This window comes from Lepidochelys kempii, chromosome 2 (assembly GCF_965140285.1).
Source record: "Lepidochelys kempii isolate rLepKem1 chromosome 2, rLepKem1.hap1, whole genome shotgun sequence".
NCBI classification, from domain to species: Eukaryota; Metazoa; Chordata; order Testudines; family Cheloniidae; genus Lepidochelys; species Lepidochelys kempii.
The window spans coordinates 187,523,021-187,644,916 of NC_136381.1; the positions used below are offsets into that span (position 1 = coordinate 187,523,021).

At 42.6% G+C, this 121,896-nt stretch overlaps 1 protein-coding gene across 1 annotated transcript; it reads right to left on the reverse strand.

Annotated features, from left to right (window-relative positions):
• Nucleotides 1-52,688: 52,688 nt before the first annotated feature.
• LOC140906014 (uncharacterized) lies at nt 52,689-121,284 on the reverse strand. Its single transcript, XM_073329509.2, has 5 exons — nt 120,542-121,284; nt 119,810-119,954; nt 63,069-63,210; nt 54,767-54,930; nt 52,689-52,749 (listed from the first exon to the last, which is right to left on the reverse strand). The coding sequence occupies exons 1-5, from the start codon at nt 121,122-121,124 to the stop codon at nt 52,689-52,691; spliced, it is 1,095 nt and encodes a 364-aa protein (XP_073185610.2). The 5' UTR covers nt 121,125-121,284.
• Nucleotides 121,285-121,896: the final 612 nt, after the last annotated feature.

Here is a 121,896-nt window from a genome sequence, read left to right on the forward strand (position 1 = left end):
AGATATATTTATTTCTCCCCATAAGCTCTGCCCACTTGCTGCATCACTTCTAACTTACTGATGGGGGTATTTCAATAGCAACTGATTTAGAAATAATGTAGACCAACATAAGGGGGAGAAATAAAGGAGACCAAAGATGGTGTTAACGACTTAGAACATTAATTTAGAAACAAAAGGTTGCTGTTCAAGCTCAACATAATCTCTGTGGAGCTCCTAGAGAAGCTGAGGATCAGAGTCAGGGATATTTTGAATGTTTGTTTGTAAAGGACCACTATTTAAGTGCTAAAACTCACACACAACCCTCTAATGGCTACAGTGATTTCAGACCTCTAGCTTATTTGGAAACTTGTTCTTTGCATGTATTTTTTGAATGCAGCTAGCAACTACGCTCAGACCTCAGCATAAGCAGCTGGGCTCCAGCTATCTACAGGGAGAAGTTGTGAGCTGCTCAAAGATTTTTCTCCACCCTTTTTCTTGTTTTGAAACTAACAGAACTTGAGGGTACTCCAAAGCATAATCCTGCTGCCTGAGATAATTGGGAATGGGAAAGTGGGCCAGTAATTTTTTTCTGCAGCTAAGGCCCAAAAATACTATGGCAAGTTCTGATAGTACCAGTGAAATGCAGCCACCACAGAGGTGGAGAGTAGGAGTAAATGGAATATAGTGCACTGAACAACAGTGGGCAGTCTGGGGAAAACTTTGGTTAAAGAGGAACAAAATCTCTTCAAAAATTACCACAGGAAAGATCCAATCAGACCAGACAGTACCTTCTTTTTTAAGATTTCATCTTAAATCAACCCTGCCAGGATTTGAACCCCTGGCTCTCGGAAGTCTAAATATATAGAACCTGAAACAACTACACCCTCCCTTCTTTATTTCGTTTCTTAACTTCTGATGTGATTTTGTTCCTTAAAGCTAACTTGTTCTTTCAGGAAAAGTGTGTCATCTTCGCAAAACAACAGAAACTCTGCTGCTTTGAAGGAGTAAAATGGCAGTGACTCAAAGGCCCTATCTACACTAGGGACATGCTCTGAAAATTTTCCACACCGCCCTAGTGTAGACATGCCGGCAGGTGCCACTAGCATTATTAACACTTAGTTAGACCTCCTCTGAGCAGGGCTAAATGATAGTGTTAAAATTGCTGCTGTGCTTGGCACACCATTCACACCAAGGATCCCACTGTTGCTAGTACTAGGGGAACTGAGCTGGTGTTAGCAATGGCAGGGCATTCGTAGATAATTTCCTTAGTGTATGCAAAGCCAAAGATATGATTGAAGGGAATTTCGTCTCAAGCTCTTACTCCTCTTAGTTTACCTTCACATTTCAAAATGAGCTGTCCTGCTGTTTTTCTTTTTTTGCTAGCCATCCGTTCTCGGCCCATTAGTTCTAAACAAGCCTCTCCTCTTCCATAATCCATCCTCTCACACCTATTATTTCCGTCAGAGTCTGGCAGCTCCTCAAGTGCCTGGTGTTTTGTACATAGCACTTTAGGTTCTATTGATTTTTATAAACCTATTTATTCATCCCTTTAAAGCAGTGTTGTTTTCACCCCGCTGATTTTAAGGAATTACAAAATTTATCAGTAATAGCAGAGTCTGCACAACGCAAAAGGGCAGAACTGGGAAAAAATCCCTGGCTTTTTTTCCTCCATTACTAAAACATGCACTAGAAGGAATCTGAAAACCTGCCCAAGACAGTGAATGTTTCATTTTGGCTACTGATGAGGTAACGCTGGCAACTGGCACGCTTCCCATTCCCCAGCCTTAGAGAGATTTTTGCATTCCATTGCGTTAGTTTCTTCAGATTAATTAGCCAACTCTGCCAACGGCCAGAAACCTCCGGCTAACCATCTTGTTCTGGTGCTCCAGAGACAACTTTTTTTGGTGATTACTCTATATCCCCTCTACTCCTAAAACTGACATGGGGAGTGGAACTGGGGGACACTGATCTGCCCACGGGGGAAGCAGCACATAACCGGCATGGACCGGTCATGTTGTGCTCTCGCCCTGTCTCTGATGGAGTGTCTGACACATCGCCGGCTGGGGAATGTTGTGTGACTGTGGAAGCCCAGTCAGGCCACATAAGGCTAGTTGAGGGCAGTTGGACTTAAATCAACAAAGAAATCGAGCCTCTAAGCAGTGCACACTCTGACAGGAAAGTGGCTTGTCTCCCTGTTGACATTGGGTCAGGGATGGCCGGCACTACACCCTCCAGTTAGATTCAGTACCAAGATGATTAACTCCTGGACAATTCCCAAACAGAGCGAGGCAAAATTCATCAGACAATCTTTATTATTTATTCATCTCTTACTGAGCCAATTCACTTTTAAAACACACATCTCTGTGCAACATATGTTACAGAACTATGCACTACCAATTCTCTGACTCCCTGTTTCCACCCATTATTGTCAAAAACACAACATAAACCAGGCCAGATTAAGGCAATCTGAGGCTCTAGGCCTGCCATAACTAGGGGGCTCCCATGGCCTGCCCCTCATTTGGAGTGGTAAGTGCTACCCACGCAACTGTCTGCTGGAAACACCCCCCATCCACCACACTTATTTGGGCTGGCTAAGGCTCCCTTCCCAACTGGACAGGTAGAGTAGCGGCAGCAGTAGGAGGCAGGGTGCCTCACCCCAGAGTGGGGCGGGTGGGTGTGGGTGACTTGGAATTAACAACACAGAGAAGCATGGGGCATTTGCCCCTTTCTGAGCTGTTGTTTCAGGCTGTCTGCAGACTCAGGAAGATGTTACTGAATTTGTTATATTCAGGTCACATTTTCAAGCTTTTCTTAAGGGGGCAAAACTTTTTCTCTGTGTGTGTAAACAAAAGCTGAAACCCTGATGGAATCACATGACTCCAGGGTTCCTCGACATGGGTCTATAGTGCTTATGACTTAATCGAGCCCTGACTGACTGACTGAAATGTAGTTTTATCATTTAGAATAGGCCCTAAGCAAAGAATATCCTTGACTGCTGCCCCCTAGGATAACTGCTGATGCTTCCTTGTCCCGCTAGACCATTCTCCTCTGGCATATGCAGTTGTCTGCACACACATTGAAAGGTTGGGTCAGGCCCTTTTAAAATATAGGGATCTTTATAATTTAATATGTAAGTATATGAATTAATAGAATTTCTTTGCAAAAACACTTTTAACAAAATCTCACTATCTCAGGCTATATTTCTCCTCCCCCTCCCCCACAACTGCATCTTGCCTCCATTGTGTTTAACAAAATACAGGCAAGGCCTGCATTCTATTTCAGCATCAAGCAAGAAAGGAGATGAAGTTCCCACTGAATGCTGAAATATATAAAAACAATCCATTTTCTGGAGAGTCCCTATTTGCTCAGTGAATTTGTACAGAGGGAACATTGGGAATGGGGTGAGTGGGAAGAGTCCCATTTTCTTTGTCTCCTGACTGAGCTAGATACACAGTAAGAAATCACTACTGAATGCTGCAAATGTGGGATTTTTAGGGGGAAGGAAGCCATACAGAGGCACTGAAGCTGTGAACTGAGGTCAGTAATGCAGCATAGCCATCAAATGATAAAAATACAACAAACAAGGGGAGAGAACAGTCCGTGAGTGGAAAGTTTGGCCCTAGTTCAGCAAGCTATTTAGGGCACAGGCTTAAAGTTAGGCCCATGCTTAACTTTAAGCAATTGAGTAGTTCAACTGATTTCAGTGAGGCTATTAAAATGCTTCAAGTTAGGCATGGGCTTAAGTATCTTGCTGACTCAGGGCCCAAAGGAACACTTAGGGACAGGTGACAAACCAGAAATGAATTTGACACTAACTCCATTGCAGTCATGGGGTTAATTGAGCCCAGAGAGGTTTGAGGGCAATGTTCTAAATTGCCTCTAAACTGGTTTCCTTTGTCATCATCCGCTCCCTTTCCTTCATTAAATGTGCTAATACTGAGCTGTGGTATCAGATCTCAAGGCAACAGACCAGCATGTCTGCTTGCCTGAGCACTCTTCCAAGATCGTTTGCTATCCATAGAAATGACTTGCAGTTAATACAGTTCAGTGGGAATTTTGCTGCCGTGATTCAGCAGCAGATCAAATATCTATGAAATGTCCGATGGAAAAATCTTTCCCTGAAAGGCTATGCATCTACCTGCTTTTGAGCAGTCATTTCATTTTGTGCATATGAACCAAAAATGCTTAGGAGATTTTATGATAAGAGAGATACCATTTTTCACAACTCTTGAGGGGTGCTGCTGTCTGTGGATGTGACTAGATTATGAAAAGCCCTCGCTCTATATGGACGTTATGCAGGGAAGCTGAATATATCTTACTGCGTTCATTATCCTTTTGATTCTTTTTTTCAATCAAAAAGCTTTCTATTTATAGGCCCAAGAATAGTTTGTTACTAGTATTAATAATTTGTGCTTGTATAGCATCTTTTGTTCAAAAACCTCAAATCATGTGCACAGTAAGCCTTGCAATGCCCCGGAGGAGATATGCAGTAAATATTAGCCCTAAGTTATAAATATACTGAAGTGCAGAGACACTGACTGGCCCAAAGATCACACAGTGAGTAGGTAACAGAGCTGATAGAACTCAGGATTCCAGCCCCCAAATTCTTTTGTCTAACCAGTAGAATGCACTGGATTGTGGGGGAAATTAATAGATTTGATCATTTCCCTTCCATATTAATTTCAACAAATCATACTGGAATACATGTGTATAATTAATGCAATGTTCATGTCGCACATTTAAAAATCACAAAAAAAAATTAACAATCAGGAAATGCAAAAGTGAGGGTTCATCAGCAACATTATCTTGATTGTATTGCATAGCCTGTTTTTTTATTTTTAAAATATAAACAGTACTATATTACGCTGCACATTTTAACCAGAAATGCAGGAATACAGAAGTATGACGTGCACAGCAGTTGATTTTATATCACTCTTGGAACTCTTGCATTCCCTGACTTTTTGTGATTTTTTTTAAAATGTACAACCTAGACACCATATTAACCTATTTTTAAAATTTAATTACAGTTTTGGGGCAGAGGGAGGGGGTATCTGTATTGTGAATGTGGTTGAGGTAATACAGAGAAGGTGAAATCCTGCTTGTAGTTGTCCGGGTTGGATGAGAACTAAAGTAGGGATTTCCTGTTTTTGTTTTTTGTTGATGGCATATGCATGTAAGTGGTTTCTAACAGTTTGTAGGACTATATGTGTACGTGTGTATTGAAGTCCATAGATTAATAGTGAGACATGTTCATACAGTTATTTTTCACAGGCAGAAACAAAGCACTGGTTTCCAGTTTGAACTATAGACAATGGACACTGCCATGCATCTGCTATACTAGATCTTTGCAAACTTTGTGACTAGGAAAGTAGTAAACTCAGAAATTTTGCTTTTTGTGAATAATTTTTTTTGGGGGGAGGGGTTCATCGTCAAGGGTTTGCACCCCCAAAGTTTCACTTTGAATTTCAGGTTTGAATGAACCTAACATCTAAAGCAAATAGCCATTACTTAGTTACTCAGGATATGAAGGTGAATTTTGCAAAATTTTGATATGACAATGAATCAGCTCAGGTTTGCTTGAGAGGCTGGTGAATCCCTACAAATCTTTTTTATGAATTTTGGGTCAGGTAACAATTTGTAACAAAACATGAAATTAAATCCGTTTCAAGCAGCTTGCGGTTGTGTTGTGAATCCCTTGCTTAGCTCTGTGTCTGACAGTTTTTCGCTAAATGTATTGCAGAATGATGGGGCAGATTGTGATTTAATTTCCACTGCCGAAACCCACTTTGTAGTAATAGATGAATCTAGCCCCATGTTTTATGTGTTACCTGTATGAAGTTGTCACGTTCGCTCAGTTTGTAGGGCAATTGGCTGCACATCCTCCATTGGAGATTTATGCTGCAGGCACCTCCATTTGTAGCACAGTTCCATTTGTTGTGTCTCTGTCCTGTGGGTTAGAGAATAGCTGAGGTAAATTATGAAGATCTGGAAGGTAGAAGAGGAGGCAATGGTCTGAGACATGACACAGGTCACTTTAGAAAACCAGTTACCCCAGATGCCATCTTTTATATTTTGCACTGAATGCATGGAGAGCTTCCGCCCCGCCGTCCCCCCCGCCATTTATACTCTCAATGCATTGGCTTGCTCTTGGTGCAATATGTTAGCAAACAATTGTTTGCAGTGAGACTGTTCAATTACACTTTTAGCTTTATAATATGCCTGTGGTTTTTTTGTTAGTATAAGGATTGTTGTGAATACAGGCCTCTCTTATCAAAACCAGTCTGAGCTAGTTTTGGTCATTAAACTGAGAGAGCAGTCCAGGCAGGCAGAGTTGGTGAAAACAGCTATAATCAGACAGCACTGCTGTGAGCTCTTAGACTCTTCCTGTACAGAAGGGGTACTCTAAATGAGGGTTCTGAAATCCTTCTGCTAAACTCTCTCCCTTTTGGCAGGGAGTTTCCATTCTCTCCCTGCAACAGGATGAGAAATTCTGGTAGCTCTGGTTAGCAGAAGCTTTACTATTAAAGTACATTCTCTCTTCCACAGACACCAGAGCAGTTTGTTTTATTTGGCTTTATGGAATTGTAAAGAGTTTTCTCCGAGGCATGTACCTCTTTGCACACACAAGGAGCTTGAAATGCCCTCCTTTTGACCTGCTGAATTAGTGTTCCTTTTGGGCTTAGCGAAGACTTCAGATTTTACTCATTAAATTGTGCTAAAATAGTTTCTAATAGGTGGTATTTTATGTTACTAAAATACTGCTGTTACTACTTTACATGTGTGTGAAATACATGAATTTAGTCTAACATCACTAAATATATCAGAGGGATAAATACCGGAGAGGGAGAGGAATTATTTAAGCTCAGTACCAATGTGGACACAAGAACAAATGGATATAAACTGGTCATTGGAAAGTTTAGACTTGAAATTAGACGAAGGTTTCTAACCATCAGAGGAGTGAAGTTTTGGAATAGCCTTCCAAGGGAAGCAGTGGGGGCAAAAGATCGATCTGGCTTTAAGATTAAACTCGATAAGTTTATGGAGGAGATGGTATGATGAGATAACATGGTTTTGGTAATTAAATATTCATGGTAAATAGGCCCAATGGCCTGTGATGGGATATTAGATGGGATGGGATCTGAGTTACCCAGGAAAGAATTTTCTGTAGTATCTGGCTGGTGAATCTTGCCCATATGCTCAGGGTTTAGCTGATCGCCATATTTGGGGCGGGAAGGAATTTTCCTCCAGGGCAGATTGGAAGAGGCCCTGGAGGTTTTTCGCCTTCCTCTGTAGCATGGGGCACGGCTCACTTGCTGGAGGATTCTCTGCTCCTTGAAGTCTTTAAACCATGAGTTGAGGACTTCAATAGCTCAGACATAGGTGAGAGGTTTTTCGCAGGAGTGGTTGGTGAAATTCTGTGGCCTGCGTTGTGCAGGAGGTCAGACTAGATGATCATAATGGTCCCTTCTGACCTAAATATCTATGAATCTATGAATCACATCTGATGAGGAACCTGTTGTTATCCCTATTTTGATAGGGAAACTGAGGTACAGGGCAATGAAATGAGTTACTCTGGAAGGTCAGTGCTGAGATGAGGACTTCGATCTCTTGGTTCCCAGTCTTGTGCCATAGTCACAGTACTATACCTACTGCGATCAGCAATTTTTTACCTCCTACATTTGTGATTTAATAAAGCTGTTTTTATATGCTTCAGAACATTCTTACAAAAGGCAATTTTCTGTATTTGACCAGTCATATATTTTCTGTTCCCACTGATGATGTGATTTGAATGAGAACTTCTTTCTTCTGCTTGAGCACCTGCAACAGAGCCAAACTCCTGTTTTTATGAAATTGCAATCTGTCACTCCAGGAATGTATAACAGCATTAAAGACCAAGTTGGAAGAGAACATGAACTAGAAAGGATCAAAACTTTAAGACAAACAAACAAACAACAAAAACCAACACACAAATACTCTTAATAATTAGTGAACATGGCAAAAAAAATTATGAAAAACTTAAGGTCCTGTTTTTTGTACCTCAGTGGAGGCAACCCTCAGTGGGTCACGCATTTCCTTTAGACAGAGGAAGTGCATCTGAAGGCCCCAGCAATTCAAATCCTAGAGGAGACCCTGCTTACGTGATGTCTGCCACCTTGGCTGGCACTGGCTATTGAACTGGGGATCTCCCTAACTAAATGCAGATTGACCTAAACAGTGAGACTCTATAGCTAGGGACTATAATAGATTCACGTTGTTTGTGATTTGAGCACAGAGGGGAAGATGTAATACATGCTGACCAGTGGATTACGCTTGTGCTAGTTACTTAACCACTCTCTGCCTCAGTTTCTCCTCTGTAAAATGGGGAGAGTACTTATCTACCTCACAAGCATGTTGCGAAGCTCAGTTCATTGTTTGTACAAGTCTTTAAGATCTTTGGATGAAAGGTACAATGTAAGTGTGAAATATTGTTATCTGAAACATTTTCCCTGAATCAAAGTGCTCCTTTTCAAGGGACACTGTCAAATACCTTAGCTCACAAATTTGTTCTATTCTGAAATGACATCCACTGAATGCATCCGATGAAGTGAGCTGTAGCTCATGAAAGCTTATGCTCAAATAAATTTGTTAGTCTCTAAGGAGCCACAAGTCTTCCTTTTCTTTTTTCTGAAATGACTGTAATCCAACAGGAAATACCCAGTGGGCTCATTTAAATAAATATCTAAATCCAACATTAAAATAGGTAAGAATTATTTTAAAGATAGGTACAATGGGGCCAGATCATCAGATGGTGTAAATCAATGTATCTCCTTTTCAAGTCAATGGAGCTACATTGACTTACACACCTGAGGATTGGGCCCTATATTTTGCTGGGCATCAGTAAAATAATGTTTTCTGTTCTTGATTCTTGTGTCTTCTCTGAAGTATCAGTTAATTAACACACATTATTCCCTGCACTGTGCAGGCTTCTGCTCACACAGCCGATGAAGCTGGAGCCCCAAGGCATCAATAAATAAAATGGAGCCATATTTGATTGTTCTCTTAAAAGGCAGGGGAAAAAAATCAAGGTGTGTGAAATAACTTGCAATCAACAGGGAAATAACATGGATTCAAAAGTCTTTCAGAATTTACAAACAATGGTCTAATTGGCTACTTGATCTGAGTGTACATTAAGCTTTTCTGTGTCACCCCTTATTTCCAATGCACTGGATGGCTTTTCATCTTTGCATCTGCAATCTGAGCACATTGATAAAAATTTCAAGAAGCAGCAGCACATGCATTTCAAATACTACGAAACCTTTTAAAAATGTTATCAGTTTTAACCATCTTTTGTCTTTGGAGAGAATAGTTTTTCCTGGCATTGGTGTGTATACTTGCAATTAGTGATATTCTACTGTCATCAGACACCTGTCTAATCGCCTGCAAAAGCTGCATATCCCAGTGGCATGGGAGGTTGTATGGTCTAGTGATTGGAGTTGGGGACCAAACCTTGGGTTCTATTGCCAGCTCTTCCAAAGATCTTTGTGTGGGCTTCAGCAAATTTGCCCATTTTGAAAATTGGTATAAACTTATCCCCCTTACAATTTTGTGAAGCACTCTTTAAAATTTTTCCCCGTACCAGGGAAGCCATCTCCTGAGCACCCCCTCATGGCCGGAGGTCACTCTGTGGCAGTCTGTCTAGACAGTTTCCCCTCCTCAGGGCCCCTTAACAACTCCACACAGCCTGTCTCATTTGATCACAGTCCATCTGGCAGTCTGAGTTTATTAACAGTTTCAAAAGCAAACAGCAAAACTCTTCCACCGAGCCTTAAATTGGGCACAGTCCCTCATTTCTAAGGTACTGTCCTTTCCTGCTGTCTGAGCACTGGAGAAGATGCAGGGCCTGGTCTATCTTCTTTGCTTCCTTCCCAATAGAAAAACACAATTTTAAGCTGGGTCTTCTTACCCAGCCCCAACTCCCTTCCTCGGGGACCACGATAGGAGATTCTCTCTGCAGAGCTCCTTCCTGCTCCAGGTGCAGTCCCACCCCCTTAATTGGCCCAATTGGGATTATCTGTTCTGGCACAGGGGAACTGCACCTACTTGAATTGCAGAGGCCTGCCACCCTGTGACATTCCCAATTGCTACTTAAATACACAATAGCAATATTATTCTTATGCCGTGAATATTACCCCCTAAATGCACTGCATCTATAAACACACCAAACTGAAGATTTAAAAGAGCCACTTTCAATTGCTGTTCAGTCCCACCAAACCTGGCTGCCCATACATACACACACTGCTATGCTTTGACATCCCCAGGCAGTTAGCATGTAAAGGCAATAGTACTTGTAGCACTCTGGAAGCTGCACTGATCCCAAAAAGGAGCATTTTCTAGAGCTTTTGGGCCAGAGTCAGATCTGTTACGCTGGTGTAAATTGCGAGTAACTCTGCTTAGTGTAATACAATTACTCCAGAATTGCAACCATGTAACAGAGCACAGAATTTGGCTGCTTGTTTCTTTAATCACCAAAGAAACCAATGGCCAAACCTCCAAAGATGAGTTGAAAGACAGAAGTATTGAAAACATACTCGCTACTTGAGTGTCTAGACACTCCTTTGCTCCCTATCACAGTAGTGTCTGAGTGTCTCACAAATGTTAATGAGTTTTTCCTCACAGTTAGGGTGACCAGACAGCAAGTGTAAAAAATCGGGACGGGTGGGAGGTAATAGGTGCCTATATAAGAAAAAGCCCCCAAAATGGGACTGTCCCTATAAAATCATGACATCTGGTCACCCTACTCACAATGCTCCTGTGAGGCAGGGAAGTCGTCTTATCTGAATTTTATAAATAGGAGAACTAAGGCACAAAAAGACGGAGGGACAGATTCTGGCACCCTTGCTCACTTTGAGTAGCAAAGGCTATTTATTGGCTATGGCTGTGGGATGCAAGCCCCAGCAATGAGGACTGGGATTCTTGTGTGTGACTACAACCTGAGAATAACAGAGTCCATTATATTTACTTCTCATAAACTGACTTGTCAGTTACCTGCTTTCTTTTGAGATTGTTAGCAGTAATTCAAAGCCTCTTCTCTCAGAACTGGCTGCACTGCTTTTGGCTGTTGTGTTGAAGGTTAAATTAGCCACACAGCTCTGTTTCCAATGCACTGTTAAGGAACATTTATTTTAGTGTTGCTTTGACTATGAGATGTTATGAGGCTTTAAGAATCAGAAGAGATAACTATGTTACTGTATCCTATTCTTCAAAATAAGCCAAGTATGCCCATTAAAAAGTAAACTTTTTTGAGGTGAATTCTTCCTTTCAGTACCACAAATTTTAAACTTGTGATGGCTGTTGTACTAGGATGTATCTATTACAGATGATTATTACAGGAGAATCTCAAATGACACTTGAATTTCTTTTTAGTCGACTTACAGAGGTAATTTCAGTTTGAGAGGGAAGAGATGAAATCGGTAAACAGGTGTGCAGGTTCTGTATCGATTTTAAAAATGTCTCAGGGCACAATTTATGGGGTGGAAAGTCACAAGATCTTTTTTGTATGAGGTTTCTGTATCTGAATAGTACAAATACCATAAGAAGACGGATCTAGCATTTAACTTAGCCCTATAAATGGCATCTTAAAACACACACCCACAAGCCTATGAAATACACAAATAGAAAAACTGTGATATTTAGATTCTCATTGAACCTTAATGCACAGACCACTTTTTTATTTTATTATTATTTAACATCTATATTGTGGTTGAACCTGAAGGCCAACAGGGTTGATACTCCTACAAACATCAAGACAATGGCAGACCTTGCTCCAAAGAGCATACAGCCCAAAAGGCAAGATGTAATATGTGGATGAGACAAACAAGCAGGCTGGGGGAGGAGGCATGCAGGGAAGGTAAGAAAAATGTGCACAATTTGTAGCCAGTTGGCAGTCGTGATCACAGCCCTCTTCCCACCTTGCCATTATCAGGTTGTACTTTGCAGTAGCATTACTGCTGAGATGAGCTGGAGGAGGGACTTGGACTTGAAAAAGGACAAGATGGCCTTCTAGATTTTGGCTGGGAGTTTTTCCAACTCACAAGGGGCAGAGGCAGCATGGGAGAAATTATGAAAATGCTTGCCAGGGAAGGGGGTGACCGAGGCTGGCATTATTCGTAGAGGGAAGGAAAGAGTCAATTTTGTCATAATAGGTAGAGCAGGGCTAACTTGTGAAGGGCTTGGAAAGTAACAACATGAGGTTTGTGTTTGATGCACCGGAAAAGAGGGAGCCAGTGGAGAAACTTAAAGAGGGTGACCTCCTTTTGAGTGTGTGTGTGGTTGCAGGCATTGAGACCAGAGAGATGAAATCAAAGTGTGAGAGGATTAGGGCTTGGGGAAGAGTTAACACTCATACCTATCAGTTAGCCTTTATAAAAGGAATCTAATTCTTCTAGGGAAGCTGGTCAAACTAGAAGGCAAAATTTTCCAGAAAAAAAAAAAGGGTGGGGGAGGGAGAGAAATTGCCAGCTTCATATTAATGGTATACTTTGTTGCCTTGTTGTGTAGAGTGTTGTCTTCCAGCCCCAAGCATCTATTCCACCCATTAGACCTCAAAAGGGTATTTAGGATTGTTTTTAAAAAAATCCATTTTTAGTTTACCCTATTTCCCACCTATCCAGACACTGCAGTCTAAGGTAGTCAGTCCCTCAAAGCCTGGCCCAATTTACACCACCTATCACTGTTCTCTTCAATGGAGTGACACTGATTTACACCACCTAGCCCATAGCTGCAGAGAGTGAGATGCAAATGGCTCTTCTACAATGCCTGGTGTTCAGGAGTCATCGCTGGTACCAATTGCCATCATTTGTCTAGATATTGAGCACAGGGCTAAGAGAGAGACTGTTCATAATGAAGTGTTCCAGGTCAAATTTGGCAAAAGCAAGCAGTGTAGATATTGAAACACCATGCTGATCCCATAGTTTGACAAAATCACCATTAAAGACAACAGGAATTAATTTAATTTTTGAGCTCCTGATTTCAGAAAGTGGTGGTAGCACAGACGCTCCTTTTTGCTCCTTTGATAACTCAGTTTAGAGGGTACATAGCACCAGCTCGCAGAATCATTCCCTGTTCAGTAGGAAAAGAACTTAGGCTCTTTTCAGAGAAGGAGAGGATATTCATAAAGTCAGTCGCTCTGTGTCCACTTGGGACCCACACTAATATGAAAAAGTGCATTACCAAACTGGAACAACCACCAACTCATTCTGGTTAATTTTACTTCCACTCGAACATGCAGGATTTAGAATTTCTCTGGTGTGGATGTGAAAATACTTAAGTGTAACCCTTCTGCCTGGTGGAGCCGGCAGCAACCAGGGCCGGGTTTAATATCTAGGGGTTCCTTTTCAACAATACAACACAGAACCAGCTCAAGCCCCCACCTAGTAACCCGGGAAAATCACACACCACCCCTGGGCACCTCTGAGAGGCAATACTTCCCCACTTGCAAGCACAGAGTCTGAGTGTAGAAAAGAGACTTTTAATGAAAGAAGGGAAGTCACTCGACATTAATTAGGGAAAATGCCACACACAGGATTCATAATCATAAAACTGTGAGCAGGATACCCACCCCAGAGTGCATGGGGCAGGCTCTTCTGCCTCATGTTCTTGAGTTCTACAGCCAAAAGTTCCTTTTCTGTGCCCCTCTCTGCTCCCCCACCATACCCCACTCACAGTGGTTGGCCTGGGTCAGTGAGGACCCAGGGTTCAGAGGTGCATCTGTGTGAGTTCACCTCCTACCTGGGGAAGAAGGCACCTTGTTTGCTCTGCCATCTGAGCACTTGTTCTGGCTAGCCGACCCACCAGCCGCTCGTTCCGCTCCGCTCACCGACCGACTGTCAGTCACCTTCTGCTGCCACCTGCCTGTCTGCTGTGACCTTTGCACCTCAGTGTCTTAGTGATTTTCAGCTCTTTGCAGGCTGGGCAGAAACATGGTCCCACCACAAGTGATTTCAGCTCTCATTTGAGCACTTAAAAATAACAAAAGGCTCTCAATGAAACCTAGTTAGCTCTATCTTTGAACAGTGGGGAGGAACAGGTTAAATCAGACCTGGGACCATTAGTGAGAGTCCACACCTCCTGGCTGGGGCACCTGTCCCCATCCCTCTTACTTTCACAGGGGTCTGGCATTTGAGCTTCTGGCTTAACGAGGTCCTTTCAGCTGAGGGTGACCCCCTCATTTGGGACAGGTTAAGTACAGTTCTGCTCCCCTTTATTCAATACAATAAAGACAACAACACTGATAACATTTCACTACCGCTGCATTCAGTACTAAAGTGATTTATAACCCAACACCAGCCAAAGTTTATCACTTTGAGCAACACACCTCTATCTGCTGGATATGCTGGCAGAGTAGGTTTGTTAACGTAAATACAGTTTGCTGCTGAAGTCTCTTCTCCCTCCCAGCTAGCTGTCAGGGGAGAACTCGTTCAGACCCTGCTTACATCAGCAAATGTGATGCATCTGTTTATGGAGTACTGAACCTTTAAAATATCTAAGGACTCTGCCTGTATACAGAGTGCTGCAGCCATTTAATTCTTGGAACTGCTGCAGACTGTATCGAATTTATTTCACCCACACACTGTGCTCTTCAGCAGACACTTACATTATGTTATTCTCTTCCTTAATCTACAAAAAGTAATTTTTAGATGGAACAAATTTCTTCACATCTGGAGCCATAATGAGTTGGAGACACACTCAGAAGTAATTTGGTTCACATTCTGTTGGGGAGGGAAGAAGTGCAGAGGAATGACAGAGATAATTTAATGGAAAATAAATAAATCTATATCATATATAAGGTATTCACTTGTGGTAGTCTAGCCTTTGAGAGATTCTTTATCACCTAATAAAGAGCACAGACTTCCCTTTATCTCACAAAATGTGTTGCTGTGGTTCATTTAAAATTAAGCTCTTGGGAAAATGGGGGAAGTCCCCTTGGATTTGAATGATGGGGCAGGGGGAGAGGAGGAAGGCTCATGAACTCAGACAAGATTTTCAAACACCAAAAATGATTTTGGAAGGTTTCAGAACTTTGTTTTATTGGATACACCCATGCATATTACATTCTAGCATACGTAATCCCTTCTGATCCATTCCCTACCAAACTCCTATTTGTCATATTAATCATAATGACGAAGTCCAACAAGGAAAAGCCAGGCTTACCTAGGTTTTTCCCACCCAAATCCCTGTTTTTGATTGGGATTAGGAAGAGAATCTGTGTCGGACTTCAATAGTGCGTTCAGTGGTTTTGCTATTGTAGAAAGGTCTTGTAGTTATCAACCAAGGTTACCATCCCCAGTGCATATCTCAGTTCTGGTACATTAGTTGGTGAATTCAATTCTTGAATTGCTTTACTTTCTCAGGGCTAGGGCTGAGTCCATCTTTCTTTAGTGTCTGTCTCAAAAACTCAATTTGGGGTAGACAGAAAATGCAATTCTCTCTGTTTAGCTTCAGTCCGGACTGACTGATCAGGCTTAGAACTCCATTGACAGTTCTGTTGTGTTCTTACCCATACATTCTTACATCATACCCATATATAAAAATGTCATCCATGCAAATTACAACACCATTTGTGTTTAACATTTCTGCCATTTTCCTTTGGAAAATTTCAGCTGCACTGGTAATTTCAAAAGGTAATTTTTGAAAGCAAAATCTCCCAAAGGGTGTGATGTGATGTAGTCTGTGTAGCACTTTGGCAAAAGGAATTTGCTAGAATCCACTTGAGAAATCTAGCTTGGAGACTATTGTAATTTCTTTCACTTTGGGGAGGAAGTCATCCAGTGTTAGGAGCATATATTTTTCTCTAACAACTGTTTCATTAAGTCTCTTAAGATCCACACAGATTCATATTTTCCCATTTTTCTTTGTAACGAGTACCCTTGGGGCACATTATATTGTTGGCTCAGATTTTTCTCATTTTTGCCAATCCACTCAATTTCTCTTTAACTCAGTTTCCACTTTATGAAGTAATGGGATAGGAATCCTGTGACGTATATGTACACTTTATGGTTCAACACTGTCTGTTAAGGTTATTCGTACTGGATCTACTTTCAAAAGTCCACTATCACCAAATATTCCATTGAGTTCTTCCACTTTTCCCCCTAGGCCCACCATGGTTGCCATGCTGTGGCAAAGAATGGCTGTTGGTCTGTGGTCCTTTCATCACATACACTCTTAATGCATAACTTTTGTCTTTGCAAGTAGTTTCTCTGGTGAAATGGCCGATGCAGTTCAGAGTGCCTCCAGGGGTAGTCAGAGCTGTGTCAGGTGACTTCAGCTGTGGCAGGGATTGAAGGGGACTGTAAATCCCTTTGGCGGTGACTGTGACATCTACTCTTAAATCAGTCTGAAAGTCAATAATCTTTCCATGAATATTCAATTCCCTTCTCCAGGCAGGTTCTGTGTCATAACAAGTGATAGATCCCAGAAATAATGACTATTGATAGTTTCTAATATTAGTCAACTCCCTAACTGCTTTGGTGCATCAAACCTCTGCAAAATGCCCATATTTTGTGCATTTATTACACTATGTGCCTCTGACTGGACAAGTATCTTCTCTTGGGATAAGACTTTTTTTCTACCCCTTGTGCATATAGGCTGGAATTTGTCCCTCTTGGTCTTGGAGTTCTTTCTCCTTGCTTCAGGGGTTTTATGATGATGACTGTTTAAAACTCAAGTGTATGTTTACAGCTTTTGAGCTGGTTTTAGGTTTTTCAAGTTGCTTCTGCCTTTTGTTCTGCTGTTTGACTAGTTCAGACTGCTTTGCTCTCTGTGTAGCTCTGGCTAGAGTTAAATCTGTCTTCAGTTGTAGCTGCTGTAAAAATTGATCTGTTAATCTAACAACCAGCCTGTATCTGATATTTTCACGTTTTCCAGTTCCAAAAATCAGTTTTTAGCCAGTGCATGCAGAGCTCTTACAAAACATTAACATTTTCCCCTGATTGGTAAATACTGTAGTGAAAACATGCTCTTTCATAAACAATGTTTCTTTGAAGCATAAAGTATGTATCAGACATAGCCAAATCCCTTTCATAGTAATCTTTGTGACTGTCTTCAGTAAAGTCAAAGGATTTAAAGATATGCTCTGTTTGCTTCCCTGTACCATAAATTAAAGATATTTGAATATCTCATTCCTGGTGGAGCTTTATAGCAATTCAAAATATTGCAAAATACTGCTTCCAGTATGTCCATTGTCAAGGTTTTTCAAAGTTGATGTTCTCTGGGGGCAACTGGCATATAGATGAAATCCTGCAGCTGTTGTTGCTTTGTTCCTTCTGTTTGTTCTCCTCCGGCACTAGTTTACTTCTGACACTATGTCATATACTTCTTGTACACAGTAGGTTGCAGGGCTGCTACTAGCAGGTCAGGTTTCTGTGTCAGATATAGACTGACTAGAGAGCTTACTTATTAAAGAGATACATGTCAGATGTGTTCATTATAAGACCTTTTTATTGCTCTGCCAGGTATAGCTAAGGTTTAGCTTATATAAGGTATTTAAAACACAGTGCTGCCTATTGGCTAAACAGTATAATCAGTTTTGCACTTGATTATAGTGCCTGCACGTAAGCAGGGGTACAGGAATAAATCAGAGTCCTTCTCTGTCTAAAGCAGAAATCTGGGCTGTGCAGATCGGGCTATTTGAAAAATTTCTAGACACCCAGTACCACTTAGGGCAACCCTGGTTTTCCCAAACTCCAGTTAACTAAAACTCCTGTTTAACCAGAGGTCAGCTACATCCCTTGAATTTTCACTGACTGAGGCTCCACTCCATGGGAGTTACCAGTGTAAGTGGGACCAGAGTGTTTTCATATCACTGAAAATGTCTTCCATATAGAATGAAGATGTCATAAGTAAAACTAGAGTCACTTGTATCTAGTGGAGTTCCACAGGCTGATTACAGGGTTTGGCACAATTGAATATTATCATTAATGATTTGAATAGTGGAGTAGAGGGTATGCTTAGAAATTAAGTGGATGACAATAAGCTTGGAGGTGTCGCTATCCTTTGTATGATAAATTTAGAATTCAAAACAACCATGACAAATTGGAGAATTGCTCTGAAATCAACAAGATGAAATTCAATAAAGACCAGCGAAAAGTACCACATTTAAGAAGGAAAGATCAATTACAAAATGGGGTCTAACTGGCTGGGGGTAGTACTGCAGAAAATGATCTGGGGTTATACAGATCACGCACGGAATATGAGTCAATAACGTGAAGCAGTTGCTAAAAAGGCTAATATTATTCTGGAGTGTCGTACGTAAAACACATGAGGTAACTGTCCAACTGTACTCAGTGCCGATGAGGCCTCAGCTGGACTACTGTGTCCAGTTCTGGGTGCCACATTTCTAGAAAGATGTGGACAAACTAAAGAGAGTCCAGAGGAAAGCAACAAATATGATAGGTTTAGAAAACCCGACCTATGCGAAAAGATTAAAAAAAACTGACCATGTTTAGTCTTGAGAAAAGAAGACTGAGAGGGGCCTGAGAACAGTCTTCAAATATGTTAAGGCTGTTCATAGATTCATAGATACTAAGGTCAGAAGCAGCTTAGAGACTAACCAATTTATTTGAGCATAAGCTTTCGTGAGCTACAGCTCACTTCATCCGATCAAAAGCTTATGCTCAAATAAATTAGTTAGTCTCTAAGGTGCCACAAGTACTCCTTTTCTTTTTGCAAATACAGACTAACATGGCTGTTACTCTGAAAAAAGGTCAGAAGGGACCATTATGATCATCTAGTCTGACCTCCTGCACAACTCAGGCCACAGAATCTCAGCCACTCACTCCTGCGAAAAACATCTCACCTATGTCTGAGCTATTGAAGTCCTCACCCCCGCTCTCCTGCTCACCTTACCTGTCACTCTCGTTACAGCGTGTATGGTAACACCCATTGTTTCTTGTTCTCTATGTATATAAATCTCTCCACTGTATTTTCCACTGAATGCATCCGATGAAGTGAGCTGTAGCTCACGAAAGCTCATGCTCAAATAAATTGGTTAGTCTCTAAGGTGCCACTAGTACTCCTTTTCTTTTTAAGGGAGATTGTGGGATCCCTGTCATTAAAAGTTTTTAAGAATAGGCTGTACAAGCAACAGTCAGGGATGGTCTAGTCCTATTTGATCTTGCCTCAGCACAGGGGGCTGGACTAGATGATCTCTCAAGGTCCCTTCCAGCCCTACAGTTCTATGATTTAATAAGTTATTGAGCAGCATTTTTCTTAAGTTGCTTATCTGTAAATTTCAGTTTTTATTCATGGAAATATTTTTTTCATCAGTTTGTGAAATTGTCATTTCCAATTAAAAATTTAATGCTTCCAAACCTATTTATAGGATGAGGGAGAGTATCCAGGAATGCAGGAATTTCAGAAGGGATGTAAGCTCTCAATGTGTGCGTGTTTGGTAGGGCCAGTGTAAAGATAGACGAGACAACTCCTAGCTCTATAAGCAGGAGAATATCAAATAGAAATAAGGAAGTTGTATTATCTCTGTGTACAGTTTAGTGAGACCATTACAGAAGTACTGTGCTCGGCACTGCTGCCCACACTTCAAAATGAATTTTGACAAATTGGAAAGGGTTCAGAAAAGAGCTATTAGAGAAATTATTCACGTTCTAGAAAACATGCCTGACAGTGAAGAGACTAAAGTAGCTCAGTTTATTTAACGTAATCCAAGAGAAAGTTAAGAGGTGACTTGATCATGGTCTGTAAGTACCTACAAAGGGAAAAGATTTATCATAGCAGAGGGCTCTTCAATCTAGCCGACAAAGGGATGACAATATTCAGTGGCTAAAGAGCTGGACACTGGACACTGCAGGGGGATACTAGGAGGCCTTGGGAGTTGGAGCGTGCCTATCGCTAGCTTGCAGGAGGAGCCTGTCTGGGCTGAGAGGGTAATGCTTGTGTTGCCTGTGGCTGGGAGTGTCAGGAGCTAACCCGTGGGGAGCGCCCGACCATGCAGAGGTGGCCTGGCTCGGGGAGCAGAGCAGGGATGGCTGCCAGACAGAGCCCTGGCTCCCACAGCAGAGAGAGCCTGGGGCCCAAGCAAGTGAGACGGCTCCATCCAGCTTCAGATCCACCAGCTCCTGTCAGGAGGCAATGGTTCGCAAACTGTGGGGCATGCCTAAAACCTCTGTGCTTAACGGAAGGCAAAAACCGAGGTGGAGGCACGTGGCTGTGTGTCCCACCCCGCGTCTCCCCTTTCCTCCGCCCCCAGCAGCTGCCCCACTCGCCCTGCCCTGGTTACAGCCTAGCAAAAGAGGATTAAGCCCCATGTTTTTAGAAATGTCCAGTAATGTTGTTTGTTTTTTGGCCTCTGACACACCTCCCAGAAGTACCCAGGGTTGTGAGGCACCTTGTTACCACCTGCGCTCAGTGGGCAATAGTCTTGAATGTACCTAACAGGGGCCAGCCCCCTGTCTCTCCCAGCTACAGGCAAAACAAGCACTCCCCTCTCAGTCCATATGGCTTCCGTTGTCTCACTTGCAAGCTAGCGATAGGGAGATGCTCTGAGGTTCGAGTGTGCCTGAGGTACCCAGCCCCTTAGCCGCCAGACACTCACAGAATTACCAGACCCACGGTCACCAAAGGAAGAATACACCATAGCTTACTAATTACACCTTAGAACACAGCATCACTGAACACACGGCCCTTCCATTGCTTTACAGAGAAGGCAAATATAAGTTCATTTAAGAAAGAACAGGGATAGAGACGATAGCAAACAGAAATACTGGCAATAAGGAGTTACTTGTAAAATAATCATAACACACATCCTAGAGACTAAACTTCACTTACAAGGTGCCCTGTTGTGGAATAAGGTCCTGCCTACCCCAAAGTCCTTCTCTGAATGTTCTTCAACCAGGATGGCTGAGAATCTCCTTTCGTGGGACCAAGCCCCCTGGCAGCCTGTCTCCCCAGACAAAAGATGCCATGGCCTGTCTACAGGCTAGATACATTAGACCATCCCTTTATTCTTTACCTATCAGCAAGGTACCCTTCCCTGCTGTTTACCTCTTCCTGTTAATTTCTTCTCTTGAAGTTCCTTCAATCTCTTCATTAGCATTTGACTCAGTATGCAAATAGACTCCTGTTGGAAGAGACACAATGGTCACCAAGCGAGATAAGTGTCTCCAACCTCCTGTCTTGGAACCTGCCTTAAGGCACGCTACCTCTGAGTGACCTGCCTTTAATTACAAGGCCCTGATAATATAATTTCCAATATAGATACACACACACACACACACACACACATATTGCCCAGACATACATTTCACAAAGAAAACTACTGTCACACAGTCTTTCAGTAGAAATCTGACATGAGGTTCTTTAGTGAACTAGAATGTAACTACCAGACTTAGGGAATCCCTGTAAAATGTATGCACCCCTGTGCTCTCTGCTAGTTGGCATTAAGAAGATCTTGAGTCACAGTGTCCAATTTAATACATCTAAACCCTGGTTTTCAGCCAGTGGAGGTATGCGTGCTCATTAGTATACTTTATGAAAGGTTCAGCCTAGGTCAGTAAAAACCCACACATGAACAATTATTCATTTTAAAAGTTGATTGCTTGGGGATGGTATGAAGGTCTGACCACCAGCAACTCTCAGATCATTTGGGATCTGCGGGCACCCATGAACAGATTGCTGTAAGTGATTTGTGCAAACAGGGAGCTGTTTAGCAAGCAAGATGGTCCAAGCTGTCTTCTAGGAGACTTCCCTTTGTAACTGGAGTCTGAAATCACAGATGTTTCAAGATTTACCTGGGTTATCTGCTAATTCAGATCCCCAAAGAAGAATTGATTCAAGGCTGACCAGATAGCAAGTGTCAGAAATTGGGACAGGAGGTGGGGGGTAATAGGTGCCTATGTGAGAAAAAGACTCCAAATCGGGACTGTCCCTATAAAATCAGGATATCTGGTCACCCTAATTGATTCATAGATTTAAAGACCAGAAGGAACCATTCAGTCTGATTTCTTGTGTAACACAGACCATAGAATTTCATTTCACCAAGCAATTCCTGCATAGGCCCAAAACTTCTGGCTGAGCTAGTGCATAGCTTTGAGAGAAATATCCAGTCTTGATTTAAAGACTTCAAGTGATGGAGAATCCACCACACCCCAAAGTCATTGTTCCAGTGATAAGTTCCTCTCACAGATAGATGCTTTGCACCTTATTTCTAGTTTGTATCTACCTATATTAATCCTTTAGCCACTGAATATTGTTATCCCTTTGTCTGCTAGATTGAAGAGCCCTCTGCTATGATAAATCATCTCCCTTTGTAGATACTTACAGACCATGATCACACACACACTCACACATATATAAATATATGAAATTATGTTCTCAAGCCCTTGTAACTGAAGGCAGGTCCCAAGAGACAGGAGGTTGAAGGCACTTATCTCCCTAGGTGAGTGGTTCCCAAACTTTTGTATTGATGATCCCTTTCACACACTAAGCCTCTGAGTTCAATCCCCCTTATAAATTAAAAACACTTAACAAAATATTTAACGCTATTATAAATGGCGAAGTGGGGTGTGGGGGTGGAGGCTGACAGCTCACGACCCTCACATAAGAACCTCATGACCCCCTGAGGTATCATGACCCTCAGTTTGAGAACCCCTGCCCTAGGTGATCATTGTGTCTTCCAATGGGAGTCTATTTGCATACTGAGTCAAATTCTAAAGAAGAGATGGCAGGGACTTCAAGAGAAGAAATTAAAAGGAAAAAGTAAACAGCAGGGGAGGGTACCCTGCTGACAGGTAAAAAACCGAGGGCTGGTCTAGTATATCTAGGGGTATAGACAGAGGCACTGGCATCCTTTACCTGGGTGGACAGCCTGCCAGTGGGTTTGGTCTCATGAAAGGCACCCTGGTTGAAGAATACTGTGAGAAGGACTTTTGGGTAGGCAGGATGTTATTACACAAGGGGGTATCTTATTAGTTAAGTTTAGTCTCTAGGATGTGTGTTATGATTGTATTTTATATGTAACTCCTTGTTACTAATATTTCTGTTTGCTATTGTCTCTCTGTTCTTTCTTAAAGGAACTTATATTTGCCTTCTCTGTAAAGCAATGGAAGGGCTGTGTGTTCAGTGGTGCTGTGCCCTAAGGTGTAATTAGTAAGCTGTGGTGTACTGTTCCTTTGGGGACAGCGGGTCTGGTAATTCTGAGAGTGTCCAGTGGTTAGGGGCCTGGATACCATGGGGGATGCTCAGAGGCCTCAAGGGTTGGAAAGTGTCTACTGCTAGCTTGTAGCAGGTACTGTGGAGCCCATGTGGGCTGAGAGGGGAGTTCTTGTGTTGCCAGTGGCTGGGAGAGACCGGAATCTGACCCCTGGTAGGTACAGACAAGATTATCACACCATAATGGCTGGTGGTAGCGAGGTGCCAGACAACCATAGGTACCTCTAGGAGGTATCACAGGGGGGGAGGGAAACCAACCCAAAAACAAAATTAGTGGACATTTTAAAAAACTTTGGCCTTAATCTTCTTTTGCCAGGCTGTGAGCAGGGCAGCTGCCCAGGGTACAAAGCCACAGGGCGGGAAAAAAAGGGATGGTGTGTTGGGGGACACACTGTCGCATGCCCCCTGCAAATTTTGCCATCCTTTCAACACAGAGGTTTTTAAACTGTGGGATGCGCCATGCACAGGGGCACACCCCACAATTTGAAAACCATTGCCTCATGCCAGGAGCCAGGGGATCAGAAGCTCTTGGGAGCTGCCTGGCCAGCTCAAGCGCCTGGCTCTCTGCACTGTGGGAGCTGGAGTGTGGGTAGGCTGCCCAGCAGCCCTCCCTACCCTGCTCTCTGAGCCAGGCCACCTCTGCACGGCCAAGCGTTCCCCAGGCAGGGTGGGTGGCACAGCTCTGAGCTGCACCCCTGATATGCTCTTGTCGTTCCCTGAAGGAGCCTGGCGCCAGCTGCCGACATCCTTGGAGCTGGCCCCTGAATGTGAAGCCTGACTGCCATGAGATGCTCCCCAAGCCACTTGTCACTCCTGCGCAGTTTTCTATATGGGTCAGGATCGGTCTTGTGATTAGTATTTCACTGTCTCCCTTGTATATGATACTAGTTGTGTTGAATTGTTGGTTTCCACAGCGTCCCCAGGAAGCCACTGCTCTCCAAGCACATATACCAATGAACCTGTGTCAATTAACATAATGGGGCATGTTTGTTTCCCAATCTCCCCATTATTGCCCCTAGAATGGGACACTTCTATTTGTCATACTGTAGTTAGGCCACTTCCTCAATGGGAGTGTGGGGAGGTGGGCACCCCTATCAGGGTGATGCCAATGGTTTGGGGTCCATTATAGGAGATACAGGAGCCCCGTCAATCAGTTTCTCTTGCCTCTATAACTGGACCTCCCTCTACAGTAACTCACCTGTGGGCTTCCCATCCTATTTTTCTTTTAGTTCTCCTGCCATCATGAGTTTCCTCCATGCCTCCATTCTCAATGTATCTTTTCCACTTTCAGCCATATATCCTCTATTCTGCATCTTCTATTCATACCCATTTCTTCCTTTTGCTCCACTGTTGCCCACTGCACCTCCCTGTCCTCTTCCTGTAAAGTGCCATAATGCATCAGGCCCTTTTCCCATGGGGGCCTGTTGTTGGCAAAAGTTACCACATGGGCGGGTTTCATTCTTCTGTCCTTATTTCCTTTCCCTGTTCTGTGACGTTGCACTCCATATGTTTTATGGAAATACATTATATTCACACTCATTAGCATAACTGGAATATGCTTTATGCAAAAGGTCTCTTGTAAGGTATCATTACAAAGTGTATGATCTACTGAGTGCGTTCATCCTATTTATATGTATGTATGTATCATTCTTGTATCTAAAACTAGAAATATGAAGTATTACTCTGAAGTCCTATTGTAATTATGGAAAGTGTGGGCTATTAATGGTGGCTTGGAATCTTGATGGATCCCATTAAATAGGACAATTGGTTGTGAATGGCTCTGTTTACTTGCAAAAATTCCTGGGTATGTGCCGGCCAGCCTTGCAAGAATGGAGACTAGGGGGTCTCACAGGACATCTGACCATGTCACCTGGTACTGGAATCTTAAATCTGGTGCTTTTCCATTTAGAAGGAGGGGTGGAAACCCAGAGAGACACAAAGGATTCCCGCCTTGTGCCAAAGCTATAAAAGGGGGTGGAACAGAACAAAGGAGGCTGCCAATCATGAGAAATCCCCTAGTTACCAAATGAGCTGGAACTGACAAGGACTGTACCAGGGGAAAGGATTGGGCCCAGACTAGGAAGAAGTCTAGTCTGTGCAAGAAGCTTATTGGAACATCTCTAAGGGTGAGATTGATCTGTATTCTGTTTCTTAATGTATTAGGCTTAGACTTGCGTGTTTTGTTTTATTTTGTTTGGTAACTTACTTTCTTCTCTCTGTTATTACTTGGAACCACTTAAATTCTACTTTTTATACTTAATAAAGTCACTTTTGTTTATTAGTAAACCCAGAGTAAGTGATTAATACCTGGGGGAGCAAAATTAATACCTGGGGGAGCTGTGCATATCTCTCTATCAGTGTTACAGAGGGCAGACAATTTATGAGTTTACCCTGTATAAGCTTTATACGGAGTAAAACGGATTTATTTGGGACTTGGATCCCATTGGGAGCTAGGTGTCTGGGTGCTGGAGATAGGTAACCTGCTGAGCAGTTTTTGGTTAAAATCTGCAGCTTTGGAGGTGTGGACCAGACCTGGGTCTGTGTTTGCAGCAGGCTGGTGTGTCTGGATCAACAAGGCAGGATTCTGGAGTCCCAAGCTGGCAGGGAAAACGGGCTCAGAGGTAAATTCAGCACGTCTCTGTGACCGAACCCATCACAGCTCACCCCTGAGTGTCTCAAAACTACAGCCACTCGAAAAATGTCCTGTTTTAACTCGCGGTACCCCCTAGCTGGATCTAGGGATCCTGAAATCACCTTCCTTTTTGAATTCAAACTGTCTAACAATGCAATCTTAGAAGCTAATGTATTGAAACTGGGGGGGTCCCAAATACCGTTGGCAGAACCCCAGCAGCCATATACCTCCTTTTTAATAAGATAAAATTCCAGAGGCTCACGGGGTCCCTGTTCTGATACATAAAAAACCTCCCCAATTGTCAGGCTGATGTCATTACTTTCCATCCTCTAGCAAGAACACCATTCATACCTAACTGCTCTTCAGGGGTCCATATTACTGCCCAGTCTGAAGCTTTAATACATGCTTGGGCTAAAACCTCCTAGTCTGCCAGCCTCCACCAGATCACACCAACACCTTCATCATCCAGTCCAGACACATATCCCTATCTAGGGGTCCCAGTAACTGAGCAGTTCCCCAAACCTGCTCTTGGGTAAAACTGGAAATCTCTGTAATACTTTGCCTTGTTTCCCTTTGTTATTGTGCATTATTTGGGCCAGGTTCTGTTTTTGTTACCACCCTAAAGGTAACTGGAGCCACAGGATTGAATTGTCACGCCTTTAATTTCAAATCCTGCAATTCCCTTTTTACAGGGGCATGGGGGAGCTTCAGGAAAAGCATTGGTGGGGTATGACCATCCAAGAGCTCTCTGTTCAGGATCGACCCAACTATCTCCCTTCCAAATATTATCCCAGATATCTATGTCCCTGGTGCCAGCATTTACTCCCCCTCTTGCTGCTGCTGCTGCTGTGTCCCGCTGGATTCCCAACATGTTTTCTAGTTTCCGCTTGCTGCCTGTAGACTGTATTGTTGCTGTTTGTCTGGGTGGGATCCTTATTTTCTTCTAAAACTATTCTGACAGCTGCCTGAGCATGCCCCAGCTTCATGTGCAATGTGGCTACTTCCCCCAACCAGGTTTCCTAGTTTCAGTTCTCACACTCTCTTTTTTCATCTGTAAAGCTGTTGCATTCTGTAATGCTGAAGCTCCACGGGCATGCTGAGATGCCTTATACTGAGCCAAATTATCCTTAACAATATCCAACTCCAGTTTGTAATCCTACAACTGCCTCTCCTGGAGTGCTAGTAGGCTGGAGAGATTAGTGACAGCTTTCCATAATGCACATGCAGCTGCTGCTTTTATAGTCTTTTTCTTTGGTTTTGGCCTCATGTACATACAGAATGCTTCACACCTCCTACAAACAGACTTAAGGGAATCCCTCCCCTGGAAAGAATCTTGCGTCGTGGGCATGGACCTTGTTCTGCTACCCATTTAGCAAGGAAGGTGGGCTCTTCAGCTAACCCCCCTACCCATCCTGGTCCCTTTCCTTTTGTTTTCTTTTCCACCTGTTGTTTCAGGGTAGACATTTTGCCAAGCAGGTAGTGACCCTTTTTGACAAAATGGCACCAGTATTCTGCTGCTATTATTTTGTTAGGCTAGATCAATTCAGTCCAAACGACCTTAGGTTGCCTAGGTTCCCCACCAAATTTGTTACCCATACGCTCTAGGGCACCTCACACAGTTCCCAGGGCTCAGGGCGTACTCTTCTGTGGATTTGCAGAACCTTTTACCAGTGAAAGAGCCTTATACAGTAATATCCTTAACCTCTATTTATTAACAATCACCAAGCAGAATACACACACTAAGCATACAATGCTATGCTCACCAATCCTGCTCACACAGGCAGACTTTCCCTAATGGCTATGCAAGGTCAGTCTCATCTGGGTTCTAGTTGCTGCATGTCACATTCAGGCATAGGATTCTTGCAGCTCTGATCTTGGGCTGTGTCTTGGAGGCGAGGCGAGGCGAGGCGAGTTCTTCTTCTCCTTCTCCTTCCTTTCCCAGCTGGTCTCTTTCTTGGACCTCAGTTTATATAGTGAAACTTGAGTCCTGCTTAGCTATCCCTTAACCAATTGTTTTACTAACTGTCGTAAATATAAAGGGAAAGGTAAACACCTTTAAATCCCTCCTGGCCAAAGGAAAAACCCTTTCACCTGTAAAGGGTTAAGAAGCTAGGAAAACCTCGCTGGCACCTGACCAAAATGACCAATGAGGAGACAAGATACTTTCAAAGCTGGAGTGGGAGAGAAACAAAGGTTCTCTCAGTCTGTGTGTTGCTTTTGCCGGGACCAGAGCAGGAATGCAGGTCAGAACTCCTGTAAAAAGTCAGTAAGCAATCTAGTTAGATATGCATTAGATTCTGTTTTGTTTAAATGGCTGGTAAAATAAGTTGTGCTGAATGTATATTGTGCTAGTTGTATATTCCTGTCTTTGTGTCTTTTTGTAACTTAAGGTTTTGCCTAGAGGGATTCTCTATGTTTTGAATCTGATTACCATGTAAGGTATTTACCATCCTGATTTTACAGAGGTGATTCTTTTAATTTTTCTTCAATTAAAATTCTTCTTTTAAGAACCTGATTGCTTTTTCCTTGTTCTTAAGATCCAAGGTTTTGGGTCTGTGTTCTCCTATGCAAATTGGTGAGGATTTTTATCAAGCCTTCCCCAGGAAAGAGGATGTAGGGCTTGGGGGGGATTTTGGGGGGAAAGACATTTCCAAGTGGGCTCTTTCCCTGTTATATTTGTTAGGCGCTTGGTGGTGGCAGCAATAAAGTCCAAGGGCAAAAGTTAAAATAGATTGTACCTTGGGGAAGTTTTAACCTAAGCTGGTAAAAATAAGCTTAGGGGGTTTTCATGCAGGTCCCCACATCTGTACCTTAGAGTTCAGAGTGGGGAAGGAACCTTGACTCTAACATATTACAATATAATTCTTTGACCAATCTTTACATATTGCAAAATAATTCTTTATCCAATCATACCCCATCACCTTAGTTGATTTAAATCTTGCAAAGTTAGTTATGCAACAGACAGAAACAATTAAAAAAACAGAAAGAAACCATACAGATAAACAGTAGAGAAGTGGGGACCATAAAGACAAAACAGTAAAGTAGTAGAGATTTCACAACCACAACTGTTGTCCTTGGCAGACAGAATGCTATCAAACAAAACTTTCTTTAAACGTCTTAAGATCTCATTCTTAATCTGGTGATGGTGGGTACTATTAGGACAGGATTGCCTTCTTAACAGCCCGATATGACATTGTTTTAATGTAATTTAGAGAATGCCCCAGAGTTTGAAAACTGTCACCTCCTGCCAGGAGCGGGTGGATCTGAAGATGGTGGGAGCTGCCCGGCCCACTCGGGCCCTGGCTGTCTGTGCTGCGGGAGCCAGAGCACTGTCTGTCTGTTTGTTAGAGGAATTGGACGGCCTATCCCTCTAACAAAGGCAGAATATAGGCAGTATGGTATCTGGGCCATTGCAAAGGAGCCCAGAACCCCTCTGAAATCATGCCCTCTTCCACTTCAGTTGTGCCTTTTAATTTCCCCACAGGCCCTCTGCATTATGGTGTTAGTCATTATGACACCTCTAGTTTCAGTAATTTCTGAGGTCTCTCATCTACTGGTTTGTATAAAGGTTACAGGGTTACAGCTTGTATAAAGTTAAATGTAAACTGTTTATATAAAAACAGAAAAATAATTCTCAAGGGTACCTTGAATGTAACAATAAACCGATTTCTGCCTCCATTTAGCACAGAGGTTTTAGGGCATGCCCTAGAGTTTGCAAACTATCACCTGCCAGGAGCCAGCGGATCGGAAGCTGGTGGGAGCTGCCAAGGTTGCTTGAGTGCTTGACTCTCTGCGCCGTGGGAGCCGAGGTGCTGGCTCGCTGCTGAACAGCCCTCCCTACCCTGCTCCCAGAGCTGGGCCACTTCTGTATGGCCAGGCGGTCCCCAGACAGGGCTGGCAGCACAGCTCCCCTCTGTGACCTTGATGTGCTCTTGCCTCTCCCAGGAAGGAGTCCAGTGCCGGTTGATAAGCAGGGTCTCCCTCTGACAGATATTACAAATAGGTCACACATCTTCAATACACAGGCTGGAAGTCTCCTCCACCTTGGGACCACCTCCCCAGTTCAAAGTCTTTGTCCTCCACATGTGTTTCCTGGTGTTGAGTTGTGGGGCAACTGAGGCCAAGTGGTGATGTCACTTCCGCTCTTTTACAGTTTCTTCCAGCTTGCTGGAAAGATCTTTTCTAGTGACATGGGGGTCCACCCTCATTGGTCAAGCATTTTCCATTGTCTGTGATATCTCTGACAAGTCTGCATTGTGTACAGTTCCTGGGATGATAGTTGGGAGTGTGGGTTCCCTTTACTGGGCCATTAGTGCATCTGTCTATTCCATTGTTATATCTGAAAGGCTGGTTATAGGTGTTCCCAACCTCACAACGTATTTCAGTAACACACACTGAAAAACTTCATAACTTTACATACACAGATAATACATACAACGGCATTTTAATGTTCAACAGATCAAGGCTTTTAAAATAATACCTTACAAGATGTACTTTGTACAAAAATATCATTATTATATGACAGTGGTGATTATGGGAGTTGCAGGGTGCTGTTTTGAGGTACAGAGAGTGCCACAGAGTCCCATTGGAAGACACACAATGGTCAAATAAGGAGATGTGTTTTCAACCCCTTTTCTGTTAGAACCTGCCTTAAGGCACGCTACCTCTGGGTGACCTGCCTTTAATTGCAAGGCCCTAGTAACATAATTTCTTTATTTTATTTATATATATATATAAAACCTCATATAAGGTTTCTATAATTTCTTATATATATGTAATCTCACGTAAGGTTTCTACTGAAAGCCTGTGTCACACTGGTGACCATCATCTTTGTGCAATGTCTGTGTGGACAATACATTTGCACATCTCCATACATATTGTCAACACAGACACTTCACAAAGATGATGATCACCAGTGTGACACAGGCTTTCAGTAGAAACCTTTATCTGAGGTTCTTTGGTGAACTAGAATGTTGTCAAGGCTGATTTCTGCCCTCTGGCACTTCGAGTGCAGAAGGTGGGGTCCCACAAGGATTCTAAAAATTAATACTGGCCACTCCAGGCTTGTATTAAACTCCCAAGGTTGCAGCTTTTCTCTGACCTTGGATGGGTAGATGCTGCCACCACCCAAATGCAAAAAAAACCAACTCTTTGAACCCAGGAAGACGCATTTGGGAATTCCTCCCTGTGCGGTACTCTCAAGCCCTTTCACCTCCCCCTCTGGGGAAGAGCTGAGAAAGAAAACAAAGTAAATCAGCTGTTGCCACCATCTAATGAAACAACATATGCACAAACCTCTTTGTGGGGGGAGAAGGGATAGCTCAGTGGTTTGAGCATTGGCCTGCTAAACTCAGGGTTGTGAGTTCAATCCTTGAGGGGGCCATTTAGGGATCTGGGGCAAAAAATGGGGATTGGTCCTGCTTTGAGCAGGGGGTTGGACTAGATGACCTTCTGAGGTCCCTTCCAACCCTTGTATTCTATGATGATTTTTAGGACACAAAAAACTCAATCCTGTTCTTAAGAAAGGGAAATTTTATTGAAAACAAAAAGAAAGAAAGTACATCTGGAACTTAGGCTATTGCTAGATTTAAAAAGAGCAAATATAATAATTAGCATCAAGAATGGTTTTCTTGAGGTCCAGCTTAATGGTTACCAGCAAAACAGAAGCATTTGGGGGTTAGCACAGAGAAGTCCACAAGCCTTTGTGATACAGCATGGCCAGAGGGCAGCAGGAGAGTGTTAGAAGGGAGCCTGCCTTCTTCCCTGTAGAGGGAAGGAAGTTTGCTATAGATTAATTAAAGCACCTGAAGCAGAGTGGATTGGTGTTGGAGTAGAGAGCAGTTTGGAGGAGTTGAAGCCGAGTGGATTGGTGTTGGAGCAGAGAGCAGTTTGGAGGGAAGCAGAGGGGAGTTTGGAGAAGTGCTGCAGTGGGCTAAGAAGACCAAGACCCTAGGTAAAGGGACACCTGGTTTGTGCAGAGGGAGGGCAGGAAGCCCCACAAGCTGAAGGGCAGGAGAGGGAAGTAGCCCAGGGGAAGGTATCGCTAGTTCAAGCCGTTTACCGCTATCCCTAGGGCCCCTGGGCTGGGACCTGGAATAGAGGGTGGGCCCGGATCCCTCCCTCTCCACTCCCCTCCTCTAGGGCTAGTGGGGCAGTTAATACCCCAGTTCAGGGGTGAGAAACGGTGCCCTGAACCCTCCCCAAAAGAGAAAGCATGAGACCCATCAAAGTAGTGCCGGCAATTTGCCACACCTTACAGAAATAAAAGAGAGAACCTAATCACGTCTTTGTAGACATTTCCTGATCTACTTACATATCTGGGGTTTCAAATTGAGTAGTTCTAGGTATGATCTGGTGATTTTCATACCTGATTCACAGCTTTTTACAGCATAGCTTTAGCCCTGTCTCTGCTCTGTCCCCTCTCTCCGGAGAACAACAGACAGACAAAGGGAAAGCTGTTTCCCAATTTAAAATAATTCTAGCCCTCCATTGGCCCCTTTGGTCAGGTGCCCACTCCTTCTTTTACTTATGGGCTTTTTTTAACCCTTTACAGGTAAAGCAAGTAGAGAACCACTACTAACAGGGATTTGATAGCTAACTGGCTAGCTGGGTGTCCATAAAAGGGAGCTACCCCCTTTTCAGTTATCACAAATGTAAATACCAGACCCAGTGAATCCCTGTAAACTTTATGCACCCCATGCTCTCTGCTAGTTGGCATTACAAGGTTCTTGGGTCACAGTGTCCAATTTGATTAATCTATCACGTGATTTTTCAGCCAGCAGAGATGTGTGCTCATGCACTTCTGAAAAACCGGTCCCTATGTGCCTCTGACTGGAAACCCAAAAATGGGGGTACTCAAAAATTAGTGGACCCTTTGAAAAGTTAGGTCTAGCTGAATAAAAAAACAGACATGCACAATTATTCATTTTAAAAGTTGGTTACTTGGGGATGGGACAGAGGTCTGACCACCAGCAACTCTCAGATCATTTGGGATCTGTAGGCATCCGTGAATGGATTGCTGTAAGTGATTTGTGCAAACAGGTAGCTGTTTAGCAAGCAAAAGTTCCCTTTGTAACTGGAGACTGAAATTATCACAGATAACCCAGGTAAATCTTGAAATATCTGCTAGTACTGATCCCCAAAGAGGAATTGATTTGTAGATTTAAAGGCCAGAAGGGACCATTCAGTCTGATTTCTTGTGTAACACAGACCATAGAATTTCATTTCACCAAGCAATTCCTGCATAAGCCTAAAACCTCTGGTTCACCTAGCACATAGCTTTGAGAGAAATATCCAGTCTAGATTTAGTGACTTCAGTAAGTAATGGAGAATCCACCATACCCAAAAGTAATCATTCCAGTGATCAGTTCATCTCATGGTTAGAAGCTTTGCACCTTATTTCTAGTTTGAATTTACCTAGATTCATCCTTTTGCCATTGAATATTGTTATCCCTTTGTCTGCTAGATTGAAGAGTCCTCTGCTATCAGAAATCTTCTCCCTTTGCAGGTATTTACAGACCATGATCAAATCACCTCTCAACCTTCTCTTGGATAAATTAAATAGATTGGTCTGCTTTAGTCTCTTCACTATCAGGCACATTTCCTAGTACTTCAATAATTTCTCTAATAGTTCTTTTCTGAGCCCCTTCCAGTTTGTCACTGTTCATTTTGAAGTGTGGTACTGAGAGCTGGGTACAGTACTTCTGCAATGGTCTCACTAAACTGTACACAAAGGTAATACAACTTCCTTATTTCTATTTGATATACCCTTGCTTATTCAGCTAGGTATTGTATTCCACAATACTGTCCCTTATCCTATGTATAGGATAAGGATTAGATAAGGAAGGATTAGATTTTTATGGTAAATGTCCATTTCACTGTACAAACACAAACCAATACAAAATATTTCCATCAATAAAAGTTGAAATATGCAGGTAGGCAAATTAAGAAAAATGCTGCTTGAGAACTTATTAAATCCTAGAAATGTAGGGCTGGAAGGGACCGTGTGAGGTCATCTAGTCCAGTCCCCTGTGCTGAGGCAGGACCAAGTATAACTAGACCATCCCTGACAGCTTTTTGCACAACCTATTCTTAAAAACCTCTAATGACAGGGATTCCACAACCTCCCTTGGAAGACTATTCCAGAACGTAACCTTTATAGCTGGAAAGATTTTCCTACTATCTTACCTCAATCTCCTTTGCAGCAGACTAAGCCCATGACTTTTTGTTCAACTTTCAGTGGACCTGGAGAATAACTGACCACAGTCCTCTTTATTACAGTCCCAACATATTTGAAGATTGTTCTTAGGCCCCCCTCAGTCTTCTTTTCTCAAGACTAAACATGCCCAGTTTTTAAACCTTTTCTCATAGGTCAGTTTTTCTATATCTGTTATCATTTTTGTTACTCTTTCCTGGATTCTCTGCAGTTTGTCCATATCTTTCTAGAACTGGCACCCAGAACTGGACACAGTTGTCCAGCTGAGGCTTCACCAGTGCCGAGTACAGTGGGAATTACCTCATGTGTTTTATGCGTGACACTCCAGTTAATACTCCAGTTAATACCCCAGAATTATATTAACCTTTTTCGCAACTGCTTCACATTATTGCCTCATATTCAATTTGTGATCCACTATAACACCCAGATCTTTTCAGCAATACTACTGCCTAGCAAGTTATTCCCCATTTTGTGTGTGTTCTTTTAATTTTTTCTACTTAAGTGTAGTACTTTTCACTTGAATTTCATCTTGGTCTGATATAAAAATTCTCCAATTTGTCAAGGCTGTTTTGAATTCTAATCCTGGGATCCAAAGAGTAACAATGCCTCCAAGCTTGGTGTCTTCCGCAGATTTTATCAGCATATTCTCCACTCCTATATACAAGTCATTAATGAAAATACTGAATGGTATCAGACCCAGGACTGACCCCTGCGGGACCCCTCTAGATATGTCCTTTTAGTCTGACAGTAAACCATTGATAATGACACTTTGAGTATTGTCCTTCAAGCAGTTGTGAACCCACATTATAGTAATTTCATCTAAACCACATTTCCGTAGTTTGCTTATGAGAATGTCATATGGAACTATATCAAAAGCCTTACTAAATTCAAGGTATATTGTGTACTTCTCCTCCTCCCATTGACTAGGCAAAGAAAGAAATTAGGTTAATTTGACATGATTTGTCCTTGACAAATCTATTTTGGCCATTACTTATCATCCCGTTATTTACCATCCCATTAAACTGATTGTTTAATAATGTGTTCCAATATCTTTCCTGATATCAAAGTTAGGCTGACAGCGCTATAATTCCCTGGGTCGTCTTTGTTCCCCTATAGATACGTACTATATTTGCTTTTCTCCAGTCCTCCGAGACTTCACCTGATCTACATGAGTTCTCAAAGATAATGGTTCCAAGATTGTTTGAGCAAGTTCCTTAACTACCCTATGTTGTATTTCATCAGGCCTTGACAAATTGAATACATCTAACTTATCTAAATACTCTTTAGCCTGTCTTTTTCTCTGTTTTGGCCTGCGTTCCTTCCCCTTTCTTGTTAATGTTAATGAAATATCTGGAACCCATTTACCTTTTTAGTTAAGACTGAAGCAAAATAGGCATTGAACACCTCAGCCTCATCAATGTGATCTCCTTTCTGACTAATTAGAGGATCTACACTTTCCATCATCTTTCTCTTGCTCTTAATTCATTTATAGAATCTCTTCTTATTGTCTTTTATGCATCTTGCTAAGCATAACTCGTGTTTGTGCTTTAACCATTCTGATTTTGTCCCTACATGATTGTGCTATTCTTCTGTACTCCTGAGCAATCCATGTATCCATGTTTCCACTTTTTATAGCATTTCTTTTTGATTTTCAGGGTGTTAAAGAGCTCCTGATGGAGCATATTATCCTCTTACCATTCTTGCTATCTTTGCTTTGCAACAGGGTAGTTTGCTGTTGCACTCTTAATATTAAGAGAAACTGACAGTTCTGAACTCCTCTATTCTCCTTTATCCCTTAGATTTTCTTCCTGTGGGACCTCATCTACTAGTTCTCTGAGCTTGTTGAAGTCTGCTCTTTTGAAATCCATTGTCCTTATTCTGCTGCTCTCATTCCTTCCTTTTCTTAGAATAATTAAATCTATCATTTCATGATTCCTTTTACCCAAATGACCTTAAGCCTTCAGATTTGCAACCAATTCCTCCCTGTTGGAATCAAGCCTAAAATGGCTGTCCCCTTTCATTTCTTCTTCCACTTTCTGAAACAAAAACAAAAAAATTGTCCCCAGTACATTCAAAGAACTTATTGGACACTTTGTGTTTTGCCATATTATTTTTCAAATAAATATCTGGGTACTTAAAGTCCCCAATTACTATTAGGTCTTATGTTTTTAGATATTTCTGTAGGTTCTAAAAATGCCACATTCACCACCTCCTTCTGACTTAGTGGTCTATATTAGATCCCTACCATGACATCACCCCTGTTTTCCCTCCTTTTTTCTTCACCCACAGACTTTCAACTGGTCTTCGTCTCACCTCCTTCTAGACCTCAGATCAAGAGCATATATACTTGATGTATAATGCAAGATCTCCCTTTTCCCCCTGCCTGTCCTTTCTGAACAAGCTATACCCCTCTATACCAACATTCCAGTTATGAGATTTATCCCACCAAGTCTCTATGATGCCAGTTAAGTCATAATTTAGCTTATGTACAAATACTTCCAGTTCTTCCTGTTTATTCCCCATACTCCTTGCATTTGCGTATAGACATCTGAGATATTGAGCAAATTCCTCCACTGATTTCCATCTTGTTGCTCCTATGACTGTATTGGAATGTACCATTCCACCCTCCCTCCAAATCCAGACTAGCCCTCTGTTAGGGTTTCCGGTTTTTTTAATTAGCTTGTAGCCTTTTTGTCACCTGCCCTCTTTGAACATAATTAAAAGCCCTCTTCACATGTTTGGTTTAAGGATATTTACTTTGTATATTTTGAGTGTGATGTTGACAATTTGTGTGTTAGTAATTTGAAGCTTTAGCTTTTTGGATTTCAATGTCTACTGTTATTAAATAATTATGTGACCTCTCTTCTTGTCCGACACCCCCCCATAATTTCTCCAACTGGAAAATATAAATAGATAAAAATAAAATAGCTTAAACACCATAATTTTGCACAACTCAGAAAATTTAAATCAATGAATATTGAAAAATGCTTATAAGTAAACATTCATATTATCAATTGAAATCTATTTTAAGAAGTTTGAATTCTGCCATGCCTACATAAGTATGACCTGCATCCTTTATTCCAAGATGTATAATCTAGCATTTGGCTGTATTAAAAAGAGTGTTCAAATGATCCCACTGTGACAGGCCTCCCTGTGGTGCAACCTGGAACTAGGGTGCCAATGAGCCCTCTGTCTCACCAGCCTAGGCTCCTTCTCACACTGTGCTGCTGTGACAAAGCTGCGGACTGCTCCTCGTCCTGCACTCACACAGGAAGGGACACACTCAGCTGCAGTTACATAAAAGCTTCTCCCCAGATCCACAGCCTAGGACCCCAGAGCCGTACTGTCTTACCCTGGTCAAAAGCCTGACCATTATGAATTGATTACCCTGTCCACCTCTCCCTGAATGTGAAGAGGACAGTGCATCAGCCCTTGCTCCTGAGCAGATTTCCCTTTACCACTTGAAACAACACACTGTTTTAGGTAAAAATATTAAACAGATTTAATAACTACAGAAAGATAGATTTTTAAGTGATTATAAGTAATAGCGTACAGATCAAAGAAGATTACCTAAGAAATAAACAAAATCACAATCTAAGTTTTCTGAACTGGATAGGATTTGCATCAAGCAGTGTCTCACCCTGTTAGATAGTACAAACAGTCCACTAAGCTTCCATAGAAAGGCAGGCTTACTTCTTTCCTTCCTGGGACCGCCCTTTCCCAGTTCAGTCTTTGTTCCTAAGGTGTTTCCAGGTGTTGTGTTGTTGTAGGGGGAGTGAGGCCAAGCGATGATGTCTCTTCCCTCTTTTAGATCTTCTTCCAACTTGCTGGAAAGATCTTTTGCTGTGACATGAGTCAAACAGTCTCTGTTAGGTATGTGCTATCTCTGAGAGGTTTCCATTGTACATAGTTCCTGGGATAATCCTTGTGAGTGTTTGTATTTTCCTTAAGGCCATTAATGTAGTTTGGCCTTCTTATTGTTGTACCTGAAGGGCTGCTTGTGGGTGTTCCCAATCTCACAACATGTTTCAGTGGCACACAGAATCATAGAATATCAGGGTTGGAAGGGACCTCAGGAGGTCCTCTAGTCCAACCCCCTGCTCAAAGCAGGATGAATCCCCAACTAAATCATACATAGCAAAACTTCTTAAGTTCATATACAATGATAGCACGTATAACTTAACAGGATATTAATGTTCAACAGATTAAGACTTTTAAAATGACACCTCACAAGGCATAAATTTGTACAAAACATATCATAATCCTATCACTATGGTAAATACGGGGTGCAGTGTCACACTCACCTGTACCAGAGATCACTCTGTAGAACTGACCATTCCTAATTATCACCACTTTTTTTTCATGTCTGCTAACTTTATCAACAAAGATTTTTTATCTTCTCCCAGATCATTGGGGGGAAAAAAGGCTAATGGCTTTATGTGAAGGTGTATTTCTGTCCTCCATGTCAGAGGTATGTGCCCCTATGGTCTGAAAATGTGGGTGGGACACTGCTGCCCACTAGTATGAAACATCGGGCAAAAAAGGAGTTAAAAGGGAAACAATCATGGTTGTGTTTGATCTTTATCGACTATGGATGAATATTTTTAGCTGTTTTTTCTAAACAGAGCCTAGATCTGGGGCCCTAAATTACTTGGCAGCGGTCTTTTTAACATATGCTGTTAACAACCATAATTTTACTGTTAGACCTGGGATCATAGAAGCTGACTCCATGGGTGCTCTGGGGCTGAAGCACCCACGGGCCACCAGCAGCCCTCTTATCAGCTCCCTCCCGCACCGACCCAGTGCCTCCCACTCACCAGCAAGCCCCGTAGATCAGTGCCCCCCCTTCCCTCCCTCTGTCCCCATGCCTCCCACCTGCTACAAACAGTAGTTTCATGGCGTACAAGAGGCTGGGAGGGAGGGGGGAGGAGCAAGGACATGGTACACTCAGGGCAGGGGGTGGAGCGGGGGCAGGAAGAGGAGGAGCAGGGATGGGGCCTGGGACAGTGCCCGGGGTTGAGCATCCCCGGCACTTTGGAAATTTTGTGCCTGTGCCTGGGATTGACTGGTATCAGTCAGGATGAAAGGCTCTGTATCCCATTACCATGTAGCATCCCAAGGGTAGGTAGTTGGGGCTAAATTCTGATCTCTTTTACACTGGAGTGATCCACAGTAGGTCTACAATAGCTTAGAGTTTTGCATTTTAACTCTTTGCACCCCTTATTCTAACTCTCTGAATTACTACAAGAGGCCCACAGGTTACTATTTTGCCAGCAGGCTGAGGAATTGGGTGAAGTCTGCTTCAGTGACATGTGAAAGGAATATTATGCGCTAACAAGTAGAGAGAAAACATTTCCTTTCCTGCCATTTGTGCCTGGAGCCCAAAGCCGAGATGTGGGAGCTGAGTTTTTCCTGACTCGAAAAGAACAAACCCTTTAACTCAGGGGTTCTCAAACTGGGGGTCAGGACCCCTCAGGGGGTCACGGGGAGTCACGAGCTGTCAGCCTCCACCCCAAACGGCGCCTTGCTTCCAATATTTATAATGGTGTTAAATATATAAAAAACTGGTTTTAATTTATAAGGGGGGGTCACACTCAGCGGCTTGCTGTGGAAAGGGGTCACCAGTACAAAACTTTGAGCACCACTGCTTTAACTTATGACTAATTGATACACTGGACCATGAAACACGCTCATAAATTAGTCCAATTAAAAGATTGTAGTGCACATATCCTAAAGAGACTTGGCCTGTAGTGACTAATTTATAGGTTGGTACATTATAGACGGGACATGATTCTTCCTTCGTTGTCTTCCATTTTTACAACAAAGACCAGCAGACTCTAGTTACTCTCCTCTCCCTCCACATCCAGGGGGAGGTTATTCTGGAGTGTGAATAGGTAAATGAATAATCTGGATTCTGTCTGGATTCTGCGCTTTGGAAGCCTGACTAAGGCCTTGGGCACTCTGAACAAAAAGATTTTCCATAGCTGATATGGCCTTTTGTATGGTATGCCCACGGTTTTTATTGCACTTGGCCTTTATTTATCAGTGAAGTCAAAAATAAAAATTCTTTGCTACAGCTTTCCTGCCATAAACAATACAGTGATCAGATTGCCAGACAGAAGGTTTATATTCTCCCTACACAGTCACCTGCATCAGTTTTATGACAGCGGTCTAGTAAATAGATATCTATCCGACACAGCTCTGTTTCCATGATACTAGCCAACAGCAGGTTGGGTTCTGATTGAGATAATAAAGTAGCCTTTTGCACTGAGCTCCTTGCTGCTCATATTTATTCCTAAAGAATTTTTCAGCTGCTACTTGTTTCTCTGTGTAGATCCAGAAGCTGATGCTGAAAGTTTGATTATTCATATCAAAGCATCTCGATTTGAGGAGGAGACAGAAAACTATTTCTCTCTTGATACCATTCTGGGGCCTGATCCTGTGAATGCTGTGCAACCTTCAGCTCCCATTGAAATCAATGGAAATTGAGAGGTCATTTGCGGGATGGGAAGCGGAAAGTACTGTTAATAACCTGAAATTTTCGTTGCTGTAGGCAATTGATATCGGATAAATAGAGTGTGCTATTAAAAAAAATAAACTGTCATTGATGTTTTATTTTGAATCATGCTAGTACCGCTTAGAAGGAGCATATGTTCATGAACAGAAATCAAAGGTATGGATTTCAAACCAGTTTTCTCCACCTCTGCTTAAACTGTGACCAGAGCTTACAATCTGAGACACAAAGTCGTGTCTTATAGCAGCCACTGGTTTCCTGTATGTGGGGCACAATTCCAAAAACCTTTCCTTACATTACTGGAGCCAATGAAATCGATGAGACTAATTGTGTGAATAAGCACCGTTTGCATGAGTAAGGATTTGTAGAATTGGGCCCAAACAGTGCAGCAAAGCCAAAATAGCGTAAGAGAATAGTTTAAAACACACAAATTGTAACTGCACATATTAGGCAGCTAACAAGTTTCCCCATTGTCCTAAAAAACATTCCCCATTGTCCTACTTTTAGCAACAAAATAAAATAAGACAACCACACACACCCCTGGAAACAACCCCCCCCCATCCCCGAAAACCAACCAGCTAAAAAAACCTGATTGAAAAACCCCAGAAAGGAGGATACTATTCTACAGAAAATATTTACCAGCTGCCAGAAATTTTCAACTTTGCCAACCAAGTGAATTATGAAGAGGCACCTGTATATTTGTTCAACAGCCTGAGGGCGGAAAATGAGCATAAAATTATTGGGGAAAGTATATCTTTGTAGGAAAAAAATTCCCTTGGAGCATATATTTCAATTTTGAACTTTATTAGAAAACAGCAATCGCTATTAGAAATAGAGACCTATATCTTTCAGCTGTATCTTGGCAGATCAGTGTGTGTCTACTAAATATGTTAAAATTTTTAATTTGTATCTCTGTCCATCTCTCCATGTATTTTTTTTCTCTCTCATCTGCATGTCTCCATTAACATAGGCTTCGTAACCATTTATTTCCTGAACATAATATTTGCATACTAACAGCATTATATGATGGATCTCTGAAACTTCAGGAGTCAAACAGCTTATCAACATGAGCATATAGGAAATATTGAACAGTCTATTCATCCATAATATCTGTCCATCTTAAGAACTTCTAGAGAATCCATTGCCCTACTATCTATATTGCTATGTTATGTTTCAGTTACCACCTCTGTGATGATTCTCTCTATACACCTGACTTCTCCCATGTCTTTCCTTGCATCTCCAGCTCACTCTGCTATCCTCTCCTAGACAGTCTCTCACTATTTCAAACCTAGTGGACTAAACCTATTCCTGTTGTAACTCCTTTGGCTTCTTGGATGGATGGAAACATTTGAGCTTTGCATTTTACCTTATAATCCCTCTCCATTCCGCCCCTTGTCTGTCACTTCATTATCCTCCCAGTCACCTAGGGTTACAATGCTTGCTGTCATTTTTTACTCCTCCACCTCCATAACTAGGATCTTACTAAATGCCATTGTATCTTCTTCTTTAATGTCACCAAAACCTACCCTTTCCTCCCCATCATCACTGCTATAAAATCCTTGTCCACATCTTGGCAGTCTCTCATCTTGGCTGCGATAACCTCTTTGGCCTCCTTGCTGCTTTCCTCGTCTCATTTCAATCTATTCAAAACATATCTACACCCACTTCTACTGCTGCAAGCATTTCACTCCTCTCCTCAAATTCCTTCATTGCTTTTCTGCTTTTTAACACATCCAGCTCCTCCAGTTCAAGGCACGATATAACTTGGCCCCAGCCTAATTCTCTGCTTTCATTTCATCCAACCCTGTCTCAGGATGCCCCTTCATTTCCTTTCCCTATGCTTGCCCTCATGTCTTCTTTCATGCCACTCCTCATACTTAGAAAAGGAGTTGTTCTCTTGCCTGTTGTGTTTTCCCTCTCCATCTCCAAAGGCATCATTAAAACCAACTTCTTCTGTAGACTCTGATCTCCTTGCTCATGTCTCCAAACACAGAGCCAGAATTGCCCAAATGAGTAACAACTGTGCCAGAAGGTGTAACAAATCTATGGCTCCATTAGAGGGGATTCAACCTGGACAGATAGGGCAACTTTAACGTCCAGCCAGGACTCCGTAAGTGCCTTCCGAGTGAAAGCTCTCACAGAGTAGTTGCACTGAATAAACGTGTTACCCGGCTGGCCTGACCCTAATTGCTCTGGCTAGCCCAACCCACTTTGTAGAGATCTTGCTAGCTCAGAGCTCCACACCCCTTAGCGGAGCAAGACATGCAGGTAGCCTGTATGACTCTACAAGTGGAGTTGGGTTCAGTCAGAAGAATCTAGTTCGTAGTGTGTGTGTGTGTGTGTGTGTGTGCGTGCACACACTTGCCTTCTTTTTCTATCTAATATTATTGTGACTACAGGCAGAGCAAACTAGCTATAAGGTTGAATTGCAACTTCCATTTCTAACGCCACATCTCTCCAACAATTTTTCAGTTTTTATTTTTGTTAAATGAATACCTTTTTGGAGTGCAATTTTCCATCTTTATTCTCTGCTCAAATATTGATTTTTAAAAAAAGTGTACATTTCAGCCAGACTGGTTTAGTGTTGTTTGAGTATGGAAAATATAATAAACTTCACTAACATTTTCTCCTATTGGCCATGTGTGACAGTTAGTCATGAACTGCATAGACTGTAGCTCAGTGATACTACTTATCAGTATGTATTACAACATTTTTCAGTCCGGCCTGCAGCATATTTTGCCATGTGGCAGGCCTCTGAGTGAAGATAAAGCCATATCACATGCTGGCTTGTCTGCTATGACATGGACTGTGGAATGCTTCAGTATGCAAACCAGAATGTGAAATGCCTTTGATTTTACTGAGAGGTCCCCTACATGTCTCAAAATGCTGATGTACCATCTCACGTTTTTGTAAGCAATTTCCTTTTCCTGGCATTCTCTGAGATGGGGCCAGATCCTCAGATGGTGTAGCCAGCAAAGATTGACTGAGGTAAGAGGAGCTACACTGATTTACACTGAGGATTTGGCCCATGCTGTTAAGGTACAATTTAAGTACAATGAACATCCAGAGTAGTTTATTTGGGGGGGGGGGGGGCGAGAAGGAGTGGTTATTTTTATAATGTGATGTCATTTTTTAGAAAAATCCATATGTTATGGTTTGTTTACACCCTCATTTTTATAAAGCTTACAAAATGTCAGGGAGAAATACAATGAACATTGAGCCTGATTCATCTCTCACTTGTACCAGTTTTAACTTGTTGTGTATATATAAGCAAAGTTTTGGTGAACCAGGGTCTTCTCCTTTGCAGAATTCTGGTGACTCTCATTCAAGTGTACCCTGCAGTGGACAAATAGTTTAAAAGTCTAAGTTCTTCAGTCACAATGAGAGGAACCTCAGCAAGACAGTAAAACTGAGAACAATGGAGAGCCCCCTTTCTCAGCCATTTTTGGGAATGATGCATGTGTAGTTTGGCATGGATCCCATAGAGGGTAAAGCATGGAACCTCTATATCAGGATTCTCTCAGTGTGAGCCAGGGATAGCATCTTGTGGACTGTTCTCCCCTTTCCACTGGCTATTATGCTGACTGCAGCACCACATTTCTGAGGCAACTATAACATTTCCTTATACGGAAAAGTAATATCAGGAAAGCGACGTATTTTGAAGCAGCCACAAACAAGGATCCTGACTCTCCCACGTCTTGTGTCTTGTCTGGTCACCTACGCCCATGCAAAGCTAAAGTAAAATCCTCTTCATGGGCCAGCAGTTTGAGAATGAATGTCTATGCCTTTAAAAAAAAAGGGGGGGGTTGGTATTTTAGATCCAGTGATATTGTACACACCATGTGGTATTAGAGTTGCTATGGTAACTACTCTTTTTCTACTTGAATAGCAAAATCAATAATTGCGTAAAGCCTGCAGTGTGTGTTTAGTGTTGGATTTTAGGCTGCTCTAGAGGTGTCTCCCTCCTGTGTATTGGAGAGGAAAAGAAAAGCACAAGGGGAAAGGGTGATGAATTGTGGGGTCTTTTTAAAAAAACAACAAGAAGTAGTCGTCATCGTCATCATCATGTTCTCATTATGCCTCTGGGATTTGGGACAGTGATGAAACTCCTCCACTCCTGTCTGTTTCTGGCAGGTCTTTCAATGGTTTCCCCAGCTGTGCCCCAGGTTTTTCAGCTCGGCTTCCTCAGCTCTTCTCCATGTTGTTTTCGGGTGGCCTCGTTTTCCCTTATCTTCAGCTGTCCCTCTTATTCCTACTCTGGTGATGGAATCAGTTTCCATCGAAAGCACATGGCCAATCCATCTCCAGCGCCTCCTGGCAATGATGGTGCTCATGTCCTCTTGGCTGCACTGTGTCAATAGATCTTGGTTTGAGATTGTTCTGTGCCAAAAGATATGGAGGATCTGAGGTGTACTTTATTTTCTCTAGTATAGTACCTGTCGTCTTCCCCTCCCTTCCCCCTCACCCCGAGATGCCTAAATCTCACATTCAGATTTGAATAGCTGGAGTCTTTATTCTGCCACATTAAGGGCCAGGTCCTGAAAAGTTTCACTCATGTGAAGTAAATCACATCTTCCCAGGAATAGCTCCACTGAAATGTATAATACAACTACTCACATGAATAAGGGTTGTTGGCATTAGTAAGGCATTGCAATTTCTGACTCAGAACTGGGACTTCTCTGTTGTAGAGAGTTGGAGCGAGCACAAGAGGTTTGCATTGTTGAATGTTCGGTACCTGTGTTTATTGGCAGCCACAGCCATCTCTTCACTCTGGATCATCTGAAGGAGGTTATTCAGGAAATGATGAGCCCTATTCTTTGCTGTTATAAATTCCTTGACACCTACTAAGCTCCTTGGACTTGGTTCACCCTTGATTGGGGTAAAAATGTAAGCAGTGTCACCCACTCCTGATGCCATAATAAGATGTTATTCAGGGCATAGCTACACTAGCGAGTTTACAGCAGTGCAGCTGCATTGTAAGCTTTCCAAGGTACCTACTCTAATCCGACGGGAGAAAGCTCTCCCATCAGTTTAACTACTTCAGCCCCCATGAACGGCAGAAGCTATGTTGGAAGGAGAAGCTTTTCATAGAGATATTGTTATGATATGAGTACGGCATAACTAAGATGGGTTTTATGCAAGATAAGGCATGGGAGATCATTGAAAAGGTTATGATCTGCTGAATATGATTATCCTATTTGTATGCATGTATCTAAAGTTAGGAATATTGACTATACATCTGTACTACAAAAGTGTTTGCACCTGGGGAATGCCCACCAGACAAAATGCAATCAATCTGGCTGGCTACCTGGAAACAAGTCAATAGACCATTAGGGAGAACAATAGGTCTTTGAAGATGCAAATCTCCACCTTCCTGGGATGCTACAGACAGCCTTTGACTCAGGGCTGCTTTGACACTTCAGGGTCATGTGATCATGCCACCTAGTATTGGACTCCATGATAGAATACCAGTATTTTTCCACTGAAAGGGGGAGGAACCACCCTGGAAAACAAAGGATTCCTGCCATATGTAAAACTTATTTAAGGCAGGGGAGTGACAAAATGAGGGGTCGTTCTTCACTGAATCCCTGCCCAGGATGACTACTGGAAACATCTAGGAAACAAAGACTGAGCAGGAGAGAAGAGCTGAGCCCAGACTGGGAAGGTGTCTGGCCTGTGAAAAAAATACCTGGAGTCTTAAACTGCAAACAAGAGCAGCTTGCCTTCAAGAACCTCTGCAACATTTAGGGTGAGAAATTACTACTTGTAACCGGTTTCTTTGGTATATTAAGCTTAGCTTGCGTGTTTGTTTCATTTGCTCGGTAATGTGCTTTGACCGGTTTTGCTATCCCTTACATTCACTTAAAATCTATCTTTTGTCATTAATAAACTTGTTTTTGTTTTCTATAAAACCAGTTTGTGGAATTCATAAAGGGGGGGCCGGCAAAAAGCTGTGCATATCTTCCTCCACGTTGAGGGAGGGAGCGAGTTCAACGAGCTTATGTTGTACAGTTTTACACTCCAGAGGGGGCAAGTCCTTAGCTGAAGCCTTCCCATGCAGTGGTGATTTCAGTGTCTGTGTCTTTCTGCAGCTGGGTGTGTCTCTACCTGTGTGTGCTGGAGGAGGCTTGAGGGCCTGGCTCAGCAGGCCACTGTAAGGGAGCCCAGAATGGTGGAGTAGGTGGGCTCAGTGGTACAACCCATCACACTGGCACTTATGTCAGTATCACTTATGTTGCTCAGGGGGGTGAGTGATTCACACCCTGGAGCAACATAAATTATGCTGACAAAAGCTGTAGTGTAGACATAGACTCAGAGTAGATCATGTAAATTTTCCTCTCATTCCTTTCCTTTTTACATGCTTTAGCAACAATGTTAACATTTTAAGTGATTTTCATTGGGCATCTGACTTAATGCTACATTGAGATGGCCAGGAGCAATCACACAGTTTAGAGCTGTTGTTTCAGGTGGTCTGCAAACCCAGGCATTGCGTCAGTTGGATTCCTGGTTATAGGTTAGTTTTTGCTGTGTTTTTTTCCTTGTATCTTTCCATTTGGAGCTTTTTTGAGCAGATACTTATCTGAAAGAGCTCTGCTGTATTTCTGTATATATTTTGTTTGGTGTAGTGCACATGTAATCTTAACATATCTGTTCCTTCAACACTTCCTTCTGCAAGTGGCTCTCATTGTACTTTAGCACATTCTGTACCAGGCACATTGAAACTGAATATCTGTTTTAATTAAATAGTCTTGAATTTAATGTGGTAGAACAGAAATGATGTGGCTTGATTTATTTTTAAACATTTGCATTTGCATGTTTAGTAAATTGATGTATTCAGCAAGCTAGTTTAATGACTACAGGGGATGGCTCATGAATGTTCCTTCCATTGGCTAGTTTCTATAATGCTAATCTTTTCACATCTGAAAATCCCAGGGATGATCTTCATCTTGGCAGGTGACAAAATACAGGACTAGCCTGCAAAAAAACCCAAGAAAAATCCTAGGAGGGAACAGTGTTTTTTCAGGTTTTCAATTTTTTAGACTATGGAATTACACGCAGGGATTATCTTGTGAAAATTATATTTCAGGAAGCCTAAACAGTGTGTTTCATGTAGGGGGGCTCAAAACACTTTGCAAAGGGATGTGGTTATTTATTGATTGATTTTTATACATGGGGAAACTTGAGGCATTATTAGTTTGAACTTGGACCAAATGGACAAATCTGGCTCCAGCTGTGCAGCCCTAATTTATACTGCTGGAGGGTCAGATGTAGACATCAGAAGCGTGTAAAGTAAAGTGGCAGGAACTGCTTTATTATATGTTCTTCTGTTGGTTGTTTTTGTGAAATACTGACCTTCCCACCCTTACTATCTAAGCACTTGAGTTGCCCACCCGCTGAATGCCTCACTGGTGCAAGCTGCATCCATGTACAACCTGCATACCTCCTTTTCTGGTCAACCTATTACTGACACCCAATTCCTACTACACTCTCTTTCAGTCCTGTGTGAATTAAGTTATATGAATGAATTATAAATGTGTGTAATGGCCATGACCATTTTACCTCATCAGTGAATTTAATTTATTGTGTGGTGTTCTATTTCTTTTGTATATACAAAGGTAGGGCCTGCTTCTGTTGAAATCAGTGGGAGTTTGTCCATTGTTAACCTCCATGAGAACAGGAGTACGCCCATGATGAAAATCAAGAAAATGTAGATACTGAAACTGGCCTGCACTGAAAATATAGTAAAATAATATTTAGTGTGATATCAAAGCACACTGATCTCCATTTATTCTAAAGTACTGGGGGAAATTCACTATCCAGCAAAGCTCTTAAGCAGGTGCTTAACCTTACGCAATGGGACTATTCATTTGCTTAAATACTTTATTGGATTGGGCCCTGGTGTTCAAATAATCTTAGTAAAAGGATAATCAGGATTTATTATTTGAACACTGATGTAAATCCATAGGGACCAGGACTTCAGATGGCCTAAATAAGCAAAGTTCTATTGAAGTCCAAAAACTATGCTGATTTTACATCATGAAGTCCTGGATTGTTAAGGACATAACCTCTGTCTTATGCTGGTATAAGTGAGAGGACAATCAAGACCTTTCATTTGACAGAAACTTTAGGACTTGACTATTTCAGGCTGTTGAATAGAAACAGAGCCCTTTTGACAGCAGTCCTATTGGATTTATTCCGGTAGATACCTCTGAAGCCATTTGCTGCAGACATTTGAGTATTTTCCTAATTAAGTGTCCAGTCCTGGTCCTACTGAACTAAATTCCTATTGACTTAAATGAGATCCAGCTTAGACCCAAACCTTTTAAGCAGTGAGACATTGACTGAATGGAGGTCTTCCTATACTCTCTTTGAAAAGAAACATAAACCTTGCTTTTGGCCGCATATTTCTAAGACAAATTCTTCTTGAGTTTCCTTAATGATATTTCCTGTTGGTCTAACTGCTCTTTCTATGTGCTACCATTTGACATCTTTTCGTCCTTTTGTGATATATTTGGCTTCCAAAGACAAATTTTGATCTCATTAAATTTCCAAATGCCCACCAGTCCTACTCATGAACATCAGCTGTGAGACCATTATGTATCTTTCATATCTTCAGTGAACTGAGCACAAAAAATAAACACATTATAATATTTGTAGTACATAGGGTACAAAGGTAGTGATGGATGGTAACCATCTTATTAATGTCACAAAACTATGGCCCAGATTGTGTCCCCGAGCTCAGTAGATGGAGGGAACTTACTAAGCACAGATCTCACCCCTTCTGTACAAATGGAGGACTGGCACGTTCCCATCCTTCTTGGCTCCTACAGAGGCTTTTTTATTTTCTCTCTTGCTGTGGGAAGGTGCGGGGGTGGGGGCCCCTCTGGGTGTATATTGTCTTCCCCTCTATCTTTGCAGAGAATCCCCAGGAAAAATAATTCAGCCTGGGACTTTATCCTTTCACACAGGGAGGCCCAAAGACAGCCTGGCCAGGGAGAGTCCCTACTACTTCAACCCCTCTCTGTGCTGGCATGTGGGCTTGGAACGGAGACCCTGAGCTAAGGTGCACAGAGAAGGAGGCATATGTATCTATATCTAAATAGGATTAAGATTCTGGGATCAGATTCCTCAGAGTATTCCCTCCAGTGATTCATAGGCCAGAAGGAACCATTATAATCATGATGTTGGACCTCCTGTGTAACACAGGCTGTGATTGACAGCAGGCATATAGAAAATGACAAAGCTAAGAACCTGATTGTGCCTTGGAAACCCACAGATGGAGGGGAGCTCTGTATGTAGATCCCCTCTTCTGCGTGGAAAGGGCACATAGCCACCTCAGCAGCAGTGTTCCTTCCTCCCCTACCCCCCCACACCTCCAGCCTACAGAGGCCTTTAAGGTGATCTGCATGAGAGAGGGACAGAGCAGGGCAGGGTTGAGGGGATAAACATTCCCCCCTTATCCTTTTGCAAGTCAATGGGAGTGGATGCTTATCTTTCCTTTGTGCCTTTGAAAATGTCTTCCAGTGTAACTGAATTTCCAGGCTTTGAGGTGTTGTGTTTTAACTACACTGTTCTATTAAGGGCATCTTTCTCTCCACAGGTCATTGATACATACAAACTTAGCTCTGGCTTTCCAAAGGATTCCCTCAGGGAATCCTCTGGCGTGTTAGCATCAGCTCTTGTTATAGCAGGGTTTGCTGTTAGTCCCTCAGCTGGAGTGCTTTGGAGAATGTATCTGTCATCAAATTGCTGTTACAGAAGCTGACAAGTTTACTGGGAAACAAACAAATCCTCTGACACAAAAGGCATAAAGCTGACATGAAGCAAGCCTGGGAGTAATTGAGGTTTTGATAGATGAAGCCTGTTACTCCTGTCACTCACTTCAGAACTTGCCGGAAATAGTAGAACTTCCTGTTATTGAGCCCATTTACTCTGTAGTTGATTAATATTGCCCTGCCTGTCTCTGAACTACTTCTGCAATCGCCCTTAGATTTTTATCTACCCAAAGAGCTACACTCTTTCAACTTCCTTGTGAACAAACTTCAGAATTATTCAAGTAAGTATGAATAAGGAATAACTCTGTTTTCATCTCCATTATTCAGTTACTTCTCCACAGGTCGCCTATGCATGCTGTGCTGTCGTCTTGAACCCCAAACACAAAATGGTCTTTCAACTCCTCGGACAGAGGGTCACTCAAACTTCCAGCATGGTGCTGAAACATTTAGAAGGGACTTGCATGTATGCCAGCATACAGAGTTAATTTCTTGGCTAGTCTATTCTGCATGGAGTAAAGCTCTGGTAACAGAAGGGTGAGAAGTGGTCAGGTGATGTATTCATCAGGGAAATCCACATTTTGAATAATATATTTTATTATAAACCAGAAATGCTTTACAGTGTAGCATTAGTTGGGGATACTCAACAGTCCACAGGCCTTCCAGATATGCAATAGGAACAGGGGATTGGATAGATTATAGAAAACATCAGTATGGAGACATGAACAATGAACATATAGACAGGTCTGTATGTTTGATCCATTGGAGCTCAGTCCTGTGGAGTGTTCAATGTACTTAAGGATCAATGCATTCATATATGTATGGTTTAGTCATCACCTACTTAAGAATGCCCTGAATAGGCAGAGAGGCCCTCACACCTGACTAACCATTCTATGCATGACACAAAGCAAGCCCTAGTCAAAGATGACAGAAATCTCTGTGGAGATATAGCCTGCTTTCAAATATATATATTTGCCCATGAAAATATTGTATTGTTGATTAGCACAGTTTAAGGATGAAAGTTTTCCCACCGTAAGCGTTAAATTTCTCTGCACACGAAGCGCAACAATGAGAAGGAGATTAAGGAACACAATGAGAAGGAATAAAAGTAAAGTTCCTGTAAGATAGAGCACAGTCTGTTTCTCTTTTAACAGGTAGCAGAATCTCTAAGATTCAAAATGGTGGCTCTTCCTGTGTAACACAATGGCTGCGTGTGTTATGTCATTTCCCTCTGTGGCTAATCCACAGAAATAAGCGACCTGCTACTTCTCCTAGCAGACAGTCTTAGTCCTTTACCAAGGGTTACCACATTTGAAATGCAAAAAAGGCACCCCCCCAGCACAAGGCAAGCCTGCTGCAACCCCAACCATAAGACAACTCCACAACTCCCCCCCTTCATCAGCCACTTATAGTATCTACAGAGATAATACATATAGATAAGATTGATAACCTCATTGATAACAAATGGGCATTTGTTTTATCAGCACATTTTGCCAGCCCGTCTTTGTAGTCTATTTCATTTAGCCAGTTGTCATTGAATGTGCAGTTTCTGATGTGAGCTTTTTTTCCGGGGGTGTGAATATCAGGGTTGGAAGCGACCTCCAGGAGGTCATCTAGTCCAAACCCCTGCTCAAAGCAGGACCTAATTCCCAACTAAATCATCCCAGCCAGGGCTTTGTCAAGCCTGACCTTAAAAGGAAGGAGATTCCACCACCTCCCTAGGTAAGATGTAGCAGGATCACCTGCACCATCACCCTGATCTTCCATTATTTAATATGCTTTGCATGTCTCCTCCCTCTTGCATGACTCAAACTCTCTCTCTCTCTCTCTCTCTCTCTCTCACGCATGCATGGTGCATTTGTTTGTTGGTAGGAAGACACCTGCTGTATTTTCAACAGTTTTGATCTGTTATCACTTAAACTGTGGAAGTGGAAACACTGCAGCAATTTTAGCTGAGCACAGAAACTTTTAACATTAGATATCCTAGTGTACATGATGATGCAAATCTTTAGACCCACGTAAAATAAAAACAAACCCCAGCAGATTAAATTATTTTTCTGGCAATTGGCAAATACGTAAAAAAACCCCAGTCTGGCCGGCCAAATATCAGCGAAGTGGCAACCCTACCTTTAGTTCAAGTGATGGAGCAAACGGTAACTGTGAACTTAGAGATCCTGGGTTCAGTCTCCACTTATGACCCAATGAGGGTGTCATTACATCTGCTCACATTGATTTGAAGACACAGTACTCACAGAGCAAAGGCATTATAGTTTCATAGTTATGTGCAGTGCGGCAGGTGTGCATGATGTTCTTTTCAGGCATTCTAATTCAGTTGGAGGAGAGTTCTACTTTCATGACCTGGCAGTTTTGTTTTTGTCAGCTGAAATTATTATACACAGTGACAGATCTCGGTTGTCGTCCATATTCAGCAAAGCATCTATCGGGCAAGAACAGGAAATTAAGCCCATTCAAATGATGTAATTAACCATATATCGGAATTTAGAAGTAGGCAAAATGTGACTCTTTTTTCACAAGGCTTCTGGAGGTCAGGTGAAATAGCACTGTTAGTTAATTAACTTGAGGCTATTAGACTTGGGGCAGCCATATATACCCACATCTAACATAATGTTATCTGAACATTCCCCAGGGTAAATAATTGAGTGTGACACTCTGGTGCAATTAGCAGATTTACTTATATTTATTTAATTGACATTTCTATACAGTTATGCACATTGTGACCGAATCCCTCATCCTTTATATGTTACTTGTCATCTTAGATTCTAAACTTTTTGGGACAAGGACTATGGAGATTTTCAAATCTGACTAGGAGATTTAGAGACACAGGGTTGGAATTTCAAAAGTGGCTCTGAATTAGAAGCACAAGTCTCATTGAAAGACCACTCCCATGAATTTTAGTGGCTGTTATGAGTCTAAATCCCCTAGTGAGCTCTGAAAATCTGTCTGTTTTCCAATGCATACGGACCTTGTGGGTGCTACTGAGATGCAAATTAATAATAAGGCTAATTCATTTGTGGGGCAGCCTCCAAAAGCACAAAGGACTGCAAGGTATTCATTGACATTGCCTGGAAGGTGGGCGCGTAACTCCTTATTATGCCTTTGAAAATCTCCCTCTTGCTGAATTCCAAAGGCGTAATATGGGCTCTTCCAAAGTGATTTTAGGAGTCAAGAATATACATTCTCTTGGCTTTACCAGGAATGATTTAGCAGTATCTTGAGAAGAGATAGGGAGAATCCCATCTCCTTTTCAACTCTCACTTCAGTTTGAACATTGTCCAGTGGACATCTGGGTTACTTCTGAACTGCAGCATATTCCTTGTGGTGGTAGTTGTATTTAAGGGAAGTGTCCTATGCAGTACACACAAATAAAGCCACTTCTTTCTAAAAGAGAACTCAGGTTAAAATCAGCTCCAGTTGTCTTTCAGAAAACAGATGCCTCTTGCCCTAAAAACTGCAGACTATTTTGGGGAAGTCAGCCTGAAAGCTCTGAGCCTTCAATATTGCCATCTCTGTTGGTAAATAACATTCCACACACAGTCCAACAGACTAGAAGCCACCTCTCCCTGGACTAAAGTGTCACAACATTTTATGCAATGGGCTTGGCATGCTGTCACTGCAAAGAGTGAGTGCGGGGCACTCGCTGTTTGAAGAGTTTATATCAAAGGAGAAATACAATGGGAAGAAGAGAGTGGAAAATCTGAAGAGCAAGATTTAAAAGCCTTTCTGGAACCCTTGTGAAAGCTACCCGCTGCCTCTCCCTTTGAAAAGATGTCTGACTTTAGGGCACTGGAAAATTTTAAGTTTAACATTTCTTTTAAACAGAGTTTCAGACAAAGTCAGCTGCCATTATTTCTGTACTTGGATATTTTTTGGAACTACTCCACGTCAGAAAACTTTTCTAATTACTTTCATTCTAATTTTTTTTATTACAGATATTGTATCTGTATTTGATGCTGTGAAATCAATCACTCACATCTAGAGATCAGCCTGACTCTCAACATTCTAATGCAGATTTGGCTCGTATTTCAACACTCCCCCTTTCAAAAAATCAGATATTTTGGAATTCTAATTTGTGCTTGTCTCCACTAATAGTACTGTCTGCTTTCAATAACATCACCATATTAGATGCTAAATAACCCATGCTTGCTTTAAGCAGGAGCAATATTTATTTCCGCAGGTAGGGTTAGATTTTGCTGTCAGTTCAATCATGGAAGGATCATCCAAATGTCTGAAGGTGTCTGTCACTTAATTGTCACATATTGCAAAGTACTCTCTTGTCACTTCCTTAGTGTCTTTTAGATACTTGGGCCAGCCACATCTAATGTAACTTAGAAATTCTTGAAGATGTATGCCTGTTGAAGTTGTGTTTTGTAGCCAGTGTAGTCTTTTTTTCTTTTCCTGACACGCATCTGTATGTGTCCACAGCATCCACTTACAACTTTACGTCGTCTTCAAGCTCACAGGTAGCTGAGTGTGATTCTGGGCTCAGTGACAGAGTGTCTGCTACTACCAGATTTTTCCCAGGAACATATTTAGCAATTGCATTAGCCTTATCAATAGACGTTGACGTCGCAGTGGGAGTGCTTGATCCAGGTGCTTTCTGTTGATGAGGGTTATAAGCGATTTATTATCAGTGTAAATTAATCCGATCCTCACAGAGACCTGTACAAGTTCTCGCATGCTGATAGGCTTGCCAGGCACTCCTTTTCAATCTGTGTGTCTATTTTTTATGCTTCTGTCTGTGGGTGAGAGCAAAATGCAATTGATTTTCATTCAGAGCCATGTTATTGCAACAATACACCATCTAGGTCATAGCTCAGCGGTTCCCAAACTTTTTGTCGTCGTGTCCCCATTTTAATGAATTATTTTCTCCCAGGACCCTAAACAGCATGGAGAACACCACTGGTGTCCTCTTCACAGCATGACCTCCTATGTATGATATGTGTGAGGTCACGCTGTGCAGAGGACACCATTTTGTTGAGCAAAATGTTGTCCTCCATCATGGCTTTGCATGCACCGTATATGCAAGATCATGCTGTGCACAGCAAAACTAAATCCTTTGCAAACTAGGGCTTGCCATGACCGAATCTGCTGATGGAATGACCAGCTTGGGGTTGAGACCCACTACTGTTGTAGCTGCTTACATCTGCACTGACCATGGTGGGCTTGTTTACATCACAGTACTTGGGAACTGGAGCAGTTGAAATAATTCCTTTTACCTTTTTTGAAAGCAATTTCTTGAGTTAGCCCCCATAACTAAGCTGTGTTGCCCTTCAATAGTGCATTCAGGGGGTTTATCATTGTAGAAAAGTCTCGTAGGTATCAACCAAAGTAATTTACCATCCCCACTGTGTGTGTCTGTTCTGGTACATTAGCTGGTGCATTCAGTTCTCTAATTGCTTTTACTTTCTAAAGCTAGGACTGATTCCATCTTTCTTTGTCTGTCCCAAAAACTCAGTTTAGGGTAGGCAGAACATGCTATTTTCTTTGTTGAGCTTCAGTCCAGACTGACTGATTAGGCTTAGAACTTCCTTGACAGTTTTGTTGGGTTCTTCCATCAAAGACCCATAGATCAAAATATCATCCATGAAAATTACAACTCCATTTGTATTTGTTACCACTTCTGCCATCTTTCTTTGGAAAATGTCAGCTGCACCAGTAATCCCAAAAGGTAATCTTTGAAAGCAAAGTCTCCCAAAGAGTGCAATTTAAATGTAGTCCGTTTAGCACTTTCTTTGGCAAAAGGAGTTTGACAATCTGTTGGAGGCAGTCAGCTTGGAGAACACTGCGGTCCCTTTCGCTTAGGTGAGAAGGTCATCCAGTGTTGGGAGCAGATATTTTTCTTTCACAATTGCGTAATTAAGTCTTTTAAGATCCACAGATTCATATTTTCCCATTTGTCTTTGGATGTGGTAGCACTGGGGCACACCATTGTGTTAGTTCAGAGATTTTTCTCATTCTTTGTAACTCAGTTTCCACTTTATAAAGTAATGGGATAGGAATCCTGCCAAGCGTATGTACACTTTATGGTTCAACACTGTCTCTTAAGGTTATTTGTACTGGATCTCCTTTCAAAAGACCAATATCGCAAAATATTCCCTTGAGTTCTTCCACCTTTCTCCTTAGGCTCATCATGACTGTCACGCTGCAGCTGAGAAAGCTGTTGGTCTGTGGTCCTTTGGCCACGTACACTCTGAATGCATGGGTTTTGTCTTTGTAAGCTGTTTCTGTGGTGAAATGGCCCGTGCAGTTCAGAATGCCTCCTGGGCTCAGCAGAGCTGTGTCAGGTAACTTCAACTCTGGGAGTGGTTGAAGGTGACTGCAAAGTCTACTCCTGAATCAATTTGAATTGCCATGAATATTCACAAAAAGAAAAGGAGTACTTGTGGCACCTTAGAGACTAACCAATTTATTTGAGCATAAGCTTTCGTGAGCTACAGCATGAATATTCAGTTTCACTCTCCAAACAGATTCTGTGTCATAATAAGTGATAGATCCTAGAGTTCACTCTCCTTGCATCAGGGATTTAATGATAATGACTATTAGGACTTTTGGTCTTCACAACATCCTCTGGCAACAAGTTCCACAGGTTGACTGTATGTTGTGTGAAGAAGTATTTTCTTATGTTTGTTTTTAAACTTGCTGCCTATTAATTTCATTGGGTGACCCGGAGTTTTCTGTTATGTGAAGGAGTAAATAGCACTTCTTTATTCATTTTCTCCACACTGTTCACGATTCTATAGATCTCTATCATATTATCTTTTAGTCATCTCTTTTTCAAGCTGAAAAGTCCCAGTCTTTTTTAATCTCTTCTCATACGGAAGCTGTTCTATACCCTTAATCATTTTTGTCGCCCTTCTCTGTATCTTGTCCAATTCCAATATATCTTTTTTGAGACAGGGCAACCAGAACTGCATGCAATATTCAAGGTGTAGGCGTACTGAGGATTTATATGATGGCATTATGATATTTACTGTTTTATTATCTATCCCTTTCCTAATGGTTCCCAACATTATTAGCTTTTTTGACTGCTGCTGCACATTGAGTGGATGTTTTCAGAGAACTGTCCACAATGACTCCAGAATCTCAGTGGTAACAGCTAAATTAGACCCCATCATTTTGTATGTTTGGTTGGGATTATGTTTTTCAATATGCACAACTTTGCATTTATCAACATTGAATTTCATCTGCCATTTCATTGTCCAGTCACCCAGTTTTCTAAGATCCCTTTGTAACTCCTTGCAGTCTGCTTTGGATTTAAGCATCTTGTGTAATTTTGTGTCATCTGCAGATTTTGCCACCTCACTGTTTACCCCTTTTTCCAGGTCATTTATGAATATGTTAAAGAGGACTGGTCGCAGTACAGATCTCTGGGAGACACCACTATTTACCTCTCTCCCCTGGGAAAACCGACCATTTATTTCTAATCGGTTTCTTTTCTTTTACCAGTTACTGATTCAAGAGAAGACCTTCCCCCTTATCCCATGATTGTTTACTTTGCTTAAGTGCCTTTGATGAGGGACCTTGTGAGAGGCTGTCTGAAAGTCCAAGTACACTATATGCACTGGATCATCCTTGTCCACATGTTTGTTTGACTCCCTCAAAGAATTCTCATAGATTGGTGAGGCATGATTTGCCCTTGCAAAAGCCGTGTTGACTCTTTCCCAACAAAGTGTTCATCTATGTGTCTAAATTCTGTTCTTTACTACAGTTTTCAGCCAATTTGCTGGTCTTGAAGTTAGGCTTACTGGCCTGTAATTGCCAGGATCACCTCTGGAGCCTTTTAAAAAAGTTGGTGTCACATTAGCTATCCTCCAGCCATATGGTACAGAAGCTGACTTAAGTGATAGGTTACATACCACAGTTCTGCAATATCATATTTTAATTCCTTCAGAACTCTTGGGTGAATACCATCTGGTCCGGGTGATTTATTACTGTGTAATTTATTAATTTGTTCAAAAACCACCGCTAATGACACCTTAATCTGGGACAGTTCCTCAGATTTTTCACCTAAAAAGAATGGCTCAGGTGTGGGAATCTCCCTCTACTCCTCTGCAGTGAAGACCAATGCAAAGAATTCATTTAGCTTCTCTGCAACGGCCTTATCTCCCTTGAGTGCTCCTTTAGCATCTCAATTGTCCAGTGACCCCACTCGTTGTTTGGCAGGTTTCCTGCTTCTGATGTACTTACAATTTTTTTTCTGTTCATTTTTGAGTCTTTTGCGAGTTGCTCTTCAAATTTTTTTTTTTTTTTTTTGGCCTGCCAACCCAACATTTGACGTGCCAGAGTTTATACTTCTTTCTGTTTTCCTCAGTAGGACATGACTTCCAATTTTACTTTTCTTTAAATCTGTTTAGCCATGGTGACACTTTTTTAGTCCTCGTACTATGTTCTCTATTTTGTGTATACATTTAATTTGATCCTTTATTATGGTGTTTTTATAAAGTTTCCATACAGCTTGCAGGCATTTCACTTTTGTGACTGTACCTTTTAATTTCCATTTAATGAGCTTCCTCATTTTTGTGTAGTTCCCCTTTCTGAAGTTAAATGCTACTGTGGTGGGCTTCTTTGTTATTCCCCCTCCTACAAGGATGTTAAATTTACTTATATTACTGATGCTATTATTGAGCGGTACAGCTATATTCACCTTCTGGATCAGGTCCTGTGCTCCACTTAGGACTAAATCAAGAATTGCCTCTCCCCTTATAAAGAAAAGGAGTACTTGTGGCACCTTAGAGACTAACAAATTTATTTGAGCATAAGCTTTCGTGAGTGAGCTGTAGCTCATGAAAGCTTATGCTTGAATAAATTTGTTAGTCTCTAAGGTGCCACAAGTACTCCCTTTCTTTTTGCGGATACAGACTAACATGGCTGCTACTCTGAAACCTCTCCCCTTATGGGTTCCAGGACTATCTGCTCCAAGAAGCAGTCATTAATGGTGTCAAGAAACTTTATCTCTGCATCCAGTCACCATCACCATCCTGGTCGAGTAGTCAGTAGTATATGCCTACTGCTATATGCTTATTAGTCAAGCATGGAATTTCTATCCACAGAGATTCTATGGTACTGTTTGATTCATTTAAGATTTTTAGTTCATTTGACTCTATGCTTTCTTTCAGATATAGTGCTACTCCCACACCAGCATGACCTACTCTGTCATTCCTATATATTTTGTACCCTAGTCTTACCATGTGCCATTGATTATCATCATTCCACCAACTTTCTGTGGTGCCTATTATATCAGTATCCTCATTTAATCTCAGGCTCTCAAGTTCATCCATTTTAGCATTCAGACTTCTAGCATTTGTATACAAGTATTTATAAAATTTGTCACTTTGTAGCTGTCTGCCATTCTGTGATGTAACTGAATAGTAGGACTTTCTTTTTCATTTGACTGTTTTTCTTCATCTGCTACCTGTACTTTACCAACTTCTATCCTCTCCTCTTTACTAGGACATTGAGAATCCCTATTAATAGATCTTCTCCTATGGGATGTCTCTGTCCAAACCATGTGCTTCTCCATATCTGTCAGCTTTTCCTCAGCCCTTGGGTAGTGGAATGGAAAGTATACTTATAAAATGTGTGGATCACACCAAGCTGCAGGCACTTTGGAAGACAGGATGAGAATTCAAAATGACCTTGGTAAACTGGAGATTTGGTCTGAAATCAACAAGATGAAATCCAATAAAGACAAGTGCAAAGTAGTACACTTAGGAAGGAAAAATCGAATGCACAGCTACAAAATGGGGATACTGGCTAAGTGGTAGTACTGTTGTAAAGGATTTTGGGGTTATAGCGGATCACAAATTGAGAATGAGTCAACAATAGTGATGAAGTTGCAAAAAAGGCTAATATCATTTGGGGGTCTATTAGCAGAAGTGTTGAATGCAAGACACTGGTGATAATTGTCCTGGTCTACTCAGCACTAATGAAGCCTCAGCTGAAGTACTGTGTCCAGTTCTGGACACCACACTTTAGGGAAGATGTGGACAAATTGCAGAGAGTCAAAAAGAGAGAAACAAAAATGGGTAACAGGTTTAGAAAACCTGATCTATGGGAAAAGGTTAAAAAAACTGGCCATGTTCAGTCTTGAGAAAAGAAGCCTGAGAACTATCTTCAAATATGTTAAAGACAGTTATAAAGAGGATGGTGATCAATTGTTTTCCATGTCCACTGAAGGCAGGACAGGTAGTAATGGGCTTAATCTGCAGCAAAGGAGATTTAGATTATATATTAGGAAAAACTTTCTTACTATAAGGTAGTTAAACACTGGACTAGGCTTCCAAGGGAGGTTCTGGAATCTGTCATTGGACGTTTTCAAGAACAAGTTGTACAAATACCAGTCAGCACTGGTCTAAGTTTACTCGGTCCTGCCTCAGCATGGGGGGAAGGACTAGATGACCTCTCTGTGTCCCTTCCAGCCCTACATTTCTATGAAAGATTTTCAGTCATTTTTAGATTCCCATCTTGAGAAACTTGTTATGAGCTGGGTGAAACCTTGAAATGGGTTGAGTTAAAAACTTGCTGAGATTGATGGATTTGAACTCATCCTTCAGTTAACATAACTGTAAAGATACATTTATCACAAGCCCCTACCTAAGGTAGAATAGTTGTGAACACATCCAGGAGTTTTGGACTGAAGGTATAGAAGGCTTTTTCTGAGTTTTGTGTTTGCGTGTGTGTGTGTGCGAAGGTAGAATGCACAGAAACTGAGAAGAGAGGGAGAGGCAGAGGCAAGAAAGCCAAGCAGTAGCCTGTGAGCAGTGTGACCTCAGAAAAAACTAGTGTGTGTTTTTGGGTCTAGTGCTAGCTAAAGAGGTTTGCGGGTATAAACTAAGAAATGGCTTCTTTTGTTCTTGGTTTCTCCTGTGTTTGGAGAAGCAGGACTTTGATGTAATCCTGTTTATTTACAAGGAATGTACAAAGAAAATGCCAAACTCCATCAATTTCTACTTCCAAGTGGAACATCCTCAAAGTCTCGAAATTTGACTAGCGGTTCGGGTCGAAAAGGGGCAACAAAGCTTAAAGGGGCCTAATTTTCAGTGGGAAGCTGAGCACCCAAAATCATTAAGTCACTTTTTGAAAATCTTGTCTTGTCATCTTTGCCTTTTTTATATATAATATTATAGAGATTTTTAAAAATGGACATTTAATGCACAGAGTTCACCTTTCCAAAAGGATAAAAAGGGCATTTTCTATTAACTGAGTGTTCATGTGAAAATTGGGGTTAAACCGTTTCATTCCAAATTGCTGTCTCTGCACAATAGCTTTTGTTAGGCATAGTATTACATTTAATCACAGAATGAATGTGGTAACCAGATTAAAGAACAGGAGTACTTGTGGCACCAAATTAATTTGAGCATAAGCTTTCGTGAGCTACAGCTCACTTCATCGGATGCATGCAGTGGATGAAGTGGGCTGTAGCCCACGAAAGCTTATGCTCAAATAAATTGGTTAGTCTCTAAGGTGCCACAAGTCCTCCTTTTCTTTTTGCGGATACAGACTAACACGGCCGCTACTCTGTAACCAGATTAGCGGTTCTGAACATCCCCAGATTCTGGAGAACTTCTAACCTGGATCAGAAACTTGCATCTTGGTATCATCTGCAGTTTTTACAAATATATTTTTGTGTACCCTCCAAAAAAGATATAGGGGTAATGGAAACCTTGTACTTCCTAAAACGAGGTAGTGTTGGTGCCGGGGAGGTAGGGGTGTGTGTCTGTCTGTCTGTGTGTGTGCAAAAGAGAGAGAGATTTTTAGTTTTAATTTAAGGCAACAAAAAGGAATAATCTGTCACTTAATGAAGCTGCCCACCCATTGGGGGTGAACAGAGGTAAAGTGTGCAAAGCAGGATGAGTCATACAGCTAAGAGTTCAGTACAGGTTACCTTGGGGACTTCACATTTGACATCTACTGCAAAATGCTCTTTAAGCAAGGTGCTCACTCAGTTTCTCTTACAATATTCCATCTTCTTGTGCTGATTGTTTGCAGCCCTGCTTTCCCATGTTCCAATGGTTGTCATGTTCTGATTAAAGTGACATCCTCCTCTTGTGTTCCTCCCCGATGTGTTACAAATCCAGGACACTAAACATTAAAAGGACATCGTTCTATGTCCTGAAGAGCAGTTCTTACCTTGAGTGCTTGAGAGGTAATAATGATAGAAACACAACAGTGTGGGCGAATGTGTCCTGATTAAAAAGGGAAATAGACAAAACATATTCTATGTTATTGCTGATCTTTAGAAAAATAAAATCTATTTTCAGGTCCACATGTCTCCCAGCCCATCCCGGATTGTGCTTAGCCCACTCTCAAACTACTGCTGTTTCTGTTGACAACTTCCACTCTTCTAATCAAGGCTCCTTTTAAAACTACTTCAGCATGCTCACTGAGAAGTGAGAGCTCTGGCTTTTGCAACAAACGAGCATATCGTTTCATTATCGCGCAGTGTGGCACTTCTGAAATCCTCACTGCTGCTTGTGTGTGCTAATAAAATATCCTTTGATGTCTTCTTTGTGCCACACATTACCACTTTCTGTCTTCAGAAGTGATTGTCAGTGGTACATTAAGTTCCTTTGCTAATCCCTGAATTGTCCTAGGATGTATGTCATCTGAAGTGGCTGTTCTATATGTACAAATTTCAAATGCATTGAAGTATTTCTACCTCTCCTATATAAATAGCATGCAGGTATATTCATTCACACATATGGAATCATCCCACCAGCTTTCAGTTATGCCCACTTGGTTGTAAACTCCATCATTACTATCATGTCTTGTTCTTTTTGCTTCATTTCCACACTCCTTGCTTTCGTACATTAAATGTTCCTCCCATTCTCCATCTTGCTCTTTCAGAATAACTCCATCTTCAGCTTTACTCTGTATGCTAGATGCAAGCATGTATTTGAGTTAGGATAAAGATCTTTCCCCCCCTCCTGTGCATTTGAAAGTCTGATGAATTAATTTTCAGACCAGCACATTGGTACCAACATTCCTTCTGCTTCACTGGAGACCATCTAATCCAGACTCATAATGTCATGAGTGTTTTCACATTGTCATGTGTTGGTTGATTTCCAGTATTGTGTATCTTTTTTTTTTTTACATACTCAGAGCCCTCATTCTCCTTGCAAGACCTATTCTATGTAGAGAATCAGAATCTTTATTCTTCCTTTGTGCAGACCAGCTTTGTCCCATCAAAGCAAAAATGGTTAGTGGTTCAGGTGCCTAAACCAGCACTGTTCCTGAGATCAGAACTAAGATTCCTTGCTGCTGCACTACCATCTTACCCACACACACCTAGCTCCCTATGACTTCTTGCAAAAGCCATATGCTGCCAGGGACACTTCACACAACTGTTGCTCTGGTGGAACTCCTTTGGCATTCCACAGCACAGAGGACAGACCTCCACAAATTACTAACTGTCTGCAATATCTTGGTCTGGATTTCAGAGGTAGGAGGAGAGACTCTAGCAGAGCCGCACCGATTCCCAGCACACAAAGCCAGAGCCTCTTTGTACCCCTTCCAGTCAGAATCCACAGGCTCAATCTGACCTCCTTTAGTGGAGATAGAGGGAAGAATGCTAGGCACAGAAAAGGATTTATGAGATTACATGAGCACCCTAGTCTTTGTTTCTCTTTCCAGGTCCCTGCAAACATCCTTGATCTTAACAGATTTCTCTTTATTCATGTTATTTCTTCCCACATATGCTATAAATTGTAGGAGTAAGTCTGTGTTTTCAAGGATATTCATCATTTGTTTTGTCACATTTCAGATCTTGTCATCCAGGGGTCAATCCTGTTCTCTTTATCTGGGTCACAGATTTGTTGGGCTAGGCTAGTCACTGGAGTTTAATCAGTTTAGAAGTACTTCTCTCTCTCCCTCCACCCACATTTTCCCTTTCAGTACTCAAGTAGTCAGTTTCCGGCTGTGGTACCAGCTAGTTCTCAGTCTGTTCTGTCAACTCAAAGAAATAATACTCATTGAATTTGTGGGTGACTATGTTGAAAGCCTCTATGCTTCTGTTCTTACCACTCTTCCTAGTTGCTACATTAGCTTAACTTCTGTTTTCCTCATTTGTAGGTATCTAATGCATGGACTCAACCTACAAGGTTTCTGACATGAGTTCTCTTAGAGAGACAGGGTGGGGGAGGTAATATCTTTTATTGGACCAACTTCTGTTGGTGAGAGAGAGAGAGAGAGAGAGAAAGAGAGAGAAGCTTTCGAGCTACACAGAGCTCTTCTTCAGATCTGGACTTCTCTTATCTTTCAATTGAAATAGTTTCTCTGTTATTTCCCTATGATTCCAACAACTCTTTGAGCCCCTCTACATCCTCCTCCAAAAATGAAGCCAGCTGGTGGTTTATATATGCACAGGTCTCCTGGACTTCCCTCAGATAGACGACCATTGTGGAGCTTTTCTATAATCTTCCTAAAATAGATTTTTTTTTTAAATCTTCACCAGTTTGAATCTGTACCTTCAGCCTGGGTTTTTGTATATGTCTGAATTGTGTTGTCTGTGTCTGATTTTGACCTCCTTGAGAGAAAGAAAGAGAGAGAGAGAGAGAGAGAGAAACCATATCTTCCTCTAGGACTGAGTGCATTGGACTGAGGACATTGATAGCTCACAATAAATAGCCATCGTCATCATCATGGCAAATCCAAAAGATGTGGCCTCCTTGCAGATCAAGTACTACCCAGATCAGTCTTTGGCTAGGCCCTTAGGGTGGGCTGGCCATATCAATAAATATCATACAGCTTCCATACTCTCCACATATATACATAGCCTGGTGTCAGGGCTCTTCTGTTGACCTGCTCTGTCAGCAGATGATAGAATTTGCTGAGGACCTCTTGACTCACTATGGCAGTGTGGCTCATTAACTCCAAATGAGATCCAAGGGAGGTGGAGAAGGAGATGGAACTAGGAAAGAAAAGATACTATAGGGAAACCCTTGGGATGGCTAAGTTCAGCTGTCATTGTTTGCGTTACTAAAAAAAAATCATACTCCAGGGATTGAATAAATTTGGACACAAAGGAACATATTCTTAGCTGGTGCAAATTGGTGTCACTCATTTGATGTCAGTGGAGTTATGTCAGCTTACACCGGCTGAGAATCTGAGTCAGGATGGGGTAGATACTCATCCTGTTCACAATATCTTGTTAAGAGAACAGTGTATTCCATGAATGAGATCTTTAGAAGAATAATTTCTGGGATACAATCGCTGTTTCAATAAATACCTTACACAACCATGGTTCCGAATGTTGAGATCTAGGCCTGATTCTGAGCTCATTTTAGCTAGTGTCTGGTCCATACAGACTACATGACGTTACAGAATACGTTGGGGCCTGGTTCTGTTCTCACTTACACTAGTTTAGCCTGGATCTAACTCAGCTGACTTTCACATAGGTTACTCTTGATTTAAACTGGTGTCAGTAGCTCTGCTGACATCATTGGAGTTACGTGTAAAACCAGCATCAGTGCAGAATCCGGTCAGAATCTTAGCCTTCCTGACTGTACCTCTTTGACATTTATATAATCATACATATTGTGTATGTATATTTGGGGTATTTTTACTGTGTTTGAAATCTTTCACTAAAACCTATTCCAAGACATCATTTCAAACTGTCATGCAGAAGTAAATTTCTCATCCATGCAATAGCTAGCTGCATGACCAGAGTTTCTGCATTAGGGATGCTGGAGATAGTAGAATTGCTACTTTAACTCACTGGCAGAACACCTAGAAAAGAAGCAGCTAAGGATTCAAGTCTTGCCTGTGACTTTACTGCAAGTTTAACTTATTGTTTATTGGGCTACCCTCTATTCGAGATGTGTCACAGCCTCTGCATGCAGTTTTGCTGGCAGGCATATGCCCTGTTTGAAATGGCAGAGCTTTTATTTAGCAAAATCCAGCCCCAATTCTATCCAAATCAATGCAAATCTTCTCTGCTGTGCATTTAATTTTACCATGTTGCCAGTACCATGAAAAGATCTCGTTGTGAATTCCTATTTGTCATGAAGAAATCACTTTTGCAGGGAATTCACTATATCAGCAGAGAGCTTTTCTCTCTCCTTTGCCCCACTCATTTTTTCTCTGAAACATGAGAAAATATGACAGATCCATGCTGTGCTGTATACAGAACATAGCAATGACGAACTCTGTGAAACTGCACTAACAGACAGTGCCATGAGAAGCTTGGCCTGGAAATCACATCACAAGGTCTATCAAATACTAAACTATATAACACAGTAATCATCACAGCAGAACTGGCTCCTAAACAGAGTGGTTTTATCCTTTGAAATACATGCTAGGATTTCAGGAAAATTCACTGTACTGCTGGATTCCTGGGATGGGGTGAATGGAAGCCACCCCATGGTTGGCAAGAAAAGGGTTAACATTCCCAGAGCAGAGAATGTACAAGGGACAATGTAGCTGGGCTCAGTTGGGAAGAATGGTTCCATGAGCAGGGAGTAAAGGACACATCAGCTGTTGAGTCACTTGCTCTCAGTATTTGAATGGTTTGGGTTAGCCAGATCTGAATGAGGATGAGGGGATGATGCTGGCTGTTAGAAGCATTTTTCTTTGATTTGTTGAACACAGCCTTCAAGCAGCCCCTTTATATTTATTTGAAGTCTGTAAGCTCTTTGGGGCAGGGACTGTCTTTTTGTTATTTGTAGGTACAGTGCCTAGCACAATGAAGCCCTGGTTCCTGATTGGGGCCTCAAGGGGCTACCACAACACCATCTGTGAAAATCCATTTGGAATCCTTAGTCTGAAAGAATTATTTTATAAAAGAGGTGCTGTTATAGGATTTGACTACACACAGTATAATACTCCAACCATTCCCCCCCACCTCCCTGCAATCAGATTGGAATTGTCCTCACCTTTAAAGAACAGTTAGGTCAAAAGTGAATTTTTATTTTCACCTAATAAGTGTTGTCTAGGAGAATCTTCTTTAATGGAGAGATTCCAAATCACCAAGTCATCCCATTTTTTCAAAGAAATTCAGTTTTCTCTTGAGATGTCAAAAATGGCAGACCTAGGCACACTGTGTAATATGATCGGCAGAACTGAAGAAAAAGGATCAGGTTTCATGCTGAGGAAATGCAGTGGGTGACTGCTTTTCTGGAACTTCATCCTCTGTTGGGGACAGGATGCCAGACTCTGAATCACTGGGCTCTTTCCGTATCACAAGTCCTACGTTCTTGTTTCACCTTAGAGACTAACAAATTTATTTGAGCATAAGCTTTCGTGAGCTACAGCTCACTTCATCAGATGCATTCCGATGAAGTGAGCTACAGCTCACGAAATCTTATGCTCAAATAAATTGGTTAGTCTTTAGGGTGCCACAAGTACTCCTTTTCTTTTTGCGAATACAGACTAACACGGCTGCTACTCTGAAACACATTCTTGTTTGCAACTCAAACTTTAATGCTTTGAAATAGAAATCTTCAAAAGGAGAATTAACTGAGGGGCTCATTTAAAAAATCTAGTGATCATCTTTACAGAATCTGCAGCAAACCTTTTCCTTATACCCTGTGTAAACTTGGAAACACTTCTATTTGATATGAAGAACAAATTGTTTTAATTTCACTGGATAGATTTCCTTTAGGTATTTGCTAATATAATGGAATCTCCTGCCCCCCTTGATGACATTTTTCTTCAGTGAGCACTTTAAGAGCTTTGTTGAAATTTTCTAAATAGATCTGAAAGTCCCTATGCTGAGCCAACACTATATGTTTCTTAGCCACAACTAATGAAATTACATTCTCTCCGGTCACTGACTTGGCTGTCTCCCAGAGCAATCTTGCATCAGTCCCTTTGAATGCTTTTGTTACCCATGAAAAGTACACTTTTGATCCATTGGAAAATAGCACACTCCTGTTACAATAAAGAGGGGATGAAAAAGGGCTCTCAGCCCAGCATTTGTATTGTATACATATTTAGTATTTTCAAAAATGAAAACAGCACTAGCTAGAACATCCAGGTGTAATATTGGCATGTACTTTTCTATATTCCTTGCCTTAAACAACATTCAAATGATAGAAAGGTGAGAGGTAAGCACTAGAGAAAAGGATAATATACATAGATCTGTCAGTGTGCCTAAATTCTAGCCCTGCTACGCAAGTCTAGAGCTTCACTGGGACATAGACTGCCAATTGTGACAAAATGGTGAATTTTTAATGGGGACAAATGTACCCTAGATGTTAGCATAAAACCATCAAACTAAGTGACACGTCAGAGGAGCCAAAGGCTGCTCACAACTGCTGATTTCAATCAGTATTGTGCACCTATATCTGTGAGCAGAATTTGGTCTAGATGTGAAAAGCCAGTACTGTAACTTGCTGAGTAACTGTGCCATGTTTGCATTAGTGTGGACATGAACAATTTAGAAATACTCAGACTAGTATGTGATGAAAGACGGGAAATAAAAGTCTCTTTAAGCTTATGACACTAGTAAAGGAAATTATGCTGAGACATGAATGTTATTGTTTACCATTTTATCCTCTTGTGGCTTTTGTTAATTCTGCAGGACTGGAATGTTAAGCAGAGCTAGCCAGAAAATTTCCACCCACATCTTTTTTTCTAATGAAAAATAGGGAAAGGATTTGATAACTTTTCTCCTGGTTTCCAACAAGGTCTATCAGAGAAAAGGAGAAAGAAATAGCTCTCTGGAGGGGAGACAGGGGAAATCAGTGGCTTCAAGTCCTCTTTTTCCTAAACTGTTTTAATTTAAAGAGTGGAGGCAGAGTGGAGGAATTAGTAATAACTGAAATTATTAATATTGATATGGGAAACAACCAAACTACTAATGTAAATATAAATTCCTTTCTTAAATCCAGAGGCCAAATGGTATTTACACAGTTACTCTAAACATGCCTAAATACATCCAAACAGTAACAAAACATTTAAGCATTTGATCAAGATACCTACAAATGGGCTTAAACCCAGGGGTGCTTAGACCCATATTGGTCAGGGCCAACATGGACAGGCAAGTATTAGCAGTGAATGCTTTAAGAGTTCACTTTTTATACCCTTTAACAAACAAGTGATGTCACTGCCAATTACTGACTTTAGTTCAAAAACAATTCGAGACAGTTCACCCTTATTTTCAGTCTTACTCCATATAAGATTTACCACCTCCTTTCTTTCCACAGCCTTTCCTCCTCTCCTTCTTGCTGTCCAACAGGTTTTCCATTGCACCTGGCTTCCCATAGGAGATACCACTGGCATGTGGGGTGGGAAGAGCCATGTTGGCTCCTCTTAAGAGAGATTCTGTTTGTCTTATTAAAAACCATCTGCAGACACCCCTATTGGTCAGAGGCCTTTATATTAGAAAATTTCCCATATTACATTAGTTATTCTTAGAACCAGGAATCCTTCCTTCTTTGTTCCTTCTAGCCTTATCACTCATTATTTTCAAGGCCTTCCTTCTACTTGCTAGTCAGGGCCTTTCTTTACAACACACACATGTCCTTACCCGGATTTAAGCTAACTTTAATTCTTTAATTTTATACTTATCCTACACAGTTGTATGATGAATCTTTGAAGGAATAAGTCCCCTCCAAATGTAGTAATTGTTTAAAGAAAAAATTTCTGCAAATACACAGGGCATGGACCTGCTCCCCGTGATTCAATGAGAGCTTTGCCACTGACTTCACTAGAAACAAGATAATGCCCATAGTATACTTACAGTACGCTTGACAATCTTTTTCATGTCATTATGTTCATTAACAGCGTGCACACTTGGGGCCTGATTCTATCAGCCTTACTCTGGCTAATTGCAACTCATCGGAAGGTACTATTCAGTCAGTTTAAGTGTGGCAGAATCAAGTCCCTCATGAATGGCGTGGGAGAGCACAGCAGGCTGAGCATGATGTTAAAGTTCTGTGCTCATGGATATATAAGATGAGTGAATACTGAAATATTCTAATTCTCCTATTATCTTTGGGTCCAAAATTAAGGGAAAATTGTGTTTAGTTCTCCTTGATTCTGTGATCATTGTTCGCGATTATTATGATGATAATATGATCACGTGTTGAGAGGAATGAGTGGTCAGTCAAGTGTGCCCTCTGAGCTTAACTGGAATTGATCCTATTGCAGTTCATTTGCTGGTGCTAGTGATTGTAAATTGGGCTCTAGCCCCACTCCTGCTATTCTCCCTCCCCGAGCTCAGTGGCTTTGCAAAATGTCTACTTCAGGATCTTAGACTCTGTCACTGTACATTACTTTCCACTGTGATTGTCATTGTTCATTGATGAATTTGTCTAGGAGGGATGTGAAGGATAGATGGTCTAGCTTGTTTTTTCTAGGCTAAATCCAGCAAAAAATGCAGTCTTCTCTGCATAGGCTGGCCAGGAACCTCTTGAGAGGAAATCTCCTTTGGAAAAGGGAAAGGGGCATTGTTGAAAAAAAAAATGGAGGTCCGGGGGTGCAGGAAGGACAGGTAGGGGAAACTTCTTTTTGGTCACTGAATTCAGTAAATTCACATATTTATTGTTTAATGGCCCTATTCTGGAGCCCTTACTCATAGTGAGTAGCACTTGTGTGTGTTGTCTCATTAACTTCAATAGGACTGTTTGTATAAGTAAGTACAACTCAGTGTGTGTAGTTGTGGAGCTCTTACTCATCCTGGTTGTGTGGAGTAGCTGTCATCGTTGCAGAAGGATGTTGGTGTGTCTACAGAGATCAGAGGTCATCCTTCATATTGGAATAGGGTTGCCAACTTTCTAATGGCACAAAACTGAACACCCTTCCCCACCCTTTTTTCCTGAGGCTGCACCCCTGCTCGCTCCATTCCCCACCCCCGCCGCCCGTTGCTCGCTCTCCCCTACCCTCACTCAGTTTCTCCTGGCTGGGGCAGGGGGTTGGGATGTGGGAGAGGGATGAGGGCTCTGGTTGGGGGTGTGGGCTCTGGGCTGGGCCAGTGAGGGGTTCAGAGTGTGGGAGAAGACTCCAGGCTGGGGCTGGGATTCAGGGCGGGTGCTGAGGACTTTGGCAGGGGCTGCAGGCTCTGGGATGGAGGAGGGAGCTGGGGTAAGAGGTGTTGGGGGAGGGTGCAGGCTCCAGGAGGCAGTTTGGGTGTGGGAGGGGACTCTGGTCTGGGGCAGGAAGGGATTGGGGTACAGGAGGGAGTTTGGGGTATGGGGTACCGGCAGCGCTTACTGTGGCTCCTAGGAAGTGACCGCCAGGTCCCTGCAGCCCCTAGACACATGGGTGTCCAGTGAGGCTTCACACGCTGCCCTGTGCCTGCAGCCACCGCCCCCGCAGCTCCCATTGGTTGTGGTTCCTGGCCAATGGGAGCTACGGAGCTGGCCCTCGGGACGGGGGCTACGTGTGGAGCCTCCCTTACTGCCCAAGCGTCTAGGGGCTGCAGAGACCTGGTGGTTGCTTCCGGGAGCCACACAGAGCTAGGGCAGGCAGGAATCATGCCTTAGCTCCAGGTCCCCTGCTGCTCTGCTGACCAGACTTCTAATGGCCTGGTCGGCAGTGCTGACCAGAGCCGCCAGGGTCCCTTTTCGAGCAGACATTCCGGTCAAAAATTGGATGCTTGGCAACCCTATATTGGAAAGCAGGGCACCAGACTGCAGGCACAAATCAGGGAAATTCAGACTTCAGCCAGCTCTGCTTATTATGTTACATAACACTTGAATAAAGGAATAATGTCTCTGTGAAATCCAAGCTTTCTGTACCTTAAGGATGCCACCATGCCGGCAATCACTTACAAAAATAGTCCCACTGATTACTGATTTCCTCATTTAAGTCCTGTAAGTTAAGTGCTCCTCATTCTGACCCAGTGTAATGAAGTTTTGGAGAATCAGGCACGAAGCTCGAAAGATGACAATAGGAATCTGTCACAAGGTGACTGACCTCTTTGAGAGAGTTTAGTGCACCTAGACTGATTACCTGCTGTCCAATAGGGTTTCACAGAGGGCATCTGGGACTTACAAAGGGAGGTGGGGAGGTGAAGACAGCTGCAGATTGTTGGTGTCTGCAGGGAGTAAGAAGGTTCCTGCAGGGTTCTGAGTCACCAGGGGGAGAAGCACCCGTGGGGAAGGCCAGGGACAAGGCCAAACTCCAGGGTGAGCAGCAAGACTAGGGTTACCATATTTGAACATTCAAAAAAGGGGACCTTCCACGGGGGGTGGGGGGTATTTGCTCGTGCCCCCCCCGCCCCAACTCCACCCCTTCCCGGTCCCCATTCCAACCCCTTCCCCAAAGTCCCCACCCCAACTCTGCCCCTTCCCTGTCCCATGGGACCCCTTCCCCAAATCCCTGCCCCAGCCCCACCTCCTCCTCTGAGTGCGCTGCATTCCCCCTCCTGCCCCCTCCCTCCCAGCTGTGCGAAACAGCTGTTTAGCGGCGCAAGCGCTGGGAGCTAGGGGGGAAAAGCGGGCACTCTCTCAAGTGATCAACATTCACTTTCTTTCTCAAATGATCAACATTCACTCTCTTTCTTGAATGATCAACTCTTCTTTGGGGAAAAATAATAATGGCAAAATCCCGGATGTTTTTAGATATTTAAAAATTCCTCCCAGATGGCAATTTAAGAACCAAAAAGCTGGACATGTCCAGGAAAATATGGACATATGGTAACCCTAAGCAAGACAGACCCTCAGGTAGGAAAGGCTCTGTTCTGCTTGGGAGTGGGGTGAAAGAAATGAACTTCTAAAGAGAGGACAGACCCACAGGGAGCAGGGGCTGACCCCAGCTGAAACTGGGAAGAAGACTTTGTAAGTCTGAGAGTTTCTTTGTTTTTTGAAAACTCCATTCAGGACCTAATAAATTGTACCCCAGAAGGGGAATGTTTTGAACATGTGGCCTATCTGGACTTTGTAAGGGAGCCTGAGTTTAGAGGAAACTGAGACAGGCCTCAGTAGAACCATGCTAGCCAGCAGGGGTTGCTACAGGGAAAGTATGCCCGTTGACGGTGACCTCATTATTGTTAATCCCCCATGATTGTTCACCAAATTATGATTCTTTTGTAAATCAATTTGTTATAGTAGGCTATGTTTCTTTGATAAAACATGCAGAATTGTAGTTTGATTTTCAACCCAAACATTTGCATGTTGAAATTTAAAAAAAAAATCAATTTTGTGCAAAAAAAAAAAAAAAAAAAAAAAAAAGGGCCCATTTTTCTCTCCAGAACTGTCTTTTTTTTTTTTTTACAGAAATATAATAAAACTGGAACCATTTGATGGGTTTTTCGCAACACTGGACCATTTTTGAAAACCCCAAACAAAAATTCAGTTTTTTGCATGATGGATTCAGTGTTCACTTTAATGTTCTCTCATTTCATTTTTTTTATACACAGACCTAATTATTGCCTAATACTGGGTGGAATGTCAGGTCTACTCAAGCAATGTTTCCTTCTACTAGCTGTTCTACAAAGAGAATATACATAATGGAAATTCTTCTTTAGCTAGAGTAGCAGAGGCCTCTGGCTGTGTTCAGGTTTTTCTTTTTGTTTTTCCTTTTTAGCAGAAGGTTCTGGATTTTATCCCCGATACTGTATGTGTGCAGTTTAGTTGGCAACTGTGTTTTGTTATTTGCAGCTATGGATTCATTACAACCTAATCATGGCAAGGATGTTCTTTTCAAGGTGTGTTCAAAATATAGAATCCTAATACAAAAGCTCTGGTATGAATCTTTTTTGGGAAAAAATGGAATCAGATAAAAAAGGAATTCTCTCTTTAATCAAGGTGGCCATCCACAGCTATGATCTTTAATGAGAAAAAAATAACTTCACTGTTTGGCTGATCTGTTTTACAAGGTTTGTCAACTTGGAAATACGAGCTAAATTTGTCTTTTTCTAAGTACATCTACTAAGTGGACAAACTTGTAGTATAATTGGATTCTGGTAGTACAGACCATGTTATCAGAGCTCTCGAGTCACTGGCAAATGTCAGAGTAATAAACTAAATCTGCTATTGATGAATGACAACTCAGTAGATATTTCACATCAAATGGCCTATTATTCATTCATTTACTCTTCAATCAGAAGTCCTTGACATACTGTAGTGAAATGGATAATTTTCATGAGACTCCCTTGATTAGCTTTTAGTTGGGTCTACAGAGCAAAACATATTCTTGGAGTGAGTCATTTGCTCTTACACAGAAATGATCACTATTCTTTAAGGCATATCTGTGTTCCTAGCATTGCTGAAGGATATAGAGCTTGGTAAATTCCACAGGAAGCTGAAAAGCATTAAGAGATCCTGTGACTATTGCAAGCTTCTTATATTAAGAACAATTCTGGGCAGGAGCTGTCTTTCTCTACATGTGAACAGTACTTAGCACATTGTAGGTGCTACCAGAATACAAATAACATGCTCTGTTGCATCATGGTCCCACTCAACACACATCTTGTTCGTTGTGGTACATTATCCCACACCTAGATCCAATGCAGAAGATAAGCCAAGAGTAAGGCTTCTCACATGTTATGGGTTTCAGAGAGGTAGCCGTGTTAGTCTTTATCAGCAAATGGCTATGTGGACTCTGTCAAGCACTCCCAGCTATTTTCGAGACACCACTGACTTCGTGAGGAAACTACAATCCATCGGTGATCTTCCAGAAAACACCATCCTAGCCACTATGGATGTAGAAGCCCTCTACACCAATATTCCACACAAAGATGGACTACAAGCTGTCAGGAACAGTAATCCCGATAATGTCACAGCAAACCTGGTGGCTGAACTTTGTGACTTTGTCCTCACCCACAACTATTTCAGATTTGGGGACAATTTATACCTTCAAGTCAGCGGCACTGCTATGGGTACCTGCATGGCCCCACAGTATGCCAACATTTTTATGGCTGACTTACAACCACACTTCCTCAGCTCTCATCCCCTAACTCCCCTACTCTATTTGTGCTACACTGATGACATCTTCATCATCTGGACCCATAGGAAGGAGGCCCTTGAGGAATTCCACCAGGATTTCAACAATTTCCACCCCACCATCAACCTTAGCCAGGAGCAGTCCACACAAGAGGTCCACTTCCTAGACACTACAGTGCAAATAAGCAATGGTCACATAAACACCACCCTGTATCAGAAACCTACTGACTGCTAAACTTACCTACATGCCTCCAGCTTTCACCCAGACCACATCACACGATCCATTGTCTACATGTATCAGACATCAAGAACTGTAACATTCAAAAACCAGTAGGAGAGCACTTCAATCTCCCTGGACACTCAATAACAGACTTAAGTGGCCATTCTTCAACAAAAAAACTTCAAAAACAGACTTCAACGAGAAACTGCAGAACTGGAATTAATTTGCAAACTTGATACCATCAAATTAGGCCTGAATAAAGATTGGAAGTGGCTGGGCCATTACAAAAAGTAATTTTCCTTCTGTTGATATTCACCCCTTCTTGTCAACTGTTGGGAATAGGCTACATCCACCCTATTTGAATTGGCCTCGTTAGCACTGCCCCCCACTTGGTAAGGCAACTCCCATCTTTTCATGTGTTGTAATATATATACCTGCCTACTGTATTTTCCACTCCATGCATCTGATGAAGTGGATTTTAGCCCACAAAAGTTTATGCCCAAATAAATGTGTTAGTCACAAAGGTGCCACAAGGACTCCTCGTTGTTTTCACATGTTATGGTTTGTATTGTGGCGGTGCCTAGAGGTTCAAACCAAGACTGGGGCACGTACCACTGCGTTGGTACATTCCTTCCATGATGAGTTTGCTATCTAAACAGACCAGACAAAGGTTGGGAGAGGAACCAGAGTGGGGAAGTGACTTGCAAACGGTCACACAATAGGTGTCCTACAGTAGAGCAGGGATTAGAGACAGATCTCCTGTCTAGTGTCTTATCCACTTGATCACACTGGCTTTTTAACTTTATCATAGCTTTCTCCCTGCTCAAATTACAATAAGAAAATTCAGGACATCCCTAGTTACCTACTTTTCTAGTTCAGGGTTTTTTATTGGCACCCATCTCTACAGTATCTGAGCAGTGCCCAGACTGGTAACACCTAGTCCTTCATGGATTTCATTAATTCTGTGTCTCTTTTCTGGCTATGGGAGGCTGTGCTCAGAGCAGTTCCCTGATGTAAGTATTTGTGTAACAAGTGATGATAGGGGATATCCTAACCTCAAATTTTTTTTTAATCTTACTACACTTTGGTCACACTTAAAATATATCAGTGAAGGCCATTTCTTGATTTTCTTTTTAATAATGTCATTTCTAATCAGGACCCTCATTTATTTATTGATTAATGACTGTTATGTTTTATAAGACTGCAACCCATCACCAATCTCTGAAACTATTCCAGCCCCCTCAATTTTGCTTGTTTAAAATGGAGGATTGACTGGCCCAGGGCACTGTTTCTCAAAATCAAGTTCATATCCATAATACTTCATTGGCTTAACATGTTGTACAGCCCGAGTATGAGAACTCTCAGGTATCAGAGTCTTGTTGTATTATATCCACCTCTGCCTTTGATAGGATATGTATACAGTTCAATCCCTTGGGTTTTTTTTTTTTTTGGCTCCAAAGTGGGTTGATTTGCTTTTTAAATGCCTTTATTTGTAACTTAAACCTTTTAATGTAAAGGCTTTCCCTGGATCTGTATTAAGCATCTTTGCTCAAAACCTTTTGGGTCAGAAAACCAGTTCATCTTTCAGATGTCTGCAAGGTACAGAAGCTACTCAGTTGATGTAATCTTTTTTCCTTATAGAAGGCAATGTGAAGCAGCACATGAAAATCTAGGTTGTGTGAAATCCAAGGTTGAGTCTAACTGTTAGTACTGTCCATTTTAATTTAAAAGTGTTCTTCTCAACTGCTTTGTTCATGAGCACTATATACTCCCCGCTGCCAGAGACAGAACACTTTTTTCTTTGCTAAAAACAGTCATTTCTGAACAGCAAGTTGAGATGGAAGGGGCCAATCCATATACTCAGCTATTAAGAAAACATGACTTCAAACTTTTCCGTTAACATTTTAAAGATTGTATTTTTGAATGTCAATTTTGTATTTAAAAATATCAGAACAACAAATTACAATGTGAAACCCAACAAATATTTCATTAAAAGGCCTGAAAGCCTCTCTCAGCAGCAAAGATAAGGAAGTCCTTGCACAGTAGCATACAATTGAATTATGCCTTGTGCAACAGACAGAAATAACTCTTTTTTGTTCTGCTGCAGCCAAGGAAATTAAAATAATTGTATTTTCTAATTATCGCATTGCAGGAAGAATTTATGAATTGGCAGCAGACATTTGTAAGCAACTAATTAAGGAGTTTTTTTCAGTGTCAGTGTTTGTGTCCAGGGTGGACCAATTCAGACATCTCACCAGGTGCATAGCTAACTGGAATCTTGGGTGAAATCTGGCCTCCACTGAAGTCACTGAAGAGTTTTGCTGTTGACTTCAGAGGACTCAGGATTCCCCTCCATGAATCTAAAGGTTCTATTAATGGAGACTCTTTAATCTGTAAACTCCTTTTATGCCATGCAACTGGTGAGTACATTTTTAAAACTGACAAGTGATCACCTAAATTGGCAATACTGTAACTTCAGTTTACATGGAGGATGTTAGAGACATGACAGGAGGGGAAAAAGTGGAGTTGTGAACATAACAGTTGCCTTCCCCGCTTCAGACCTGTGATACATTCTAATCCAGCGTTCTGTCTTCAGTGGCAGCCAGCACCAGATGCTTCTAAAGAAGATAGAAGAAACCCCATACTGGACACACGTGGAATAGCCTGCCGATAGGAGATGTTTCTTCCCAACCCAGTCTGTTAGGGTTTGACTTATGCTCTAAAACATTAGGTTTTATGCACCTTATAAAATATATATTCACCTTTGTTAATGTAGCTGCCACAGCCCTGTCAGAGGTAATGAAGAATATGTTTGAGACAGGAGAATTGCCAGAAGATTTTCCAACCTCACTGTGTATTCAAATCCCCCACAAGAAGAATGCTATGGATTGTAAAAACTACAAAACAATTACCCTTAGAAGCATGCAACACTAAGCTATGTCTACACAGGGATAAAAACCTGTGGTTTTCCTGGGTTAGCTGCTGGCTGGCGGGACTCAGGCTCCAGAGCTAAAAAATCGCTGTGTAGATATTCAGGCTTGGGCTGAAGCCTGAGCTCTGGGACCCTGGGAGAGTGGACGGCCCAGAGCTCAGGCTCCAGTCCAAGCCCAAATGTCTACACAGTGATTTTTAGTGTCTCAGCCTGAGACCTGTCAGCCTGAGTCAGCTCACCCGGGCCAGCTGCAGCTGTGCTGTTAGTCATTTGTCCCTGTAGATGTAGATTGACGCTTTTGCAAGTTGTTCAAGAGCAAATACAAGGGAAGATTGATAAGGAAATACAAAGCCAACAATATGGCTTCAAAGGTCAAAAGGGAATGATACATTTTATTCTGAATATGAAACTCCTTTTAGAAAGATCAACTGACATGGGGAAAATGGTAGAGTTGTTTCACTGACTCCCAAAAAGCATTTGACAGAATTTACCACTACAAATTCTCAGTATATTAAGATATGTAGGGACTGATGGATACGAACTCTGAGTAATAAAACATTTATACTGGAATCAGAAGGGGATTATAATGGGAGGTGAAAATGAAAATGTAATAGAGATCAAGAAAAGAGTGAGACATGGTTGTATAACATCATTTAAATCAGCTTCTGTACCAAATGACTGGAGGATAGCTAATGGGCTGCCAATTTTTAAAAAGGGCTCCAGAGGTGACCCCAGCAATTACAGGCCGGTAAGCCTGACTTCAGTATCAGGAAAACTGGCTGAAACTATAGTAAAGAACAAAATTGTCAGACACCTATATGAACATAATTTGTTGTGGAATAATCAACATGTTTTTTGAAAAGGGAAGTCTTGCCTCACCAATCTACTAGAATTTTCTTTGTGGGGGTCAACAAGCATGTGGACAAGAAGGGGTCCAGTGGATATAGTGTAATTAGATTTTCAGAAAGACTTTGACAAGGTCCCTCACCGAAGGCTCTTAAGCAAAGTAAGCAGTCATGGGATAAGAGGGAAGGTTCTCTCATGGATTGGTAATAGGTTAAAAGATAGGAAACAGAGGGTAGGAATAAATGGTCAGTTTTCAGAATGGAGAGAGGTAAATAGTGGTGTCCCCCAGAGGTCTGTACTAGGCCCAGACCTATTCAGCATATTCATAAATGATCTGGAAAAAGAGGTGTAAAGAGTGAGGTGGCAAAATTTCCCAATGATACAAAACTACTCAAGATAGTTAAGTCCCAGGAAGACTGCAAAGAGTGACAAAAGGATCTTTCAAAACTGGGTACCTGGGCAACAAAATGGCAGATGAAATTAAATTTGATAAATGCAAAGTAATGCACACTGGAAAACATAATCCCAACTATACATATAAAATGATGGGATCTAAATTAGCCATTACCACTCAAGAAAGAGATCTTGGAGTCATTGTGGACAGTTCTCTGAAAACATCCACTCAATGTGCAGCGGCAGTCAAAAAAGTGAACAGAATGTGGGGTATCGTTAAGAAAGGGATAAATAATAAGACAGAAAATATCATATTGCCTCTATATAAATCCATGGTACGCCCCCATCTTGAATACTGCGTGCAGTTGTGGTTGCCCCATCTCAAAAAAGATATATTGGAAAAGGTTCAGAAAAGGGAAACAAAAATTATTAGCAAAAAGTAAAGGAGTACTTGTGGCACCTTAGAGACTAACCAATTTATTTGAGCATAAGCTTTCGTGAGCTACAGCTCACTTCATCGGATGCATGCATCCGATGAAGTGAGCTGTAGCTCACGAAAGCTTATGCATCCAATGAAGTGAGCTGTAGCTCACGAAAGCTTATGCTCAAATAAATTGGTTAGTCTCTAAGGTGCCACAAGTACTCCTTTTCTTTTTGCGAATACAGACTAACACGGCTGTTACTCTGAAACCAAAAATTATTAGGAACACGCAATGGCTTCAGTATGAGGCGAGATTGATAAGACTGGGACTTTTCAACTTGGAAAAGAGACGACTACAGGGGGATATGATAGAGGTCTATAAAATCATGACTGATGTGGAGAAAGTAAATAAGGAAGTGTTATTTACTCCTTCTCATAACACAAGAACTAGGGGTCACCAAATGAAATTAATAGGCAGCAGGTTTAAAACAAACATAAGGAAGTATTTCTTCACACAATGCACAGTCAACCTTTAGAATTTTTTGCCAAGAATGTTGTGAAGGCCAAGACTATAGCAGGGTTCAGAAAAGAACTAGATAATGGAGGATAGGTCCATCAATGGCTGGTAGCAGGGCTTTCCACAGGATTTATGGGGCCCTATGCAAGTTACCTGAGGGGGGATATTGAGGGATGGGGGAGAGGAAGGCGGTCCCCAGCTAGCACAGCTGACTGATGTGTCAAGGGGGCACAGCCACCACCCCTGCTTGCAGACCCCCCAATTCCCTTCCTCCCGTTGCCACCTTTCTCTCCGCCACCTGCCTGCCCAGCGCGGCTTCCCTCCGCTGCACCCTCAGTGCAGCTTCTGCCAGGGCACCCAAGCGAACTCAGGGCTTCTTCCACCCTGTGGCTTGGGCTGTCTGCTTGGGGGTCTCATATTGGGTGGGAGGGGCTCTGGGCAGTGCCCTACTGGCCAGTGTGTTAATCTGCATGGGGAAATGATGGAAGCTCTGGCTGGGGCCCCCCCCATGAACCCAGCTTTGAGAGGAGATATTCCGCTCTCCAGTGTGCATGGCTCCCTCCTGGTTCCCACAGCCCCATGCCAGCTCCTACTTTGTTGATCTCCCAGGGGGTGGAGAGAAGCCCTCCGGCCAGCGGGCGAGCTGAAGGGAGTGAGCAGTGGGTGCGGGGGAGGGGCCAGGGGGCTTCTTCCATTTCCCCCCGCTTTTTTTATTTTTTTTTTAAAATTTCCCACCCTCTCTGCTGATTGGTTGCAGCAAGGAAGATGCTGGGTACAAACTGCACGCAACCCCGGCCAGCCTGCCTATGGGTAGGGACAGAGGAGTCAGAGCACAGCACAAGCGGAACAAGCCGGGGCCCCACAGCCCAGTGGTGCCCTAAATTTTTGGATGCCCTACACGGTCGCATATGCTGTGTATGCCTAATGACGGCCCTGGCTATTAGCCAGGATGGGCAGGGATAGCATCCCTAGCCTCTGTTGCCAGAAGTTGGGCATGAGCAACAGGGAATGGATCACTTGATGATTACCTGTTCATTCCCTCTGGAGCACCTGGCATTGGCCACTGCTGGAAGACAGGATACTGGGCTAGATGGACATCTGGTCTGACCCAGTATGACCATTCTTATGTTCTTATATAGGTATATTAATGATACTGAATCTGCAAGTGTCTGTAATAATAAAAGACATAGACTTCAACAAGAAACTGTTCTTGTCCCCATTTCACTCTGAAAGACATCTGTAGCAGTGGCTGTCATTCATTGCAAGCTCTACCCTCCTGTATGTGTGTCGTCTGAGAGACCTTAGGAGTCTGTTGACTTGAGGGCTTGTCTATACACAACTGATTTAGTTAAACCTTTGCAAATCCCCGTGTGGACACATTTATATCAGTTTAAAGCTGGCTCTCTTAATTTAGCGTCTCCTTGCAAATTTACAGAGGCAAGCTAAACTGATAGGTTTAAATCTGTTTAAGCGTGTCAACACACATAATTGCACTAGTTCAACTAAATTCAATTAAAATCATACTTGTTGCATGTTAAAGTTAAACCAGTGCTATTTTGGAAAGAGACTCAACATCAGATCTGGTCTACACACAAACTTCTGTCAGCATAACTAAACCAGTGCAAGTGGTGGTGTGGCTATTTTTGTTAAAGACTGGATTATTTCAGGTTAGTTTAAGCTTGTTCCTATTCCACTCAACCTAAACTGACATATGTCTGATTTAAACTGAAATAAGAGAGTCTGCAGTATTTTGCACCAGTTTAACCATATCACTTTAAAATAACGCCAAGTTAAACCAGTGCCACTTTGTATGTAGACAAACCCACAGTTTAGGTCATATTCTACACATCTGCTCAGGTGTGAGAGACGAGTGGGAGAAAGCTATGCTGACCATGCCATGGCATTATGATAGTAGAGTATGAAGTTACTTAACTTCGCATATTGTGTGATTAGCATCATGTCATCTTTAGTACATGAAGTTTTTTTCGTGTAGGAAACAATGTGCTGGATTTGAATCTTAGGAGACATACAACACTCAAACAAAAGTGTTATGTAGAAAACACAACCTTGATTGTAGCATGTGATTAGACTGTTATATCTACTGTTACATATGCAAAGGGCTATGCTGTCCATATCTTGATCTATTAAAGTAGTAATAATTCAGTAGAACCTTCTTTATTTGTACTGACTTGGTAATTCCGTGTGCTCTTCCAAACTGACCGCCTCTTCAGCTGTGCTATCTCTAGCAGTAGAGTCAGCTCTTGTGGTTACCTTCCGGTAACCTCAGAAATTAAATCTATAACTGCCTGTTTTTTAACTTACCTGTACCTGACTAGCTGTGGCTCTAACAACGAGTGACGTGTTCAGGTACCAGGTACACAGCCATGCTGTGTTATGGTCCCCAGGTACCAGCTGTTGAATGATCTTTGATTGTGAGCAATCTGTTTCCTTTTGAGGCACTTCTTCTTCTCCCTATTTTGTTGGACTCAGCCAAACCAGTGTGGCTGCACTTCATAAGGAATGGGGCAAGCTTCAGGAACACGGGTGTGAGATGAGCTCAGGCTGTGACTCAACATCGGTTAGGCATCACCAATGATGAAAGATCCATCTTTTAAATTAGATTGAATTTAAAACTGAGCTCTTGGCCAGTTGTAGTAGTATCAGATGGCAATTTATTCCTCCCACCTGTAGAAGAGTTAACTTTGATGTCCCACTCTGCTAATTACATCCTGCCTGCCTTAAATCACCCTGAAGGTTCAATTGACTATAGGATTTCTTCACTTCCTGTCTTAAACTCTTGAGCGTTGTTGCTGTTAAAGCAATTGCCACATTTGATGTCTGAAGTGGTTGCATTTCAGTGATGGCTGAAGTGATGCCTTTTTATAAACTGTATTTCAGTCACAGTTTATAAATTCTTTGGGATCCTTTCAGGATGAAAGGCATAGATAAGTGTGAGACTGAATTATTTTTATGTCATATCTATTTGCATTTATCAGTTATTTGGAAATTCATCGCACATCACCACCCAGATATACTACTGTGACTGGTGCTTCACAACTGCCTGGAATAGGCAGAGTGCATTTTTTTAAAAAAAATTCCTCCATTCTAAAGACTGTTTTTTATGTGTTTTGGTTATATTACTAGTTAGACTTTTATGTTTTAGAGAGCCCGAATAACAATTGGATGCACTGATTAATCAGTGGATTGAGACAGGTAATTAGATGATCATCCAGAAATGATCTGAATGGTAGTATTTATCCTAAAGAACTATCAGGAACAGACTATCTTAGGAATGTTGTGATGTGCTGACAATTGATATGTTTCCAGTGTTAAGCATCAGATGTCTATTCATCTTTCTGGCAGACAGCTGTCATATTGGAAACAAATTGCCTGCTCAGTATTCATGTTCTCAGATTCCGAGTTCCCCTAATATTCACATTCTATTAATCTAGAAATATCTAGTATTGGTACTGAGTGCAAGTAAAATGCTATTTTCTTCCAAGCATTTTCATACCACATCAAATTAACTATTAATTCCTGTTTTTTAATCTTGTTATGAGCAAGCAAGAGAACAACATTATATAGAGAGAGACAGGTCTTCACAGCTAGCATTAACAAAATACAGCTAATATCACTGGGAAAAGAACTGCCCTACAGTTCTAATCACAGGGCGTATATAAATCTCTTTAAAGGTGAAATGCAAAATTAAAACGGAAATCCAGTGAAGCCCAGAAAAATGTGCTGAATGTCTGCTACTCAGTACCTTCTGCTTTACTAAAGGCACTCCCGAGTACATAGTGGTCATAGGACTGACCATGTCAAGGAAGCTGATACTTACTTCCTGGTTTGCTGAAACTATCCCAGAAGAACAAAAACAGCAAGGAGTCCGGTGGCACCTTGAAGACTAACAGATTTATTTGAGCATAAGCTTTCGTGGGTAAAAATCCCACTTCTTCAGATGCATGGAGTGAAAATTACAGATGCAGACACAAATACATTGACACATGGAGAGAAGGGAGTTACCTCACAAGTGGAGAACCAGTGCTGACAGGGTCAATTCGATCAGGGTGGATGTGGTCCACTCCCAATAATTGATGAGGAGGTGTCAATACCAAGAGAGGGAAAGTTGCTTTCGTAGTGAGCCAGCCACTCCCAGTCCCTATTCAAGCCCAAATTAATGGTGTTAAATTTGCAAATGAATGTTAGTTCTGCTGTTTCTCTTTGAAGTCTGTTTCTGAAGTTTTTTTCTTCAAGTACAGCTACTTTCAAATCTGTTATAGAATGTCCAGGAAGATTGAAGTGTTCTCCCACTGGCTTTTGTATGTTACAATTCCTGATGTCTGATTTGTGTCCATTTATTCTTTTACGTAGGGACTGTCCGGTTTGGCCAACGTACATGGCAGAGGGGCATTGCTGGCATATGATGGCATACATAACATTAGTAGACATGCAGGTGAATTAACCTCCGATTGTGTGGCTGATATGGTTGGATCCTCTGATGGTGTTGCTAGAGTAGATATGGGGACTGTAACAGAGCAATTCACAGATGGTGATACCATTGTTCTCAAAAGAAAGTTTAATTTTTTAAAATTATTTTATTATATTTACTATTATTGTTTGTATACACTTAGTACTCCTCGCTGATGTGACAGTCACATTGTGCTAGGCGCTGTACACCTAAAGAGCTTGTAGCATGAAGAGCTTATAATCTAAATAGACAAGAAAGATAAAGGTGTGTGTGAAGAAAGTGTTATCCCCATTTTAAAGATGGGGAACTGAGATATAGAATACATTATTTGCAGAGTGCAACCCAGGAAGCTTACAACAGGGCCAGGAGCTGAACAGTACCTTAACTGCTGCAAGACCATTCTTCATCTCCATATCTTCTATGGCTGATATATTCCACTCCATGACAGCTTAGTTAGTGCAGGCATCCAACACGTTTTTGCCTTAACTCAGTCTTCACCTTAGCTTTGCAGTTCAATTTTAACTAGAGACAGGCCAAAACTTCAACCTTTAATTCAAATCCCTCGAAATAGTTGAGGTTTCATACAGTAGAACCTCAGAGTTATGAACACCTCAGGAATGGAGTTTGTTCGTAACTCTGAAATGTCTGTGACTCTAAACAAAACATTATGGTTGTCCTTTCAAAAGTTTACAACTGAACATTGACTTAATACAGCTTTGAAACTTTTATTATATAGAAGAAAAATGTCACTTTTAACTATCTTAATTTCTATGGAAAAAGCACAGAAACAGTTTCCTTTCCTTGTCAAATCTTTTTTTAAACTTTCCCTTTATTTTTTTTAGTAGTTTATGTTTAACATAGTACTGTGCTGTACAGTATTTGCCTCTTTTGTCTCTGCTGCCTGATTGCGTGCTTCCGGTTCCAAATGAGGTGAGTGGTTGACGGGTCAGTTCGTAACTCTGGTGTTCATAACTCTGAGGTTCTACTGTATTTGAAAGGTACCAAGAGCACCCAGCTGGTTTTGGTTGTGGGTTGGATATGAAACCAGAAGGGGCCTATGTTCTCTAATTCTGGTGTGGACATAGCTGAAAATTACAAGCATAGTTTGTGAGATTTCAGTGGCATAGAACCCAAAGCCTTGCATTGATTCTGCCTCAGACCCAAGCCCTAGCCTAACCCTAATGTGGATCAATCCACAAACACCTCTTCTGCAGCTGATCTCTATGGATGCTCCTTGGGATTTAACCAAAACAACATTTTAAACTAAATCACAGGTTTTTCTAATCTGAAGAAACCTTTGCTCCTTATTTCAGTTAAAGAGTTAATGTATAGAGTACTACGATCACTGTTTGGATATGTTGTGCTATTAATACTGTGATGATTGCATGGAATAAGGCTCGCTACAGAGGTGATAATCGAGGAAGCCTTGTTTCTTCTTCAGTGACACATTTTGAGGTTTGCCACTCAGTTTTTTGGCTTTGTTATTAAATAAGTACGCTACTTCTAAGGGAAGAAATAGCTCATATGTGAGAGTTTCAGTCTGTAAATATCTAAGTGCAAACGCATGGGATAAAATAGCTTTTAAGAAAGTAAAGAATAATGTTAGCTTGGAGTTATAGGAACAGAAGCTAAATAAGTGCTGTGAATATACTTCAGACTTTTACATTATGTCCAAATTTGACTGACAAAATAATTCTTGATGATTTGTGTGAAAGGCAAATCAATTCACTTAATACTGGTAGCTTACCTTACATCTTGGCATTTAGTAAATTGAATGTTGATGAAGTTATTAATCAGAGCTGCAGTTCCAAAGGTGCAAAGTTAAATCTATAGGAAGGTAGTTCAAAAGAGAGAGACTGAGAACACTCTGAAATCCCCCCAGCTCACTCAGTACTGTTTGTAACTTTTTTTAAGATAGAGAGACAGAGAGCGCGTGTGCCATTCTTGCCACTAGCAAATTTGGAGCAATCATAGTTAAACAATCTTTGTGATATACTTCCAGCTCCAATTTTAGTCCAAGAAACAGTTCCGTGTCAGGGTTAAACACACACAAGCTGCATAAAATAATTGAGAAACTTTCTGATAAAATCTGAAGCCATTCATAGACTTTTAAGGGAAAAATCCCAACCCCCAAGCTGTTTCATTTAGTCCAGACTCTTTCATTAATTATGTCCATTCCATTAAGTTATGTAGAAATTAACTTCAAATGTCACAGATGCCAATTGGTTCATTCTTATCTGACACAGAAAGTTGTATAAGTGTCAGTGTTTCTTTCCACCTGGGAATGTTTCTCTTCCTATTACAATTTTTCTCACAAAGGTTAGAACCTAAAATACATGACTGTTTTGCATTCAGATCTAGAGATTATGGATGAGTACAATAAAAAATATTCCTACCATGGGCAGCTGCCTGCTTGTACTGTGCCTGTTTATAAAATATTTTTTCTTAAATACATGGTGGTTAATCTGTCAGAATCCTGCAAATGGCCCAACCACATTGCATTGGCTATCTGGAGTCTGAATTAATAATGTAAAAGTAACTGACTGGGCTAGGCTGAGCATTATCTCATTAGTATTCAGGAGTCCTTCCAAAGGGCAAGGAGGAAAAAGCTGACATCTCAAAAAAATGAATTATGGGGCTAGAGGGAAACAGTGAGAAGAACAAAATGTTGTCACTCTCACATCTCAGATCCCATTTGGAACTCAACCTAATTAAAGCAATTGACATGTGGTGTGTTCTCTGGAAGAATCATTTTTTAGTATGGAACTGTAGTAGAATGAGGTCCCAGCCCATTGTGTCCAGGACTAGAGCGAGGCAAAAAAATTCAGATTTGGTGATACCAAAACCTTTCACAAATTCATGTGGATTTTGCCTGATAGTTTCGGCTGGAAAAAAAAAAAAACCTTAAAATAAAATGGAAAAAAAGGAAATGTTTTATTTCAGTGTTTTCTAAATGGAACGTTTTGATTTGTCATTTCAACTTTTCTTTTTATTAAAAAATAATAAAATGTTTAAAATGTTAGAAATTTAAATGAAATGGTTTTGATTTTGTCAAAATAAATTTTTTTGTTAGACTCAAAATATACATTTTTACCAAACATTTTGAAACATTTTCTTTTCGGTTGAAATTTTTCTTTTGAAATTGCCAGCAAATGGAAAATCTGTTATTCACCCAGGCCCAAACAGTATAAGAGATTGGATGCCCAAAATGAGATCGTTAGGGCCTGATCTGTAGAAGTGCTAAACACCCATAACTCCACTTGTACTTTCAGACCGAATGAATTATTTATAGTGGAGGAAATCAAGAAAGAACAAATGTGTTATCTCTGTGAAAAAGCACAATGTGTGTGACTTATGTTGCACCAGCAGCCATCTTAAAATGAAACTGCTTTCTAGATGGAAGGCTTCACAACAGACAGATGGGCAGATTCCTTAGCAATGTAAAGGTACTACGTACATCCCGATAAATAGTTTTTAAAAAAGTTATTCATGTTTTTATTCATGGATTAATATGTGATTTACCTTCTACTGATATTTTTCTACTTGTCTCTCAAACCATTTTTAAAATGTGCAGTCTCATGGTCTCTAGCAGAATATTTTAAATACAATTAAAACAGTGACAAGGGGTTAGGAAACCCAGTCAGACAATTCAGTGAAACATGAACAAATGTGTGGTTCTCTCTCCCCCTTTCCCCTACCACCACTTTTAATTCATCCCTTTCCAGCAGACTTCCTTAGTCACAACAATTTGCATATATTTGTAGCTTGCTTGTTGTATTTGGCAGACTTGTATTTTCATTTTGCTTTGTAAAACAGTGAGTTTGTGGTCACAGGTCCGTAGCTGTTGTTGTTACCCTTGTAGATGATAAATGAATATTTACATTTACATCTCATTAAAAAGGGTTTGGTTTTAAAATCTTTTACGCTATAGTAGATGACAAGCTACAATTACACATATTCTTTTAGGGAGGTACATGCAGTCTTGGTTGAATAATGCGTAGTTCTACTGTAGGATTCATACGGGGTTATGCACTTGGCAACATTCAGGGCACACCCGGAGTGTTGTGTAGGAGCAGTGGACACACGGCTCCTCTCAAGGGCATGAACCTTGGAATCTCGCCCAGATGACATGAACCGTGGGAATCCTCCCAGGACTGGGCTCAAGGCCCGAGAGCAAGGAATGCGGAAGATAGAAATTGGTAAATAAGAATATTAAACAAAGCCAGTGTATTTTTTTTATCTGTTGGAGTATGTAATGCGCAGGAGGAGGGAGAGAAATAAAAGAGAGGGTGGAAAGCTGACAGGCAGACCAGCCTGTCGGCAGACCAGCCTGCTTGCTTGCTTAAAGCCTTGTTCTGTCTTGTATTTGAACCGCAACAACTGGCGCCCAAATGTGGGGCCCTCAGCACTCACCTCGCTCAGCAAGGGTTTCAGACGCGTCACTCATCTGCTTCGCGGATCCCGGTGAGTATTTTTCGTCGTGGTAAGTATGGGAAGCTCCCTCTCTGCTTTGCAAGTGCAACACCGCAATGAGCTACAGTATTTGCTGCGTAAGGCTCAGCATGATTGCCCCACTCGAGAACTCACTCTCCTGCTACAGGAGGTGAGTGCCCAATGCCCGTGGTACCCTGAAGCCGGAACCCTTAAGCTAGCGGACTGGGAGCGGTTGGGCCAGACATTGCACAAAGAGCCTCAGGCGCCCGTGCAGGCTTTACATGCCTGGCACCTCTGCCGTGACGCGATACAGCATGTCGCCTCGGAAAGACCCTCCCTCGCTCCAATAGAGAGGCTGGTGATCTCGCCACTCCCGTCCGCTCCTGCAGCCATCCCCCCTCCTGGCGATGCGACACAGCGTGTCGCCTCGGAAAGACCCTCTCCCGCGCCAATAGAGGGGCTGCCGATCTTGCCACCCCCGTCCGCTCCTGCAGCCATCCCTCCCCTTGCTTCGCCCCCAGTGCCTCAATTACTGCCGCCTCCTTTGTCTTCCCCTCTGGAGCCGGTGAGTGGTCTCCGGGGCCCACCGGGGGGTCGTCCGTGGCTGCTCAGGGGCTTTCACTGGTGCAACAAATGGTTCACGCAGTGAAGACTCACCCAGATCTTACAGCAGAGGAATTAGCTGATCTGGTCTCAGTTTGCCCGATGACCTGGCAGGATGATGGCCAGGGCAACCAGCTTGCAAAGTGAGTCAGTTTGCCTTACTCGGTGATCAGAGAGGTAAAGAAAGCGATTCACAAGTTCGGCCTCACTAGCACGTATGTACATGGTCTCCTTGAAGGGCTAGGTACTGGGTACACCCTGGTCCCTGAAGATTGGAAGGCGCTCTTGCGCATGATGCTGACGCCCAGTCAGTATGTTATTTGGCTTAGTGAGTATCGGCAGATGGCGGAACGCCAAGCCCAGGTATATATAGCGCAAGGTGTCACTTATGAGCCGTTAGCAGGGGAGGGCCCGTTTGCTACCGTTCAAATGCAGTCTCAACTCCAGCAGGCTGTCTTCCCCATTATTTCTGCCTGTGCCCAGCATGCTTTCCGGAAGGTCCCGGATTCAGGCAAGCCTACCAAAAGCTTTGCCAGTATCCGTCAGGGTGCACCAGAGTCCTTTATGGATTTTACCAACAGATTGCAGGAGGCTATCCTCCGACAGGTGGATAACCCTGCCGCAGCTCAGGAGATTCTGTTAAAAATGGTGGTCGAAAATGCAAACGAGGATTGCCGCCGTGCTCTCCAGGCAGCACAAGCCGCTGGCATTCTAGAGCTGTCGGACATGCTGTGGGCGTGCCAAAACATCGGAACCCAAGCACATAAAGCTGGGGTTCTGGCCGCCGCCCTGCGGAAAAGCGGGAAGGAGGGGAAGCGTTGTTATCACTGTAGTAAGGAGGGTCGCTTTCAGCGGGAGTGCCACTCATCGACAGCGCCCGCCCGCCCCTCAAAAGAAGTGCCCCAAGTGTCGGAAGGGCTATCACTGGGCTAATCAGTGTCGTAGTGGGTCAGGAAACCACACGACGGGTCCCCCCCGAACTCAGGGCCAAACGGGGGTGTTCCCCACTCCGACATCTGTTCCTCTGCCTTAAAATCCATAGACTCCATGAGGGCGGCGACTGCCAGAAGTGCAGGGCTTGATTTGATTATGCAGGAGGACGCTGATTTTCAGTTGCCGGGGGAGGTTTGCTCCATACCTACACAGGTGATGGGACCTCTCCCTGCCGGATTTGTGGGTCTGGTTGTCCCTTGCTCACACGCTGGGAAACAGGGTTTTTTTGTCATCCCAGGGGTCACTGACGCCGATTACACCGGCATTATTAAGGTTCAGGTGTGGACGTATCTTCTGCAGTCGCTCCCGCATGGATGGTCAATTACATAATTGATTTTAGTCCCCTGTCAGGTGCCAGCTGCAGAGGATCGAGCCCGGGGCGGAGGCGGCTTTGGATCGATGCTGTCTCAGTCGCCACCTCACAACATGCCCTCTCCGCTTGTTGCTCTAACAATGTCACTCTGCCCCTCGAAACCTCAGTTAACACTTCTTTTAAATAATGTTCCTTTTACAGGGCTGGTGGACACTGGAGCTGACGTTACGGTGATTCGTGATCAGGACTGGCCGGTCAGTTGGCCAACAGTTCCTTCTAAAGAGTTGTGGGAGATCGGAGGTAGCAAACCCTGGCGCCAAAGTTTGTCTTGGGTCATGGTCTCTAAACCAGGAGGCCGTGCCCTTGCTACGATCCGCCCTTTTGTGCTCCCTGTCCACCTCAATATTTGGGGCCGTGACTTACTTGTAAAGCTGGACACCACCCTCGATATTAATATATAATGGCCCAAAACCCTCCCCCACCCACCTTGCCCTCCGCATTACCATTGGTATGGCAATCCTTAGAGCCCATATGGATTGACCAGTGGCCCCTCCCGCTAGAAAAGCTGAAAGCGCTTCATTCGCTTGTGCACCAACATTTGCATGCACAGCGCTTGGAGAGCTCCACTAGTCCTTGGAACACCCCGGTGTTCGTTATTAAGAAAAAATCTGGTGCATGGCGGCTGTTACATGATTTAAGAGAAATAAATAAACACATCCAACCCATGGGGCCCTTGCAGTTTGGGTTGCCAAGCCCGAATTTAATTCCTCAAACCAATCAGCTTTGTGTGTTAGATTTAAAAGATTGTTTTTTCACAATCCCCCTTTGCCCACAAGATCGCGAAAAATTCGCGTTTACGGTGCCAGAATATAATAATCAGCGACCCTCTCAAAGGTATCAGTGGAAGGTCTTGCCCCAGGGAATGCAAAATAGTCCAACCTTGTGTCAATTTTTTGTGGATCGGGCCCTCGCCCCTTTTCGTGCCTGATACCCCACACTAAAGGTCTACCATTATATGGATGATATTTTGCTTAGCGGTCCCCAGGTCACGGCACAACAGCTTGAATATTTGTCTCAGATTCTTGGCCAAAATGGCCTGTTAGTGGCACCAGAAAAAATCCAACGCTCTTATCCCTACCAATATCTCGGGCATAAGGTTTTACAAACCCTATGCTGCCCCTGTTCACCCGGAAGTGGTTCTACCCCAACCCCTAACCCTCGTTAAATTACAGCAAATTTTGGGTCATTTAAATTGGATTCGACTCTACTTCCGTCTCCCCACATCGATGCTGCAGCCGTTGTTCGAGCTCCTACGTGGAGCTCGGGCACCGGGTGCAGTTATTGCCATTACTGAGGAGCACATTGCCTGCATTCGACAGATCAATGCAGTGTTGAGTCAGCAGTTTGTGGATAGACTCACTGAGGTTCGTCCCCTGCGGTTAGTTCTCCTTGCCACCCCTCATACGCCTACTGCGGCTCTGTTTGTACCTCGTACAGACACAGCCGTCTCTATCATAGAGTGGATATATTTGTCTTCCACTCCTCCTCGGAACATTTATCCTTATTTAGACACCCTGTCCGACCTTGTTCGTAAAGCCCGCCACCGTGCAGTGCAACTCACGGGCACTGATTTAGTTGCCATTGTTTTCCCCTTATCACATAGTGAATTTGATTCCTTGTTCCACACCTCCTTGGCCTGGCAGGTTGCTCTTTGTGATTATGTGGGAGACATTTCTTATAATCCCCCAAAAGATCCTCAGTTGGTGATCACACAAAAGGTGCCAATAATCGTACATCGTCTTAGCCGCTCTCGACCTATTGTTTCAGCTATCACTCTTTTTACTGATGGCTCTCCACATCGCGGTGTTGTCACCTATCAATTAGGTGACCCCCCCTCGTTGGCATTCTCATTTTACGCTGCCTCAGCGTTCCACGCAGTGCTCAGAACTGGCTGCTGTTATTTTGGCCTTTCAACTTTTTGCTGATTGTCCCTTTAATTTAATTGTGGACACCCATTATGTTTATCAGGTAATCGATCATTTACCCCTTGCCCTCATAACCCCTCAGATTGATGCAGACCTCCTCGGCCTGTTTTTGTCCTTACAGTATCTCCTTACCACTCATAATTTTCCTTATTTTGTTGCTCATATTCGCAGTCATACCTCTCTGCCTGGGCTACTCACTGAGGGCAATGCGCGCACTGATCGCACGTTACGTGGTCAGGTAAATTCCCTCTTTTCTGATCCCATTGAAAGCCATTCTTTTTTTCATCAGTCTGCCTCTGTTTTGGCCCGACAGTTTCACATTCCTGCTTATCATGCACGTTCTATTGTTCGTTCCTGCCCCCACTGTGCCGCTGCTGCCCTCACCTTTTCTTATGCCGTTAACCCCAGAGGTACCGCAGCGAATCAGCTGTGGCAAATGGATGTCACTCACGTGCCACAATTCCGCCCCTATTCGTTTTTACATGTTTCCATTGATACCTATTCGGGATTCCTTTGGGCGACCCCACAGCATGGGGAAGCCACTCCCAAAGTTATTTACCATTTGCTAGCCTGTTTTGCTGTTATGGGTCACCCGAGCCAGATAAAAACGGATAATGCCCCAGCCTATTGCTCCACAGCCCTCTCCACCTTTTGTGCCCAATGGGACGTCCGTCTCAAACACAGGATCCCTTATAATTCCACAGGCCAAGCTATTGTTGAATGTGCAAATCGCACGCTAAAAACCTTGCTTGACAAACAATTAAAACAAGGGGAGCTGCGTCTCCAAACCTTAGGAGACATTCAGCAACAATTGCATGTCCTTTTTTTTACTTTAAATAATTTAACACTGAATACAGATCAGCAGACCCCCGCGGATTGGCATTTTCATAAGTCCGAGGTACTGGAAAGACCGCGTGTCTATTACCGTCAGCTGCCCAATCCGCAATGGCTGGTCCCAGTACCTTTAATTACTTGGGGTCGGGGATATGCTGCTGTGTCTCTCCCTGCAGGACCGTTGTGGGTTCCGGCTACCAGTGTGTGCGACCGGCACTGAAACAGCATGGCGTGGCACCAGGGGCTGTCGAACCCCATACCGGAGTTTTAGCTGACCTTGGAGGAGAACGCGGTGCCTCCCGGGTCGACAATGGCGGGACGGAGACGGAGGAAACGTCACGTCCCAAGCCAGCCCGTGACATGGGGAGCAGTGAAAGCATTGGTTGCTGCGGCTCAACGAAGACTGGCAGCAAACCAACAGCCAGAGACTCCTGAGACTCTGTTTGTGGCCATTCTTGCCCAAATCACTGCTAATTCTGTATTGATTGTGTGCCTTATGTGCCTGCTATTTCCTGTAGGGGTTGGCTCGGGAGCGCCTCCTCCGTTACGGGCCCGAATGACATATAACCTATGGGAAAGATTGGCTTCAATCGCAAATGTTACCCACTTTTGTTTATTTGATTTTGTAGCTGCTGAAGAATTGTTAGGTACGTGCCTTATTCCAGTATGTCATCACCCTGAGGAAATAGGGAATGAGACGATGCTCGCTGCTTACGCGAACCTCTCTTCCCAGTACTCTAGCATGGCTAATTGGGGCCCGGCCAACTACCCTTTACCTTCTTGGGCTTATTTTTTGCTGTTGCTGTGTGCAATGTATTTCCTTTTTGTTAAGGCTTTGTTGAGACCCGCCCTGGCAGGCTCCACGAGTTATACCTTGTCTGTCCGGGAGTTAATGGCTTGCAAAAGCAAATTGATGGCTACCATGAGATGGCCGAGCACAAATAAACAAAAAAGGAGGGGATGTAGGATTCATACGGGATTCATGCACTTGGCAACATTCAGGGCACACCCGGAGTGTTGTGTAGGAGCAGTGCACACACGGCTCCTCTCAAGGGCATTGAACCTTGGAATCTCGCCCAGATGACATGAACCGTGGGAAGCCTCCCAGGACTGGGCTCAAGGCCCGAGAGCAAGGAATGCGGAAGATAGAAATTGGTAAATAAGAATATTAAACAAAGCCAGTGTATTCCTTTTATCCGTTGGAGTATGTAATGCGCAGGAGGAGGGAGAGAAATAAAAGAGAGCGTGGAAAGCTGACAGGCAGACCAGCCCGTCGGCAGACCAGCCTGCTTGCTTGCTTAAAGCCTTGTTCTGTCTTGTATTTGAACCGCAACAGTTCTACGGTAAATATTCATCACCACTGATTCATCTGCTTACACTGAAGGCGACATGGTAAGCCTTCCTAGTAGTGAACCTAAGTAGATTTATCTTAAATGAATAGGTAAGGAAACTGGCAACTGCAGCACTTACAGCTCTGTGGTTAGATAAGTTTTTTTTGTTTTTGTTTTTAAAGTGGTTCTCTTATTTTTTCTGTGGTAGATTTGAACGTGGGTGATTTGGCAGTCAGCAGATTTAAAGCAAACCAAGATCTCATCTATACAGGGACGCTCAAGAGTTAAGATGAATTAACTTAATCTGTGAAGCTAATGCACATAAATTAAAGCACATTAACCCACTGTGTGGATGCTCTCATTCCAAAGTAAAGCCACTACAGTTTTCTGTATGGAGGAAGATTATGCTACAGCAAATTAGGACACTTCTTACTCTGGAATGAGAGCATCCACGCCAGGGTTGAAAGAAAGCACTTTCACTTATGTGCATTAACATCACAGCTTTAGTTATTTGTTTTAACGCCCCATGTAAGCCCTAAGTCTGTTTAACCCATGGCTAGATGGCATAGCCCTGAGTAAGGGGCAATGGGTCAGTCTGCCATCCCAGGGCGAGCAGCTGCAAGCAGTGTCTCACAGACACCTGTTTAGAGGCACAATTACTACCCTGTGGAGTGAGCGAGGGTGAGTAATTTAACAATCTGAGAGCAGATGCCCTTCATGTTGCAGATTGTTACACAGGAAGCAAGTCCTTTTATGCATTATCTTCATCCTAGGTGTTTTCTGCTCTCTCTTCCCAGCCAGCAAGGGTAGGAGTCAGGCACAAGTTAAAGGCCCTGATTATAGTCAATGCTTCCATGACTTCCTTCTTGTACTAATGGGCTGAATTCTTAACTGGAAATGCATTGTATTGTGTTTCTAGTTCTGAGCTCAGCAGCTCGTTCTTGGTGGCCTATGAGCCCGTCCTGGAAATGGTGAACATCTCTGTGAAATAAAATAATTTCTCATTATGACACGAGCAAAACAGGTGCCAGCTCTTGCCTAAGGCTTTAGGCCTCAGCCAAGCATTGACAAATTCATTGCTCAAAACCAGTCTGTTTCACCTGTGTGTTACAATGGGTAAGCTAGCTACTGAACTTATAACTGAGTTTAGTGTTTAGACTTTATGAAATGCTAGTAAATTGCTGCCTGCATTAATCCTACTTATAATACCTTTATTTAAGTTTTTGCTTTATAAGTAAAAAATGTTTGCTCTGAAACTGAGAACCCCAGACAGGAGGGATCATCTCCTGCCCATGAAGAAGGGCTATCAAAACGAAATGGGCCATTTTGGAACATCCCAATACAAAGACTTTATTAATTGCCCCTTACGCCATAAAGAGGCTATGTGCAAAAGGGCCCAACCCATCAGTTAGAATTCTGGAAGAAGGAAATGAAAAATGTTCTTGTCAGCCTTTTTTCTCTCTTTTGCTGTTTGGACTCTCATAGGGCAGGAGCTATGCATCAGAAGAAGAGATCCCCAGGGTCAACCTGGGTTAGCCTTAAAAGACATTCAGAAAGTACAGATTACTGCAACACTCACCTATTAGAACCATAGACTGTAAGTCACTTGTGTATATATGCATGCCTGCTTTTACCTAGTAATAACTCTCATTTCTTTTCTTAGTTAATAAATCCTTAGTTTACTATAGGATTGGCTACACAAGTAAAGTTTTCTATAAGCAAAATTTAGAATTTGGCAGGATCCAGGAGTTGTTGGGTGCAGACAATGATGGTCATATTGTCTTGCCTAGCAATGTGGAGAATTTTTATTTTTCTGGTGATTTGACCAGAATTAGGGTCTTATCTAGGTAACATTCTTGGGTCAGTTTTAATCTTGGGTCCACTCAGAAATCACTCATTGATAAGTGATACATGCTGGCCACTTTGGTATCTTGCATAGGGAGTATACTGCAGTATTGCCAACTCCAAATGCTCAAAACTTATGAGTCAAATTCACTAAAAAGCATGAGATTGGCATTAAAATAATGAGATTATGTAAAAAATAATAGCTTTGGTGTTCTCTTTATTTGCCTTCTGCTTTTTGAACCTTATAGGTGCACTGGGGGTCACGTTTTGACACTTTCTCCACAGCCATGAAGGTCGGAAAGGTACTTGTTCTTTAAGAATGAAGGCTGAAATTAGTCACCTACCCACTTGACTCCAGGAACTGGGGCTTTAAGGAAAACTATAATTATCATGAGACTCATGACAATATCATGAGTTGGCAACACTGGTTACTGTCTTTAAGTTCACAAATGTTACAGCACGAGGAGTCAATTTATTTTAAAAATAATGTACTTGTTTCCCCATTTCCTTATATAAATTACTCTGAATAGACATATATTGATGACTACATAATGATGACTAAAGAGAATAATGCACTTGGCGAATCTATTACATTTATTAACATTCTCAAGTAATACGTTTGTGAATAGTCTTATGTCCATCTTCTTGTATGTGTTTATAGCATAAAAATGGAAATAAATTTGTGTAGCCAACCAACTACTAGTCTTAATATATCTGAAAGGAAATGAAATACATTTTAGGCACAGATGAAGTGTGGCATTATTTGTTTATAGCCAAGCCTTTCAAATTAAACATGTCTGCAGTGGTGAAAAGATGTACTGTGAAAGACCAGAAGAGATGACCAACCCCCTCACCATTGCTGAAGTTACCCTGATGTATAGATAATACAGAAATAGATTGCGAAACTCCTTTGCATTCTCCAGGAGAGTACTCATTAGTTAAACACACAGATTAATAAAGTGACAGAATTCCATTTCTGGTGTGGACTTTCATCAGCTAGCCCCAAATTATATGAAAATGAGTAAGGAAACTAGCCTTTAATAATCTGAAACTCAGAACAGTTACCTAAAGGCATATCCAATTCTCCAGTGATTGCTTACTGCCAGCCTTCTAATTTACAGAGTCTTTTCACTGGGAGCTGAAGTAAAACCCACAGATAGGAATCCAGCAAAGCATTGTTATAATTCAGCCAAATGTGTTACTTCTGAACATGTCTGTCTAAGCATTTGTACTAGGCTCATTGTCTCATCACTGGGTACCCACTGTATATTGTATTTTGAGAGTTACCAACCCTGCTACATGAAGAAGTTTTTATTTTGTAACAGGCCTTCACTTGGAGTGAAAGCCCTTCTAGTGGGTCATGCTGCTCACTTTGCTTCATGGCACAGTTCATGTATTTATTTCTAAACCACTTCCGTTAGCTCACAGTATTACAGAAATGTAGGGATGGAAGGGACCTTGAGATCGTCTAGTCCAGCTCCCTGCGTTGAGACAGGATCAAGTAAAACTAGACCGTCCCTGCCGGATATTTGTCAGACCTGTTCATCGCTGGAGGTTTTTAAGGGGACCCCTGCAGGAGCCCTTAGGTACTCCTTCCCAGTTTGACAGCAAACCATTGATAACTATTCTATCAACAAGTGGTGCACCCACCTTATAGTAATTTCATCTAAACCAATGGTTCTCAACCAGGGATATGCATACCCCTGGGAGTACGCAGAAGTCTTCCGGGGGTACATCAATTCATCTAGGTATTGCCTAGTTTTACAACAAACTACATTAAAAGCCCTAACAAAGTCCATACAAACTAAAATTTCATACAGACAATGACTTGTTTGTACTGCTTTATATATTATACAGTAACATAAAGTGCATATACACACTGTATTAATCAGAATTTTGTTGTTTACTGACGTATGCAAGCATGGTAATGATGTTGACGTTGTCATGGTGTGTATATGGTTGCAATGTAAAAATGGATAGTTTTTTTTTTTTTCAAAATGAGGCACTAGAAGTGGCGGTAGCGGCAATAGGGAAACTTGCAAGAAATTGAAAGAAGACAACCCACAGTCAGTTCCGTGAGGAATATATTGCTTTGCCATTCCCATCTATAGTGTTCCACCTCAAGCGTTGTGCTTCCTTTGCAGAGAAACTCCATCAAATAACAACATGAAGCTGGCGCGTTTGCAATGACATTTGAAGACAAAATACACCCTGCATGCAGAGAAGCCAGTAGAATTTTTTTCCAAGAAAGATTTCTCAGTTTGATACTTGCAAGCTTAAAATGAAAAAAGGTGCAACCATTTCTACGAAAGCACATGAAGCTTCATATGTAAATCATTTGGCCCACTTGATATCTGAGTTCTAGTAACATTTCCCCAACATGCCACACAACTCAGCTCAAGTTGACTGGGAAAGAACCCCACTCATTTTGTCAGATGTTAGCAGCAGTAACCTCTCTGCCAGTCACAAGAAAATCTTGAGCTATCCTCAGATTGTGGTCTGCAAATGACGTTTAATGACTCCACACTAACTCAGTTCTGGTGTTTGATACAGAGTACGTTTTGGATGTTCTGTTACCTGTGGGTCAATATATCTTTGTGACATCTCATTTTCTGCTCTGACTGCCATCAAGACAAAGAGCAGAAATAGCCTCAATGTGGAGAAAAACCTAATTGTTGCTGTTGTCATTCTGGGAGGCAGTGAAGCAAGGCTCACAAGTGAAAAACAGGCTCAAGTATCACACTGAAATGCAAGTACAATATTTATATTCCAATCCATTTATTTTATAATTATATGGCAAAATGAGAAAGTAAACAATTTTTCAATAATAGTGTGCTGTGACATATTTTTGTCTGATTTTGTAAGCAAGTAGTTTTTAAGTGAGGTGAAACTTGGGACATGAAAGACAAATCAGACTTCAGAAAGGGGTACAGTAATCTAGAAAGGTTGAGAACCTCTGATCTAGACCACAAAGTAGACCATTTGTTGGCTAACCGAAGCAAAGCCTTCCAATCAACTCAGTGGACCAAAGGGACAGTCAGGATGAGAGCTGGGCATAATTTTTCAGAAGAACCATTTTTTTTCACCAGAAATGCAGAGTCTGATCAACCAAAACATTTAGTGAATTCTGTTGAATTTGCCAAATTCTTTCAGTTCATTTAAAAAAAATTCAAAACATTTTGTTTTGACATTTTCAAAATTAAACGTTTTGATTTTTCACTTTGAAACAATTTTGTTTTGATAGTTGCTTCAATTTTATTTTTTTTAATCTTTAAACTACCTCCTTCCCCCAGAAGATTAAACTAAATGTTTTTTTTTCAACCAAAAATGATTTTTTTTATTTGAATTGGCCAGTGAATCAAAGAATCAGTTATTTGCACACCTCTACTTGGATAGACGAGTGGGAGGTGAGGGGCCTGGGTGGGTGTACAATTTGGCCCACATAAGCACCAAAGTGTATGAGCTGCTACTCTATTGCTGAATATTTCCAGTGAAGATTATTTAGCTTCTCAAGGGCAGTCTGTTCCATTGTCTGACTGCTCTTTTTTAGTTGTAATTTTTTCCGAATACAGCTCACGTTTTTCTCTCAGGCAGCTTAAGCCCATTTTTATTTTCTTTCTTCTCTGACAAATGAAAATTGATCAGTCTTCTTCATGCCATCCCCTTACATACTTATAGATAGTTATCACATATCTTCTTTCAGTTGTTTTTTCTCCATGGTAAAGACAGCCATTTCACTTAACCTTTCCTAAGAGATTGGGGGATAAAATTCTCCTCTCAGAGATACACTGTGGCTTTTGACTGTGATGATTCTCTTTCCATGTGATAAATGCCCATATGTTAGCGGCAAGACGTGCCATGTGGAAATGAGGAGAATATTGCAATTTTCTAAACTTTTTATCATTTTGTTGTTCTCCTCTTCTTCTGTTCATGTGCGCACTCATGATCTCTCTCTCTCTCTCTCTCTCTCTGAACTTCATGGCTGTTTCATAAAATATGGCTCCCCAAGTGAATACATTTGTCCATTTGAGATCTATACTGTCCTGAGTAGAGTTGGATTCTTGCCTTCTTAATTTTAGGGCTATCCTTTTGCAACATAATTACATTATTGTCTCTTGTTTGGTTGATAGCTATACAACCTTTAGCTGCAATCTTCTCAGATCTCTAATTCAGACTACATCTACGCTCCATACCAATTTGAAGTGGTACGTAGGGTATACATAGCTACACACCACGGTGAAAAGTAGGCTATGTCCACACTGTTGTGCGCAGAAACACGTCAGTGAAAATCTGTCAGTGCCTTTCCCCAGTGCCAGAATTTTTCACTGTGGTGGGGAAAGACTATATGCATGCATGCAGTAGCACAGAATTCCCCCAGAAGTATGTTGCTAATTTATGAGCTGCAAATATTTTTAATTTTTTTTGTGAAGAAAAAAGCTTCTGCTCATATGTTGCTGCAGTTCTGCCTTTTGCCCATCAGAGGGTGCTGTGGCAATAGAACACAGCAGCAGCTCCCAGCCAGCTGCAAAAGAGAAAGAGCCTGCCTTCTTCACAGCGCCTGTCAGCCAGATCAGGAGACGGGCTCTGGGGAGACAGACAGGGTGGGGTGCTGGAGCGGGGTCAGGCAGGGGCTCATAAGGGCTAGTGGGGAGGGACAGATGGGGGCAGGGCTGAATGGGAGTGGAGGACTAGGGCCACAGAGGTAGGGAGATTCAGGGCCACATGGTGATGGGGGAGGGGGTGCAGAGCTACCTAGGGACAGAGGATGGGTGAGTGGGGGCACGGACATGGGCACGGGGGAGGGGATGCAAAGCCACACAGGGACAGGGGATGGCTGAGTGGGGGCACAGAGACACATGGGGTCAGGGTGGGGTGCAGGGACACATAGGGATGGGGTGGCTGAGTGGGGGCACAGAAACATGGGGACGGGGAGGGGGTACAGAACCACATGGGGACAAGGAGAGGGGGTACAGGGCCACATGGGGATGGGGGGAGTGGTTGTCTGAGTTGGGGTGGAGGGACACATGGACAGGGCACGCAAGGACACATGAGTGTGCAGGAATACATGGGGATGGGGCACATGTGTCTGACTGAATACGAGAGGCTAGAGGTCAGCCAGGGTCTGCATGGGGGAAGCTCCCTAACAATCCCTCCCCTGAAAAAAACCTATTCCATACTTTTCCCACCCACACCCAACAACCCTCCAAGTTCACATCCAAGCTCATTCCCAGCAAGTTACTTCCTTCTCCCTCAGCTCCTCCATTATCCTGACTCGTGCAAGACTTTGTGCCGCTTCTGAAGGGTGCAGGAAATACGGTTCTGTATTGTAGTTTAAATTAATTATTACTCAGCATTCTGTATTAATATGCCTAGTAAGAAATCTATTTGTCAAAAAACATTTCCTGAATCTTTTTTGTTGTCTGTATTGTTAGACATACTTGCTGACAGGTATTTTGAAATAAATGACCAAAAATCATTTAAACTGGTGTGATTATATTGTGTTGTTTTGACAAATAAAATATGCAGAATTTTGCAGAATTTTAAAATAGTGTGCAGAATTTTTAATTTGTTGTTGAAGAATTTTTATTGTTTTGGTGCAGAATTCCCCCAGGAATAAGCAACAGGGAGGCAGCTGTGGGACATGACACACTAAAAATAGCAGTGTAGCCAGGGGATGCACATGCCTAAACACTGTGGGTATGTTTTTACTCACCTAAGCAGTGCCTCATTGTTTACACCACTAGTTATACCTATACTAGGGGAGGTTTAATGTATATAGTCTACATGCCGCTGAAAGGGATTGCACCTAGTTAGTACTTAATGGTAAACCATCAAGAAAAACCCAGAGTTCTACTGGTGATCAGTAGGTGGCACTCTTTTCTCTCTAGCTGCACTAAATACAAGTTGACAGAAGTATTACCTTTCTCATGAGACATAATAGTGAAGTCATCCTGAACATTTGTGGTTACTAAAGTTCCAGTGGCACTTAGAATAAGAATAGGAATGCTAGTTGCAGTATCCTGGCCAAATTCCAGTTTAGGCAATTATCCTCTGCCTGCCTGCCTATAGTTCATTTGGATGCGTTTTTCTCTTCCACGCCAATTCTCAGCATTTAATAGCCATACAGCCTTAGGCTGTGATAAAATACAACATGGTTTTACAAAAGGTAGATTGTGCCAGGCCAACCTGATCTCCTTTGAGAAGATGACTACGTTTTTAGACAAAGGAAATGAAGTAGATCTAATCTACCTGGATTTTCAGTAAGGCATTTGATACAGTTCAACATGAAAAATTATTAGTTAAATTGGAGAAGATGGGGATTAATATGAGAACTGAAAAGTGGACAAGGGACTGGTTAAAGGGGAGACTATGAGCAGTCATACTAAAAGGTGAACTGTCTGGCTGGAGGGAGGTTTCTAGTGAAGTTCCTCAGGGATCATTCTTGGGACCAATCTTATTTAATATTTTTATTACTGACTTGGGCACAAAAAGTGGGAGTGGGCTAATTACATTTGTGAATAACACAAAGTGGGGAGGTATTGCCAATATGGAGGAGGACTGGAATATCATACAAGATGATCTGAACAACCTTGTAAACTGGCGTAATAGAAATAGGATGAAATTTAATAGTGCAAGATCATGCATTTAGAGACTAGCAACAAGAATTTTTGCTATAAGCTGGGGATGTATCAATTGGAAGTGATGAAGGAGAAAAACCTGGGTGTGTTGGTTGATCACACAATGACTAGGAGCCACCATTGTGATGCGGCTATGAAAAAGGCTAGTGCAGTCCTAAGATGCATCAGGCGACGTATTTCCAGTAGACACAGTACCATTATACACTGTACTGGTGAGACCTCATCTGGAACATTGTGTGCGATTCTGGTCTCCCATGTTTAAGAAAGATGAATTCAAACTGGAACAGGTGCAAAGAAGGGCTACTAGGATGATCAGAGGAATGGAAAAACTACCTTATGAGAGGAGACTCATAGAGCTTGGCTTGCTTAGCTTAATCGAAAGAAGGCTGAGGACAGACTCTATAAATACATCAAATGGATAAATACCAGGGAGGGAAAGGAGATATTTAAGTTAAGTGCCAATGCGGACACAAGAAAAAATGGATATAACCTTGTCATCAACAAGTTTAAGCTTTACTCTACATGAAGGTTTCTAACCATCAGAGGAGCCAAGCTCTGGAACAGCTTTTGAAGGAGAACAGGGAGCGGGGGGGGAAACCTAACTGGCTTCAAGACTGAGCTTGATATGTTTATGGAGGGGACGGTGTGATGAGACTGCCTACAAAGGCATGTAGCCAATCTACAACTGCTAGCAGCAAATATCTCCAATGGTTGGTGATAGGACATTGGATGGGGAGGGCTCTGAGTTACAACAGAGAATTATTTACCAGGTGTCTGGCTGTTGGGTGTTGCCTGAGTGCTCAGGGACTAACTGATCACCATATTTGGGGTCAGGAAGGAATTTTCCCCTGGGTCAGATTGGCAGAGACCCTGGGTTTTTTGCTTTTCTCTGCAGCATGGGGCACAGGTCACGTGCAGGTATAAATTAATGTAAATGGTGGATCCTCTTTAACGTGAAGTCTTGAAATCATGATCTGAGGACTTCAGTAACTCAGCCAGAGATTTAGGGGTCTATGACAGGAGTGGGTGGGTGAGGTTCTGTTGCCTGCAATGTGCAGGAGTTCAAGTTAGATGATCATGATGGTCCCTTCTGACCTTAAAGTCTGGGAGTCTGAGTGGCTAGTGCAGTGTTAATCAGCTATGTTTTATCCCAGAGCTAGTTGCATTCCAGTGGTGGGAGAAGAAGTTTCTGTGAGATTCCTGTAATGTAGGTAGAGCATCAATAGCTAAGTTTGCACAAATGTTCATTCTAAAAGCAGTTTTTCAGCTGCTTATAGCTGTGGTGAACTTTTTACTTTTTGGGATGAAAGTTTGCATGATTGTTCTGAGCCTGGGAATGGATTTTTTTTTTTTGTCTGAGGCCATAATTCAGCCATTTTTAATAATAAAGGGAAAACTCAGTTTTTCTACCATTATAATTTTTTTTCTCTAACTGGAGCAAAATCTTGAATCTTGAAACATGGCAAGGAGTTACACTGGGTCACAGATGTGCCTCTTGATTGGGTGAAAATCCATTTTTGATTAGGTTGAGTTAAAAGTGGTTGTTTTTTTTAAAAGCACATTTCATGCATGTGCACTGGTGTTTTTGGTACAATAAACAAGCTTTTAATAGTCCGCCAATTATCTGAGAATGGATATGGAATAAAATAGGGTGATTATGCTCCTCACACACACACACGCATAATCCACTGATATATGCTTTGCATGAGATAAGGCTTCTATCTAATTCATTGTTTAAAAAATGTGCATTCAATGAGGCAGAGCTCTCTGTTGCCTCAATTGAGTGCTCATATTTGTTCAGGACAGTTAGTTCCACGTGCTATTCCTTTATTGTTTTTCTTTACTTAACCAATTTCATACAAAAACGAAGTTAAAAAACTATTAAGGCTGCTCAGTGAGGCAGATAGAATAGTGAATGAGAAGCATGGCTGGAGAGTAAGAGGCAAAGGTCCTTTTCCTTATTATTCATAGAAGCTGCACTCTGAGCGAGACAGGGGACCACGGTTGGACAATGTGGATATAAAATAAATATTGAACAACTGCTTCGTTCACTGAGCACCATCCAGCCTGTAAGCTGGGGCATGATCCAGTGCCTATTAATGTCTTCCATGGGTGTTGTGGTGAACATATGTGATTGTAGTTAAAGGCAATACACAAAGGGGAAGAGTTATGTTGTCTAGGAAGCTTTAACTTTGGTGTCCCCATACTCTGCAGTGCCTCACTTTGGAACCTTAATGTTGTTTTAAGGCAAATTTAAAAAAAAATCTCAGGATTCTAGGCTTTACACGTAAGATTATTTAATTATTGTAGCCTCTACTATAACTCCCAGATCTTTCTTTTGGGTACCACTGCTTAGCCACTCTTACCCCCTTCTGTGTTTGATTATTCATTCCTATGGGGACTATTTTACATTTGCCTGTGATTCATCTGACTGCATTGATTTCATCTTATTTTCCCCATTTTATCTAGTTTATCTCCGATATTAATCCTATCCTAGATTCATAGATTCATAGATATTAAGGTCAGAAGGGACCATTATGATCATCTAGTCTGACCTCCTGCACAACGCAGGCCGCAGAATCTCACCCACCCACTCCTGTGAAAAACCTCTCACCTATCTCTGAGCTATTGAAGTCCTCAAATCGTGGTTTAAAGACTTCAAGGAGCAGAGAATCCTCCAGCAAGTGACCCCGTGCCCCATGCTACAGAGGAAGGCGAAAAACTTCCAGGGCATCTTCCAATCTTCCATGGAGGAAAATTCCTTCCCGACCCCAAATATGGCGATCAGCTAAACCCTGAGCATATGGGCAAGATTCACCTGCCAGATACCCAGGAAAGAATTCTCTGTAGTAACTCAGATCCCACCCCATCTAACATCCCATCACAGGCCATTAGGCCTATTTACCATGAATATTTAAAGATCACTTAATTGCCAAAATCATGTTATCCCTTCATACCATCTCCTCCACCTCCCTCCCAGCCTTGTATCATCCACAAATTTGATTAGCATATTTTCCATTCTACCCTCCAAACTGATCATGACAGTATTAAATGAATGTGGACAAAATACAGACCACTCTCTTTTAAAAGTGCAGTCCCAGTGTTGTACAACAGTTTGCCATTCACAGCCAATATTCTCAATGCGCCCCCCCAACACACACACACTCAAATCCAGAAGCCAAACAACAATCTTTCATTAATCATCCATCACTGTAAAAAAACAATACAACAGCAAAGCAGACGTACAGAAAATATGCTGCTGTCATATAAAGTTTTCCCTGGCATTCATTTGAGGTGACTTGTGTAACTCAGTTGTGGCTTTGCTACTCATGAGGATGCAGTCATCTCTGATAGAACATGATGTTGTGGCATAAATATTTTATCTCATATGTTCTCATTGTTCATATTTCTGTTTATTATGCCCTTTGGTGGCCAAATGCAATCTGCTTAGCTAAAACAGAATCATGTTTCTAAAATTAATATAGTACAATTACCCACCCTAGTGACAAAAGCCATTCACTGGTGGCCACTAGCAATTGTCTAAGTAGGTTCATATGAACCCGGTTTAGTTAATTGCACTGTGTTTTATAATCCAAAAGGTCCAGGTATCCCCTTTTTTTTTCTCTTCAGAAACTCCTTCCTCTCGCCCCCGTTCCCTCTTTAGTTTAAAAATTATTAATATATTGTCTCTTGATCCCTGTTATCCTCCTACCCTTGCATCACTCTGAATTGCAGCAGGAATTCTCTAGCAAATATTTCCTTCTGGCTTTAAAGACTTGGATAGTTCCAGAATCCTCCTCACTGATGCAAAGGAAGTGCTGTGTGTGCCTGCAGCCTCAGGACACTCTTCATGAACACAAAAGTGCAGTGGTACAAAAATTAGCACCATGCTGCATCTTGTGTATACTGAGCAGCCTTAGCTCACATCAGAGTCAGTTAGTTGAGAGCACTCTGCACTTAGGACAGGATCCATAGAGGCTCTCTGGAAGTATTGGATGCTTGTCTCATGGACCTTGTAGCAAATAAGGTCTATTCTCCCTTTTGTAAGATCCCTACTTACTCTGTGCCCAGCTGGTAGTGAGTGACTCCTTTGAGTGCTGCTGTGGTAACAGAGATCCCAAGGACAGCAGAGTGGCTTTGCAGCAGGGATGATAAAGGGTTTACTCCTTGCAAGGCCTCCAAGCCCTCATCACATGGCCAGCGAGAGGATATTTGTGGGGATAGCAGTAAAGACAAGGACTGGAAGTTGGCCAGAAGAGTAGAGGAATAGAGAAGAGGGTAACATTTTGAATGTGACTACCTCAAACATCTTGTAGTCCATCTGTTTCTTCCTTCCCTCCTTCCCACATCATCTGTAAAAGGTTGAGAAATTAATGCCAGGCTCCAGTGACAATGACTGCCCCTCGGGTTGAGAAAGTGACCTTGATGGGGACTATAATCCCTACCTTTTGCTTCAGGCTTTCTTCTTCTGTTTCATTATACTGCCATAGATTATATTTTGTGTCAGATTGCTTTATCAGTTCACAGATCAATGGTTTCCCACTATCACCCTGAACACCAGCCATTATGCTGAGCAGTGTAGTTCAGTGCATGTAGCAGTGAATTAGGACTGAGACCTCAGTACCTAGAGAAGGTCAAAAATTTTCCATCCTCACCATATTTTGAAATGAAAAATGGCTTCTTTTTTAACCTTAAAATATTTCCAAATATATATTTAATTTTCTGATTTTTCCTCAAAACAGAAAATAAAGGGAAAAAAAATTACAATCTTTCTACCACTGAATGCAATAGAATGAATAGTATCTAGGTTTGGTTTGGTTTTTTCACTTTCACATTTTTTCCTTTCACCACTCTGTGAGCTTTGTAAACTTCCTTAACTACGGAAGTGGCAAAAAGAAAAATGAGACTAACTCTAACACTCTAACTTTCCAAAACTGAAGAAACTCTGAAAAGTTAGAATAGCAAAAGGAAAAATGGGTGTGGGGGGGGGGAAATTGTGACTATAAAACCCCTGAACATCATTGTAGCACAATGATGGTGGCAAAAATAAAAGAGGGAGGGGAGAGGAGGGGAAAAGTCAACATTTTTATTGAAAAAGTATTTATGAAAAAATTTGGGAAAAAAAATAAAAATTTGTTGAACCCTGTGAAATGGCAACAATTTAAACTTTTCATGAAAGTTTTTAGACTAGTTCCATGGGCACTAGCTCTGCCACTTTGTGACCTTGGGCAAATCCCTTCAGCTCTGCCTTTCAGCTCTGCCTTTGTAAAACAGTGCTATGGATACTTCATCTGAGGCTCTTATGGAACTGAAGAGTGCTGTGGAAAGGAATGTACTATGTTTGTTTTAAAAGTCTCCATTGCATAAATTTCTACAGGCACAACACATATGAATTTCTGCCTTTCTGCTCTTCTTACTAGTTTAGGGGAAATCTTCTTCAAAAAGATCAATCTTCTCCTTTGCAAGCAGCAGAGAGCACCTAATCTTCAGTTCTTTAGGTGAAAATGAAGGTATAATAAATATTACGAGAGATTGATTTCTGAATCATTAGTAGGATTTATTGATATGATGAATGCATCATAATGATCAAGTGAAGCCCCACAGGCTTTTGGTGGCCACCAAATTTTACAGTCTGATTATATCTTTTTTTTTTTTTTACAGGAGAATTGCATCTTATTTTTCTTTATTTCAGAAAACCATCAGCCTTTTTCTCAGCTGTTGGAACAGCTCAGATTTCTTTGGCTGCAGCAACACAATGATCCTTTGGAGACCTTGTTCTTGGCCCTGTCATTGCTGCAATCCTCTTCACACACACAAGAGTTATTTTTACTACCACATCTCTGCTGCACTCAGTTGGTTTCTAGCTCCTGGGAACCTTTCTGTAGGTTTCTTCACTAAAATGCCAGCACAGCACCCAGAATATTGCTACACACGTTCACACACAAAACTCGGGCTGTGCAACCACTGGCTTCATTACAGTTGGCAGTGTAAGGAAAAGTCAGTAAGAGACTGAATTATAACTAATGACACTTATGAAATGTAAAGAAGGAAGGAGAAGATAAGAGGAATAGAGGGAGGGAAGATGGAGCAGATAAATGATGCACGATGTAAGGCCTGGAGAAGCCAGCTGACTAGGAAGGAATGAGGGTAGAGTGTGTGACCTTCAGCAACTGAAGTAATTACAAGATTCCCTGAGTTTTGTTTTGTTTTTTTTAAATGAGGAGCCAGGTTTTCATATATTTCTATGTCCAACATTTCATCTGAGATTAAATTCGCTTCTTCAGAAAAAACTACCAAAGATCCTAGCATTTCTATAATAAATCCATTTTGAGGGGCTGTGAAGAACTCAAATGGACTGAGGTGTTTTTTTGTGTGTGTAGGGGATGAATGCCTGCTAGTGGCTATGAATTCCTTTGGACATTCCTTTGGAATGGATGGAAACATCTCTTGTTAATTTCAATGGGAGTTTTAAAAGTGCCAGATCCTGACTTTCCATCTCAGCTGATTGTAAAATAAAGCCCTAGTAAATATGAGTGAATCCACACTTCTACTTTGAGTGAAATAAATAATTATCAGAAGTGCTAATGATTATGAATGGTTTATAAAACAAGACTACATTGAAAATTCTAGCTACAGCCATACAATCCGTTCTTTTAAGGGCAAATTAGTATTTCTCCATACCAAATAGCTGATTTCCATACATAAGAATGGTCATACTGGGTCAGAGACCCATGGTCCATCTAGCCCAGTATCCTGTCTTCCAACAGTGGCAAGTGCCAGATGCGTCAGAGGGAATGAGCAGAACAGGGCAATTGAGTGATCCATCCCCTGCCATCCAATCCCAGATTCTGGCAGTCATACAAAACCACATGCAGTTGATTCTCATCCAGCCACAAGCTCATGGATGTTTATCCTAATACAGCTCTCTAGGTATACTAACTTGTACGTTAATGATCTATAATAAAACAATGCAATTTAATTCACTGAATACATTTTTAACTTTGCTTTCAAGTAGTATATCAGAGCCTATAAGATTTTTTTGCTAATGATCCAAACAAATAGCTATTCAGATAGAGTAGGAAGAGGCTGTTAGAGTGAAACGCTTGTCTGAAAAATCACAGAGGACTTTTAAATAACAGTAAATAACGGACACACATATCATTGTCCAATTTACTACGTTTCAACAAGTCCCACCAAGTAAGAAATGTGTGGAAGCTAGGAGCAAAAGTTTGATTTAATCCTAATGTGGAAAGAAGGGAAAAAAATCAAACTCAGTGCAAAATCACAGAATTTAAAATGTGCATATTTCAAATGGTCTGGAAACCGTAATGGCACATCAGTGGGACAGTTAATCAACCTTTAACTGACTATTCCATAATTTTCATCCCCCACATGTTACTTCAGGGACTCACTTAAAACAACCACCATCACCCACCCTTTAAAATACCAGATATTTATAAATTCACTGATTAAAATAAAATCCTGTTTGTGAATCTCAGTTTGGTCATCTCGAGTTTCTATAGAAGACTTGTGATTTTCTAGGCTGAGGTTGAAAAGTACATACCACACAATGCCTAAGTGTTGGGTGGTGAGTCATGGAGAGCAACAGGGACTTGTGCCTTTGTAGATCCAGCCAGTCTACAACAGATTTCTTACATCAGGAATAAGGAGTGAAGCTAAACAAGACACTCAGACTTCGCAGGTCAAGTAGGTGCAGGAAAGTTCCCTTGGGGCTGTGGGCAGCCTGGTGTATGTTAGAGCAGCTCAGGAAATAGAAACTGAAGGCTAAAATAATGTCTAATTTAGAACCTTTGACTCAGAAGAGTAGGATTGCAAGGCAACTTATGAACCATCAATCTTTCAAAAATGACAGTGAATGAAGCTCTGAAACCGATCTCAAGCAAAAGGGCTACGTCACAATCAAGAGGAAACTGTTAAGTTAGGACAACAGCTCTTCCTACACTGTCAATAGCCTAAAATGACATTAGTAAATACTCTAGAATTTTAGTGTTGATTTTCAAGGTTATTAGGTCAACTGGGTTTTTAAATGAACAAACCTATTTGAAGATAATTCTGTAAGTGTGATTAAACATTTTTGGGGGAGAACAAGCTGAATGGCACAGGATTAATATAATGATATAGGGCTTTTCAGCACGTTCACTAGTTCAATTCAGATACGGGAAGGAAATAACTAAAAGTTTACAATCTGAGAGGAGCTCTGTGACCTGTGTGAAGTAAGTTATTGTTCCCAATGGACAGGCATCCACCTCAAGTAATCACCAACATAGCTAGTATCCTTCTTGGTACAGATATCAGGAAGTGAATATGCATGGAAGCACCTATCCTTTCACATGAGGCCTTGAAAGGAGCCTGATCTTCAGAGGATGGATACGGAGCACTTTCTGAAAAATGGGCCCCTTTAAGTTGCCTGAAATTCGGTACCTAAAAACTGAGGGACTCAAAATCAAAAGTCACCCCTGAAAATCTTGCCTTGACTAATTAAAATATTCATTAGGAAGATGGGATACATGGAGGCAAAAAAGGAAGCCAAATGAAGTGTTGCAACAGCTAAAAGTATGGCCTATGATGAGCTATATAACTGACCAGGAGGGAGAAAAGACCATTTATAGACTTACCAAGGCAAGAGAGAAAATGATGAGGGGCATGAATAGGTTGCTTATATTAGAAATGAATATGGTATATTGCAAATGAAGGGTGAATCAACAGAGTTTGGAGTGATTCTTCTGGTAAGAGTGATGAACAAGGAAAACCCAAGGGAGGGATAAAGAATGTATAACCCCAACCAGGACATGATAGATTTTATACAGGAGGAAGAGGTTACAGAAGCACTGGGGAAAATTTAAAAGGGGAGAGCATCTGGGCCAGATGAAATACTAGTGGATGCGGTAAAATCACTGGGAAAGGAAGACATCAAGTATCTTACAAGTTTGCTCAATGATATTCTTGAGACATAAAATGCTGGAGGAGTGGCATAAAAGCTTTGTGGTGCCTATTTTTAAACATAAAGGAGATGTTACACTGTGTACTAATTATTGCCCCGTTAAGCTAATGTCACATGCTATGCAGGTATGGGAGAAGGTTATTGAAGTTTCTATGTGGAACGGTTGAAATTTGGAATGGTCACTATAGATTCATGCTAGGAAGGAGCACAACTGGTGCCATATTTGTGCTATGAATCCTCATGGAGAAGCTCAGAGAAAAGAGATGACAACTGGGTATTGTGTTTGTGGACCTGGAAAAGGTGTAAGGTCATGTTCCAAGAGTACTGGTTTGGTGTCATTTGCGACGGAGAGATGGGCCAGGAAGATATGGTCAGTCTGACCCAAGATATGTATGATGGAGTGACTACCATAGTCAAAACTAAATGGGGCTACAGTAGAGAAATTCCAGTAAATGGAGATGTTGAGATGGTCAGTTGGTTGGACACTCTGTGGTAGGAAAGGAAACAAGGTTGTAAGAAGCATAATGCGTTCCTCCGACAGAAGACAAGTTGAGAGAGGCTAGGCTATATTAGTATGGCATATGAGGCCAGAGCACTATAGTAGTTGGATGGCTCTGGCAATGACTGTGGACTGAAGACGACCAAGGGGGAAACCAAAGACTCGGTACGTGGACATAGATCAGTGGATCTCAGAGAGCGACCCATCTGTACAACAGCCTAGTGTACAATCATGAATTTTGGAAGAATGCTATAAAAGTCACCAATCCCAAATAGGGAAATGCCAAGAAAGAAAATGAAGACTTACCCCCAGGTCACATAAGAAGAAAAAACCCCATATTTGGGTTTTAAAGGAAATCGGATTAAACTTTTACATAGATGTAGGGCCTGATTGTGGCCTGGCTCTATGCAGCTGCAGGGGCATAAGGGAAAGCGAGACTCCCCTGCCCCTCACTGCCTAGCACAGCTCCCCACATCTCCAGTGCAGGTGTGAGGGGAGAACAGGTACTGCACGTCCAGAACTCAGCGTTGTAGGTGGGCGGGAAGGGATGTGGAACAGATGGAGCCTCTGTTCTGCTCCAACTCCCACATCCTGGCTAGCATGAGGTGGAGGTAGTAAGTTAGCAAGAGCCAGTAGCAGAGGACTTGAGGACTAAGGGAAGGACTGTGCCACTCTGAGGCATGATTTCTTCCCTGCAGAGCCCTAACTAGGCGGGGTACGCGAGAGGGGCAGCTGCCCCGGGCACAGAGCCGGCGTAGGCGCAAAAAATGGGGCAGCGCAGGATTGGGCCTAGTGGCATCAGCCCTTCACCTCCCGCCCACCAGCAGGATTGGGCCTAGCAGCGTTGGACAGAGTCCATGGGTGTAGTTTGGGGTTGGGAGTATGGAGCTGCTGCTCCTGCCAGCCTTGCCTCTGCAGCTGGATGCTGCCTCCTGGGTCCTAGCGCTGGTCGTCTTCCCGTTCTGTGTGTGCTGGACGCCCTGCATACCCAGCATCCTGTGTTCTGTACAAGGGTGAGTGCCCGTGGGGGCGGGGGGTATAGGGGAACGGGGATGAGGTGAGGGGAAGAGGCAGTGGGGAAGGAAGGGGGATGGGATAGGGCAGCAGGAGGGGGATGTGGGAGTGGGGGAGGGAGATAGAGGCAGAGGACAGAGGGGAAGAGGGATTGGATGGGGAAAAGAAGGGGATGCCAAATGGGGGGCGGGAGCAGGAGCCCTGCATGCAGTGTCCCCTCGGTGGCAGCAGCAGTTGGGGCTCTCCCATTAAGCCACCCATTCCCCCCCAGCACTGGCAGACCACGTCCAGTGGGTACTCCTCTCACAGGTACCCCCTCCAGTGCCATCCAAATACTCCCTCCAGCACCCCCAAATATCCCTCCCAGTACACAGACACCCCCTCCAGCACTCCCCAAAAGCCCCTTCCAGCTCCTCCTCCTTCTCCCCCTCTCCCCCGTAGTGTCCTGTATTTGCGAACCTGAAATATGATAACCCTAGTGGCCACTCCATTCTCTCTGCCTTGGTTTCCGGAGCTGGCAGGAGCGAGCCATCCCTGCCAGCAGCCGCCTGTCCTCAGTGCCTGGGCTGGGCACCAGGCTGTGTGACCGCGAGCCCGGAAGCCATGGGCCTTTGGCAGGACAACCAAGGAGAACAAGGGGCAGTTCTGCTCTGACCTGGCTGCAATGGCAGGTCCCTGGACAGCAAGTGGGGTCTGACCGGGCTGCTGAGAGGCAGGTGCCCAAGGGAGATGAGTACTGCAGGGAGCATCCTATTGCAGCCAGGCTGCGTGGGCAGAGCCCAGCTCCAGGGGGTGTCGCCATCCGGCGCCCGGTTCTTTTAGGGCAGAGGCAGGAGTGTGTCGGGGCACAGCTTGTCGCTGTGCCGCCTGCTCTGCCTGGGGAGCACCTGGCCATGCGAGGTGGCCAACTCAGGGAGCAAGGCAGGGAGGGCTGCCGGGCAGCCAACGAGCACCCCAGCTCCCACAGCACGGAGAGCCAGGGGCCCGAGTGGGCCAGGAAGCTCCCACCAGCTTCCAAACTGCTGGCTCCTGGCAGGAGGTGACTGTTTTCAAACGGTGGGGCACTCCACAGTTTGAAAACCTCTGTGCGAAATGGGAGGCAGAAATCGGGGGGGGGGGGGGGGAGGCATGCAATCGCCTTGTGGACCCTCCCTCCATGTGTTGCTTCTAGGGGGCGTAAATATGATTGCTCACCCCGGATTCTAAAATGCTTAGTTACGGCTCTGCTTCCCTCACTTACGCAAGGCTAGATGTGAAGGAGAAATCTAGCACTTAGGTAGAAAGGGTTGTTACATACATCTGAGAGATGCTCTTCACAGGGGCAGAATTTGGTCCTTAGGGCTCAAGGCCTGCAAAGTTAACCACAACTTGAAATGAATGGAAAATCTGAAAGACCCAGAGAAAGCAGGAAAAAGGTCATTTTTATCAGTCAGAGAGCACAGCACAGCAGCACGCTTGTAAGTAAAAAAAATACTGACCATACTGCTGGTCACCAAGCAACCCCAGATTTGGAGGCACTGTGCTTATGTATCCAAATACAGTTTAAAAGCATCAAAAGAAACTTGACCCCTCCCAGATGATGCGGGGGAGGTGGGGGGGGGGGAAGGCAGGAAAGTTATTGCTTAGCTAAAAAAAATGACCCAAGTGCTGCAGCACACTTCAAGCAAGATTAAAAAATGTAGTTCCCCAAGGAAGAATGAAAATGCATCTGCAAAGTTGAAGGCAATAAAAATAAATAAGGAAAGCCCTAAGCTCTTTGCCTGCTCCTCTTTCCCCTCCCCCATGCACTGTGGCTGTGTTGTTTAATAGTAACTTGAAAGTTCTGCAGAAATGTTAATATATGTTAATATGCAGCTCTTAGCTCCCTTTTGCATAGCTAGCTTGCCAGTGTTAATAACAAGGCATTAATGGCTCCAGATTTTGCTTTTGTGTGGATATTCTGAGAAGATGTTTACATAAGATAAGTTTTATATATATATATATATATATATATATAATAGGAAGTCACTTTCAGCTAAATCACTTCTGGTATTTATTTTTCAATGCATACATGTATACCTGTGGGTACACAAACGCTCCAGCATTTCCAACCACAGACGGTAGTAATAATCCTAGCTCTGACGGCTCTGCGTCTTTTTCTTTTTTAATAAACATTTAAAACCAAATCCCAAACTCTCCAGAGTAACCAAGATGTTCTCAATTCAGCTCATAAAATTTAGTGGAGTGAGTGCACAGAAGTGAGACTGCCTTTGGGAGGAGGAGAGATCTGACCTCCAACAGCTTGTCCTGCATGGATACCCCATCCTGAGGAACTGACATTTGGAACGTTTTTGTCCAGGGTATATGTGTGTAATTAAACGCAGGCCCAGATTTGCTCCCTGTGCTTCTATACAAAACCACACAAAGAAGAGGCCAGGGTTCCGGGGAAGAACCTCTGTGATGTCCCTTTGTAAAGTTTCTTCCATTGCAGTGGTGTGTTGTTTACACACCTGTGCTTGTTCTGTCTGCGATTTGGCCCCAAACCCCATGGATCTAATGGAGGCAAAGGGTCATCCACACACAGACCTTTGCCTCTACACTGGTTCCCAGCCGCAGGGGATCTGCTCAAGTTTCTGTCACCACTACTTTGGGAATTGATTGTCGGCTACAGCCTATAGCACCCACCACCCCATGAGGTGCCTGGCTTAGGGTATGTCTACACTACGAAATTAGGTCGAATTTATAGAAGTCGGGTTTTTTGAAATCGGTTTTATATATTCGAGTGTGTGTGTCCCCACAGAAAATGCTCTAAGTGCATTAAGTGCATTAACTTGGCGGAGCGCTTCCACAGTACCGAGGCAAGCGTCGACTTCCGGAGCGTTGCACTGTGGGTAGCTATCCCACAGTTCCCGCAGTCTCCGCTGCCCATTGGAATTCTGGGTTGATATCCCAATGCCTGATGGGGCTAAAACATTGTCGCGGGTGGTTCTGGGTACATATCGTCAGGACCCCGTTCCCACCCTCCCTCCCCCCGTGAAAGCAAGGGCAGACAATCATTTCGCGCCTTTTTTGTCTGCTGCCAGCCAAAGATGTAAAGGATAGATGGAGTGGGTCAGAACAAGAAATAGACCAGATTTGTTTTGTACTCATTTTCCTCCTCCCCTGTCTAGATCACACTGCAGTCAGTCACAGAGAAGGCGCAGCGAGGTTAATCTAGCCATGTATCAATCAGAGGCCAGGCTAACCTCCTTGTTCCAATAACAACGATAACTTTGGTGCACCATTTCTTATTGGAACCCTCCGTGCAGTCCTGCCTGAAATATTCCTTGATGTACAGGCACACCCTTTGTTGATTTTAGCTCCCTGAAGCCAACCCTGTAAGCCGTGTCGTCAGTCGCCCCTCCCTCCGTCAGAGCAACGGCAGACAATCGTTCCGCGCCTTTTTTCTGTGCGGACGCCATACCAAGGCAAGCATGGAGGCCGCTGAGCTCATTTTGGCAATTAGGAGCACATCAACCACCACACGCATTATCCAGCAGTATATGCAGCACCAGAACATGGCAACACGATACCGGGCGAGGAGGCGACGTCAGTGCGGTCCCGTGAGAGATCAGGACATGGACACAGATTTCTCTGAAAGCATGGGCCCTGCCAATGCATGCATCATGGTGCTAATGGGGCAGGTTCATGCTGTGGAACGCCGATTCTGGGCTCGGGAAACAAGCACAGACTGGTGGGACCGCATAGTGTTGCAGGTCTGGGACGATTCCCAGTGGCTGCGAAACTTTCGCATGCGTAAGGGCACTTTCATGGAACTTTGTGACTTGCTTTCCCCTGCCCTGAAGCGCATGAATACCAGGATGAGAGCAGCCCTCACAGTTGAGAAGCGAGTGGCGATAGCCCTGTGGAAGCTTGCAACGCCAGACAGCTACCGGTCAGTTGGGAATCAATTTGGAGTGGGCAAATCTACTGTGGGGGCTGCTGTGATGCAAGTAGCTCACGCAATCAAAGATCTGCTGATATCAAGGGTAGTGACCCTGGGAAATGTGCAGGTCATAGTGGATGGCTTTGCTGCAATGGGATTCCCTAACTATGGTGGGGCTATAGACGGAACCCATATCCCTATCTTGGCACCGGAGCACCAAGCCGGCGAGTACATAAACCGCAAGGGGTACTTTTCGATAGTGCTGCAAGCTCTGGTGGATCACAAGGGACGTTTCACCAACATCAACGTGGGATGGCCGGGAAAGGTGCATGACGCTCGCATCTTCAGGAACTCTGGTCTGTTTCAAAAGCTGCAGGAAGGGACTTTCTTCCCAGACCAGAAAATAACTGTTGGGGATGTTGAAATGCCTATATGTATCCTTGGGGACCCAGCCTACCCCTTAATGCCATGGCTCATGAAGCCGTACACAGGCAGCCTGGACAGTGGTCAGGAGCTGTTCAACTACAGGCTGAGCAAGTGCAGAATGGTGGTAGAATGTGCATTTGGACGTTTAAAGGCGCGCTGGCGCAGTTTACTGACTCGCTTAGACCTCAGCGAAACCAATATTCCCACTGTTATTACTGCTTGCTGTGTGCTCCACAATATCTGTGAGAGTAAGGGGGAGACGTTTATGGCGGGGTGGGAGGTTGAGGCAAATCGGCTAGCTGCTGGTTACGCGCAGCCAGACACCAGGGCGGTTAGAAGAGCTCAGGAGGGCGCGGTACGCATCAGAGAAGCTTTGAAAACCAGTTTCATGACTGGCCAGGCTACAGTGTGAAAGTTCTGTTTGTTTCTCCTTGATGAAACCCCCCGCCCCTTGGTTCACTCTACTTCCCTGTAAGCTAACCACCCTCCCCTCCTCCCTTTAATCACCGCTTGCAGAGGCAATAAAGTCATTGCTGCTTCACAGTCATGCATTCGTTATTCATTCATCACACAAATAGGGAGATGACTACCAAGGTATCCCAGGAGGGGTGGTGGAGGAGGGAAGGAAAATGCCACACAGCACTTTAAGCACAGCACTTTAAAAGTTTACAACTTTAAAATTTATTGAATGACAGCCTTCTTTTTTTTGGGCAATCCTCTGTTGTGGAGTGGCTGGTTGGCTGGAGGCCCCCCCACCGCGTTCTTGGGCGTCTGGGTGTGGAGGCTATGGAACTTGGGGAGGAGGGCGGTTGGTTACAGAGGGGCAGCAGTGGCAGTCTGTGCTCCAGCTGCCTTTGCTGCAGCTCAACCATACACTGGAGCATTCTGGTTTGGTCCTGCAGCAGCCTCAGCATTGAATCCTGCCTCCTCTCATCACGCTGCCGCCACATTTGAGCTTCAGCCCTGTCTTCAGCCCGCCACTTACTCTCTTCAGCCCACCACTTACTCTCTTCAGCCCTCCACCTCTCCTCCCGGTCATTTTGTGCTTTCCTGCACTCTGACATTATTTGCCTCCACGCATTCGTCTGTGCTCTGTCAGTGTGGGAGGACAGCATGAGCTCGGAGAATATTTCATCGCGAGTGCGTTTTTCTTTCTTTCTAAGCTTCACTAGCCTCTGGGAAGGAGAAGATCCTGTGATCATTGAAACACATGCAGCTGGTGGAGAAAAAAAAAGGGACAGCGGTATTTAAAAAGACACATTTTATAAAACAGTCGCTACACTCTTTCAGGGTAAACCTTGCTGTTAACATTACATACATAGCACATGTGCTTTCGTTACAAGGTCGCATTTTGCCTCCTCCCACCACGTGACTACCCCCTCAACCTTCCCCCCTCCCTGTGGCTAACAGCGGGGAACATTTCTGTTCAGCCACAGGCAAACAGCCCAGCAGGAATGGGCTATACTGAGTGTCCCTGAAGAAAAGCACCCTATTTCAACCAGGTGACCATGAATTATATCTCACTCTCCTGAGGATAACACAGAGAGAGAAAGAACGGATTTTGGTTGAATGCCAGCAAACATACACTGCAATGCTTTGTTCTACAGTGATTCCCGAGTATGTGTTACTGGCCTGGAGTGATAAAGTGTCCTACCATGAAGGACGAAATAAGGCTGCCCTCCCCAGAAACCTTTTGCAAAGGCTTTAGGACTACATCTAGGAGAACCGCAAATGCCAGGGCAAAGTAATCCTTTCACATGCTTGCTTTTAAACCATGTATAGCATTTTAAAAGGTACACTCACCAGAGGTCCCTTCTCCGCCTGCTGGGTCCAGGAGGCAGCCTTGGGTGGGTTCGGGGGGTACTGGCTCCAGGTCTAGGGTGAGAAACAGTTCCTGGCTGTCGGGAAAACCGGTTTCTCCGCTTGCTTGCTGTGAGCTATCTACAACCTCCTCCTCATCATCATCTTCTTCGTCCCCAAAACCTGCTTCCGTATTGCCTCCATCTCCATTGAAGGAGTCAAACAACATGGCTGGGGTAGTGGTGGCTGAACCCCCTAAAATGGCATGCAGCTCATCATAGAAGCGGCATGTTTGGGGCTCTGACCCAGAGCGGCTGTTCGCCTCTCTGGTTTTCTGGTAGGCTTGCCTCAGCTCCTTCAGTTTCACGCGGCACTGCTTCGGGTCCCTGTTATGGCCTCTGTCCTTCATGCCCTGGGAGATTTTCACAAAGGTTTTGGCATTTCGAAAACTGGAACGGAGTTCTGATAGCACGGATTCCTCTCCCCAAACAGCGATCAGATCCCGTACCTCCCGTTCGGTCCATGCTGGAGCTCTTTTGCGATTCTGGGACTCCATCATGGTCACCTGTGCTGATGAGCTCTGCATGGTCACCTGCAGCTTGCCACGCTGGCCAAACAGGAAATGAGATTCAAAAGTTCGCGGTTCTTTTCCTGTCTACCTGGCCAGTGCATCTGAGTTGAGAGTGCTGTCCAGAGCGGTCAGAATGGAGCACTCTGGGATAGCTCCCGGAGGCCAATACCATCGAATTGTGTCCACAGTTCCCCAAATTCGAGCTGGGAACGTCGATTTAAGCGCTAATCCACTTGTCAGGGGTGGAGTAAGGAAATCGATTTTAAGAGCCCTTTAAGTCGAAATAAAGGGCTTCACTGTGTGGACGGGTGCAGGTTTAAATCGATTTAACGTTGCTAAATTCGACCTAAAGTCCTAGTGTAGACCAGGGCTTAGTGTAGTGGGATTCCATTTGGGAGTTAACACTGCAGATACCCCACAGAGCTGAAGAGCAGGCAATATGCTCTCCAAGAACTCTCTTCCAAGTCCAGGGAGTTGTGTGGGCAAGTCGGCTGGGGAGGTGGTGCTGCAGGCATAGCTGAAGATGGTTACAACTCTGGATATGGGGGGCTAGAGGACTTTATGAGGTGCAGTGTAGTTAGGTGTGTATTTTTTTTAAGGATAGAATTACTTGGTGCAGCACTTTGTATTTCAAAAGAATCCTTTTAAAAATCTTTCTCCCTAGGGGAGGCGGGAAGCTTCTCTCTGAGAGGTGCAGAACTTCCTTGGGTCTTTGTTCAGTGAGCAGAAGAGATCTTAAATTGTTTGGCAAGGTTTGAAAAATCATGTGTGTTGGGGGAGGGGAGGG

Coding starts and splice junctions, on each gene's coding strand:
- LOC140906014 (XM_073329509.2), bottom strand. CDS start 121,124: ATGCAGAGCTCATCAGCACAGGTGACCATGATGGAGTCCCAGAATCGC. Junction 63,211..119,809: donor GCACAGACGAATGCGTGGAG/GCAAATAATGTC, acceptor GCTTGCATCTAG/CATACAGAGTAAAGCTGAAG. Junction 52,750..54,766: donor CTTGAAGACGACGTAAAGTT/GTAAGTGGATGC, acceptor CTTGCCCGATAG/ATGCTTTGCTGAATATGGAC.